General features: G+C 49.6%; 1 protein-coding gene and 1 long non-coding RNA gene across 18 annotated transcripts; one reads left to right on the top strand and one right to left on the bottom strand.

The window, feature by feature from the left end:
* Positions 1 to 2,058: 2,058 nt before the first annotated feature.
* Hpcal1 (hippocalcin-like 1) lies at positions 2,059 to 108,244 on the bottom strand. Of its 15 annotated transcripts, XM_087554394.1 has the most exons (8): positions 108,012 to 108,216; positions 70,435 to 70,566; positions 69,870 to 69,916; positions 35,700 to 35,809; positions 26,761 to 26,845; positions 8,698 to 9,099; positions 7,074 to 7,179; positions 2,062 to 2,919 (listed from the first exon to the last, which is right to left on the bottom strand). In XM_087554394.1, exons 6-8 carry the CDS (start codon positions 9,073 to 9,075, stop codon positions 2,822 to 2,824), a joined length of 582 nt encoding a protein of 193 aa, XP_087410520.1. In that variant the 5' UTR covers positions 9,076 to 9,099; positions 26,761 to 26,845; positions 35,700 to 35,809; positions 69,870 to 69,916; positions 70,435 to 70,566; positions 108,012 to 108,216; the 3' UTR covers positions 2,062 to 2,821.
* On the top strand, positions 82,936 to 92,031 carry LOC148005159 (uncharacterized). Of its 3 annotated transcripts, none has more exons than XR_015622934.1 (3): positions 82,950 to 83,079; positions 85,601 to 85,755; positions 89,989 to 92,031. It is a non-coding gene; the product is annotated as an uncharacterized LOC148005159 (long non-coding RNA). The 3 variants fall into 3 exon arrangements; XR_015622936.1 differs by having other exon boundaries at positions 85,601 to 87,098; XR_015622935.1 differs by lacking the exon at positions 85,601 to 85,755 and having other exon boundaries at positions 82,936 to 83,079.
* Positions 108,245 to 121,896: the final 13,652 nt, after the last annotated feature.

The raw sequence follows: 121,896 nt of genomic DNA, 5'->3' as shown, positions 1-121,896 counted from the left end.
GGAGCAAAGCCAGTGCCTGGCCAATCCCAGAGTCTCTAGTACTCACCCAGGACAGGTGCTCAGTGGGTGTTTCCAGATTGCTCTGTCTGGGCTCAGCCTACAGGCCCTGTGACTTTAAGCAAGTGAACCAAAGGCATCTGCTGTGTATGGAGCCCATTGAGTCAGTTAAGGCAGGCACTGATTGCTCTCTGACTAAATTCTTAGCCATTCCATATATTCGAGGTCTCAGCCCATGTTTACTCCTTCCCCTGTCTTCAGACACTCACTGGAGAGGTTCAGGGTTCCTCAAGCCTCTGTCTCAGGACTGTCTATGCAGCCTATTACTGCCTACCAGTCTAGCCCAGGGCAGACTCCCCTCACACCCCTTCTTTTTGAAATGGTTTCTCTGTGTAGCCCTGGCTGTCCTAGAACTCACTCTGTAGACCAGGTTGGCCTTGAACTCACAGAGATCCCTCTGCCTTTGTCTCCTGAGTGTTGAGATTAAAAATGTATGGCACTACTGCCTAGTCAACATTTTCTTTTTAAAAACTGATCAATTAGCTGTGTGCATTGAATATGTATAGTAATGTGTGTATGCATATGTATGTGTAGGGATGTGTTCTTGTGTGTGGAGAGAAATGCAGACGACAGAGGCCTGGCTTATGAAGTTTCAGAAGGAAGTGACAACTCCCAGGGCATTGGTGTGACACCACTTTGTATTCAGAACCTGTGGCTCTGGTCAGCTAGGACTGAAAGACCAGCTGTGATTAACAAGAGACTAACACCACTGAAGTAAACTTTAGCTTTGCTGGGACAATAATGGTCAGCTGGGGTAGAAAAAAACAGTTGTGACTCAGGAGAGAGCAGCATCATAGACTGAGGTGACCTCCTCTGAGAAGCACTTTTCCAGGGTCGAGCACGCAGCAGCTGGGTTCCAGATAGGGACAAGGCTGTGTCTCATGCTGGTAGCTGAACTTGGTTATGTTTCTCCTACTGTAGTGGTTTGGGCAGTGAAAGCTGCAGACTTGCGGTGTCAGAAAGAGAACTGAGGCTTGGCACCGTGGAACAGGGTCAGAGTCCCTGAAGAGAGGCCCAGGAGGCCATCGGAAAAGGCGCTGCCTCGTTGCAGTGGTGACCCCAGCATATTGGAGATGCTACATATTGGACTGTAGGATGTTTGCCAAGGACAGGCAGATGTGGAGTGGGCCCAGCCTGAGCCCCTGGGAGAAGTTGTTTGCATCCTGTGGAGGGAAAAACTAGGACTGGAGCTTCCTCCCCCTTAAAGATTTATTATATATAAGTACACTGTAGTTGTCTTCAGACGCCAGAAGAGGGCATCGGATCTCATTACAGATGGTTGTGAGCCACCATGTGGTTGCTGGGATTTGAACTCAGGACCTCTGGAAGAGCAGCCAGGGTTCTTAACCACTGAGCCATCTCTCCAGCCCTCCTAAGCCCTTTGGAGCCCAGAAAATTGTGAGTTCCAGATGTTAGATATTGAGGTATCTGGGATTTAAAGAGAGAACTTGGACATTTAAAGTGTTTAAAGTTTTAAAGGTTATTGGAACTTTTAAATGTCGGGGTGTGTTCTATATTGTGATATTGATATTAACACAAGATCTTGGGAATAAAAAAAGGAAAGTTTATGGTTTAGTAGTGATGATTTATATGTCAGGCTGACCAAGAGTCAATTCTACTGGTTGTTTCTCCGTCAGTCTGACACAGCCTGGAGTCATCTGGGTGGAGGGAACCCCAGTTGAGAAAAGCTTCCACAGGTGGACCTCTGAGTTTGAGGCAGCTTCATCTACATATTGACCTTCAGACCATCCAAGCGGGGAGGCAGCATGTCACAGACCTGCCAAGAACAGGCATCCTTTATTTTCACGAGTCTTTCTTGGCATTAGGCAGATATTGCAGAACAGGCACAGAATATATGTAGACACAGTGGCAGTTAGAAGGGTACCCTGGGGACTGTGTTTACCAACAGCAGCTGGATGCCAGGGACTCGCTTCTGCTAAGGATTGGAGAGAGGCAGAACCGTGAACAGGGTGCTCACAGCAAACAGGAAACTCACAGGCCTTGTTTTATTTGATCATTTTAATATGCCAGACCAATTTACAGAAGAGGACGGAGCACACGGAAACACCTGTATTTGCAGCACGGAGGGCAGATGTCCGCAGCCCTGGGCATGCATGTATCTCCTGTGGAATCAGGCAAATCACGAATGCATAAATACCACAGCACAGCCAGACTTGGGGGTGGGGTGGGGTCACAGGCCACAGGGGACCATGCTTCAAAGGCAGTCAGAGGCATTAAATACAGGGGCTAAACGTTAGAGTCCATCTCACCGTACACATAACTCATACATTAAAAGTAAGGAGACCACGGTATGTACGTGCAAGCAGCTTTGGTCAGAGAAAATGAACAAGGGAGGTGGAGCCATGCACAGGAAGGGCTTGCCTGTCTACTCTCCATCTTCTTCATCCCCACAAAGTCACCTGGGATCATAGAATGAATCAGCTGGTCTCGGTAGGATACTGAAAAGTCGTGTCTGGTGTCCTTAAGGGCCTCCGGGCCCTCTGTGGGCAGGGAGGAGCCCTACAGCCGAGAACACTTGAACCCTTGGAAGGAACCAACCTGGACTGGAGGGGGAGGGATATCGAACGGACGGATCAGATAGAGGAGGGAGTTGCGGCTGGGCAGGTCGGGTGGGTGTGATGTGCTGCCTGGCCCAGGTCCTGGGAGAGCAGGAGAGATCACGGAGGAATCCACTTTTGCAAGCAAAGCTGAAGATGGCAGGTCAAGCCTGTGTTTCTCACAACTGTCCAAAAGCCCGTTCCCCTCAGAACTGGCTAGCACTGCTGGGGTCACACTGCAGCAACCGGACAATGGACGGGTCGCTCTTGGCACCTTTGATGAATTCTTCCAGGGACAGTTTGCCTGAGGGATAGAAGTGGGAGACGTAGGATTAGCCAGTGCTCTGGTTCAAGTCTGGAACCCTCTGGGAAATGGACAATGTCCAGTCTCCGCTCACTTCTAGGGCATTTACATGTGAGTGTACACACATTTATTTACTGTGCATATGTATGTGGGCGCATATGCCATGTTGAGGCACATAGGTGGTCAGAGGACAAGCTGTAAGAGCTGGTTCTCCTTTTATGGCGTAGGTTGTAGGGGCTGAGGTTTCGTAATGAATTCTGTGGCTAGAAGTAAGCTGCCAGCCCCACCTGGAGACCTGGAGAGCTGCCATGATCTGGGGCAGCTGGGGAGACAGGACAAACTATGGGTGCTGGTCTAGTTCTATTTCTGTTACTGTGATAAAAATCCCCCAGCCAAAAGCAACTTAAGGGAGGAGGTTTTCTCTGGTTTAGTCCTAGGTTACAATCCATCACTACAGGGAATAACTTTAAAACGTCACAGGGCAGAGAGAATGGATGTATGGGTGCATGACTGTTTGCTGATACTCGGCCTTTTCCTTTATTATACTGTTCAGGCCCCCTGTCTAGAGATTGGCAATTGGCCTTCTTATACCAATTAACCAAGACAACCCCCACCAGGCATGCTCATAGGCTGCCACTGTAGGATGATGTCATTGTGCAGCAAGGCGGGTCCAGGATAAGGCGAAGCCTGTCATTGGATGAGAAGGGGGAGGAGGAGGAGAATGGGAGATCAAGATGGAGTCTATGGAGAGGGATGGTTCAGATTTAGGTGAACTAGATCGATTTTATCTTGTCTATGTGTGCGGTTTATATCTTTATCAATTGGCAGTGAATTTATTGCGTGGATGAATTGTGTATTGAGAATTTAACATGTAAATCTAATTGCTAAAAATTACAAGTTTGTGGAACTTTGATTTTACTGGGCTAAAGAGGACAGTGTGTGAAAGAAATGGCTGAGAGGCAGTTGGAGCGTGCGGATCTGGTTCTGTTGCCCTTGCAGAGTAAGAACATACAAGGGCTCGCAGAATGAGGTGTGTGTGTGTGTGTGTGTGTGTGTGTGTGTGTGTGTGTGTGTATGTCAGGCGCAGTAACTACTGCCTAGGGGACCACGCGGAGAGGGTTGCTAAAAGGGAGACAGCCAGGAGTGGGCAGCTTGCGGGCTGTGTGGCAGAGTAGCAGCCGGAGCGAGCGGATCCTTTAATATAGTTCCTTGTGTTGTGCCGACCCCCAAACGTAAGATTATTTTCATTGCCACTTCAACACTGTAATCGTGCTACTGTTATGAATCAGAACGTAATATCTCTGTTTTCTGGTGGTCGTAGGCAACCCCCGGAAAAAGCTCATTTGATCCCCAAAGGGATCAGGACTCGTAGGTTGAGAACCACTGATCTAGATAATTCTTCGTTAAGACTCTTCTGAGCTGGGCAGTGATGGCACACATCTTTAATCCTAGTACTCAAGAGGCAGAGACAAGTGGATCACTGAGTTCAAGGCCAGCATGGCCTAAACAGCAAGTTCCAGGACAGCCAGGGCTACACAGAGAAACCCTGCCTCTAACTAACAAACAAACAAACAAACAAACAAACAAACAAAAAACAAGCAAAAAGGACTCTCTTCTAGGGCTGTAGAGATGGCTTAGCAGTTAAGAACAGTTGCTGCTTTTGCAGAGGGTCCTGGATTCAGTTCCAGCATCCACAGGGCGGTTCCCAACCATTTGTAACTCCAGCTCCAGGGGGACCCAGTGCCCTTCTCTGGCCTCTAACATACATTCATACATATACAAACATACATTCAGGCAAACATTCATATACAAAATAAATACTAAATCTTAAGAAAGAGACTTCTGAAGTGATCCTAAACTGAGTCAAGTTGACACTTAAAACCATCACAGCGCCTCCTAGTGTAGACTCTTGACAGCTCCGGGGGATGAGAGCTTTGCTGTCCTCCGATTCTTGATCCTGTCTGTGCCAGCTTCTCTGAACGCCCTGCCTTCTCCTTTCTTTCTTTCTTTCTTTCTTTCTTTCTTTCTTTCTTTCTTTCTTTCTTTCTTTCTTTCTCTCTTTCTTTCTTTCTTTCTTTCTTTCTTTCTTTTTCGGAGCTGGGGACCGAACCCAGGGCCTTGCACTTCCTAGGCAAGCGCTCTACCACTGAGCTAAATCCCTAACCCCGCCTTCTCCTTTCTTGAGTGCTAGCAAATGGTCACTGGTGTACAGGGTGGATTACGTGCTCAGTGACCTCCATAGTGTGACCAAACAACTGGGCAAGTGCACAGTGGGGACACAGACTCCACTCTGAAGCAGGTGAGGTCCCGGCTTTGACAATCAGAAACAACGGCCCTCCATGTTAAGTGTGCCGCCAGCGTGGTACTACTTTAGCCTCACGCCCACGTAAGTGGGTTTATCCCCGTTTCACAGAGAAGAAAGCCAAGCCTGGGAAGTGGCCAAGCCTCAGTACGGTCTGTCAGAACCCAAGCCTTGATGTCACAATACACAAGAGGGTAAAGAACACTTTCTAAATTGGCTGGAAGGCAGGCAAGAGGCTGTCTTGCTTTGTGTGCGGACATGTTTTGAAAGGCATTTCCTTGCTGTCTGGAAAGTTTTTTTTGCTGTCTACAGTTCCACAGGAACCTTGAGCCCCGCTGAGCTCCGTCCTCAACTCACCTGCGCAGAGTACTCGAGGCTCACACACGGCACTTTCTGGTGCATTAGCGTGCATTTAATCTCAGCGCAACCCGGGGAGCCTTTTCTTTCCTTAATGCTGCATTTCTTGTTGGAACAAAAGCCAATCAGTCTTGGCTCTACAAAGCCACAGACAGGCAGAATCAACTCACCGTGCAGCTACCTCTCCCTGGCTGAGGTCCTATGAGGAACTCACAGCCAAGGCACAGGAGGACACAGGGCATGTCCTCGTGACCTCTCACCACCTCGCCACTTCCTGAGACCTGCCTTTTTGCAGCTGTGGCAGGACCTCGGAGTCCTAGGTAGGATGGCCATAGCCAGATTTCTTTGCTTGATGAGCCCCATGAGGATCTGGGGTGCTTCGTTTCCCAGGGTGATGGCCTGGCTGGCCTCTCAGGATCTTGAGACTGGAATTCACAGTGTACCATTATACCTGCCTCCCTTCCCCAAATAGACTCGTGGAAATAGTAAAACCACTCCCTCCATCAACATGTGTGTTGGCTAATTTTATGTCAACTTGACAAAGCTATAGTTATCAGAGAGGAGGGAGCCTCAACTAAGAAAATGCCTTTATACAATGCCTGCATGAAAACCTGTAGGGCATTTTCCTTTCTCTCTCTCTCTCTCTCTCTCTCTCTCTCTCTCTCTCTCTCTCTTTCTTCCTTCCTTTCTTTCTTTTTTCTTTCCTTCCTTCCTTTCCTTTCTTATTTCTTTCCTTCCTTTCCCTTCCCTTCCTTCCTTCTTTTCTTCTTTCCTCACCCCCCCCCCCTTTCTTTTTGTTTTCTGAAACAGGGTTTCTCTGTGTAACAGCCCTGGCTGTCCTGGAACTCACTTTTAGACCAGGTTGGTCTTGAACTCACAGAGAGCCTGTCTCCTAAGTGCTAGGATTAAAGACATATGCCACCATGCCTGACCAGAAAGGCATTTTCTTAATTAGTGATTGATGGGGGAGGGCCCAACCCATGGTGGGTGGTACAACCCTGGGCTGGTGGTCCTGAATTCTATAAGAAAGTGGATTGAGCAAGCCAGGGGAAGCAAACCAGTGAGCAGCATCCCTTCATGGTCTCTGCATCAGCTTCTTCATCCAGCTTCCTGCCCTCACTGTTTTTGATGATGAACTATAATATGGAAACTATGAGTAAATAAACCCTTTTCTCTCCAAGTTGCTTGTGGTCATGGGGTTTAATCACAGCAATGATAACCCTAACTAAGACAACATGTATGAAGCCTACAGCTTGGAGGGTCTACTGATCTACCCATGGTCATAAGCCATAGGAAGGGTTCAGGATGCAGGCTAGGTGTCCCTGACCCTGAATTCTAGTCTTTTTTCCTTCAGCAGAGCTGAATCGAGGGGGCTGGGAGGGAGCAGAGCAGAGGGTGTACCCCAAACACATCTGTGCCAACAGCAGTTTCACAGGTGCATCTGTGCGCCCCACCCCCTTCACCCCCTATCCCCAACCCCCACAAAGCTTCCTACCATCATTGTTTGTGTCCATCTGCCTGAAGATCTTGTCTGTTCGCTTCTCGGGTGTGGACTCATCCTCGGGCATCTTCATCACGGAGGACACCATCTTGTAGATGGCCTGCAAAGGGGCGTCTGTGAGTGTGCTTGGGAGGATGGAGGATGGGTGATGGCTCTCACTCAGCCTGCCAAGGAGCATGGGCAGGGCAGAGTGCTCCCTGGCTGTGTCAGGACCCTTCTCTCATCAGAACAAATCTCACAGACAAGGCGTTGGGTGAAGGGAGCCAGTACAGGTTAATTGACGTTCAAGCGCACAGGATACAGCTGGGGACCCTGGGCTGGGAGTGTGAGGGTTAGGGGGCATGATGTCTGTCTAAAAGGTACAAAGGATCTTTGGTGGGGGGCTGGGGAATGCCTGGGGGGGAGGTCAAAGGGGAAATACAGTGACCCCTGCCCACCCGTGGGTCTTGCATCTGCAGATTCAACAAACTACAGGTGGGAAATCATCTTGGAAAAGAAACTGGAGGCACACAGACCTTTTCTTATTATTTCCCAAATGATATAAAGCATCATTAGCACATCTCTAGCCACCGCATTAGGCACTTATATAACTGCTTTCCTTATTTTATGTATGTATGTATGCATGCATGCATGTGTGTGTATGCATGTATGTATGTGTGTATGCATGCATGTATGATGTATGTATGCATGTATGATGTATGTATGCGTGTATGCATCTATTTATTTATTGGGAGGTGTTGATAATGTGGAGCTCAGAGGACAACTTGTGGAAGTTGGTTCTCTTTTCCTACCATGTGGGTCTTAGGGAATCGAACTCAGGCTGACAGGCTTGGTAGCAAGCACCTTTACCCACAGAGTCATCTCACTGGCCCAGATACAGAGGTGGTTTAAAGCATGGAGGGGTAGAATGAAGGGTGCACATAAGCATGATTCCCATGCAGGACTGACTGCTGCCTCATCCTTTACCAAGTCATTCTGATTTCTATAGGAGGCCCTATAGACAGCTAAGGTGTGTGTGTGTGTGTGTGTGTGTGTGTGTGTGTTAAACGCATGTGGGCGTATGAACACCTGTACAGAGACCAGACAGGAGCTATACAGAGACCAGACAGGAGTGCTGGCGTCTACGGCATTTCCTTTTGTCTCTCACTGAACCTGGAGCTCACGCTTTTAGCTAGGCAGCCTGGTCAACAAGCTTCTGGGACTCACTAGTCCTCTAGTTCTAGGGTTTCAGGCATGCTCAGCCACTCCTGGCTTTTCCATGGGCGTGGGGATCAGAACTCGGGTCCTCTTTGTGCATCAAGTACTCTTACCCATTGAGCCATTTCCCTGGTTCTTGCTCTGATAATTCTTAATCACCTATCTGAGCCCCAGATCTCATTTTAATGACGCAATTTATAGAACTGTGGAAGTCAACCTGATGGATGAGCTCAGCTGGGGCCTGATGTCTAGCAAGCAATCGATAAACACTTGGCTTTTATCGTTACTCTTTGCAAAAGACCTGCAGTCCTTTAGTACACCAGGTAGCAAGTGGGCTGAGGAATGCCCTGGTGTACGGCTGTGCATGGGGGCCCTGGCCTCCCTGGCTCCCCTGGCTCCCGGCCCTGCCGAGTGCCGGTACCTGCACAATCTCCAGCATTTCACTGCGGCTGATGTAGCCGTTGCCGTCCAGGTCGTACATGCTGAAGGCCCACTTGAGCTTCTGCTCCAGCTTGCCCCGAGAGGTCACGCTCAGTGCGATGATGAACTCCCGGAAGTCGATGGTGCCATCGCTGTTGGTGTCAAAGGTGCGGAAGACGTGTTCGGCAAACTTAGAGGCGTCGCCATAGGGGAAGAAGTTGGCGTAGATCTTCTTGAATTCGTCCACTGTCAAGTGGCCGGTGGGACAGTCCTTGAGGAAGCCCTTATACCACTCCTGCAGCTCATGGTCAGTGAACTCTGTGTGTTCCCGCAGGTCCTGCAGCACCTCAGGCCGCAGTTTGCTGTTCTGCTTGCCCATGGCAGCTGGCAGTGGAGACTAAACCTTCAAGACAAAGACACAAGGTGAGCTGTAGATGCCTGGGACCCAAGGTCTGGCTTTCTATGTCACCCAACTACCAAGTTGGCTAAGCAATGTCCCCTGTATGTCCACTGCCATTTAACTACTGCAGTGGCTCTCAACCTTCCTAAGGCTGCAACCCTGTAATACTGTGGTGAACCTGCAATCATGACATTGTTTTTGTTGCTACTTCACAACTGTAGTTTTGCTACGGTTATAGATCACAATGTAAATATCTGATATGCAGGATGGTCTTAGGTGACCCCCGTCAAAGGGTTATGACACACAGGTTGAGAATTGCTGGGCTAGAAGAACTCAAGACCAAAGCAGTGCAAACTCTGACTTTTACTGTGTCCTGGATGGCTCTTGTCAGTAGGCACAAAATGGTTCTACACAACATGGCAAACCCCAGAACACGCTATGAAAGACAGAAAGAATATCTTTTTATGGCTGGATACGGTCTACTTGGAGCATGCATGCAGAATCGTGAAAATAAGGGAACGGGGAGAGGCAAGCTAAAGTCAGAGGGATGAAGCACTGTAAAAGTGCAGTAAGGGTTAAACAAGATTCGAGAGGGACACAAACCCCTCAGTTCATCAGCTTGCAAGGGGACCGGACAGACTCTTTGCTCTGAATAGCTAGTTCTTTCTTTTCCCTTGGTGGACCAGGCGTGTTTATCTGTTTTCACATCACAGATACATTTGCTGATGCCGCATGGTAACTAAGTCATGCGTGGGCAGGCGGATGCTGGTGGCTCACGTTCCTACCTAACATGGCTTGGTTAAATTGATGAGCAGAGACTGACACCCATCCTGAGTGGACTCAGGGATGATTCCAGAGAGCAGGAACGTGGCTTTAGCCTTTCAAAGTTTAACTTCATTCATCAGCGATCCTAATTTTATAAATGACATTATAAAGATTTATTTATTTATTATATATAAGTACACTGTAGCTATCTTCAGACATACCAGAAGAGGGCACCAGATCTCATTTCGGATGGTTGTGAGCCACCATGTGGTTGCTGGGATTTGAACTCAGGACCTCTGGAAGAGCAGTCAGTGCTCTTAACCACTGAGCCATCTCTCCAGCCCTATAAATGATATTAATCAACCCCATTCCTACCTAGATTTCTGGGTAAATCTGGATAGAGTAGGGTTTCACAGGGACCAGGGTATTAACAAAGCTTTGAGGCATATTGGCAGGGGGTGTCCAGACTCCCCCATACCTCCCTTCCTGCCCTCACATAATTGACTGGGAGAAGTTACCAGCACACACCATGATGCTTTCATCCCTGAGGCGAGGCACCTGGAGAGCTTTAGGAAGTCCCCGCTCGTTATTATGCCTGAGGTACTTCTCTGACAGGGAGGCTCTAGAATTAGCATCGATTGGTAGGTGAATGTCGATATGAATGTTAACAGCTGAAACAGGTCCCCATGGAAATCCAGGACTGTGCTCCATTGGAAAGCAGACCCCACTTCGGTCTCCCACAAGGCCCCTGTGTGAGACCCTGCAGTGATCTGCCATTGGACATTGATACTCATTCACTACTGCAATCTTGTTTTCTTTCCTTCTCACAGTAACACACGTGCATAGCTCAGTTATTTTGTTTTCTTTACTTCTCACAGTAACACACGTGCATAGCTCAGTTATTTTTGAAGCCTGTAGAAGAATGAGTGTGGGTGGTATCCTCTACCTACGTCCCAAGGGAAACCACTCTGAACGGCTTGGAGGCTTACAGATTCCAAGCGTTAGGTGCTGGATCCCGTCAAGGAAGACGAGCTACGCACATGGTATTACTTGCTACCTCCCATCTTCCTCCCTCCTTCCCAGGCCATTAGCTTTCTGTGTACATGTACAAACAACCAACTCAAATGTCCGTAGTATCCTGATCAGAAATAATCATCATCTGAGCTAGCCTGGTGTCACATATCTGTAAAGCCCTCTCCAGGATCCCAGTTCCCCTTGTTTCTATTTTCTGCTCAAAGAATAAGCATACCCAAGTCACAGTGGCCCAGCCTCTGTCTCTTGAGTGTGGCATGTCTAAGAACCTCTGAGTTGATAAAACAGCACAATGCTTGGGCGGGAGTCCTGCCTGGGAGGGGCTTCAGAAACAACAAGAAGAGATAGAGTGCACAGACAGCTTTAATCCAGCATTCAGAAGGCAGAGGCAGTCAGATAACTTTGAGTTCCAGGCCAGCCTGGAACCCTGCCTTGGAAAAAAAAAAAAACCAAAAGGGCAGAACTAAGGTTCTGGAGGACCTGCACAGTGAGGCATGGGCCCTCTTGAGTCTCCCCCCATGATGGCTGACTGACAGATCCTCTCTTTCCTTGCTATACTCACCTCCTATCTCACAGCCTTGCTTCTACCAAGGTTTACAGTGTTCTCTTTCTGCTTCATCCTCAGCCTGGGCTTAAGCCACGAGTCAGTTAACCTCTCCCTGGCTGGAAGTACACCGCCCCTCCCACAGAAGCTAGCTCCATCCAGCTCTGAACAGGAACTCATGGGGCCAACTTCTCCAGCTACAGAAAGTCGGCTCTAGGAGGACTCCAGTGGCTGAGGGCTCACCATAGGCCTACGAGAAGCACATAGATGAAGAGCTAGCTGCTCTCAGGGGGGCCCTCCACCCAGTGCTCCAATCCACACCCCAGCACGGGGTAAGAGCGTGCCATAACTCTTTGGGAAGAGATAGAAATGCCCCAGTTTTATTGTAGGCAATTCATTTTAGAAACTCAATTAACAAAACATGTACAATTGAAACCACACTGGGAACATGGAAGCAGAGGTAAGAATAGGGCAGCCAACAGTGGGAGGGTGGTACACCTGGTGATGGTTGGTCCAAAGAATCCCTAAGCTGAGCAGGACAAGAGTTGCAAAAAGAGATATCGGGGCCCTCCAGGAATATGGGTGGGGAAGGAGGGAAGGAAGGAGGGGGGAAGGGAGGGAGGAAGGAAGGAAGAAGAGAGGGGAAAGGAGGAAGGAAGGAGAGAGGGAGAGGGGAAAAGAGGGAGGGGGAGGGAAGAAGGGAACTGGAGCACTTAGAGGAAGGGACGCTGAACTGAGCCAGGGACATGGCTGCTAGGATGTCACTGTCAGCGGTGGCCCTCAGGCTGGAGATAGAACTGCGCGAAACAAGATGGGCAGGGTACCCTAAAAAACAGGGCAGAGGTTGGGGTGGTAGGTAAGAGGTAGAGAAGCCAGGTTGGACCTAGCTGGGGGTGGAGTCCCCTGCTCAAATACTAGTATCGAAGAAAGAAGGGCCTAGCCCTGGTGGAGCCATGGCTCCAAGGTCCTCACCACCGAATGAGGGGAGACTTACAGTGTGTCTCTTGACTGGGGTCCCCTTAGAAACCTCACATATCAGATACAACCTGCTGACCAGAAAACTGGCCCACGGAGAGCTGCAGAACCTCTAAGTGAGCCAGGACCCGACTCCAGGCTCCCATATGGGTAGGACAGTCACAGGGAGGGCAGTGCAGTAACAGCTCCGTTGCCCCCGTAGCCAGCCCTGTGCTTGTGGCTCCTGTTCATGACCAACAGCCCCGCACCCCACAGCCTTGCCACAGACCCTTGGTTTCCAGCTCATGCACGCGGCATCCACTCACCTCACTGAACACACATTGCTGCCGCGTCTGTGATTTATCATCTAACAGATGCTACCAAGACGCCAAACTCCTTGTACCCGCTCTGCCGATATCGGCGGAGAGGAAGCTGCAGTGCAGACAGCCTTGGTGTTGCGGGAGGAGATGCTTGGTTTCCCAGCTCCTTTACCAAATATTTCAGAGGCAGGAGCTCGAGAAGGCAGGGCTGTGCCTGTGCCCAGCCTTCACCTCCTCCCTGGTGTCAGGCTGCTAGGGGAAACGCAGGCTTTGGGTTGGTTTAGGACATTCCTGCTGTTGTGTTATAGTACACACACACACACACACACACACACACACACACACACACATACAAACACACCCTTACTCCCAGGATCCACTGATTTGGAGGCAGGAAGAACTTTGATATAGCTAGTGTATCAAAAGGAGGATCGAGACCTGGGAGCCTTCAAACTGTGTTTCAGGGCTATCCCCCCCGAGGCGTTGAGGGTTCATGAAATGTAGAAAAGGGAAACGGAAGGGTCTGAGCCTCGGGATCTGGATCTGAGGAGAACAATGGCTTGAAAATCTGCTTCTGCGTGCAAACTCATTCATAGAGGGTTAGAGAGACGGCTCAGTGGTTAGAGCACTGACCGCTCTTCCAGAGGTCCTGAGTTCAAATCCCAGCAACCACCTGGTGGTTCATAACCATCCGTAATGAGATCTGATGTCCTCTTCTGGTGTGTCTGAAGACAGCTACAGTGTGCTCATATATAATAAATAAATCTTAAAAAAAAAAGCTCATTCAAAGAAAGGGTGGCGCCAATGGGAATGAGTCTGGTCATCTTAAGAACTTGGGACCAATGGCATAAGCGGTATGAGATAAGGTGAAAGAGGGGGTAGGGTTGGCCCTTTTTCTGAAACTCCAGTAAGGAAGGGCTTGGAGCAGAATCCTTCCGCCCTGCCACATTCCACTCCACCAAGATGAGAAAAAACGTACCTGTACAATGCTAAGTGCTGCTGCGATTCACGGATGTCTGGCAGCCAGCCAGTCCTGAGCCATCGGAACGCTTAGCTCAGTACAGTCAGTGACAGTGACCCACCACCTCTTTGCAAAGGGGATGAGGATTCGGTATAGAGGTTTGGGACAGAGGACTAACAGTCACAGATCGAGTTAGCCAAAGAACCCCCAGGGAGGGCAAGAAAGCTGGCTCTGCACAGAGAGCTCCCCACCCTAGTCTCCTTCTTCGTGTATGGAAGCTTGGGCTGACAGATCCACCCCACCACTTGGGAGGGTGGCTGAGACTTGAGCAGGTGGTCAGGACCTGTTCCAGTGTTTTCCAGTCTCTTGGGTTCGTGAGGTAAAGAGGCCTGAGTCAGGCTGGGTTGTGGTCTCTACTCTGAGTGCCTTGAGCTGCTATGGCACATTCCTAAGCAGGAGAACTAGGGAGACAGCATTTAGAGTCAAAACTGAAGGCCAAAAGGGGACGACGGAAGATGACAGAGCCTCCAAGGAGAACTGGACTGGTAAGGGGTCTCCCTTGGCTCAGCTAGGAGTTTCGAGAAAGAGAAGATCCAGGTTAGAGCTGGGCTCTGTCCTGGGCCCCTTCCCTGCTAACATCCTGAGAGGCAATGAGTTTCCAAGGTGCACTTAGCTGGTACCCACAGAAACTCCTCGCCAGTAAAGTGGCTGTCAAAGTCATGGCGGAAGAAGACCTCTAATGCCCACTTTCATGAGACTGCTAATGCTGGCTGGCGTCTCACACACGCTTCCCGGCACACTCCCGTAGACGCCTAACAGAGACCTGGATAAAATATTTAATACAAAAGACCTCATTTTAGCTCCCCTGGAGGCACCGAAAGGATTCTAGAGAGGCTCAGTGCTGCGCGCCCTGTGACCCCTCTGTTATTTATTAAGCAACTGAGCCAGCCTTATTGATGTTTAGCTGTCTGGGAAAACACCTGATGAGACACAAATGCTTTTGCAGGGACAGAAAAAAAAGTCATTGTGCATGCTCCCCAGAAGAAACGCCCGCCTAGCTCTGGCCATCAGACTAACCCAGGCTTCATTGATCAGACAACCCCACTTTCATCTTTTAGGGGGTGAGGAATGAGGGTCCCTGAGGATCACACAGCCACCTCCTACTTGGCTTAAAACACTTCCTATTCTAGCAGGGCTTAGATCAGACAGACAACAGCCTTGGAGCATCGGGGACATGTGACTTCACGGTAATGGGAATTGGGGGGAGGGAGTTAACAGCTTCTACGCCTTCTCCCCGGGTCTCTGTTATGCTCTTATTGTCCTTAATACACTGTACTGTAAGGTAAAGAAGGAGCGGGGCTGGGGATTTAGCTCAGTGGTAGAGCGCTTACCTAGGAAGCGCAAGGCCCTGGGTTCGGTCCCCAGCTCCAGAAAAAAAGAACCAAAAAAAAAAAAAAAAAAAAAAAAAAAAAAAAAAAGAAGAAGGAGCGAGCAAGAAGCTGGGAGCTCTGTGAAAATATTTAACCCAAGCTGGGTACTGTGAGTAAAAAGCTTGGCTAACAGCACAGTTCTGTTGTCGCTCAGAGAGGCCCTTGGGAACCCTGCGCTCCAGTGTCCCATTAGCCACGGCTCAGTGCTGGCTAGGAACACAGGTGACACAGTTCCTCCTGCCACTCAGCAATCTCATCAGCCAGACTGCCAAGGGCTGCTGGACATAGACCCCGGAGGGAAGATGGTGGGAGATGTGGGTATCAAACCCTGATGAGGTCCTGGACTTGGGAGAGACTGGGTGAGTCCTCTGTGGATCCGAACTTCAACAGACCATCAGGGCTTGGCTGACGGAGAGCCTGTTCCATGTCAGGTGGGACAGAAGGTGGAAGGTTGAAAGCAGCCTCAACTATGCTCTTCTTTACGGTGACAGTGACCGGCAGCAGATTGCTCCTCCTGCAGCTGAGACCCTGTCTGGAGGGGCGGGGGCGGGGGTGACTGCGTCTTCCAAAACAACCTGGACCTGTGTCCTGCTTTTCTCCAAATGTGGGAGACCCAAGCAACCTCAGCCTCTACTTCAGGGCTGCCCTCTGGAGAAGGGCAGGCAGTTGCCCTGGTAAGTGTAGCAGGAGATGCACCATGAGCTACACAAGCTGCACTGAGGCTGGACGGACACTAGAGGGCGCAGACTGGCAGATTCCCTAGCCCTCTGCTGATACCGGTTTCAATGTCTAAACTAGGCAAGAAAAGCATAGTAGGTCTAAACCAGAGCTTCTCAATGGGTGGATCCCAACTCTTTGGGAGTTGCAGGACTCTTCCTAGGGGTGGTCTGAGACTATGGTAAAACACATATATTTACATTTCGATTTGTAACAGTAACAAAATGACAGTTATAAAGTAGCAATGGAAATAATTTTATGATTGGGAGGTCACCATGATATGAGGAACTGTATTAAAGGGTCACAGCATTAGGAAGGTTGAGAGCCACTGGTCTAAACTCAAGTAAGTCCTTAGTGTAAAATACACAGGATTTGGGCTCCTCTTTGGAATACAATGGGTTAAATCCAACAGGCTGTGGACATTGCTCACCCTAACTCCCACCCCCCTTTCTCTTTCCTCTTTCCCTGTGGCTGTAGGAAAATCTCATATTATATGCATGTAGCTGTCATCTTGTTTCTGGTGGACAGCATTGGGGAGTACCAAGGACTACAGAGCTGATGCCACCAAATGGGGATCCTATTCAGACAATTAGCACCCTCTGGCATCCTGTGATCATCTTACTCACTGACACCATTAGTGAAAGGTACTGTGCTCCCCATCCTGCAGTCCTCCTCAGTTCCACAGACCTAGCCTGCGGGGCTTCCTTGGACCTCTCTGGAGAAGCCAGGACCCAAAGCCTGACCCCACGACAGGGAAGCAGAAGGCTGCAGTGGGAGAGGTATACTCCTCTTCTGAGTGGGATAACAGCCAGCCCCCAGTGAGATCTACGTGGGGGGAGGCTAGGGTGTTACTGGGCACCCACATGCAAACTCAGACATCTGAGCCACAGATCCCGTGTGGCAGCTCTAGCCGCTGCAAATAAAACCTTCTGACTCCAAGCCACTCCCAGGAGCTCAGACTCCCACCTCCCCCAGAGCCTCAATGGTTATAAAACAAAAAGAGCTACTAGAATGCCCCCAACCCTGATGACCTGAGTGTAAGCCTGGGAACTCATGTGGTAGGAGAGAACTGAGTCCCATCAGTTGTGTCCTCTGACCTGTGTACATACACTCTGACACTTGCCCATCACATGCAAATTAATCCATACGTGTAAAACTTAGGCAACAAGGTACAAGTGTCATGTCACAAGAGAAAGAGGGGCAGCTAGCAAGGCTGCATGGGAAACCCCACCCTGTGCTGCCGGACCTCTCTCCCTTTGCTCTCTCCCAAGGCTGACACAGGAGTTGTTGGGGAACTGGAGGAGGTGGAGAAAAGAACAGGAAATCCCCAAGAACTTTCTTTCTTACCGGAAACTGCTACTGTAACAGGAAGGGGGCCATGTGGGTGGCTCTCCTCACTGAGCTAGGCTCATCTGGGTCACACCCGCTCCAGTCACCCAGGAAGCTCCTCCTCACACCCTGCAGCCTGTTCAGACACAAACATCCCACTACTCCTCGGGGACAGATTTCCCAGAGTCCATGGCCATTCTTCCCAACATCTCAATGGCACTTCTGATCTATTAAACCTAGACATGTAGAGCATTATTATCTTGGTTTTCCCGTCACTGGACCCTGTTTCGAGCAGCCCCACGGCTTTTGCATCTGCAGTTCTTCTGCCTCTCTGCCCCTTTTCCTGTCTATGTCAGAGAGGGTCATTCCCTCAGTATTGGTTCTTCCTCTTAGGAGAGGCCTCTAGGATTAGCATCAATTCACAACCACCTTCAAACTCTGGTCCTGTTTTTTTTTTCAGAGCATTTCCTCAGATCAGGCACTGAATTCTCTTTTCTTTCCCTGTGTGTGTGACACACCCTCATGCACACACATATTCACCCTTAGGCATGCACATACACAAAAGCATACAGGATATAGAGGTTGACATGAGAATGTCTTTTTCTTTTTTCTTTACTCTGTCCTTCCTCCAAGACAGGGTTTCTCTGTGTAGCCCTGGCTATCCTGGAACTCACTCTGTAGACCAGGTTGGCCTCAAACTCAGAGATCCACCTGCCTCTGCTTCCTGAGTGCTGGGATTGAAGGTGTGTGCACCACTGCCCAGCTGTATTTTTCTTTTAAAACATATTTTGTGTTTTAAATTCCTATTCACATGTATGTCTGCATGTATGTATGCCATGTGCTTATTAGAGAGGTGGGAGGAAGTCAGAGTCCTGGGGTTGGAGTTACCAGTGGCTCAGAGAGCCAAATGCAGGTGCTGGGAATTGGACTCAGTTCCTCTGGAGGAACAGGACTTGTTCTTAAGCACAGAACCAGCTCTCCAGTCCTCAGTATGGCCCCCTAATCACTCTCTTCCTCCCGTATGTTGTTTTTGTTTTCCCTCTCTTCAGCTCTGTCTTATATTTTTGAGTCAGGGCTTCTCTCTGAACCTGGAGAGTACTATTCACCATTTTGTCTAGACTGGCTGGCCAGAAAGACCCTGGGATGGTTCCTGCTGCCTCCACCCCACAGTGCCGGAGTTACAGGGCACAGGGCACAGGGCGCAGGGTGCAGGGTCATACATGGCTCTTTACACGGGTGCTGGGGACCTGAACCCAGGCCCTGTGCTTACACACAGAGAGCATGCCATCTCTCAGACTCTCGGTTACTGCATTGCTGTATTTAATGACTACCTCCGTGAGCCCCCTCAGTGCCCCCAAACAAGGCAGGGTACACGTACTGTTTGATTACTGCAAGTTAGGGCTGCATGACATTTCAAAGGCTCAGTATGAGGCTCAGGAGACTTGTCCTACCCTCCTGAGGGCTCTCAAGCTCTGTGACCTCCAGGGTCAGGGATTCAGGAAAGAATGTGAGAGGTGAGGGTGGGTGGCTTAGTCTTCTAGAAAGCTCCATTCTGGCACAATAGTGACAGCAGAGTGGACACACAGGAATGTGTCACACTAGGGGCTGCCCACTAGCCAGATGCTGATTGATGTCCCTCCTTTTGGACAGCCACCCAGCTATGGGGTCCCAAGTAAGGCTTCCTGTTCCTTCCCAAGAGGTCATCATCATCAAAGATGCTCTGGGTGATGGCTGGGCTGCCACATTAAGCATCGCCAGACCTTTTGCAGCCTCTGCTTCTATATGGGACCAGTGGGGACATGTGGACAGTTAGTTCCCTGCAGTGGAGGAGGGAAGGCAGAAGGCAGTGGGTGAGTGAGAGCTGGGGCCAGAGCTAGGGAGAACACACTGCTCTGAAGCACACAGCAGCGGCCCAGTGAAGACATGATAGTATCGCCATGGGGACAGAGGACTGGCCAGGATAACCAACCCAATCACAGTAGAACTGGCAATAGGGATAGCTGGAAAGACATGAAAGGCAGGGCATGTCCAGCCCCTAACTTTCCTTACCAAATGTCCAGTTTTACAGAAGAAACCTTGGAGAACTAGCCAGTCAAAAACCTCAGGACACAATCGATGCTTCACTGCCCAGAGGAAGCTCAAGGCAACAGCCAGAGGAACAGACACCGATATCACACGAACACAGTCTCATTCCTGTGGCCTGGGCACACACTCTGTTTTTGAGACAGGGTCTCATATATCCCAGGCTGGACACTGAACTCATTATATAAAGGGCGATGACCTTGAACTCCCGATCCTCCTGCCTCTACTTCCCGAGGACTGGGATTAGAGCCGTGCACCACCATCTGCATCTGTGCAGTACTTAGTGACAGACTTTAGAGTTTTGTGGATCTTAGGCAAGCATTCTACCAACAGTGGTAGCCAGCTCCCGCCTATCCTCCCCCCCCCCCTCTTTCCCCCGTTTTCTTGTGACAGAGTCTTTATTTTATTTTATTTTATTTTATTTTATTTTTTGAAACAAGGTTTCTCTGTAGAGCCTTGGCTGTCCCGGAACTTGTTCTGTAGATCAGGCTGGCCTGGAACTCACAGAGATCCTCCTGCCTTCTGAGTACTGGGATTAAAGGTGTGTGCTAACACTGTCTGGCTGTGATAACCTTCTTATACAGCCCAGCAGCCTTGAAATCAAGACACTCCTCGGTCTGTTGAAATTACTGGAATACAGCATGCCTTATGTGCTCTTTTGAAGGGTATATAAGACATTACTGTAAGCAGGAGAGGGGCAGAGACCTCCATATTGGTCCCCCAGCCCCTCCACAGATGGATGTCTTGTGCAATCAGTCCTGGTGGGATGGAGCCAGCGTGGGCTTCTCTGCCTTGATGTCCAGCACCCAGGCTCAAGTTGGCACGTTGGCCTCAGGCTTGATGCAACAGGTTCTCTGGGGGCCCTGGGCTGGCTCTGGAATGACTCACACGTAGGCTCCTGACTGGGCAGGATGACAGTTCATATCAACTAGGCTCTGAGGCTGCAGGCCAAAGGAGCCAGTAACGGTCATTCCCCAGTAGACAAGGGAATGGCACGGGCCCTCTAGCACTGGCTCTGCATGGTCAATGACTTGACTCGGGCTGTCCTGGCCAGTGGCCAGCACCCAACACTCCTGGGAGAGCCTACTCCAGGGTCCTGAGCCAGGCCTAGCATCAAGCAGGGTAGAATATCTCTCATTGCTCCTGACTGAGTCTCTGTGTGTCCCTCTCTCAACGGAACTGCAGTTGTGTCAGGCCGCAATGGAACAGGCAGATTTGGTGGTCCCCGGATCAATCCCTGCCTACAGCCTTCCTTTCTAGTTATGTTCTTGGCTACCTCAACTTCTCTGAGTCCTGTCTCCCGCGCTGTAAACAGAGAGTGAATGTCCCTGTGTGTTGAGTTTACAGCATAACTATTTCTATGAAAGGGAGGGAAGAGGAAGCTATGAGGGGACACCGGGGAAATGCTTAGTGGTAAAACTGGGGGACTTTTACTGTGAAAGACCACAAGCTTGACCAGTGAGCTCCATCAGAGTACTGCACCCGATGAGGCAAGGCAGCAAGGCGGCAAGCCACAGACCTGAAAAGCTTCTCTTGCAGGTCACGCCTAGTGCAGTGGCATTAAAAACCCTGTCCTGTGCTGGCACAGAGCCTGGGGTCACAGTGATCTGGACACATCCCTGGGGTGGGGCCAGTGACGTTAGTTCAACTCCTGAACTTCAAAGAGGAAATGAGGGGAGGGAAGGAAGGATGTAGTCAGGCAAACATCAGGGCAGGGACTGTAGAGGCTCATGTTGCTGAGGGGCAGATCTAGTACAGGGGCCCGAGCACCAAGGGCCTGCTTGACAAGGGGTGGGGCTGCAGAAGGAGGGAGGCCCCTTCTCTCACTGCAGCCCGCATGCTGGGAAGTCCAGACCTACTGATGTCCTTGGGAATAGGAGTGTGAGGGATAGGGACCCTCAGGCAGTGACTCACACTTCACGCCATACACGTTGCATAGCTTACACACACACACACACACACACACACACACACACACACACACACTCGAACTCGCTATTCTTACACACAAGAATATGAGTCATTTGCTCATTCATTCATCCAGCCACTCCTCTTTCAACCTCTGTTCACACCTCTACCAAACGTGCATGGATTTGGCCTAGATGTGCTGGGCGAGTGACCCTAACCTTAGATGCTGACTGAGGGGACAGGGAAGAGGAATCCTCAGAGGGAGCCTCAGTGTGCTCAGAGGCGAGTCGCTAGGCAACAGAGAGAGCATGGGCACGTGTTACCTGAGGTCCATCTACCTGGGGGCAGGGGTGGCAGTTCACGGGGTCAGACTCAGGGGCCCCTCACAGCTGCTAGGTTTCAAGAGCTCCTAGGCTCAGGTTTTAGGGGAGACCACCATCAGCAGGTCTGTGTCTGCTACCCGGCTCTGGGTCTGTTACCCCTCCAGGCACACTGAGGGGGATGATGAATGGCTCACAATCCACGATACTGCTCAGCAGTAACAGAACAGTGTCGACTGGACTAGAACAACTCGCAAGGGTCTGGGATGGCGAGGAACAGTATGAGAGGAATGGATAACGGATGAATGTAGGGTGTGGCGAGGAGGGAAGGCTAGGGAAAGAAAGAAGGAATAAATACCATCAGACCCAAGGAATTCAGATTCATCGCAAAGGGTGGTTCAATTTGGGTGAAAGCCAGAGTAAAAGCCTGAAGCAACAGAGGTAGCCCATGATCTATACTCATTTGTAATGGCGGGTTGAAACACTTGCACAAGCCCAGGTATCCTGATCATTGCCAGCCTTGGAATGGCCTGGGAGGGCACTTCCTGACACACACACACTTTCTCCAGTGGCTTTTGATCAGTGCAAACCTGAGCAGACAGACCCCAGCTCTAAAATGTGACTCCTCCACACGACAGTCTTCTAGGGTACATCAAAAGGCTCTTTTCCTTCCTAGACATGAATGTCCTGTCTGGCAGGTTCACGGCTCCCAGTCGACAGCAGAAAGCTCCATTTCTCCCCGGTCCCTGACTGAATGATGTCTAGATTCCCACCTCATGGCTCCCCAGTGAACTGGAGGAATAGAATTCATGTGCCCCCAGTGAATGAGCTTCTGCCACATTCTACTGGTACGCTTTGGGCAGAAGCCAATCAAGAGAAACGTCACCTTAAATGTTAGGTGAGCTGGCTATGTGTTGACAGAGGGCTCTGTCCTCAGGGTAAGGGACCCCTGTGATAGGTGGTCCCCAATGAAGCTTGTGGATCTGGGGACTGCAAGCACAGCTTCTCTACTCACGCCACAAATTAGTTTTTTTTTGTTTTTTGTTTTAAGCTCAGAAGAAAACCTCCAGGGAATCTCTCACCAACTATTTGACTCATGGCTAATGTCTTTGGGAAGAAATAAAAACAGTAAGTCATGCTTATTAAACCGTCATCACTCCCTCCCATCCTTGCAGAGAAGGCTAAGCAGGGGAATGGGATATGCCTACGGCCCCTCAGTGGCCCCAGCAGCTAGTCTTGAGCCCTGGCAGGAGCTTGTTTATAAGGAATGGTGTGGGCAGCTCGGAAAGGCCACCCTTGGCCAGTTTGAATCTTGCTATCACAAGGCCGGAAGCCACAGGTCTGTACGGAGCCTCTGAGTCATTCAGAAACTTGACTATGAACCTCCAGCAACGGGCATTAACTGCATACCTACTATGTGAAGCCCCAGCGACAGGCATTAACTGCATACCTACTATGTGAAGCCCCAGCGACAGGCACTGATTGAATGCCTACTATGTCAAGTCCCAGTGACAGGCAATAACTGAATACCTACTAAGTGAAGCCCCAGTGACAAGCACTAATTGAAGACCTACTCTGTGAACCCCCAGAGCAAAGCAAGGGGCATGCATGCACAGCTGTGTGAGATGCTCACTGCTGGTTGAAGCCTGGGCCCTTCTCCACAGAGCCTATGCCTATAATGCCAAATACAGTGTCTAGGCAGGTGGTGGGCAGAGGGTGAGGCACAGAAGTGGAGTTTCAAGATGAACCAACTGCTCCTCTCCCACCCACCCCCCCTCTAGGGCACAGGGCTGGGTTCCAGTTCCCCAGGGCACAGCTGGGACTGATCTCATGACCAATTAACATACACAGGAAGGCCACAGTAATTGTTTCACTGGAGGAAGGAAGTTAGGGAGGGAGGGAGCAGGCTGCCTGGGCACTCCTTTAGATCCCCAGAAGACCCAGCCATTGACAGTGGCTCTGCAGCTCACAGGCGCTGTCCTCGTTGATGCTCCTGTACCTGTCACCTACCCCTACTTCTGCACCTCTCTGTATGATCTGGTCCAGCCTGTCCCGCCATCTCCCCTGCCCCTCTTTTTAAAACAGGGACTCACTTTTCCTAGACAGGCCTCCAAACATGCAGCGTCGCTGGGGCTGATCTTGAATTTCTGATCCTCCTGATTCTATCTCCTGAGTGCTAGGATTACAGGTGTGTGTGTGTGTGTGTGTGTGTGTGTGTGTGTGTGTGTGTGTGTACCAGTTCATGTTAGGGATGGAACTCAGAACGTCATGCATGCTAGGCAAACACCCCACCAGCTGAGCTATGCCTCTCAAGCCCCTAGCCCATCCTTTCTAAGCCACTGTCTTAACTCCAGCCAAAGTGTGGGCTTTCTTGAGACCTGGAGACTCCAGCAATTGCCAACAATCAAACATTTGTTAAGGGTCTCCTGTGTTCTAGCCTAAAAGTTGACACATTGGGTCGGGGAAGTCCAAGACCATTCAAAAGATCAACCACAGAGACATATAAAACCTGGGCTGCATCAGGAACTCAGGAACTTGTACCCAGGGTGAGCCAGGGGAGAGGGAAGAAAAGGATTGATGAGGACCCCACCTGGAGAGGCCAGGATACAGGGGGAGGTGTCTGAGATGGCTCAGCTCTGGTTGAGAGAACCTAGACCTCTTGCCCATAGGTATGGACTAGTGTCCCTGGCTCTGTCCTGTTAGGAGCACTGAACCCAGGTGATTGGCAGTTAAACTGTTCTCCAACTAGCCAAGATCCAGGCTGGCTTTGCTTACCAACGGCCCAGGGCATCAGCTCACACTGAACCTGATGGGGTAGGTTTCCCTAACAGCAGGTGAAGACAGTGGTTCCCATCCCTCTGAGAAGTCCACTGTGGACCCGAAAGCCAAGTGTGCCTTGGCTGTGTGTGTTCTCACAACGGTCAGCACTGCTCTCCAGGTACAGCCTTCTGAGGTAAAGTTAGAGAGAAACTTGACACTTTCAAGTCATTGTTACCCTAAAAATAAGCTCCTACGTACAACACAGGAAAGATTTCCCACCCTCTAACCACGACGCTCCCCCACAAGAATCTACTCCAGGAAAGCCAGGCTGCTGCCTGAGGTGCCACGCGGGATTTTCGAGCTGGTCGTCTCCAGGTAGGGATCATTACAGAGTGGGTCAGCTCAGGTGCTCTTTCCTACAGCGCACTCAGTCTCCAGCCATTAACGCAGAATTTTCTAGAGCAGTGGTTCTCACCCTTTCTAATACTGTGACATTTGACACAATTCCTCATGTTCTGGCGGCCCCCAACCATAAAATTATTTTCAATGCTACTTCATACTGGGGTTTTGCTACTATGAATCATAAGTAAATATCTGATTGCAGGATAGCTGACATGTGACCCTTATGGGGGGTCATGATCCACAGGTTAAGAGCCGCTGTTCTAGAAGATGCCGTTAGCCACATAAGCCCTCTCCTTGCAACACTGATCTTTGAGACCTGCAATCGGAGGTCATCATCTACAGACCCAGGGCTACCATTCAGTACACGGTGAGCTCTGAGCTGCAGGCTGTGCCTGCTATCCTTGCTGAGTCTGTGACTCGCTGCGCCCCCATCTGTCTGATCCATCATTCCATCCTCTCCAGCCACGCAGACCTCCGCTGCTTCTGTCTCCGCTCCTACGGCCGACACTGGGCCTTTGCTCCCACACCTTCTTCAGGAATACTTTATCCCAAAGGGAAGCCTCTACGTGCGACCCTCTCTGCCTGACCTCTTTCCAGTTTTACCTTTCTCTACGTTATGAGTTCAGAGCCCAGGCTATACTCTGCTTTTCTTTGCCATTAGAAGTCAGAGCCCTCAGACTCACTGGGGACAGGGCATGTTTTCAATACATGCTGAGCACAGCTGTGGCTGGGCCCCACGCGTGGACGTGCTTTCATCCACAGGCAGGTGGATGGGGATGGAGGAAGTGTCCCATCATCAGAAGGGTCTTTCTACTGGGCATCCCCTGACCTCTGACACCATGGCCAAGTTCTGACGCTGGATTAGAAAGAACTATCTGGTCAAGACTCTCCTCATTCAGTGCCGAGGTCTGTGTGTGGCTACCGAGGGTTCACTGGGTGTACACCAAAGCATCTAAGGGCCTCAGAATGAGGAGATACCCCATAGGCTTGAACTTCTACTTTCTCTGACCTCTTTGTCTGCTCCAGCTTCCAGACATCGGTTTCTAGGCATGGCTGGACCCTACTGTGCACTTGTGCACTTGTGCACTTGTGGCAGCTGGAGTTGAGGACCCTGGGGCAGGAAGGCATGTATGGCGGGTGGCTTTCAGTCGTTTAGACTCGGGAACTGCTCTCACTCTAACCCCCTCCCCCCCGCAATGTTCTCTACAGGCGATCATGTCTATTTTCTATTGAGGGGACCCAAAGACCCTCTTTTTCAAGACAAAGGCTCCCTTCTGGTTATCTCCTTTAGATTCACTGACGACCTGGACAGAGTATCCAAGGAATGTGGGGGAGTGAAGAACAAGGCAGTAGGACATAGCCTCTTCCTCCGGAAGATGAAGGCAGGAAAAGGTACTCCACCCGGGGGAAGTCCTAAGGACACCCTGTGCCCTGGAAATTGATCTATGGATGCTGTAGGAGTGTGGGTGTCTGGTGGGGATGGGGGGGGACCCAGCCACACCCAGGTATGCTGGGAGCTGCTGGTCTAAGTCTCTAGGGAGCTAGCTGCATTTACCAGAGCCACAGATGGAGCTACCACTCGACATCTGCCTTTGATTCTTGCAAGCCTCTCGAGGTATCAGCCACTGGGATTAGCAAGAACCACGACACATGCACAGCCTCAGAAACCATGGCGGTGTGCTGGCCTCATGGTTAAGTAGGCCTGGCTCATCCTGGGATAAGGCACACTGACCCCTCCATTCTGGGTGCTGCTCCCTCTTTCAAGGTATGGCCTCGGATGGAGAAGGCAAGGGAGAAGGTGTGCGTGGGAAGGGAGAAGGAAACATGGGGCGCAGAGGGCATGGAAGATAAAAGGAACTCAGGAGAGAAAGCCCTAATCTTTGCTCTATGCTTTTATGTTGAGTTCCCAATTCTTCTCCCCAGACAAGCTTACAGGAACAAACACAGGCACACTTGTTCTCAGAGACCAAGAAGAGAGCTGAACTTGGAACCTACAGGGTTCTTCTTACCTCTCAGCCTCAGTTTCCTGACCTGTTCCCTGAGATCACTGAGGAGACTGTCCCCATAGTCTCTACAAAAGCTACCCCTTCCATCCACAGCCCTAATGCTCTGCAGGCCCACTGGCCCCAGGGTGACTTACCTAGAGCCAAGTAGAGGCCAAGGGGGACCAGAACTGCTGGGGATCAGATGATGCACAGGCTTGACTGAGCTGCTAGACCATGCCCCTGGAAAAGAAGACCACAGGTCATGTGGGGCACTAGCATCTGGGTAAACTCACAACATCCCTTCACTTGCCCCAAACATCCAGGCAAAGCTGATTGTGTGCTTAAGTGAGTATGCATGTGTGTACCATGTGTGCATGTGTATGTGCACATGTGTGTATGTGTGTATATGCATGTAAGTCCTATGATTCCCCTATTAACAGAAGCCTGGTGAGGTACTGGCCACCCTCAGCTGAGATTACATCATCACAAAGCCAATGTAGGCAGTGGTTATGGCCATGGCTCTCAAGGTTCAAAATATTAATTATAACTCAACTGGGCAACTGGACCATCAAGTGCAGCTCTGGGTGGTTCCTGGCTCTTTAGCCCTTCTAGTCATTAGGAGGCTTGGTGGAGCATCCAGGCTGGGCTTAGGAAGGCTCAAAGGAGCACCCAAGGTCCTGCTCTGGACCTTACTGGGGGTGACCCCCAGGCCTTCTCCTCAAAGCCCATATTGCCCAGCCAAGCCTCCCTGGCTCAGGGCATGGCCATAGAAGATCTATACATTGAATGACTTAACTCAGACAGCACACAAGCCCTCGCCCATCTGGGCAAGGAAACATACAGTCAGCAGCATGAACCACTGTACCTGTAGAGTCAGCTCTGAAGGCCATCTCTTTCCTCCCTGTCTGCTTCTCATGTGAACTCTTCCCAGTGAACAGTATTATGGGACTGTTCTAAATAGTCTTACACCTCACTAAAAGCCGTCCTTGTCCCCTGAGATCCCCAGGACAGACCAAAGAGGGAGGTCCGGTGTAGCTTCCATTTCCCTGAGAGGGAGAATGGGGCCTACAGGGAGGCTGGTAACTGACTCAAGAGCTAAGGGGCAGTCAGGATGGGACAGGAAAGTCCCGTCACCTGAGCACAACTTCTCTTCCTAGGCTACAGCACTGTCTCAGTTTGCCCTTCTAGTGTAGAGTCCCTCTGCCCACAGTGATGATCGCAGTATGCGCTCACTGCACCAAGCACCTGTTCACCCCAGGGTCTGTTCTAAAGAGCAGGAGGTCCTGGAGGTCCCCTTGCTCTGCAGACTGGGGGTAAGGGTGGGGGCTGTGTGCCTGCCCCCCTCCCGCCCAGCCCAGTTGACCGGACACCACAATGTCAAGAACGCCTCACTTCATTACCACGCACCAGTGCCTAGCCAGGAGCTGTGTGCAAAGCAGGCACTCAATAATCAGTGCTTTACAAAGGAATACCCCTGAGTTTAGACTCAGACCAGAAATCCAAGATCTGGACTAGAAAAGCCATGTACTTCCCTACTAGATATGTGCACATATTATGTGTGGGAATATGCACGTTAGTGCAGGTGCCTGTGGAGGCCAGAAGAGGGCACCAGATCCCCCAGAGCTGGAGTTAGCCAGTGGTTGTGAGCCTCTCAACATGGAAGAACTAGGGTCCTCTCAAAGAACAGCACGAACGCTTAAGCACTGAGCCACCTCGACAGTCCCCATAGGTATTTTTTAAAAGATTTATTTATTTATTATATAAAATAATACAGTACATTGTAGCTGTCTTCAGACACACCAGAAGAGGGCATTAGATCCCATTACAGATGGTTGTGAGCCACTATGTGGTTGCTGGGATTTGAACTGAGGACCTCTGGAAGAGCAGTCAGTGTTCTTAACCACTGAGCCACCTCTCCAGCCCCTCCCCCCATATGTATTTTTAACAGACTTTATTTTAGGGCAGTTTTATATTTGTAGAAAAACAGAGAGAGAGAGAGAGAGAGAGAGAGAGAGAGAGAGAGAGAGAGAGAGAGAGAGAGAGAGAGAGAGAGGTGCTCAGAAACATCCCCTGGGCTCATCGCATCTGGTCAACACCCTACACCAGAATGGGACATCTGTACCATCCACAGTCACTGCCCTCACTCAGTTCATGGCCCACACAGCATTCATGTCTTCTACAATGTTCTATACAGACCAGCTTCACTGACCTCGGATACCCCGTGCTCCACCTTGTCTATATTTTCTCAAGGTGTTTCAAAGCCCCCAGACTCACAGGTTCTAGGGGTTCTGATTTGACACTCAGGGTGTCAAAGTGCAGGCAGATGGTGGAAAGGAGTGGAACCCCGTGGAAGGTCATCAGAACGCACAGCCTGGTGGTTGCAGTGGAACTCACCAGGCAAATAGGCATACAATGTCAGCCTCTGATTTCTTCATCCTGCCTTCCCCACAACCTTGGCCAAGAGCCATGTTCCAAGGGGCTCTGAAGGGGGAGAGACTCTGGGACATGCCACATCACTCTTGACTAAGTGGAACACCCAAAATGCAAATCCCTCAACCCAAGCCCTGCTTTCTGCATTCATCATTGTTATTAACAGAATTGATCACAGGGTGTACACATGACATGATTTTATGTAATCAGAAGCACAAGCAAAATCATGACACTCACACAAAAACAGAAGTAACTAGAAATCATTGTTTTTTTGTTTTTTTTTTTCTTTTTTCTTTTTTTTTTTTCCGGGGCTGGGGACCGAACCCAGGACCTTGCGCTTCCTAGGCAAGTGCTCTACCACTGAGCCAAATCCCCAACCCCTAGAAATCATTGTTAAGCAAAATGAGCCAGACTCAAAAAAAGGGGAGTGTGTGTGTGTGTGTGTGTGTGTGTGTGGTGTATGTGTATATATGTATGTATGTATGCATGCATGCATGCATTCATGTGGTGTGTATGTGTGTATGTATGTGGTATGTGCATATGTATATATATGTAGTGTGTGTATATGTATATGTGTAATGTGTGTGATGTGTGGTGTGTGTATTTATCTATATGTGTAGTGTGTATATATGTGTATATGTGTGTATATATGTGTATATGTATGTATGTATGTATGTGGGGGGTATGTATGGTGTGTGTACATATGGTATGTGTGTGTATGTTATGTGTATGTGGTATATGTATGTATGTGGTGTGTGTGTATGTAAGTGTGGTATGTGTGTGTATATGTATGATGTGTTTATGTGATATGTGTGTGTATGTATTTATGTGTGGTGTGTGTATGTATGGTGTGTGTATGTGGGTTTGTGTGTGGTATGTGTCTGTGTGTGTGGTGTGGTGTGTGTGCAGTGTGGTGTGTATGTATGCTATGTGTATGTGGTGTATGTATATATGTGGTGTGTGTGTATGTATATGTATGGTGTGTGTGTGGTGTGTGTGTGTATGTATGTATGTGTGGTATATGTATGTATGGTGTGTGTATGTGGTATGTGTCTCTGTGGTGCGGTGTGTGTATGTATGTTATATGTATGTATGTGGTATGTGTGTATGTATGTGTGGTGTGTGTATATGTATGATGTGTGTATGTGGTATGTGTGTATATGTATGTATGTGTGGTGTGTGTATGTATGTGTGGTGTGTGTATATGTATGATGTGTGTATGTGGTGTGTGTGTATATGTATGTATGTGTGGTGTGTATATGTATGGTGTGTGTGTGTGTGTGTGTGTGTGTGTGTGTGTGTGTGTGATGTGTGATGTGCCCGAGAGGGAAGGATCCTATGGTAGGAAGAGGTAACAGGATACACATAACATGAAAGCACAAGGGATGAAGCAAGGGGAGGAAGGGAACTGGAGGGGGCAGGAGGCCGAGGGAGGGGTCAGGGGAAGGACACTAATGAGAACAATGGACAATGGCACTAAGTATGATGGTGCCCTTGAGGAACTCACTTCGAAAAAACCAAACACTTTATATATTAACCTGCGCGGAGTTTACAAATGTGGGCTGTAAAGGGAGCTCAGTGGTGAGGAGCATGCACTGCTCTTGCAGAGGACCCAAGTTCTGGTCCCAGCACCCATGTCAGGCACCTCACAACAGTCTGTAACCATCTCAAGCTCCAAGAGGGTCTTATGGACTCCACGGGCAGCTACACTCAGGTTCACATGCTCCATTCCTAACACACACACACACACACACACACACACACACACACACACACACACACTCTTAAAACACTGTTTTAATTAAAAAAAATTACCAGGAGTTCAGTGAGCAAGCATCCCACCTTCTTTTAGGGGTGTGAATATGCACTGGGGGTTAGATGTGGGGGGACGAGGGGTCTCCCCATCCCTGAGATGAGCAGGTAAACACCAGCCCGCCATCTCTCGGCTCCCCAGATGCTGTACCATCAGTGCCTGTGATGCTAGTCTTGGTTGTCAACTTGATTGGATCTGGACCACGCTTTGGGGTGGGTGAGTCTGTAAGAGTTATTTCTGGGACGATCAACTGGAGGAGTGAGACCCTCCCTGAGGGTGGGTGGCACCAATACAAGGACTGCTTATGGCTGCTCACCTTCCCTCCCTGCCGGTGAGTGCATGTTGTCTGGTTCTGATGCCCCGTCTAGCCTTAACCTATCAGAGCCCAGACACAAGACCAGAATCTGTGTAGGAGTCCTCCAACACCTTCAGCACCAGCCTGAGACTGCTAAGGTGTGCAGCTTCCTGTACTGAACATACAGGGTTCTCCGCCTCCCCAGCGCTGGACTCCACTATCCTACCGTGTAAGCCAGTCTACATATCCTCTTGGTAACATATATTCATTCCACCATTCAGTTTCCCTGGAGCAGCGGTTCCCAGCTTGTGGGCTGCAACCCCTTTCATAGCGTCGCCTTAGACCATCAGAAAACACAGATATTTACATCACAATTCAAAAACAGTAGCAAATTTATACTTATGAAGTAGCAACAAAAATAATTTTATGGCTGAGGGGCACCACAGCATGAGAAACTGTCTTAAAGGGCTACAGCAGTAGGAAGCGTGAGAACCACTGCTCTAGACAGAGCCTTGTCTCAACAGCGGGAGGTGCCTTGGCTGTTTAGCTACAAAAGCCCAGTGTTGGCCTTTTGGGGACAGCTCTAATGACCATCAGGGGACCACACCCAATCCACGAAAGCACTTAGTAGCATCCATCCCTGTCCCCTGGAGAGGTTCCCAGGCTTAAAAGGGACCTGCTGGGTCTGGGGAGGGTCCAGGGTAAGTTGTTATTTCAAGTTTGTCTAGCAGCTGAGTGACCTTGGGCACACACTGGGCACACCCTGTGACCTCGGCCGTGGTCGAGTTCTCCATGGGTAACAGGAAGGATAGAAAGAAGAGAAGGCTATGGAACTGTGGGAAGGGAATGGACGAACTCTCTGCCCCACTGGGAATCACGAATTCCAGAGTGATGAACACCTGCCATGGAGGGTGCGGACACAGAGAGATGCTCTCTCTCTCTCTCTATCTCTATATAGAGATGCTCCCACTAAGGACGCCAACAGCGGTGAACTGTGTCGAAGGCCTGGGTGCGGATGACCCTGAGCGTGGCCTGGGTCCGCTCTGGATCGTTTCTGGAAATCTCACAAACAGGATTACTAACTCTCGGGCACCTTCGATCCCAGCGCTCTGGAGGCAGAGGCAGGCAGATCTCTGTGAACTCAAAGCCAGCCTGGTCTACAGAGTGAACACCAGGACAGCCAGGGCTACGCAGAGAAACCCTGTCTTGAAAGATTACTAACTCCCCATGAGAACGACCTAAGTGTCCAGGTGACCTTTGTGACCTGAGTCACCTGATCAGGTTGTAATTCTGTCTGGTGTACCTCAGAGTCCTCAACATCCCCTTTAAGATGTAACTTCAGGGCCACCAAAATCACACGGAAGATCCCGGAGCTAAGGGAACGGTTGCTCCTCTGGGCATGTTTTGTTCTCCTCCTGATTTACTTATTTAGCACATGTATGTATGTGTGTATATTCCTATGTGTGAATATGGGCATGTGTGTGCCACGGTGCCCATGCGGAGGTCAGGGGACAACCTTGGGCGTTGGTCCTTGCCTTCTGTCTTATTTGAGGTGAACTCTTCAGGTCAGGCCAGGCTCACAGGTCTGTCAGGGTCAGGGATTCTCCTGTCTCCTGGGAGGAACGCTGGGATTACGCATGCTCACGAGTGCATCTAGCTTTTCTTCCGTACTCTGGGAATTCAAACTCAGCCTTCACTGCTGTGCAGCGAAGCCCTCTACCTACTGGGCCAACCCCCAGCCCTGCTTCTCCGTCTAGTAACTCTTCTTCTTAAATCTGTGTTTAAAATCTCTTGTTAGAGCTGAGGGTATGGCTCACTCAGGCTTCCTTAGCATGCACGACTGGGCCTTAGTTCAGTTTTCAGCGCTGTGTAAAAGCAGGCATGGTGGCCCACCGCCCCCCATAATTTCATCATTTGGCAAGTGGAGGCAGGAAGATCAGAAATTCAGAATTAAAAAATAAATTAAAAAAACCCTCCTTTTAATAAACTCAAAGTCTGTTTCTATTACTCCCCTGTCCTGAAATTCTTTTCTGGGGAATGTCAAAGACCTGGCCGTACCTGAACAGAGGTCCCTACAGGACCTGGGGCTCGGCAGGCTGTGCCCTCTATTACAGTATAACTAACATGCCCAAGGAAGTGAGATGAATCCCCAAAGAAAACATGCTCCCATTCACAAAGGCCATCTCTGATCCCAGGTTTCCTTGCAAGAGAGTCCTCCATTCCAGAGACCCTCAAGGCTGCTTTTGAACACTCCATTAACATGAATTGCAAATTTCTCCCCGGCCCTATCATTCAGCTGCAGGGGCTCCCTGGCTACCAGCTTTCCAGTGGCAGATAGAGATTGCAGTCATTGCTGGAGACAACTCAAGGAGCAGAAGTCATTAGGCGGGAATAATTATGTTGAGCTATGTCTGGTGGATCCTGACTTCTGTCTGCGATTGTCTTACAGATTGTCTCTTCCTCTGGAGGAGAGATGGGTGAGTCATACGGAGCCCGAGACGAAGGTTTTGCTGCTCCAAGGATGCACAGGCTTCCTGGTGGGGAAGAGTTTTGTGTAGAGCTTTTGGGCTGGTCCACAAGGCACAGCCAGGCAGGGCCTCTGCACCAGAGCCCCAGGTTCCTGCAGCGTGCTTTCTGAACCCCCGCTTCTTTGTTGGAGCCCAGTCTCTTTTGTCTGTCAGACCTAAGGTAGGCTGTGGCCACACCTGACTATCTGTGAGGACAGCTGGATGGGAAGGGGACGGGCAGAGAGGGCAGCACGGGCCCTCGGGCCAGCCGGAGCCTTGTTCCAGGTAGGAGACTGTAACCTGTTACTCAGCTTCTCCTTTTCCCTCTGCACATTTGTAAAACGGACAGAATAATGGCACTTCCTACTTGGTTAAAATTATGAGCACCAAAAACAACAACCAAAAAAAAAAAAAAACCCCTCCAAAACAAAACCAACCAACCAACCAAACAAACAAACAAACAAACAACCAAACAACCAAACAACCAAACAAACAACTCTGCACACTGGAAGAACTCAATGATGCCAACCCTGGAAGGGCAAGGGGGTGCTTGGGAGAATCTAAGCCAATGAAAAGGTGCGCTCTTAGTTAAGTGTGGTGGCCTGTCATCCCAGCACTCAGGGGTTAAGACTGTGAGTCTGGCCAGCTCAGGTTACAAAACAAGGGCAGTACTGCGATTTACTTGAGTATTCTGACAGGATGGGGAGGACTCTGACAGGACACCCTCTCCCCTCCCACTCTCATGTTTGAACACAATTGTCCAAGCTGATGCCCTGTTTGGGGAGGTGGTAGAATTTTAGGAGTGAGGTCTTTCTTGCTGGGGGGATGCCTTGAGGTTATAGTCTGGAGTCTTCCCCCACTCACCTCTCTCTGCTTCCTCATCTATCCAGAGGAGCAAGTTCCTGAACTCGTGCTGCTGGGCCTCCTCCGCTAGGATACACAGTATCCCTGCAAATAGTGAGCCCAGATAAACCTTTCCTCTCCAGCAGCTTTCTGGTCAGGTATTTGGTCACCCCAATGAGAAAAGAAGCTAATGTAATTTGTCAAGAAGAAAAGAAAAGGTACAAACGGACTCAGGTAATGAAGAGGTTGAGTAAGCAAAGAGGAAATTACCCACAGTGAAAACTCCACACCCGAGTGGCTTCACCGGCAGAGCTCTGCAGAGATGTGAGGTCCTTTCCTGACTTCCCAGGAGGTGGAAAAGGAAGGTGTGCTTTCTAACACATTCAAAGAGATACACAGTGACACAGAACCAGAGAAACACTTCACAGGAGAATAAAAGTCCTGAGCCATTCTCATTATGAATATTGATCAAAAATCCATCAGAAACTCGCACGCTAAGCACAGCATCACGTAAATGGATCTTTCACCACGACCAGGTGAAGTTTATCCCAGGAAGGCAAGCTTGGTTTATTTACCATTAGGTTTATTACCTAATGATCAGTTTCTTTTTTGTTGTTCTTAAATTTCTCTCTCTCTCTCCCTCTCTCTCCCTCTCTCTCTCTCCCCCCCTCCCCCCTCCCCCCCCTCTCCCCCTTTCTCTCCCCCCCCTCTTTGTGTGTGTGTGTGTGTGTGTGTGTGTGTGTGTGTCTATGTATATAAGCATGTGTGTGCCAAGGTAGATGTGTGGAGGTCAGAAAACAACTTTGAGGAGTCGGTCATGCCTCCAATTGAGTAGAACAAACTCAGGTCATCAGGCTTGGTGGCAAGTGTCTTTTTACCCACTGAACCATCTTGTAGGCTCATCTTGTAATACCCAGCTCCTTAAACCGTATGTCACAACACCATAAGGAGCCACTGAATATGATGGTTGAAAATTAAACAGTAGAAGGTTTAAAAAACCAAATGCAATGACCAAACACTAAATCAGAATCAAACATATACTATCTGAGGTGTTCCCGGAGGGCTCGTAGGTGTTGCATCGTGAGTCTTCACAGCGGCCTTGGTTCTGAGCACCCAATACGTGCACTGTGGGGACAAAGGCTGTCTGAAGCACCTCTACATAGTCTGATGTATCATATCAATAACAACCCAAAGTCACCTGCTCACCCAGACAGATCCAGAAGAAGCACTTGACAATGTCCGACGCCCTTACATGATGAAAACATTACATGTGGACAATGGGTCGAAAGAGCACCTCTGCACTGGATGAAGGGCATCTATGATCAACAACAAAAAGTCAGAGCTAACATCTCGATTAACAGTGGCATACCTCCTAGCATGAATCGGATAAGGATGCCTGCTCCATCTTGTCATTTCTCTCTTTCTTATCATGCACTTGTAGTGCATGCATGCATTCGTGTTTGCACATGTGTGTGTGCAGGCCCAAGGCTGATATCCCGAGTCTTCCTCCATCACGTACTTATTAAGACAGAATCTCTCTCTCACTTGAACCCAGAGCTCACCTGCTGTCTTAGGGTTTGACTGCTGTGAACAGACACCATGACCAAGACAACTCTTATAAAGGCAACATTTAATTGGGACTGGCTTACAGGTTCAGAGGTTCAGTCCAGTATCATCAAGGTGGGAACATGGCAGCATCCAGGCAGGCATGGTACAGGAGGAGCTGAGAGTTCTACAACTTCATCTGAAGGCTACTAACAGAATACTGACTCCCAGTGGTGGTTAGGACGAGGGTCTCATTGCCCATGTCCACAGTGACACACTACAAGGCCACACCTACTCCAACAGAGCCACACCTCCTAGTAGTGCCACTCCCTGGGCCAAGCATATTCAAACCACCACACCTGTCTATCGGCCTTGCTAGCCAGCTTGCTTTGTCTCTATTTTCTATTTGCTATCATTACAAGGGGCCCAGGATGCCCACTTGGTATTTACTTGGGTTCTGAGGATCCAAACTCTGGTCCTTGTGCTTTAACCACTGAGCCACCTCCCAGCCATATCTATCCAAATCATATGGTTCTAAGCAGGGCGATAAAGCAAGAAAAGATACGCAAAAACAAAAGATTTTTATGGTGAGAATGGAGGGAGCATACCACTTCTATTTTCTGCTGTTATTATTTGATAGTTAGCACCTGTGATGAACCTATTATAACATTTTTCAACAAGGCTGCTAGAGGCAAGATCAATAGATAAAAATGACTGTGTGTAGAAATTTGCAATTCAAAAATCGAGTTCTGAAGATAAGGGCAATAGTGACTAGAATAAACAATTCCAAACAGATGGCATCAAAAAGAATAAACTCTAGGGGAAAAAATACTCAATAAAAAGACATTGTTTTGGCTTGCGTAATTAAAACAAACAAACAAACAAAAATCAAGGTCCCCTGTATAGTCCACACTAGCCTAAGACTGCTATGTAGTCCAGCCTGGCCTCAAACTTGCAGCTATCCTCTGGCTTTAGCCTCCAAAGTTCTGGGATGATGGGCATGCACTCCCATGTCTGGAGGAAGCAAAAACATTGTTGAAAGGTGTCAAGGCAGATGACTAAATGACTTGGGAAACATTGTCTGTTTATAAATCCCAAGACTTAACGTTAAGCTGGACACTCTCCAAACTGATCCACAGACTTAATACAATTCCTGTCGGAATCCATGCTTTATTTCTTTGTAGAAAATGAAAAACCGATTTTAAAATCCATACGAGATTGCGAAGGACCCGAAGTAGCCAGAAATAGTTATAAGAAAGAAGGAAGTAGTGGGACTCGCACCTCTCAGTCTTCCTTGTGTTTTGTCTGTGTAGAGTGTCTGCATGTACATACACATACATGCATGTGTGACGGCACATGTATGTGAGGCCTGAGGTCAACATCAGGAACCTTCCTTCATTGCTAGGGCTTTCAACTGGACACAGAAGTCACTGATTCGACTGGTCTGGGTAGCCAGCTTGTCCAGGATCCCATCTGGATCTTGGGAGCACTAGAATTACAGCCATTATGCACAGCCAACATTCGATGCAGGTTCTGGGATCTGAACTCCGGTCCCTACAGTTGTGCAGCAAGCCAGATGAGCCACCTACCTACCACACCTCCTGTCTTAGTTAGGGTTTTACTGCTGTGAACAGACACCGTGACCAAGGGCAACATTTAGTTGGGGCTGGCTTACAGGTCCAGAGGTTCAGCCCATTATCATCAAGGTGGGAGCATGGCAGCATCCAGGCAGGCATGGTGCAGGAGGAGCTTAGAGTTCTACATCTTCATCTGAAGGCTGCTGCCAGAATATTGACTTTCAGGCAGCTAGAACTAGAGTATTAAAGCTCACACCCACAGTGACACACCTACTCCAACAAGGCTACACCTACTAATAGTGCCACTCCCTGGGTCAGGCATAACCGAACCATCACACCTCCCAAGTGTACGTTTACTAAAAGGCATTGAAAGTCAGAGTGGCTGACACATGGGAAGGCGCAGACCAATGGAATGGAGCTGAGAGCCCAGAAATAAATGCATACATTTGAGGCTATGGGAATGTAGCCTAGGGACAGCACCCACCTAGCATGAGCAAAGCCTGAGGTTCAGTCCCGTGCCTCAAAAGCCAATCAGCTGAACCCACACCATACAGTTTAACAGGGATGTCAAAACCGTCTGGTATGCAAGACTAACTTTTCTTTTTTTTTTTTTGGAACTGGGGACTGAACCCAGGGCCTTGGACTTGCTAGGCAAGCGCTCTACCACTGAGCTAAATCCCCAACCCCCTAACTTCCTAACTTTTCTTTAAAATATTAAATTAAATTTTAAAATTTAAAATTATTTATTTATGAGTGAGAGAGACAGAGGTGTGTGTGTGTGTGTGTGTGTGTGTGTGTGTGTGTGGTTGGTTGGTTCTCTCCTCCACCATATGGGTTCCAGGGATTAAGCTCAGATGTGCTGATGACAGCCTTTGTTCACCAAGCTATCTTACCTGCTCATGGCAGTGGTTCTTGGAGTTGAGGAAACAAGGGTGTAGTTAGGAGTGTGAGGTTTCTTCTAGAGAAGTTGTTCTCGACCTCCCTCATACTGTGACCCTTTAATAAAGTTCCTCACATTGAGGTGACCCCCGACCATACAATTATTTTCACTGCTACTTCATAACTGTAATTTTGCTATTGTTAGGAATGGTAAATATCTGTGTTTTCCGATGGTCTTAGGTGACCCTTGTGAAAGGGCCATTTGAAAGGGGATGCAGGTTGAGAGACGAAACACTCCAAAACTTACTAACACTTGTGAAAAGATCACCAACCACTGAATTATATGTGTTATATTTACCATGCACTGTGTATATGACATTGTAGATTTTAGGGTGTTTGAACTGTACCTTCAAAATCCAGTATGTTGGCTAGTTTTATGTCAACTTGACATGAGCTGGAGTTACTAGAAAAAGGGAACCTCAATTGAGGAACCGTCTCCTCAACATCCAGCTGTAGGGAATTTTCTTAATAAATTGATAGGGATTGGGGCTGGGGATTTAGCTCAGTGGTAGAGCGCTTACCTAGGAAGCGCAAGGCCCTGGGTTCGGTCCCCAGCTCCGGAAAAAAAGAACCAAAAAATAAATAAATAAATAAATAAATTGATGGGGAAAGGCTCTGCCCTTTGTGGGTGGGGCCGACCCAGGGCTAGTGGTCCTGGGTTTTATAAGGGAGCAGGCTGAGCAAGCCTTGAGGAGCAAGCCAGTAAGCAGCGCCCCGCCATGGCTTCTGCATCAGCTCCCGCCTCCATGTTCCTTCCCTGCATGAGTCCCTGCCCTGACTTCCTTTGATGATGGACGTGGAAGATAACAAGCCCTTTCCTCCCCAACTTGCTTTTGGCCATGGTGCTCCATCACAACAACAGTACCCTTAACTAAGAGGCCCACCAGAGGCCAAAAAGGAATCTAGGCCAATGTCTTCCTACATTTCTACATCAGCGGGCAGAAGGACAAAGGACAGAGTCATGGGAACAAGGAGACAAACCACAGGGTTCCCTAGTGCTGGACCATTATCCTTCTCACACAGGAAAAGGAGAGCAGGTGTCAACTTAACTGATGGACAGGACATTCAGCTTCACATCCAGCCGTACTATAGGCCAAGCCAGTACAGTACCTCGGGTCCCCGGCTGCTGGGCACCCAGGCCGAGGGCCAGCATGTGCACTACGTCCAGGGCCATCTCCACATTTGTGGGAAGGGCACATTGCAGTAGTTTCACTTGGATATTTGCTTGATGCCAGGTATGCTGTTAGACACTCCCCTTATTGAAGGGGTGCTCCAGGATCTGAGGGTACCGTGGAGGGCCAGCTGTCAGGATATACATGGTCTATAAGTAGCTTCAGCTCTCAGATCGTATGAACAGCACGGCTGTACACACAGCACCACAGTGGTAGCCTAAGACTTCTTGGAGTCCTTGGCTGTTTCTGTGGCAGGAACCTCTTGATGGCCTAGACCTGGAGGGCCTGTCATGTCTGCCTTCAGCTAGAGAAGTCCCTCTCCAACTCCCAGTCTCAGCTCCTGTCCAGGTACCGTATCTCTGAGACCTGCAGAGAACCCGGAAATGGCCTCTCCAGCCCGCTCCCACAGACCGGATGTGTGCTCAAGAGATGACAAATTGTCTTAATATATTCTGAAGCTCAACTTAATTAGGAAGCAGAGTCCCTTAGGGAGAAAAAAAAATATTGTGGGCTCTGAAGCCCAAGATGGATGGTTTGGGGTTATGACTACTCCTGAGCGACTGTGGTTTAAAAATGACTCATTCAACCACGGTCCCCAGGTAACAGGCACAGTGGCTCGCAGAATAGCCTCAAATGCTATCCGGACAATGACCTCTCTCTGTAGAGGCAGTTCTTTTCGTTGCACAGCCCAGGAAAGTGAGTTAGAGCCAGGTACGATGGCGCACATCTGTCACCCTAGAGTAGGAAAGCTAAGGTGAGAGGGTTGTCGGTTCCAGGTTAGCTTGGGCTATACAGTATAGCCTGGGCTGTATAGTGCAGTCTGAGCGCTGTTGGAAGACTTGTCTCAGAAAATAAGAAAAGCGAAGTAATATTAGTAATAAATAGTAAAGCAATGGAGTCATAAAGGGAACCCTGGATCCTGCAGACATCATCGGCTTGTATTTCACAGCACACAGTCACGGCCAAATCTAGATGAGACCACTCGGGTTGCCCACCTCACAAGACAAGGAGAGGGTAGAGGGGCGGCTGGGCTTAACAGTAAGCTGAACCCAACCCTGAGCCAGGCACAGTCATGGCCAGAGCCCAGTGCTACCAGCCTTGGTCTGGGAGCACTAGAATTTGCATAGATTCCCAACTCCAAAGCCTATGCAGTGCCCAACTGTGGCTCTTGCTTGTACTCCCACAACCAATGTGGCTGGGTTATTAGTGTGCTTGCCTGGCATTCATGAAGCACCAGGTTTAGTCCCTCTCATTGAACAGACCAGACATAGTTGTGCACACCTGTAATTCCAGTACTCACTGGGTTGAGGCAGGAGGATCAGACTTTTAAGGTCATCTTCAGCTACAAGGCATGTTTGAGGCCACGGTGGGATACGTGAGACCTTGTTTTGAAAAACAAACAAGCAAATAGATATCAAAACCTACCATCTATGCCCACTTTGAAAGGCCCGGCCTACTCATATGCATGAAGCACCGAGATGGGCGAATAGGATAAGCATGCATCCAGGAGCATGTGTTGGCACCAAGCTACCCGAACATCCACCTACACTTCACCAGTAGGAAAGTATTGTGTCTGCACACAATGGAATACTAAAAAGCCATCAGAATGCCCGTCGGAGATGCCTAACCACACAGACGATGGTGAATGAAGAAACTAGACACAAGAGCTCACATGCCTTGGGGCCTGCTATAATAAACTGCCCACAGAGTGAGCAGCCTAACACATTTTCAGTTCCCAGTTCTGGGGCAAATCCAAGGTCAAGGTGCTGGTATGGATGGGTTCTGGTGAGAACCTTATTCTGGTTCACCATGTTCTGGTGTGGTAGGGAGAAGGCCCTCTACCTCATTTTATAAGGGAATTAATCCCATCTTGAGAGGTCTACTTTCCTGACATCATTTATCTCCTGAAGCCCCCACCTCCTAATATCATCAATTGTGACTTAGCATTTTGATGTATTAAGTTTGAGGAACACCGAGAATGACTTAAACACTGAGGGCATTCCTCATTTTTTTTTAAAAAAAATAAACTGTTATTTATTTATTTAGGGGTATGTGTGTTTGAGGAGGGTGCAGGTGTCTATGTATGTGTGGTGTGTATGTATGTGTGTGTGGTATATGTGTTTGTGGTGTGTGTATGGTGTGTTTGTGCATGTGTATAGTGTTCATGGTTGTGTTTGTGTGTGGTGTGTGTTTGTGTATGTGTGTAGTGTGTATGGGTGTGTTTGTGCATCGTGTATATAGTGTTTGTGTGTGTGTGTGTGTGTGTGTGTGTGTGTGTGTGCATGTGTGTGTGTATTTGGTGAGGGTGCATATGTGCTATGGCTGTATGTGGAAAGCAGAAGACAGTTTTCATGAGTCAGTTCTCTCCTTCCACCATGTGAGTCATAAGGATAGATCTCAGCCAGGGAGTTTGTGGTAGGAACCCTTTCCTGTTGAGCCATATTATCACCAGCCCAAGGACTCAGATTGTAAGCAATGTTGCCTCGGAGGAACTCTGAAAACCAGAAGCTGCAAAAATACCAGGCACCGGGGTTGGGGATTTAGCTCAGCGGTAGAGTGCTTGCCTAGGAAGCTCAAGGCCCTGGGTTCGGTCCCCAGCTCTGAAAAAAAGAACCAAAAAAAAAAAAAAAAATACCAGGCACCAGAGGAAAAGAGTAAAGGGTTTGTGGACCCCGGAGCAGCAGTGAATCGACACCTTCCTGCTTTGTCTTGCTAGGTAAGTGATATCATCTTCCACAGAGTGGGGATAAAGGTGGCCCATTTCTCATAACAGATTTCCTGGGACCTCCCTAGTCAGGGCCATTGTCACCTCCCACCATGACTACCTGCTGCTGCTGACCCTGGCTCAGGGGCTATAAGATCTTCCCAGGAAGTGGGTATTTGTGTGTAGGCATGCGTGTATTTGTGTGTGTGTGTGTGTGTGTGTGTGTGTGTGTGTGTTGTGTGGGAGAGAGAGAGACTCCTAATCCAGTTGGCACTTTCTGTAGGAAGGGATGCCCACCTGTCTCAGCCAGGAACTGAACCAGACTTTTGCAGCTCCAGGGACCTGAAGTCTCATGGGGACAGGAAGGAAGAAGGAAAAGTAGCTTGCCTTTCCTTCCACTGTGGTACATCTGTGAACACAGACATTTAACTGAGGCTTCCCTGGGTAAAGCAAAGAAGAAAAAAAACAAAACACCCGACTGGTCCGGCCCGCCATTTTACAGTTGTGCAAAGGATCCAAGAGGGAAGAGTCTTGCTCCTAAATCACAGAGCCAGGTGTGACCAGGTGTATGGCCAGGAGTGGCCCTGTAAGACCAGTGTGGCCAGGTGTGGCCAGGCCATAACCCAGAAGTGGGCAGGTGAGGCCAGTGTGGCCAGGTGTGGCAGCATGACCAAACAAAACTCCCGGGAAAGGCAGATGCTTTTATTTGTCGGAGAGTGACAAAAAGATCCCACGTGTTCAGGTGATACCATCTGTGGTCACTCAGCGGTCACCTGTCACATGGGCTGGGGCCACTGTTACACATTCCAGCAGTTTTATTAGTAATGAAATCGGAGGAGAGAGAGGAGAGCAGGTATTTGGTTTGGAACAAATTATCATTATGGCCTGAGAGGGAGCACAATGGCCACAGTGTCCCTAGGAGTGGCTGTCCTGAGTCCACCCCAGGTGGCTCTCAGAGTACCAGGAATGTGAAGGGTGAAGGAATCTAAAGCATGCTGATTCTGGACTCTGGGTTGTCACTAGGTGGCCCCGGACAGTCACCTCTCTCTCTGGAACTGCTTCCTTCTCCATCCCTTCTCCCTGTCGTTCCCTTGGTAGCCATGAGACCACATGAGGCGATGAACCCATACAGAAACACCCCCTCCACCCACAGGCATTTATACAAAGGGCTGGCGGTACCATCCTGCTGTGCACAGGACCATGTGTCAGGCACAATCACATGCACATGCTATGCCCAAATCCTGACATACTCCCTGCGGTCTCCCTCAGTTCCCACCCAGGGCTAGACCATCCGATGGGCCTGCTTGTCATCTCTAGGCTGAGCAGTCAGACAGAGTGGGATCTTGGTCCTGGGTCCACAAGACCCCAAATACCTCCTGGATGAAGAAGACCCTTCCTAAACTTTGAGTGAAGAATCAGCAGGCAGCTCAAAGGAGATACCAGGGTAGCTCGTGAATAGTTTTGAATATTAGAATACAGACTGTGTTTGGCAGTTAGGAGCCAAACTGGATTGTGGATTCTTAACTGATGGAGGAGGAGGGTCAGGATGGTAACCTGGGCAGGATGAATGTGGCAGGGCCTTTGCCAGAGGGAGATAGGTGAGCAGTCTAGGCAGAGGCTGAGACTGGTCCCTGTAACAACCAGATAATCGGGGTGTGTGTGTGTGTGTGTGTGTGTGTGTGTGTGTGTGTGGCCGTAGGTAGCTTTCAGCTTGTCACAAACACAATCAACCCGTGAGGCAGAATTATTGGGATTAAAGTCTCTGGACAGGTGAAAGAGGGACTATATTTCAGAGGGGGGGGTGGTGGGAGGGAGAGAGAGGGCGGAAAGGGAGGGAGGAACAGAGACAGAGACAGGGGAAGCCGAGACACTCGGCTTCGAGATGTAGCCTGTCGAGCGACCACATGGAAACACACCACAAAGACTGGGATTAAGGCTGCCGAAGCCCCTTAATCAGGAGCCTGCAGGATGTGCAGGAGCTCAGTTTCAATGAAGGGATAAGTCACGCGAAAACAGAAATAAATTATTCATTCCCCTCAAATGAGCAGCCTTCACATTCCCACAACAACCGCCTCACCACAGGCACCCCAAAGACATGGCAGTCCTGTTAGTGACACTGCTCAGCCACTCAGGCGTGGGTAGACACCGGATTTGGACCTCACCATCTTGACAGCTCCCCAGGATCTGTCCACACTGTTAGTTCAGCACCACAGATTAAACCAGCCTGGCTCGGCTAATACAGTCCAGACTCAGGCCAGCTTCAAGCCCCAGGGGTAGCTTCCCTGTGGAAGGCGGCATCTCCCTGGAATCATCTGCACCCAGAGCCTGCTGAGAACACACAATTGCCCCCCCCCACTCCCCCCGGGTCAGGAAAGAAGCCTAGAGTCCCTCCTTGTTCCCATGCAGATTTCCAACCACATGAGCTGAGGCTGCTGTAGGAGGCACGAGGGTTCTGGAGTCACCCCTGCCAATCACTGCAGCAGCCATGCACCACTGGCAGCCCTAGGTCAGGACCCCAGGGGGACCAGCGGAGAGTGGGAAGGAGAGTTCACTCACAAAGCAAGTCTCGTGCTTTAACCACGATTGACCGTCTTTAAGCTCTGGCATGCCCGTCGGACTATTTCCTCTGCCCAGAACACTTCCTACCTTCTCTATTCTCCTTCAGATCAGTCTCGAGGTCCCTCCAGGGAGGCCCCAAGCACCTGTCCTCGCCTCCCTAGTGGTTCTCAACCTGCAGATTGCAACCGTCAGAAAACACGCATTCCCAACATTCTTAGGAACCGAGATACCATCACTCGGTAGCAAAATTACAGTTGTGAAGTAGCAGCAAGAATAAGTGTATGGGTGCGGTTTCCTAAGACCGTTTTCCAATGGTCGAGACCTGCAGGCTGAGAACTGCTGCCCTACCCCATTCCTATGGTACTGTGAGGTTCACTTTCCCCTCACCTTACCTGCCGCTGGTGGCACTGGGGGCATCTCAGCTGTCCAGGGCTAGCAACTGTACCCCTGCAGCAAGATACTAGAGCAGACGGAGGGCAGGGCCTGCCTGGCACCCAGCACACCTCCGGGCACAGAGAGAGCAAATGAGATTTTAAGCCTGAGGCCCCACTTTTCACCTGTCCAGAACAGAGGAGAGTTCTGCCTTGCAGTGGTGGGGTTTGGGAGGACACCGGCCAGGGCACCTCCCAGGGTCAGGAGCCTGTACCCATCTTGATCCACACGGAGGAGGATTCCACCTCTCTGTCCCTAAGCTCCCACAAGGGGTCTTTTGCAGTAGCCACACTGGCTGGCATCCAGCCTCATGCCCACTCCTTGTGTGAGAGGTGACGTGAGTATGTAACTGAAGGGATGATCTTCCAGCCGGTCCCACCCTCAAGAGTGGAGGTCCAAAGCTGTACGTGGCTTGTATGTGAGTGAGAAATGTGTCTTACAGGTTGGGGCAAATCTCAGGAAACTGGTTCTGGATATAAAGCAAATGTGCCAATCCAGAGCTACCATTAAAGAGGCATGTGTTATGTGTGTGTACACATGCACGTACGTGGGTGGAAATGTATGCACATTTGGATAAGTATGCATATCTATAATATATATTTTTAAATTTTAGCAGCTCTCAGTAAAAGGAAACATGTAGCAATGGGTGAAGAGAATGGGGTACATATACATAACAGTTTACAGCAGTCTAAGAACTACAAAGCCCCAAACATCAACAATGTTGCAACAGAGATGCCGGGACAATAGCTGGACCCCATAAGCTGCTGCTGCTTCAGTGTTCCATTTAACAGACTGTATATTCCAGCAGCAAAGTTGTGTCTAAGTCAATTTTCCATCAAAAGACACCCGAGATAATCATCTTAAATGCAGAAAAAGTTTACTCTGGCCACAGATTAAGAAGTTTCATCTATAGTTGGCCTTGCAGCTTAGGGCCTGTGGCAACATGGCAGGTTGGAACCATGGAGCTGAGAAGGTCAACTTGGGTCATAGCAGTTGGGCATGGGGTTCTCACATATAAGTTTTTTGCGGGCATATGTTTGGATCTCTTTGGTAGTATTAAGGAGGGTGACGATTGGATCATTGGAGCATGTTTAGTTTTGTGAGAAACTTCCAGCTGTCTTCCAGAAACGTTTGGAGTCTGGCCATTCTAGTAGATTTACAGTGGTAAGGTTTTAATCTATGTTTCTTTAATGACACTTACTGTTTAGACCACACAGGACTAGTGTTTAAAAACAAAACCAAAGACACATTGTAATAGTGTAACAGTGTCACTCTTTCCTTAGTGCATATTAAACTGCACAACATAATGGGCCCCACTGTGACATTACACATTCACACAATGTACTTTGATCACATTCGACCCTAAGACCAATCTTTACTGTAGACCAGACTATCTTGGGGCTGCAGTGACAACATGCCTTGGTGGCAGTCAGAACCTGTGTAGGAGTTGCCACAGAGACCATCAGGATACCCCAAGACCAACAATCTGGCCTCCTAAGTCCCATCTAACATGTTAACAGTCTCAATCTAGCTGATCATGAAGCAAAAAGAACCATCATCTCTGCATGAATAGTCAGGGGTCACCCAATGTCTCCACAGAGGGAAATCCAGGCCTGAGAAAGAAGGAGACTTGCACAAGCATCCCAGTGGAAAAGAGGCATGAGATCCAGACAGGCTGGTGGCTGTTGAGCCTCAGATGGCACTGGTCATGTGTGTCGGGTGCATGTCCATCCTGGAAGCGCCACTGGGGGGGGGGGTCCTGAACAGCTCAGACAGAACCAGCATAGAGGATCTTTTCTGCTCCTTCAAGGACGTAGGGACTGCCTCTGTCCCCACACAAGCAGTGACCCAGGGAACTCAATCCAATCCAAAGATGCTGCCATATTTGAATTTTCATCGGGGTGATGGTCTGTTAGCAGAAGGTGAAGTCTCATTTGCGATTTTAGTCTGACACATCATGTTTAAGGGGGCTCCCGCCATGTGTCAGGCCCTGTCCTAAGCGTCCAGAATGTAACACAGAACAAGAGTGATTCTTGCTTCCAAAGAGTTCATGGTGCATGTAGCAAAAAGGCCACAGGAGGTTCTAGGTCAAATGGTACAGGCCCTGGGTAGGTGATACTAAAAGAAGCCACGGAGGGAACCCCAACTTTACTTAGGGTCCAGGAGAGCTTTCCAAGCAGTAAGATCATCAAGTGACTATGAACATGAGAGGGCTGGGTGTGGGGTGCAGTCCTGGAAGGAACTTTCCAGGAAGTACTCCACTCAACCAGGAGGCTGCTCATCCTCTGGGGCGCTTGTAAGACACAGCAGACAGTGGGCGGCTGCGGTCAGCACTCAGCTCGCTGGGCTAAAACGGACCTCAGCTGGTAGCAGCCTCTGGCCCAGTGCCTACCGGCTTTTCTCAGCAGAGCTAGCTAGATGAAAAGCCCAGGGACTCCTCAGTTCACAGACTCAGAGAGCAAAGCTCGCTTCCTGCCCTGGTCCCAGCAGGTTCTCTCTGTTCACTCCAGACCTCAAGCCAGAGAGTTCTCAGGCTTTCCCATCAGTCTGCCCACACATTTTCTCCTGACCCCAGAGCATGGGCTGGGGTGTCTCCAAAGCCAGCAAAGCTGCTTGCTGAGTGACAGCTGGAGTTTTTAAAGTACAGTTACAGTGGCAAAAGAGCAGGGCAGGTAGACTCACAGCCAGCCTGATTAACAGCTCTTTGGGGCAGTGGCATTTATGCAGTGTGAAAAAAACCCGCACAGGTCTTGGTTGAGCTAAGCATCCTTCCTGTCTGGACCTCCAGTCCTTACACTGAGGAGGGCATGACTGTTCTGGGGAGGCCTGGCTTCAGGACCTTCGGCTCCCTGCTCAAGGCTGCAGTCAGCCTGTGCACATGTGCTGAGAAAGGGCATTGGTTCAGAGTGTCCCCTAAGTCGCCAGCGTTCTTCGTTGTTTTTCTCACATCGGTCCTCTCATGAACGGGTGGCTACATGTTTAAAGCATGGTGGGAAGCCTGCCGTCAGCCCTATCACATTCCCTCTCCTGCCTGTCTCATCTTCTCAACCTACAAATGCTTCTGGAATTTTAATAGCTCCCCAGCCTCCTTCCATCCCTGGCCAATCTGATAAGTAGCAGGCTTGGCTGTAGGGGTAGAGGCTGAAATTGCTGATGTGGTCCAGGCAAAAACCACCCAGCACCCACGAACGGACATCCAGTCGAAAGATAGGTGGGGTTGCTGTACTCACTGTGAGGCCATCATTAACTGAGCCCAGCTCAGCTGCCTTTGGGGAAAGAGCAGCCATTGCTTTGTGGAATTTGAAGTACTTCATCCACAGCCCAGAGGGAAGCTTAGTGTGTGTTCCCTGAGTCTGTCAACCCTCTAGGGTCTCACCACAAGCCCCTCATTTTATGGGGCCAAGGACAGTTATAAACCCCTTCTCTCCAAAGCAACGCTCACGAGCCACGTTTTGTTCGTCCTCACAGTTGTTTTTGACAAACAAGTGATGGGATGAGAAGCTTTAGGAACAGGAAGGAGGAGGAAGCAGTGATCTCAGGGTTGCTTCTGTCTGTACACTGCAGCCTCCGTGAAGGTCCCACGAAGAAACAGGATGGCGTCACCTGCCCTGATAGCTCTGGGGATGGTTATAAGGTGTGGCCTTCCACGGAATAGGAGGGACTAAGTCACGTCCAAGTCCAAACATTTTTAAAACTTGCCATCAGAAGTTCTGTTTACGGGGGTTGGAGATTTAGCTCAGTGGTAGAGCGCTTGCCTAGCAAGCACAAGGCCCTGGGTTCGGTCCCCAGCTCCGAAAAAAAAAAAAAAAGAAGTTCTGTTTACAAAGCTGGGTATGGTGGCTCCTGCCTTAGGTTCCAGTACTTGGGAGGCAAAGGCAGGCGGATATCTGTGAGGTCAAGGACAGCCTGGTCTACAGAGCAAGCTATTTATATGTCAGGGCTAGAGAGGTGGCTCAGTGGTTAAGAACACATACTGCTCTAACACAGGTTCCAGTTCCATTTCTAGGACCCATGCTGAGTTGACCACAGTTGCCTAGAACTCCAGTTCTAAAGGATCTGACACCTCTGACTTCCAAGGACACCTACACTCGTGTGTGTGTGTGTGTGTGTGTGTGTGTGTGTGTGTGTGTGTTACACCTGTTCTCATACACAGACACATAATTTAAAAAAAATCTAAAAAACAGTAAATGTCTTTTTCTTCATCAATATCAGAAATATGCTCTTAAATTAGACCTTGTCAATTTCATGTGTTTTTTTCTTGCATTAAAAAAGTGTGTGTGTGTTTGGGGGTGGGGGAGCTGGAGAGAAGGCTCAGAGGTTAAGAGCACTGACTGCTCTTCCAGAGGTCCTGAGCTCAATTCCCAGCAACCACATGGTGGCTCACAACCATCTGTAATGGGATCTGATGCCCTCTTCTGCTGTGTGTGAAAACAGCGACTCATATAAATAAAGTAAAAAAAAAAAAAAAAAGTGTGTGTGTGTGTGTGTGTGTGTGTGCCTAGAAATTATCATCCTCCTGCCTTGGCTAGGATTTACAGGCATGTGACACTACACCCAGCTAAGGAAAAAAAATTAAATCTACCTACAATAAATTTCATCCTTTCTAGGTGTACAACCCATTTGTTTTGACAAATGTACCCAGCTCTGTAACTATCCAAAACACTTTTATCAGGAGAAAGGAATCTTTTAAATTTATGCTAATAAGTGGTTTAGCAAATATGAATATTTATCACCTCACCAATTACTCTACTGACTTATTTTATTAATTGCTGGGTTTTTTTTCCCCCAAGATATAAAACAAGGCAGTAGGAGACAGCTGGTTTGGTGCCTTTGTGCTTAGTAGCTCTGTATAGAGCGACTGTGGTTTGCTGTCCCTTTGACTCAGTGGGAGGGGGTGACCCTGACCAGTCCTACGAAGAAAGTAAAGTCCAGAGATTAGATAACTGTCCAAGGTCAGACAGCTGCTAAGAGGAAGATCTGGGACTGACATCCAGGTCTAATTTCCACTTCCGTATTAGTATCAGTCCCAACAGCCACACCACCAAAAAAAGAAAAAAAAAGCGTCATTGTACAATTTGTGTTCTTCCCTAACTGCTTTGCCTTGAGTGTCTCAAAGGGCATGAGATGGGAGTGAACGCTGGACCCATGCCCTCTGCATTCCTCACACACAGACAACTGTCACTCCTCAGCTCTGGCCTCTGAACAAAGCCCCCCAAGGACCTCAAGTCTACCTCGGCCTCCCGAGGGAATGTAGGCGTGGAGACAGGACAGATTGTAGCCAACACCTCTTGCTTCGTGAATTCTCTGGCGGGATACAATGTTACTAGATGAAAAGGCAGGCTTTAAGCAGAAGATAAGGGATAAGGTCACAGGTCTCCAGGAGTAAGCACACACGCTTGGAGAGACCTTGGACAGGGTAGACCCTAGCTTCTGCTGAGACAATAAGGATCCTCCTTTTCTCCCTCCCCTCTCTTCCCACTCTATTTTATAGCATTCTTTGTTCACCATAAACAGCTCATTGGAAGGGAGGGCTTAGCGCCTCTTCATCCCAGAACTCTAGCAGACCTTTGTGGCCTGTGGAACCATTCACTACGTGACTTCTGCTGTTTCCCTCTCCATAGTTCAGTCTTCCCAGCACCATCATTATCCTTCTCCGTGTGGTGAAGTCCCAGGAATCAATCCACACCTCACAGAACTTCAGCTCTCCTGGGTGTGTGTGTGTGTGTGTGTGTGTGTGTGTGTGTGTGTGTGTGTGGTGTGTACGTACAGATTACAGACCAATAATCAAAAAGATTACAGATTTGGGGAGGGGGGATGACTGCCAGGGAGGAGGTGGTTGGGCACAGACTTCATGCTGTCAGGTCCAGTTGTCTGCCCAACTCCTCCCTCCTAATTCCTTCCTGGACCCCACACCTGCTCCTCCCAAGAAGCCACCTCGGCTGTTCCACTTGTTCCCACCCCACCTGCAACTGTGACATTTAGTATTTGTTACGCTTTGAATCTGAACTCAGGACATCAGTGTCTGCAGATGGGAGGCCACTTACTACCTCTGTCTAGGCAGACAAGCTGTGCCTCACCTGGGAGAAAAAGGGTGTCTCCCATAAACCTCAGACTTCTCAAGAAGGCTGACCACACGAGACCTCTCCAGTGTACATGCCAATACTGTGAGGAAAGCACCAGAGGGTGGGGCAAATGAGTGGCTGGGTCAGGAGGTGGCCTTCAATGACTTTTTTGTCCTATATTTTTGCCAACTTTCTGATCTGTTTTACATAATTCTTCTAATTAAAGTAAGTGTTTTATGCAGCCCATTGTCCCTGGGGCTCTGGCATTCTGCCCTACTGACCTGAGGACTCAGCTTGACTCAGGGGGGAGGATTTGGAACACTCTTCAGGAAGGAGCCCAGTAGCATTTGGAGCCCAGCAGGCCAGCGGAAGACAAGTGGTTGCCCTGGGGAACTGGGCAGGCCCAGCCAGGTTGCTCTGAGCTCCTGGGAGTGGGTGGGGACTAAGGACTTGGCTACATTTTAGATTTTCCTAGAGCCCGGGTAGGAAAACAGACCTCGTTCTGAACACAGTGGCACACACCTGCACTCCCAACGCTGATTGGGCGGCTGAGGCCGGAAAACTAGAGAGTTAAGGCTGCTTTGGCTTTGTAGCCAGACCTGGTTTTAAAACATTAGAACAATTAACATCAACCAGAGCTGGTAGCCAACATCCATACAATACCGCGGCCACCCCAGGAAGGAAGTGACTCTGGAGTCAAAACTCCCAAGGACCCTGGGGTTCAAATATTGGATTCAGGCTAAGAACTTTAGAGAAATTTGGAAAGACTTCTAGTGGCCTGGCTTTTAAATGGCCTGGGCTTCCTCTGGCATGAGAATGACATGGGTCCCCATAAGTGGCATGGGCAGGCTTGGCCACGACCCCTGAGGAGGCCTGTATCACAAAGCATAGAACCATGGGGAGATGAAGTTGCTTCTTGGGGCTGCTGGTGAGAACTGAGCCCCCCCCCCCCCACCAGGAGCCCAGAGAACAAAGGCTCCTGTGTCCTCGGGCTTCAAATACTGAAACATTAAAAACCCACTTCTGGGGACTCGGGTGTCTGATGTCATCTTCACCGAGAGCCACTCAGAGCACAATCTCCAGTTTCTAGGAACATTTCTGTCACTCGTCACTTTCCATCACTTTAAATTTTAATTTTTCTATTATGGAGTCAGACGATAATGATGACAGCATCCCCCTACTACATGCTTTATTCATGGAGAGGAGGCATGGGTGTCAGAAGCAGAGAGCCTGCTGGGACCTGAGCCTTGAGTCACACCGTCCTCAACATCGTGCCTCGGTTTCCCCATCAGCTCCTCATCCCCGTCCAGGGATCTGGCTACACTCGCTGCATGCCTGGAATCAGCTTCTGATTATCTCGTTGGTTCTGGGGCTTGCTGCTCTCACCTGTCACTTAGAGCCTCTTGATGCTGCAGCCGTTGAGAGCAGGCAGAGGCCTATGGAAGGAGGCTCCCTGGCACTGGAGTGCTCCCTCTTAGGGTCACTGGTGTGACTGAGCCATGCAAGAGCAGGGAGCCACAGCTGCTGGGTCACACAAGCCGCCGCTGTGACAAGTGGCTCTGAGTACACCTGTAGTTCAGTCCTTAGGTGGGGAATGGGAGCTGTCTTTGTGTCCACTGTAAATGGATGCCACCTGAAGGGCAACACAGATGCTCAGGAGTGAGGGACCCATGCTGAGATCCAGGTGTGTGGGAAGGAAGGCTGCCAGGGGCAGGCGTCCTGAGCAGCGTGTGGCACTTACTACTGAGCCCTGCCTTCGTGACAGCGCTTGTCCCCCTGGATTGCACGCATTTGCTCAATCATCTACCTCCCACCCAGGAGCCTCTGAGTGCTCAAACCTCAAGCTGGTATTGAACCCACCACCCTGGTTACAATATGGAGTCAGAATATGTGCTGAGTGCCTGAAGGGCTCCATGTAGTGCGTGGTGCACACATGTTGGTAGACTGTCTTTTGCAGATTAACTCTGCACAGTCAAAGCACCACACAGCTTCCCCTCCTGTGCTTCAGCCTACAGGAAGTGGAGGGTTTTGATTTCTCTCATCATTGGAAGACTGCTCAGATATAAAGCAAAACTACAACTAGGCCCTCACTCCACGGGCAACGGTGGCAACAAGGTTCCCAGCAGTGACAGTGAACCAAGGAAACATCCATGCACATCCTCTCATCTTTGAAGATGATGTCTTCTGGAAGAGGCAGGTGAACTTGCGGCCATTCTTCTTCTGAATGGCTATAAAATACCCAGAGCTAGCCCAGCAGCAGAGAAACTCTGGCCCACAAGGGCCTGTGCATGCCCTGTCTCCTTACCACTGTCATCCAGTGGGGAGCCTGCCTGAGGGCACTCTGGGCTTGCTCTTATATCTGTTCAGGTGAACCCTCCAGGGGATCAGGAGACTGTAAGAGAAGGCCTCCATGCTCATTGGATTAAACAAAAGTCCCAGGGATGGCTCCTCAGGTCAAAACTTGCAGTGTTACCCAGCCCCAGAGAGAACATGGAAGTCCCACACCCTACCCACTGATCCTTTAATGCAGCAAGACTTAGCTTCTTGGAAACTCCAGTTGGGGTGAGACCACGCCTTAAGCTATCCACCCAACATGGGGCTATGCTACCAGGCCTCTGAGCCGTGGCAGAGCTGAGTGCAGAGGACAGAGAACTCGAGGTGACAGGGTAAATGGCTTGGTAGAAAAGCTTCGGGGAGCACTGTAAACTGGGTCAAGGTTGCAAGACAGATGTGTACTCCAGCTGGACTCTCCATGTGGTTCAAAGGCTATGGTTACTTCCAAGATGCTGGTGCATTCAGACCAGTTTCTCTCCAAGTGAAGAGCCCATCAGACTCACATGACCCTTCCACCTCACCCCAGCACAAGCACGACCTCCCCGCCCTCTGCTAAGTGCACATCATCCACCAGGCCCCTCCCACTGGCTTTGCCTCCTCTATCACTTACTCCCCTGCCCATGAGCTGACCTTCTGGAGTCTCCTGTAGGCCAGCTCCCGCCTGGTCTCTATAGCCTGAAAGGCATGGTTACCTTGGATCCAGAGCAAAGTTTAAGCCCAGTGACTGGTTCCATTCTGTATGACTTGAGATAGACCACCACTTTCCCTTCATAGATGAAGAAAGAGAGGCAGGAGACAAAGGCACAGAGCACGATTTCCTTAACATCATTGCTACCTGGTTCTCGGGGGCAGGGCACCACATAACGCAGAAGAGCATGCTGGGAGTTTTCAAGAGTGCTAGGCTCCAGTGATCCCTTGGATCATGGCCCCTGGTCAGGCTCCTCAGGTAGCGACTAGTACTCACCTCAATGTCTCGAGACCGTCCTCAGTATCTAGACTTCACAGAGCAGCCTTGAACAAAAGCTGGCCCACAGGTACCATTCAGTCTTGAGGTGCTAAGCCATGGGACCTGAGACAAAATGGAACTTGGTCTACAGGTGCCTCTGTTGCTTGGCCTTTCTTCTGCCAAGCTCTGAGGAGTCAGGGGTCTTACGGTGAGGGACAAAGTCACTAAACACCTCAGGTCAAGAAAGACTAGACACCTGGATCCCCACATCTCCCCCAGCCACATTCCACACCTGCCCTTAGGCACCTGCCTGTGATACGCTGCCCCTCTGCTCCTACCTCTACCATGAAGACACCCTGCCTGCTCCAGAAATGGTGGGAAACAGATCAGAAGAAGCTGAAACCAGAGGTGGGTGTTGGGTAACCAGGTAGTTAGTTCTTCAGGACTGAAAGGAAGAGGACATTAAGGGCTACAAATAGGAAAGGGGGCCTGGGCTTCCAGGGCTCTACAAAAGATTGTGTGGGCGGAATGCCAACACCAGATTTGAGTCCAACCACTCCAGAGGCCTAGCTCTGTCCTTTTTAGAGATAAGTAGTCCAGGTAGGCGCCTGCACAAGAGAGTTGTTTTTTCCAGGACGCCAAGAAGTACATATCAAGGACACGCTGGGGTGGCCTAATAAGGCCAGGCCCTTCCTTTCCCTTTGAATTAAGTAGTTCTTGCCTGGTTGAGCCTGTGCCTCCTTAGAGCTCATTTCGGCTTTCCCTGGTGGAGCTAAACACAACCTATTAATTATTATTTGATTACTAGGCAAATGGTGACAGTTTTTAAAGGGACAAAGTTCTCCCTGCTGTACTTAGACTGCCATCAGTCTAGTGCTGAGAGCCCTGGGGAGAGAGGCACATCCTTCTGATCTCCACAAACTTGCTCTTGACCCAGGGGTAAGTGCTTATGAGTGGCTCTCGGTGGGTTCCAGCCATGAAGCAACAAGGAAGCCAGAACCCCAGCTCAGCAGCACCAAGTGTCCATGTTCCCATCTTGGGCCAGGCAGGCTGCAAGCTCCAAAGGGGACACTGCTGCAGGGCTACCAGCTCCAAAGGGAGACAGGAAACGCCTCTTGGAAACTTCATATATTCTGTAGATACCTTGAGGCCAAGGAAAATCAGATTTCCTCAACGGCTGTTGAGGCCTAAAAATTGGAACCCCAAGACCAACAACTTCTAGAGGACTTGTCACAGAAATCAGGCCATACCCTGATTTACCCAGCGGACCTAAATGGCCCACTTCTTCCTGGCCCTACAGAGTGGGAGGGAGGTGCCTCTGGCTGCAGCAGAAACCATCAAAATGGCATTTTTAGTCTGCAAAGGCCCAGCAGTGTGACCCACGCTAGCAGGTGAATGTTGTGCCTGTTGGGACTCAGTGCCAGTTCGGGTCAGGCCTGGCGTATCGGAGTCCAGGGGCTCTCCCAGACCAGGGAAAAGCCACCAGCTGCTGCCAGCTCAAGAGATGTGCTTTTGGGAGAACCAAGTAATTACAGCCTTCCCCTGCTGTCTCCTGCTCCTCACCAGGTTTAGCTGTTGGCTGAGAAAGCAAAGCTGGTTGCGGGGATGACTTCCAACAGATATAATCAAATAATCTATTCCTGGATTCTGAAGTACTGAAATGTCGGTAATTCAATTCCTGAAATGTCATTTTGGAGCTGTGGGTGCAGGGAGCACAGCAGCCTAGTAAACATGCTTCTGTCAGGGGGGCCCCATGCACACACTGCCCTTCAGCCCCAGCCTGTGCTAGACAGGAGACTGTGAATGGGTGGCCAAGGCCACCAGGTCGACGGAACCCTTGGCACAGGATGGAGACTTCAAGGAGGGTGGCTAAATATTGGCCACAGCTTAGGAGGTGTGCCAAAGAAGAGCGTTAGCCAACTTCCCCAAGTTCCAGCAAAGGAACTTGGCGTGCCTTGGGGGCCTGGGTCTCCCGAGGGGTGTGTTGCGGGGGGGGGTGGGCTAGATCAGTGTCAAGGCTCAGCTTATCGGACTGTTGGTTTGCAGTGACAGCTGCTCTGTTTTCACCAGCCCCCTCCCCCTGCCCCCCCACAGAATTCACCGTGATATCAGCTCCAAGGTTTTCAGTGGGAACCAATCAGGGCACCGGGAGGCTCAAGGACTTGTCTAGAACTTATGACAAACTTTGACCAGAAAAATCTAACACCTACATCTACATATGCATGTGAGTCTGTGGTGGTTATTAATATTTTACTCTTCAGGTTCCGTTTTGGTTATTTATGAGTCTTCCCACAATAAGGATATTTAAATTTTAGTTTAAAAAATGCTAATAAGATGCCTTTTGCAGAACCCCACACCGGCGGCTCACATCCCATAATTCCATATCTAACCGTCAGGAGGTCAGTGCGCTCACACGGTTACCCTCAGATGATAGCACATCACAAAAGCAATTAGAACTCTCCTTCAGAAACACCTCCTTACTCTGCCTCAGGGGCACCATTCAATCCAGTCTCTTGGGCTCCTCTGCCATGTCAATTACTATGTGGCTCTCACTCCCTCTCTTAGTGCCACCAAACACCCTTATCCTCCCACATCAAGGGACTCAGCATTAACCTAGCAGCTGGTTGCTCCCATGCCAGGAAACCTCTGGGCCCATGTAAAATCAAGGCTGCCTTGACTTTGGATCAGACACCCCAATTATGAATATATTTTTCTCCTCTAAGACAGAAAATCACATCAACCTGGGTGGTAAAGAAGCAAGAAGTCAGGATGTCATGTGGTGCAGGGAGCTGAGCCTGGGGGTGTAGGAGAAGCCCAGGGCTGTGGGGACATGCGGATAGGATGTCCAGGGCTCTTGGAACCTAGAGATGTAGGCACTTGAAGTCAGGATACCCAGGGCTCTGGGCACAAGGGCTAGTAAGAAGCAAAGGCTGTTGGTGCCTGGGATGGAGGTCACCTGGAATTTCCAGGGCATGGAACTGTGGGAGTCTAGGGCTGTGGGTGCCATGGGTAGGGACAAGATGTTCATGGCTATAGATGCTAGGTGATGTTGGGACACCTGGTGACAGCTGCTTAGGGTTGTGGGACCCTGGGTTGTGGACACTAGGGGCTATGGGTGACAAGGAATAGGATGCCATGGGCTGTTTAGACATGAGGTTCAAGGTATCTGGGGCCTGGGACAACTGGGCTGTTGAGGCACAGATTGTGGGAGCTGAGGCTATGTGGATATAGGATGCTTGGGTCTGTGAGAACCCAGAGCTGTGGGCACCTAGGTGCATGATGCTTGGGTCTGTGAGAGCTCAGAGCTGTGGGTACCTGGGTGCAGGATGATTGGGACTATGGATGCCCAGGGCTGCTGGGATACGGGTGCCCAGAACTGTGAGATCCTGGAGCTATAGACTCCCAGGATACAGGATGGCCAGGGTTGATGCAGCGCTGGGTGCTCAGGGCTGTTGGAGCATTGGGTGCAGAGCACCTGAAGTTGTTTCTATGGTTTTGAGAGTAAAATCTGAGCTACTGAGGCGGGAAGGGACAAAGACGAATGATGGGCTGTGGGGAGAAACATCGCAAAGGGCCAGGTATGGTAAGATCAGGTAGAGACTACTGGGGATGACTATTAGTGAGCCAGGGCTTGGAAAGCAGATCTTAGAGCTACTGTGAGACTTGTTCTAGAACCAGGCGATGGTGCCTCTGTCACATGATGTCTAACCTGGTCTACATACAAGAGACTAGCCTGAGCTTGATGAGATGTTCTCAGGATACAAAACACACCTAGCAAGTGAAGGCATACACAGAGACAGTGAGGGGGAAAAATGAATTTAGACTGTAGAGATCCTTGACTGGCCGCTGGACCAACCGCACACCCGCTGTGTGACGTATTCTTGAGCCTTGTTCATGAATAGAGCACAGAAGGGCAACCTCAGCCCAGGGTGGTGAGTCCAAATGAGGACAGCAGGTTAACTAGTGTTAGAACCTAGGTTTATCCACAGCTAAGAGCAGAAGACAAACGCTGTGGCTGGAGGAAGTCAACCATCCCGACCCGGCGGTAAAGGGTCAACCGCTCTGAATTCAGCCTCCAGAAGGAGCCTATGGAGAAGACTAACCTCTCCTCAGAAGGCTCTATCTCCACCTCCCATGAGGACTCTGCTGCCTGTCCGTCGCCTGGCCTCTGCCAGCCCTATCACTATAAGCCCACTCCACCCCAGAACTTACTGAGATGATCAGGAGCCCTACTCTCTGAGGATCCCATACTAGACCCAGACTCCTGGAGGCCTCACTCCTCCCTGTGTAGACAAGTGGCTGATTGAGTTCTAGAACCCAGCGTGGTAGGGCAGACACATGAAAGGCTAAGCACAAATAAATCCCTGGGTCCTTTTCAAGTTGTGTTCAGAGGAATGGAGATATCTGGTGTGTGGGGGGGTGGGGACATGGGGGGGAGGTTGGTCCCTCTTAGAGGAGAAAGGGGTGCAAATGGAAGAGGAGACTCTTACTTAGATGAGGTGGCATCTGAAGGAGGACTTTTCACAGTGAAAAGGCGTCTTATCAGCAATCAATCCCGCCCAGCATTTTCCCAGAATTTACCCATCGGCCTCCTGAATGAGCCCACAAACCTCCAGGAGGGCAGGAGGATATTGCCCTAACCCTTGTGTACAGAGCCCCAAGGTATTCCATCATGCTCAGGGGTCAAGCGTGGGAGTCCCAGGCCCAGCTCCCACACCTGCTGGGACGCGTCCCAACCAGGTTACAGTTCTCCGGCTCTGTGTCCTCATCTTGGGGGCTAAGGAGCCTGCACTCAGGAAGGGTAGGAGGATCCATCTCTGGGCTGGCCTGGAGCTCTAATGTAATCGCTTCCTTCCTACTCAAACACATCGGCCCCCCAGAGGTCCTGGCCTGGCATCCTCCCAGCAAACTTTCCCACATCCTGGCACCCTGAATCACCCTGGCCTGGCCTGCCCATCACCCCACAAGCCCAGTGTAGGCACTACTCACCCAGCACGCACGGAGCCAGCCTCAAGGCACTATATATTCTGTACACTCTAGGTGACCCCTACAGCCAGCAAACAGGAAAGGGTGACACCCTTTTTAAGAGACAGGAGGATCAAGGTCCAGCCGTAGGAAACAATTCACTCTGCACAGCCTTGAGGGGCAGTGAGGAGAGTAAACAAATCCTTTGACCTTGCTGACGGTGTCCAGGCAGAGGAACTCAGGGTTGACCTGAGTTCCTTTCAAATGAAGATCCTTAGGGATGGAGACATGGCTCAGTGGTTGAGAAAAGGTCCTGCTCTTCAAGGGAACCCAAGTTCAATTCTTAGTATCCATGTTGGGGAGCTCACAACTGTGCGTAAGTCCAGCTACGGGGGATCTAACACTCTCTTCTGGCCTACGAGGGTACAATACTACTATACTCATGTGCACCACCACCGCATCCATACACATAATTTAAAAATTTAAATAGTAACAAGATAATTCTTTTTTTTTTTTTTAGACAGGGTTGCTCTGTGTAGCCCTGACTTTTCTGGAACACGCCATGTAGACCAGGCTAGCCTCTAGAGTACTGGGATTAAAGTCAGCTAAAATAAAATATTGTTTGAAATGAAGATTCTGGCTCCACCCAGGATACTTCATAGGTAAATTTGGGAGGATGGACTTTGCACCCGGCCCTCCAGCACTCGCCCCCCCCAACTTCTGCTCCCCAGCACCTGCCCAACTCCTGCTCCCCAACTCCTACCCCCCAGCATCTGCCCTCCCTGCTCCCCTGCCCCCGCACCCTGCCTCTCCCCAGCACCTTGCTTGTTCTGCACTGGAAAGTCATGCATAGAAGGCGTGGGTGGCAAAGCGTTACGACCGTTCCTGAGGAGCCCATTCTAAAAGCTCCCAAGCAGGGCTATTGGAGTCCCAAAGTCATCAAGGCAGCTGAAGTCAGACTGCTTAGAGAGTAACCCCAAGAGTCCTGCCCATCCATCTATCTATAGATCTCTCCAAGCCGTACTTTCCTTGCCATGACGTCACACAACCACAGAGGCATCCACACCTCTCAGTCTTACAGAGAGTCTGAGACACTCTCTCAGTCTTACAGTTGGAAAAGTAAAAAGCCCAACACACCAACACACACCTCAGAAATACTGTGTGTTTATAAGGACAGACAGGGACACACACACACACACACACACACACACACACACACACACACACACACACACAGTGGGGAGGGGAGGCTGTGTGACTCTGGGAAAACCAGTTTCTCTCTTTAGGCCTTAGATATCCCCATCGGGCACAAGGTCCTGAAGCCCCTCCCTGCTCAGGAGTCCTCTGATTCATACTCTCTTGCAGACCTGCCCAACTGAAGGCTCAAAAGACCTTACCCCTCACTATTTCTGGTCAACAGAGGTCTGGCAGGCAGTGGCTTCAGAATCTGGGCAGGGGAGGGGGCTGGAAGCCCTTCTGTAAACAAACCACTATGCACAGACAATGCCTGCTAACCCCTGCTGACAAGGCAGGGACTGGTGGTTTTGCTCAGGCTGCTGAGAGGCAGAAGCTCAGGGCAGAACAAAGAGCAGACTCCCCCATCACATCACCTTCCCAGCAAATGAAAGCTATAAGACTACTAAGTTCTAGAGCCACGGGACAACGGAATGCCATACCTCCCCCTTCTCCCCTTCTCTGGTCCTTCACTCATCCTCTGTGTGTCCACAGAAAAGGACACTAAGGAACTTGAGGTTTGGCCTCTTGGGGAGTTAAGACTCCAGCATTCATCCTCTTATCCCCAGATTTCCCAGCTGATGGCCTGGGACACTTGTCCCACACTTGCCATGGGTCCTCCCCATGACCCAAAGAATCATTCATTCAAGACCAAAGGTAGAATGGATTTGGTCAGATGATGGAATATTCCAGACTCTTCTCTGGGATTTCTTCCCTTCCAATTATTTGAAGGCCATTAGGATCACAGACTGAAATTCTGGGGAAAGGTCATAAGTGTACCTCAGTGGGTAGAGTGTTCTTGACTCAACCTCCTGCCTACCACCACCACACAGAACAGGAATGCTGATATATGCCTATACTCTCAGCACTTGAGAGGTAGAGGGAGGTGGATCAGAAGTTCAAGGGCATCTTTAGCTACATAGAGAATTCAAAGCCAGCCTGGGCTACAGGAGACCCTGTCAAGAAACCAAAACCAAGCAAAACAAAAGGTGGGGAAGGAAAGGAGGAGTGAGTAGGTTCCACTCCTTGGTGGCTTTCTCACTAGGTGAGTGAAAGACAGTTGGTTTCCATGTTAGACACAGCAGTCCCTGTACAGATACTAACTAAGGTCTCCCTATGAACTGGCCACCATATTGTGTCAGTGTGCCATGCCCTGGGGTGGTCCTACACACACCATCATCCTTCTAGTCCCAAGTTGTAGTCTAAAGTGGAAGCCAGCACACTGACAGGCTGGTAGGCTCCATGGTGGCAGAACCCACATCTGCCCGTGGCATGCCGCTGCAATGGAGAGCCTACCAATGAAAGGCAAAGTCTGGCATCCTCGAGGTGCCCAATACCCTATACTGCTAGTGCACAAGCCAAGGGCAGCAAAGACTGTCCACAGATAGACGGGGAGGAAACAGACGGAGAGAGCCCAAGAGCCAGGCACCTAACAAAGCCAGAGCCTTTCTCACCTTCTCCATCTCTACAGAAGAACTGGCTGCCTGTTGGACCTCACCAAGTACTGCCAGACACGAATCCAGAGGGCCCTGACGTGCCCCCAACATACCCATTTCCCAAGCACCTGCACACAGCTGTCCACCACGAGCCCACCGAAGATAGTCTGCATCACTGTCGATTTCCCTGTTCTCCATGAAGAAGCAGGACTGTCTCAACACCCTACTGTTCACCCACCCTTTGCTGGCCAAGGTGGGGCCAGAAGCATTCAGCAATGGCAGCAATGGTGGACATAGTTTTGGATAGAAACGGGGGCTTGCACACTCTCCTCATTTCCAGCCTCTGCTCCTACAGGGAAGGCCCCTTTCCAGGGGTGCTACGCCACAAGGTATACAAGGTGGGCATGCAAGGTGGGTCAAATGCATACTTAGAGGAACTTCCAGGCAGGGTGAAGCTTCTGCACCTTTAAGAGTCAGTCCAGGAGATGCAGGGGCCCAGGTCACAACCAGGGTCCTGAATGGGTGAAGAGTCTTCTCCTATGCCTCTCCATCCCTCCCAGCTATTCCTTCATAATCGCTCTCTCCTGCCAAGACGGGACCGTTTTCTGTACAGAGAAGGCTGTTGTTTCATAGGAAGATAGTCTTATTGTTAGAGATGCTAGGAATGAGATAAGGAAGGGAGGGAAACTATCTCTTGATTTTTTTTTCTCTAAACAGCAGTTAGAGAAAACAAATGGGGGGTAAATAACATTGTTTTGCAGATACCTCAGAGAGAGAGTGAGGAGGAAGTGGGGCGGAGGTGGGGGGTGTGTGGAGGAAGCTGGAGGAAGCATCGTGATGCTTTAAAGAACACTGGCTTCTTGCGGATCAATGCAGGGTGATCTAATAAAGATACAGAGGCTTCTATGCACTTCCTAGCATGCTTTGAGAGACGCGTCATCACAGATGTCTAAACCAGAGAGGAATCCGAGGGTGCTGAACCTCAGGGGTTCTTCCCCTTGTCATCCCCTCTGGGCTGCCCTGGGGTATCTGCCACAGCCTTCTGGCCATATGACACACAGGCCACATGTCACACAGCTCCCCAAGCAGAAAATGGTGCAAGATAAGAAAACATTGGGAAGGGCTGGAGAGATGGCTCAGCGGTTAAGAGCACTGACTGCTCTTCCAGAGGTCCTGAGTTCAAATCCCAGTAACCACATGGTGGCTCACAACCACCTGTAATGAGATTGGATGCCCTCTTCTGGAGTGTCTGAAGACAGCTACAGTGTACTGATATATAATAAATAAATAAATCTTTAAAAAAAAAAAAGAAAACATTGGGAAATACGTTATACTAGGAAGAGCAAAGCCAGGGGCTTGGGAACTTGGCCAGGTGGCTGTCACCTGCAAATCCTGGCCTAATTCGTCCCCCTACCCCACCCCAATTCTAGCTCGAATACAAGGACATTACTCCTGGACTGGGAGCGCAGGCTCTTCTCTGCTCCCAGTTGGCCTCAAACAATCCTCCTGCCTCAGCCTCCTACATAGCTGGAATGCATCACCATTCCTAGAGGACACTACTGTTTTCTTTCTCCTTTTAAGATATGCGTCTAGCTTTGGGGGATGGGGGCCTGGGAGGGAGGGTGCAAGTTTCAATGCTGTCAGGTAGGGCAAAGTTTGCAAGGTAAGGTGTGGGAAATCCCGGCTCAAGAGTAGAGGAAGGTGAGTGGTGTGCCTGGACCCCTTACAGGGGAGTGCTTCTTACTACTCAACCAATGCCCAGGGATGCTGTTTCCAGTCTCCAGACTGGTGGGGTCAGGATGCGGAGACAGAGTGCCCTGATGAAACCAGGCAGATGCAAATCCTGCGTTCACACTTGGACATTTCCTACCTCTGGGCCCAGGGGCCATGCCTTACAAAGCAGCTGCAGGAGAGAGAGCAGTGTACGTGACACCACACTGATGTCCAGCTCATGGCAGCCCTCCTGGGCACCTGTGCTCTATTATCTTGGCCCATTCTAGCGTCGTCAAGATTTTCTTCTGGCCAGTGCTTCGGCTAGCCCTCAAGGCTTATTTCACAGCCACTGCCCTGGTCCTTTAAGCGCAGGGACTTTCTCTGTGGGACCTTTCCCGATAAGGCTGGCTTCCTTGGGGCCTTCTAATGCTTCTGTGCTAGACTCAAGAGCCCTACACATGGATCTTGTCTCCTCTTCTGGATCATTGTGAGGTTTAGTAGTTCAGGAGCTGTGGGTCACTAAGCAAGTTGTTTAACCTTGCTGGGCATCAGTTTATCAAACAAGAAAGATGCACCTGCCCCATAGGGCTATGACTGGAATCTAAAGAACAAATGAGTGAGTGAGGGAGTCTGGTAGATAGTAGTGAGCATCTCCTAGGTGCTGGTGACTAGTTTAGCTTTGAGCCCATTGCCAAAGTTAGATGATACATTTAGGCCATGTCCACGTGGTCAGAGAGCAATGCTCACTTCTCCCATAGAGGAAAGACAGTTAAGAAAGGAAGGAGTCAGGATATTAACTAGCTGTGCCAGAGAGTGGAAACCAGGCTCCGAGTCTCACGGCACCAAGGCCGGCAGAGATGCAGATGGCCTGAAGTATTTTAGTACTTAGGCCCGAGAGGGCTCTGCACCTAAGCAAGTGCATTCCGTCAGTGCAATCTCACAGCTGCTTCAGGGCAGTCCCAGATAGGACAGCAAGGGCTAGGGGCTGGCGAAGATTAAAACAAAACAAACAAAACCCTCAGACACTCAGAATGCCTACCCAGACCAAAACTGCTTCTCAAGGGCAGAGAAAGGCCAAGTACCCACTTCCGGAGTCGGGGCTGCTGCTACTGCCCCTGCAGCTGGGACTGTCCTCCTCCCCCCTCCTCTCCCTCCTTCAGTGTCTCTCCCACACCTCCTCATATCTGTCCCTGGCTCACTCTCCCACACACTCAGAGAGTGGAGGGGCAGGGCGGAGCAGGCCCTGATCTATGGCCTCGAAGTCCAGTCTTGCCCAGAGTATCTGCCGACCAGTTCTCTCACCAGCTACGAGAGAGTAAGTTTTGCCTAAAGGCCCACAAATCAGTACCATCCCACTCTCTGTGTGGTCATGTGAATGTGCCATGACTCATGGGAAGGGCATGCATTCTCCAAGAGGGGCCCAGTGTCACTGCTGTAGCCTCAGCCAGGGACTCCCATCCCCAAAGAACAAGGAAGACCTGTTTCCAAGACTCTCTCTTAAGGATGCCTTGTGGGCCTTAAGATTCTACAATGAAACCATCCTTCGGAGTTTGTTCCGGCCCTGTGACCTAACGTAGTTCTGTTTCTTCTTTAATTATAATTTGGCTCTCAATCAAACTCTAGAAAATTGTGGAGGAGCAGAAAGGGATTGGGGGGGGGGGGCAACCTCGTTGATGAAGCACCCACCTGGCATGCCTGGAGACCATTCTTGATTTAGGAAACATGGCCATCTCTGTGGAGTCCAGTGCAAGCCAACCATTCCATCTCAGAGAGTCCTTGGCATCTGGAGCAAGTGGCAGAAGACTCGTGCTCACATAACTCTAAGAAACACATGTGGGCTCTCTGGCCACAAAATGGGCAGGACAGAAATCCTTCTTATGAGGGGGTGGGTGTAGAAGGCAGAGGTGGCCCTTCCAAAGTCCGTTAGGACAGCAGGGCTGAAAATGTGTCATCAGGGTCACCCCTGTGGTAGGAAGTGGCATGAGGGTTGTCGTCCTCTTAACCTAGCCCTGCTTTCTCAGAGAGTCCGCATACCCTTTCAAAGTTTGCTTTCTTGTTGACCAGTGCAGATCAAAAATCACTAAAGGACCAACCCACCCCACAGGTAAGGATCAGAACTCACTACTAAAGAGCGTCCTAGCCTTCCAGGACAGCAGGCTATTTTTGTTCTGCTGGAATATACAGAAGGCTATAATGATTGACATCTGGACAGAGGACCACAGCAACACTGAGACTCCAGAGGCCACTCCTCCTGAGGAAGCACTGGGCTCTGAGCTCCCATTCTTTAGCTCCTACCCTGGACTGTTGTCTGGGATTCGCCTACGACCTGATGCTCAGATAACAGACTTCAGATAATGAACTTCTGGGATGGCTGTGGCTGCAGAGGAAGTAATGGGCCTGGATCCTGCCCCAGCTTGCAAAGCCTCCGATGTGTGACAGCTAATGGAGACACAGTCACCTGGTTCTGGAACAATTAGTTCAGCTCTAGACAGAAGCGCCAGGGGGAAGTCAGCCTGTGAGGAAAGCTGAAGAGATCTAAGACCGCAGTGCAAAAGTTGTAGTGATATGTTAGTGAGGTTCCTTCTGAGTGGATGCCTTGGGACTGGGAGGAAAGAAAGGAGGGTCCCAGACAGGCTGACAGGAGGACGCTGAGGGAGAGCTCTTTCCACTGAAATGTGAGCTGGGGAAGGAGAGACAGGGAGCAGAGTTCCTGTGTTAAGTTCTTGGGGTTTTAAAATATTAGCCTGTGTTGGTCAGTTCTCACTGTCAACCAGAGTTTGGAATTGCTTAGGAAACAAAGCCCTGGGTGCGTGTCTATGTGGGTGCCCCCAGAGACTTTACTGAGGGTTTACCGAGGACCCACTGTGAAAGTGGGCTGCACCTTCCCATGATCTAGATCAGTGGCTCTCGCCTGCCTTAACACTGTGACCCTTTAATACCAGTTCCTCATGATGAGGTGACCCCCAACCATACAATTCTTTTTGTTGCTACTGCTATGAATTCTAATATGTGTATCTGTGTATTCCTGATGGTCTTAGGTGACCCCTGTGAAAGAGTTGTTTCCCCACACTGGGAACCGATGACCTAGACAGAGTCCCAGAGCGAGTGAAAAGGTGAGTCGAAGTGGAGCAGCAATTTTCATCTCCATGCTTCCTGACTGGATGTAACATGGTCCCAATTCCCTCCCAATTCCCCACAGCTACAGGACTGGGTCGCCTCAAACCCTTCCTTCTAGAGACTCCGCTTGCCAGGCGTCTTGTCACAGCAAGGTGTGACTAACACACACCTCCACTGAGGGATAACATGCTCAGCACACACTTCACAAGACCAAAGTATGGAGCCCAGTTGTTTCAGAGGTGCGTGTGGCCATCACCACAATCCACTTTTTGAACTTGTCACCCTCCCAAGAAAGGTCATAGCAGGGCCAGAAAGACGTCTCGACGATGAAGGTGCTTGGCATACCAAGCCTGAAGCCCGAGTTTGGTCCCACCAGGACTTTACATGGCGAAGAGGGAGAACCAACTCTCACAAGTTGTCCTGATCTCTATATGTATGACAACAGTATGTTTAATACACACACACACACACACACACACACACACACACACACACACCCCAGATGAAATCTTTTTTTTTTTTTTTTAAATCTACACTTACTACCATTTTCCCCTGACTATCATCCCAGGTAACCATGTATACTGTCTCCGTGGCGTTCTTTGCTCTGAAGATTTCATGGAACTGGAATGACACAGCCTGCCATCTCCTGTGATGGCTTCCTTCTCTTAGCATCTCTTTCAGCAATGGACAAGGGTTCTGATGTCCCCACATCCACTCCTACACCTGCATCTGCCTGGCGTTCTCAGAGTCTTAGTGGGTATGGTGGGCCCTTTGTGGTGGTCTCAGATTGCACGGCTCTCGTGACGCTGGGCACTCGTGTGCTGGCGGTCCCTGCATGAATTCTTTAAGAGATGGCTGACATTGACTGTCAACGTGATGGGCTCTAGAATCACCTAGAAAACAAACCTCTAGGCGTGCCTGTGAGGAGATTTCTAGACTGGGTTAGCTGGGGTGGGAAGACCCACCTTAACTGTGGGGATTTTGGATTGAATAGAAGGGAGAGAGTGAGCAGAGCACGGACTGCCGCACCCCTTCCTGACTGTGTTAGCAACGTGACCAGACACCTCCAGCTCCAGCCAGGGCCATGACCAAAGTGCCAACAAAACCCTGGCCTGACGTTTTTCTGTGAGGGTTTTTTGCTACTCCGTTGTAAGATCTCTTTGCACATTCCAGTTACAAGTCTAGAGTGAATGTGTCTTGCAGTCCGGCTCGTCTCCTCTCAGACCTCTTTTCAAGTCCTTGCTCGTGTCCTTTGAAGGGTGACCGTGTTCTCTTTCAATGTTTGTTCTTTCTGAGTCATATCTACGAAGTGATGGCCTATTTCAAGGTCGCGACTTGGCTCAGTTAGCTCCTAGAAGTGTTCTAGTTTTAGCTGCTTTATGTAGGTTTTTGGTATGTTTTGAGTTAATCCTTTTGTACAGCATGACATGGGAGTCCAACCGTATTCTTTTTTTCATGCAGACTTTGAACTTCTGATTCTCCTGCCCCTACCCCCCAAGTGCTGGGATGACAGGGATATGTCATCAAGACTGGTATGTGAGGGGCTGAGGTCTGAATCCAGAGCCTTGTGCGTGCTAGGCAAGCACCATGCCAACTAAGCCATACCCCAAAGTCCTGCCTTTCTCTTTTTTAAGGATAAAGGTCAGACACTGTAGGCTAGGCTGGCCTAGAACTCATGGCAATCCTCCTGTCTCAGCCTCCTGGGCAACAGAATTACAGACATGAGTCACCATGCCTGGCTTGTTATTACTTTTATAGTAGTGGAAAACCATGATAAAATTTCTTTTTTAAGATTTGCATTCCATTCTGACACAGTAATAATGGGAAGAAATTCAGAAACGTCCACAGCCATGGCCAGCCAGCTGCGTCACAGGAGCCAAGAAAATTCCTGGGCGCTGTAACAGCAAAATACATAGGAAGGATGCAAACAGAGCAGCGTTAGAGAGGGACCGGGCACCCAGGGTGTAGCTGCTGTCATGGGGAATATATCAGTGATAAAACAGATCCTTTCATTTGCCTGAAATTTGGTTAAGGCCCTTCACGTACCTCTGTGGCCCAGCTGCTGGGAACTTCACAGAGAGCTTTTGGCAAAGAAGCTGGGCTACTAGACCAAACAGGCGTGAGCCACATCACGCCACACACATCCGGATTTCCTGGGAGGCGGCCAAAATCCAGATTACTTTAAAAAGAAACCCAATGTTGCTGCTTAGCGTGTACAAAATTGCTGAATACAATCGAGTCTGCTTCACGTCTCTAAATCCTTAGCCGTCCCCGTCCCATCCCCTGCACCAGCTAGGCTTACAGCAGACCTCTCAAAACTAGATCAAAGCATAGAGGAACACACGCTTGGGTAACTGGTCGGGACACCCCTAAGCTGGACTCTCAGGTGGCCCTGCCCCTGCCCCTCCCTCCCCATCCCCATGACCACATTTTTAATATTGAAGCAGCCTGCTTCACTGAACCTTGTGTGATGAGGAACCTAGGGACTGGATGTTAAGACAATGTGGCCGACATCCTCGGCCAGGTACTTAGTGGTGTCTGATGTCACAGAGGAGGCCTGGGGGCTTCCCAGACCAGCCCCCCTGCCTCCAGGGTGGAATAAGAAACCAGACAATGTGGAGGAGACAGAGGTGCACTTTTACCTGAGAAGACAGGAGCTAGCAGAAAGTTCCAGAAAGTCTGGGGGAGCCTGAAAGAAGAGCAGGTATTCACTAGGGATGACAACCCCCAACTCTTCCGAATCAGGTCCTGGAAGCCATGATGGGAGGCACTTCAAAAGAAGCTTTGGTAGGTCAGTGGACCAAGGTTGGTTGTGAGCCCAGCCTTTAACTGCTGAGCTATCTCTCTAGCCTTGGCATAGTTGTGAAACGGGGTATCCCCCTGCCTGCCCCCCCCATTTGCACAGCACTTTGGTTCACACTTGGGACCCAGTGTTGGGGGGTTAATGTTATGGGGAGCACTGTGAGGCAAAGGGAGGGATACTTCACTCATGAAATTCTTGTGACTTACCAGTGCAGGAAAAACCCTTCCCCATCCCACTTCCACTATAAGATTCCGGTGGAGGTTCTACCAGGCCCCCTCGCAGCAGTGAGACAAGGCAAGAAGCAGATACTCAAGTCCCAAAGAGCATTCATTCGTCCTGAGCCCAGACCCAAAGACCCTCCTGCTCCCAGAGTGGCGCCTACACTACCGTGAAGCTGAACTCACCTGGGCAGCGTCTCCCAGCGGCTGGCTGGCTGCTCGCGCTCTAGCCGGTTGAGCCAGTGCTTGGGAGACTCCTGGGTGTTTAGTGCTTACCGCTGCAGCGTTCTTCTGGGGAGGAAAACAGCTCGCAGCAGTCTGCAAGCCAAAGGTGGGTGGGGTGCAGAGAGGGAGAGAACACGTGTTTAAAGTCTCCCATCTCCGAGAGGTCCTGAGCCCCACCAGGAAGAAGGGGAAGGGAGGGGAGGCTGCCTAGCTGTCTGGGGGAACTGAATGAGAGATGTAATAGACGCAGAAAAGCAGGAGGGGAGAGGGTGGGAGAGGGAAGAGAGACTGAGTGCTGGTTTCAACCCTTGTCCATGGTGGAAACCCGGCCCGGGAGGTCCTGGGTATGTCATGCTACCCTTTGCCAGCACAAGGACACACAACCAGCCCCAGTCTGAGGCTGTCGACCTGGCTGGCCAGCTGCCCAATGGTACAGCCGGTTCACACCCTGACCGGCTCCTGATACGGGTCAACTCCAAGCTGCTTGGGGGTTTGTTTTGCTTAACTGGCCAAGTGGACAGAATTGGCACCAACTAGGGGTGGAGGTGGAAGTAGGCAGACATGCTCAAATTTGGAGATGAAGGATTGCCTCCTCAGGGATTCCATAGCCCCGAATAGGCCTATGGGCTTCAAAAGGCCCGAGGCAGGCTGAGTCTGACCCTTTCCATCTCCTCCCGGGGTGGGGTGGGGGTGGGGGGTGGGGGTGGAGGTGGGGTTAATATTTCTTTTGCTGTGTCCTATGTCATCTAAAGATGACCATTGTGTCCTCATTACCGACCACTGTCACTACTCTTTTGGTCTACATCCCTGCCCCCCAGAGGGTCAAAGACAGCCAGGTGGGTGTAAGCCATGTTCTGACCCAGAGGCCTAAGGACCCCAAGGCATACGCACTTCGGTTGTCTGCTGCATGGACCCAGACAAACACACACACACACACACACACACACACACACACACACACACACACACGGCACACAGACCCATCAGATGTGTGCACAGACTCAAACTTCCATTTATTTCCAAATCAACCCTCATGCTTTGGCTAAACATACCATCTGTGTACCCACCCAGACTACACAGAGAAGCCTCCAAAACATAGCAAAAAAACAGAATCTTTTGCTTCAGAATCTTTGTGCGTGCAGCACCCATGCATGCGTGTATGTGTGTGTGTGTGTGTGTGTGTGTGTGTGTGAGAGAGAGAGAGAGAGAGAGAGAGAGAGAGAGAGAGGGAGAGAGGGAGGGAGGGAGAGAGAGAGAGAGAGAGAGCTCGCACACAGACAGTGTGAAGTGTGAGAAGTCTCCTTACTCATTTGATTATAAAAGATTTCTGAGCCACCAGATGGTACAATGGGGGCTGGGATACCAGGGTCATTATTCTTATTTCTTTGCACGGGGCTCCATTTCAGGGCCTGAAAGAGTGATATCCAAGAAGCTATTCCACAATTCCACCAAGACAATGGCCGGGCGACTTTAGGAACTTGGCTTGCTTTTGCACCACTGAGCAGATGTGTGCCCTTTCTCACTTCCTGAATAAACAGGCTCTGTGCCAATTCAAGGCATTTGGGTTCCCCTTACTGTCAAATGGCCTGCCCAGGTGGGGCCTGAAATCCAGGCTCTGTTATATAATTAGTCCTGGCTCAGACCTACCACCACCGCTCCCTGACAGACAGCTTAGCTGGTCCCAAGATGGCTGTGCTAGAGTCAACATCAAAGGCGATGTCCCCTGGTGCTGTGTGCAGGGACAGGAGCCTGTGAGATCAAAGCCTCAGGGTGGTGAGTTCACTGTGGTACTTAATCGGGTCACATGGCTTTGCGGCCTGGTTTGTGTTTGGTTTAGCTTTCAATAGGGGAAGCTTCAGCCCTGGTTTCCACACAGCTCAACTGGTTATAAAACAACAGGTTCTGAGCTCCAGGGAGGATTCTCCGAGGAAGATAAGCCCAGGTAGGATGTGCCATGCAGACGCTCCCTGTACAATGCCTACAGGATATCACACAGCATGGATGTGGAAAAGCAGCTCAGTGTTCCCATAAGCAGAGGAGGGCAGATCTGCAAGAAGACCATGATGGTGGTGGTGGGGAGAGCCTTTGGCAGGAACCGTGTACTGAGGGAAAGCATAGCCAACCATATGCTCAGCCTGCCCTCACATACACCCCTCTTCCTCCTGTTGCCCTCACATATACCCCTCTTCCTCCTGTTGCCCTCACATACACCCCTCTTCCTCCTGTTGCCCTCACATACACCCCTCTTCCTCCTGTTCCCCCTCCCCTCTCTCAGCTCACCCCACCAAGGAATAGCAGGAGGCTTTTAGATGACACCAGATAACCATCTAAAAGTCCCTTTGCAAGAACTGGTTTTACTTCTGCCCTTGGCCTTTAGATCAGTGCAGCTCCAGTTGGACCCTGCAAGCCCAGCACTGGACATATGCATCCCAGTGTCTGTGGCCAAAGACAGTGAGAGCTACACAACCCACAGTTCATCTCGGGGCAGGTAATGGATGGTGCTTTTGGTTCTTCACATGTCGGTCTGAGTTACCACCTGGTTGTTTTGTCCTTGAGAGAAAGCTGGGACAGGAGGGTGTGCTTTTTTTGCCAAAGCGTGTGTTATAGGGGCAGAGTGGGCCTCTGTGTGCAGCTCGTGTGGGTGCTTTAGGGGAAAGGGAGTGTCTGGCAGGGAAGGCACAAAGGGGAGGGGAGGGACAAATATTATCGCAAGGGAGCAATGTTCCCCTTCTTTTAGAACTGTCGACCTGGTGAGCTGGAGCAGTGGCTCAGCAGTTATGAGCACTGGCTGTTCCCACAGCAGAGGCTCCCATTCAGGTTCTCAGAACCCACATGGGGCGGCTGCCTGCAACTCCAGTTCCAAGGGATCTTATGTCCTCCTCTGGCCTCTGAGGGCACTGCATTCATATGCACACACCATATATATATAATTTAGAAATAAAATAGGGCTGGAGAGGTGTTTCTGCAGTGAGAAGCATCCCTGCACTTGCAGAGGACCCTGGTCTGATTCCTGGCACCTTCAGCTGGCAGCTCACAACTGCCTGTAACTCCAGTTCTGGAGGAATCTGCCCCTCTGGCCTCTGCAGACACCTACACTCACAAATGCACACCCCCACACAGAAAGGCACATACTTAAAACAATAAATCTTAAAATTCTCACTTAAACTCCAGTTCTTCTTTTAGGAAAGAAAATGCCCCCCCTTTCTCCCTCCCCCTCTCCTCCCTTCTGTTCCTCCTCCCTCCCTTGTTACTCTCCCTCCTCCCCTTCTTCCCTTCCCCTCACTCCTCCCTTCCTTATCTCCTTTCCCTCCCCTCCCTTCCCCCCTTCTTTCCTCCCTCCCTTCCCCTCCATCCCCTCCTTTTCCCAATTCACTTTTTCCTTCTTCCTACCCAACACTCATCTTTGACTGAAGATGGCGCCTGCACCAATCACTACAGGAAGGCAGTCCTCCTGCCTAGTGGGGTTCTGAGTCCTGGCGGTAACATTCTAGGGAGATCAGAGACCTGGTTTTAAACCGACTTCAGCTGAGGTCAGTTTGAAGTGTTCTCAAGTTGCAGAACCCAACCCTCTCTATGCTTGGGGCCCCTCGCCTTTGAAGACAGCAAGACTTCTAAACTGTAGAGCGCAAAGCAGAGGTGAGACAAGCCTGCCCAGCAGCCCAGCAGGCATGGGGGAAGTGTGACACAGGGGCCTGTGTGTGCAGGTTTACCGCCCACACAGTCCAGTGGCTTCCTGACTTACCTGGGTCACAGGGAAGTCTGGCCCCAGCAAAGATGCCCAGGGATGCTTAGCAACCACTATCACAGTCATTTTGACACTGGGGCATGAGAGCCCTGGCTGATCATACCAGCCTCAGTATGGCTGGCTCCAGACAGACATGTGGTCTCAGCAGCTTCCAGAGTACAGAGGAGCCAGGGGCAGGAAGCAGAACAACCCCCACACTCATGGCTACATAGAGGACAGACAGTTCTTACCACAGTAGTAAGGCACTGACTTCCACACCGAGCCCCAAGCCAGACCTCAAAGGCGAGACAGTTGATCTCTAAAGTTCCCACTTCATGGCCTTTCTCTAAGAAGGGGGTAGGGAAGACCTCAGAGAAGAGGTATAAATGCCATGTCCAGGCCATAGCCTTGGATTCCAGGCTCGGGACAGAGAGGCTTTTGCATGGCTGCAGGAACATGCTAGGCCGGGAACGAACTGTACCTCCCTTCACACAGAAAACTGGGGAGGAAGGCAAACAAAGCCTGAGTAGAGATTGATGGGACTCCCAGAAAGGCACTCAAGGCATGCCTTGATCCAATCCCAAGGCTCAGACACCTTAGCACATGCTGTTCCTTGTGCCTGGAACACACTCAGCTGAGCCCCTCCCACGTCAACAGCAAGCCAGAGGTCCAGAGCAAGTCTCAGGCTTCCCTGGGAGGCTTCTCCCATGCTCCAGGCTGGTGACTCTTGTTCTGGGGCCTGGTCATCTACATATACACTCTCCCATTGGCTGACCAAAGAAGGTCACAGGCTAAGTCTTGTTTGGACTGTGTCCAGGAGCTAGGGCTGGCCAGTCTTGACTGATGGCAGGTTGGACCTGCCCAGACCATGCAGAGACTCCAAATGGGACCGCACCCCACCCAGCACCGACTCAATCAATCAATGCCAAGTTCACACTGTTTCTCACCAAAGAATGAAGAACTGTCTCCAATCCTGCACATCCCCTTTCCACTGCAATGGGCAGGGGTGCTTTACAATAAAGGATCCCTGAACTCCACTTCTTTGGGAGGGTCTCTGTTTCAAGATACCGACCCTCCCCTCCCAAAGCTCCCAAATTCCATCATGGCCAAGTCTGACCGCAGGGAACTCTCTGGAACCCAGTGGGACTTGGGAGTTGTTGGAGACACTACCCAGGACAGCTGGTCTGAAGCGCGTGTGTGTGTGTGTGCGTGTGTGGTGTGTGTGCGTGTGTGGTGTGTGTGTGTGTGTGTGTGTGTGTGTGTGTGTGTGTGTGTATGTGTGTTCTTTTAAGAGAACCAGTCCCTCGTACATGATGTGGAGTTTGGCTTGCTGGACCATGCCATGCAATTTATTCCAAACCTATTACACATCAGTGCAGAATCTAGAATTTAGAACAGATGTTCTACGAGGGGTGGGGAAGTGGGATGTTTTAACCCAGAGGGAAGGAGTTCAAGGCTCAAATGACATGGGTGGTGTGATCAGGAAAGCGCTGTGTGTTAGGGAATAGGGCCAGGACAGAGTGAGGAGACAGGGGCCTGGTGCTTCAGCAAGCTGCAGGTCCCTCTTCAGGCCTGTGAAGTGAGCCAGAATCTGAGAGGCCAGCACTATAGGAAGTTAGCACGTGGGAGCAGAGCTCTGGCCTGCGTTAGACCTGCTCTGTCCCCTCCATGCTTCATCCACCTATACCCATGGGGTACTTACCTGGGGGGGAGAGGGGTGTGCCAGTGTCTGCTGCTAGTGTCCTCTGAGTTTACCTTCTACTGTGGTAAAGGACATTCTGAGTCACTCATTGTGGAAAGCACATTAATAACTGGCACATTCTTCTAGAGAGTTCAGAAACACTACGCCTAAGTCCATGGCACAGCTTCCAGCACTGTCCTACCTCATCTTCCATGGCCAGAGTCAAGCTACACTGAGAACAGTCAGCCCAAGAACACTTGCTCCCTCCTGTTCAAGTGTGGACACCTGGCACAGTGAGACTAAGAAATTCTGCAGTGGCACTCAGCTGGTTAAGACCCAACTGTATTTCAGTTCTATGACTGACTTCTTGAAGGAGCTTGGAGGGAGACAGGAGGGCAACCACTTTCCATTTCATTCCCAGATAGGAAGGACATGAAGTCAAGAGTGATAGGGAAGATGGTGGATGTTATCTTGGGAAAACACACATGCACACATGCACGCACACACATATGCACATGTGCATGCACACGCGCACACGTGAAGAAAACTTTTCCTCTTTAGAAGAACATCATCCAAGTGTCTTAATCTGGGCTAACCAAGAACACTCCACACCATGAGACAGAGGACAGTGTCCCCATCTTGAAACCTCAGGGCTTCAGATGCTCCAACAACAGGAGGACCAACACTCAGTCACTTCAGGAGGCTTGCGAGCCCCAGAGACGACTACTCCACTGGGCCTGTTGCTAAGCTAGCTCCACAGAGGTGCAGAGTACGCAAGCCAACTCTGAGGTCTGCTGTGTAACTTGGCTTCTTCTAGACCAGCAGTTCTGAACCTGAGGGTCAGATAACCCTTTCACGGGGGTCACCTAAGACCATTGGAAAACACAGCTATTTACATTACGATTCATAACAGTAGCAAAAGTACAGTTATGAAATAAGCAGTGAAAATAATTTTATGGTTGAGGGTCATCACAACATGAAGAATTATATAAAAAGTCACAGCATTAGGAAGGTTGAAAACCGCTGCTCTAGGTCTCTACTTCCCTTAAAACATAAACTCACCTCATTCGGTTGAGGATGCTTAAACTTCGCTCTGACCAGGCAGGATGGTGCACACCTTTAATCCCACCACTAGGGAGACAGAAGCAAATCTCTAGGTCTGAGGGTAGCCTGCTCTACACAGTGAGCAGGCCAGCCGGGGGTACATAATGAAACTCTATCTTGAAACAAACATTTTTTTCTCTGTAGAAATTTCAAGATAGAAAACAGAAAGGCACAAAGGATGGATTTTGGACTCCAGAATCCTATATCCAGGTCACAGTGCATCCCAATTCCTTTGTGCCCTCCGGTGCATCTAAGGAACTCGTCACACGCATCCTATCACTCCACTGGTGGCTGCTTCAGCATGCCCCACGGTTGCCTGGACAATTACCTGAGCTAATACATCCTCAGATGCCAGGAGCAGGCAAACAGGAGGTTCTCCCTGTTGACAGGGTTCCTGCCCTGCTGCCTCTGCCTCTGCCTCTGCCTCTGCCTCTGCCCCTGCCCCTGCCCCTGCCCCTGCCCCTGCCCCTGCCCCTGCCCCTGCCCCTGCCTCTGAGGTAGAGCCATTTTCTGGTTCTTGAACAAGCAGAGACAATATTGATTGACAGGGCTGCTTCTGGTGGGACACAAGACTATGAGAGAAGTTCTGTGATCACATCCCCAAGCATGCTGCGTCAGTGTCCGACAAGCTGACTCTGGGTACAGGTGGGCTCTGAGCACTGCTTCACCCTCCTCAACACCACCTGGTACCCAACTTAGTGCTGGGCAGAGAGCAGGGGACAGTCATCGCAGGCACCACTCTGTGGGACCTACCTATCCAGGAAGACACACAAATGCCCTACAAAGTGGGAGCAATCCCACTTTACAGATGGGTGTGGTGGAGCTTAAAGAACTTAAGTGGGCTAACTTAACATGACCAGGATAATATTCTCAAAATCACTTCGTTTCCTTATGTGACTCCCCATAGCCTGTCACAATATTCCTCCTCTTCCTCCTCCTCTTCCTCCTCTTCCTCCTCCTCCTCTTCCTCTTCCTCCTCCACCCCTCTCCCTTCTCGTCCTCCTCCCACATATGTGCATATGTGTGTGATGTATGTCTGGAGGCTCGAAGTTGAAATCCAGAGTCCTTTTCCATTGCTCTTCATCTAATTCACTGAGGCAGGGTTGAAATTGGAGCTCAGCCACTCTGTTGGCCCAGCTGCCCACTTGTCCTAGGGAATGCCTTCCTGTCTCTGTCCCCCTCCTCCCCCAGTTCTGGGATTGAAGGTGATCATGGCATCTATGTATCTACTACATGGGCTCTGGGGACCTGAATTCCAGTCCTTATGCTTGTGCAACACAGCTGGGTTCTCTACTCAGCCCTGGGGTTTCCAGTTGACTCCCAGGGAGATACACTATAACAGATAATCAAATTCCAGGAGCATTTCTTATCTCCTTGCAAAGAAGATCAGCAGTCACTTCTGGTTCCCTCCTCCCTGCCCCCCTCCCAGGCAATCCCTAATATAATCTATTTTGGGTTTCTTTAGATTTGCCTATTCTAGAAATTTCACCTAAGTAACACAATATGCCTTCTTCTGTGTCCGGCTTCTTTCACTGGGGGTAATATTGTCAAGTTTCCTTTATGTGGAAGCGTGCCAGTTTCTTTTTTTATGGCTGCGTAATATTCTACTGTTTGGATCTACCACATTCTGTTTACCCATTTAACAGCTGGTGGGCATCTGGGCTGCTTCCACTTTGGAGGCTATTAGGAGTAAAGCTGCTATGGACGGACAGCCATAATTTGTGTGCACAAGCTTCTCTACTGTTTGAGGTTATATACCTGGAAGGGGAATCACAGAGTCAGCTGTCAGTTCTTTGTGCAATCGTTTGAGGAACCACCAAACTACGTCTTGGTGGGTGTGGCTGCACTGTTTCTCACCCCTATCAGCAAGGAACAAATATCTCCATGTGTCCACTGACACTTGTTATTGTCTGGTTTGTATTCTAGCCATCCTGGAGGTGGCACATAGGGCACTTAGAGCTTATGTTGTGTAGCTATGATGTCCCTAAAGTTTGTCAAAGCAGCCATGTAAGCATGAGAATCCCTAAGATGAGCCCATAGGAAAGTGCAGGCTATGCTGTTCCTGCCTCGGTTTCTCTGCTGGCCCTGAAACCAGAGACTTGAAGCTCCACAGGGTCCAGGCAGGGAGTATGAATTATCTCTGGGTCTGAATAACACTTCAGCATTGAGACGGAAACCATTCCAACGGGTCTACTTTTGTCTACTCAGGACATCCCATATAAGCAGGGTGACACAGTATGGTCCTATAGAGCAGCCATGACTAATTTTTTTAAAAAGTCACTCTTCATGATAAACAACCCCTCTCTTCAGTTGTGTGGACAAACAGGATTTATCACACTCCCTGACTTTTGCTAAAAATAGTAAATCTGTTCCCCGAGCCCAATGATGGTCAGCAATACCTTAATGCAGATTAAGCCGCTCAGCTGCAAGCTACTGGGCCTCAGAGGGCAGACCCCAAGGTTCCACGAGGACACAGCTAGGGCCTTCCTGAGGAGCTGCCTGCACTCAGACCTTTTAGGAGACCCTGAAAGGCCTCTTGAGGCCTCGTGAGGCCTCCGTCCTCTGATAGAGAGGGATGTGCTCCAAGCTTCCGGCAAGCTCAGACCTTCCACAGGCCTCTTCATGAGTTGTCTTCCACATGCCATCTGCCTTCCTTCAGGGCAAGTCACCCCAGAGAGAATGAGAGGAGCTGGATGAGAGGAGCTGGGGGCATACCTCAACAGAGAGGCCCTGCCCAGCCTGCATGAAGTCCTGGGTTCTACCCAAGGGTTGCAAGGAGATGAAAAAAAAAATCGAAGACCCAGAATGGCAGCCCCAGCCTTAGCGCTAGGTGTCAGTGATACCCCATTAATCTCTGTATTTTATTTTCTGGACTCAAACCATTAAGGCCAGGCCACATCAAGGGTGAGGGTTGCAGACACAGGCATGCAAAGGGAGACCACCTCCTGCGTGCATGAAAATCAGATGTTCATCACAAGGACAGAACATACCGAGCTACATATGACAAAAGGAGAAGGGGAAATGGTGCTTGCGAAGCAGCATGTACCACCGCCCCACTATGCCACCACCCCACCCCCACCCCACCCTACCAGCCCCCACTCCCACCCCACCTCCCTAAGACCCCATCATACTATCCCCAACTCCCACACCTCCCCACCCCCATGACCCCACCCTCCATTCCCATCCCCATCCCCATCCACCACCCTCAGAACCCTCCACTACAATGTCAACATTGGCAAGACACGGAAACATTATTGAACGCACCGTTCAGGAAAAAGACAAATGGGAATGGTGGCACACAAGTATATCTAACACAGAGATAGTATGTTTCCCTTAAGGTTCTACATGTGTGGTGAGGGGATAAAAACTAATATGTCCTTCCTCCTTGGGCACAGGGCTTGCTGGGAAAGGAGAGAGTGAGGCAGGGAGCCTGCTCTGTTGGACAGTACTGCTCTCCACAGTACATTCAACAAGAGTAACGGAGGCAGTGGTGCTGGTTTTGACCGAAGTATACACATACATGTTCATATACATCCACAGAGGCTGGACGGCAATGAGACGGTTTTACTCCTTTACAACTGGGAGCAGCTGGAGGACACTGGTCTGTGTGCTCTGCTTGTAGGCAGCAGAACTCCTTAAATGGACAGACACAAACGGAGAGAGACACCTCGGCATGCAAATAGGGTTGAATTGGGGAATGACGAGGATTTGGAAAAACCATATCTGTGTGTGTGTAGATGTATGTATGTGTGTATGGGTACACACCAAGATACACGTGTGGAAGTCAGAGTTAGTTCTTTCTTTCTACCGCGTGCAGCCCAGAGACCAAATTCAGGTTGTCATACTCATAAGAAAGCGTCTTTATCCACTAAGCCATCTTGCTGGCCATGGTGGAGTGCCCTTTTTGGGGTGGTGGGCTTTGCTTTTCTGTATTTTCTAGGCCAAAATATGCAAATTTGTGTGTAAAAACTGAATTAATTTTTTTCTTCAAAAATCAAAACCAAGATGAGGCATGGTGGTGGTCAACTACAGAACAGATCTCTGTGAGTTCAAGGCTAGTCTGGTCTATCTACATAGCAAGTTCCAGGCTGGTGAGAGCTATACAGTAAGATACAGTATCCACATAATCAAACCAAATCAAAACCAAAATGGCCAATGTTGACCACCGGAACACAGGGGCTTTGGGAGTGTATGCTAAGAAACTCCAACTCAACCGGAGGGTTGGGGCAGAGGTGAGAACTTGGGCCTTGAGAAGCAAGACATTGAACGCAGGAAGCCAGGTGACAAACAGGAAGTCCCTGACCTGGATGTGTGGGCAGATGTGAGAAGCCAGCCCTAGTGCTGGCTCCCTTGACCTGCAACCTAGGTTAACTATCCCTCCCTAGAAAGCTCTTAGGAACAGGAGTCAGAGAGACACAAAACCCTGAGCCCAGGTACTGGCCATCTGACTTACGGTTCAGTCAATTTTAAGATGTGAAAATTCTATTATTCACTGTGCTCAGAGGCCAAAGGAAGAGCAAGGACAGAGGCCAAGAGCAGCCTGGGCTTCTTGCAATAAGAACCCCACAGCCTGTGACCCTACGACCTTCCTCATAGCCCTGGTTGACGCCTTCCTTGGCCACGCCAGGCTTCTCTGAGCCTTCATTGGCTGAGACATAACCTGCCCCACTCCACCCACTCAGGTCTAGCTAGCCTAGGGCTAGTGAGAAACCTGCTGAATTAGTTGAACAACATGTCTCCACTCAATCTGATGACCTACTGTTGACATTCACTCAAGTTCCTAACCCCTCACCCCCAGGGGAGAAAGTCTGAATCTTCTACCCCTGATGTCTTCCCTCAGTCATCTTCCATCTAGAGACTTGAGACAGACAGACAGACAGACAGACAGACAGAGAGAGAGAGAGAGAGAGGACACAGACACACACACACACACAGAGAGAGAGAGAGAGAGAGGACACAGACACACACACACACACACACACACAGAGAGAGAGAGAGAGAGAGAGAGAGAGAGAGAGAAGACACAGACACACACAGTTTCACAACTTCTCTCTTTCCCTCTCCCTCTCCCTTTCTCTCATTCCCTCTCTCCCTCACCTTCCCTAGCCCTTATCTTCCCTATACTGGGAGTTACACTAACCTTCCCCCACCCTCTCTCCCTGGTACAATGAAGATGAGCCCTACCGCTGCAGTTGTCCCTCTTGAGGTGTTAACAAGTATCAGCCCATTTTTCCTTTAGACAAAAGCCTGGTGTCTTAGTTAGGGTTTCTACTGCTGTGAAGAGACACCATGACTATGGCAACTCATAAAGGAGAGCATTTCACTGGGGCTTCTTGCAGTTTCAGCCATTTAGGCCACGACCACCGTGGTGGGAAGGATAGCAGTGTGCAAGCAGACAAGCAGCATAGAGGCAGCTGAGAGTTTTACATACAGACCAGCGGGTAGCAAGAAGAGATGATGACGCTCTGGGCTGGGCTTGAGCATCGGAGCCCTCACAGCCAGTCCCCAGTGACATACTTCCTCCAACAAGGCCACACCTCCTTAGAGTGCCACTCCCTATAAGCCTAGGGGGACCATTTTCTTTGAAATCATAACACCCAACTTAGGAGTTCAAGGGTCAGCCTTGCCCTTATCTCCCACCCACTTTAGACAGGAATTTAGTGAAGAAAAGTTGGGAGGGCCCAACACGGTCTTGCTGAGAAACACCGAGGGGTGGCAGCCAGGGTTGAGAGAGGCTCCAAGAACATAAGACACCTCTTGGGTAGACACTGGCTGAGGACACTTCTAATCAAGTGACATTTAAATGGAAGGAAGTCCATTCCTGAGAGGTAAGAGAAAGAAAAAAAAAGTGTTGGGTAAGGAACAGCAAGCAGATATTGGAGGCTCCACCCTAACTCGGTGTGACCTCAGCAGAGTCACTTCCCCTCTGGGAACCACTGTGTCATCTTCTATCGCGGCAGGAAGGGTGGGGTTTGATAAGCAGGTCCAGCATTAAATTCACAGAATGTCAGCTCTGCTTCAGCATCTGTGGCTGAGGAACCCCGCGCCTGTCCTTAGAGTAGGACACGGTCCTTTGTACTGAAAAGTGCAGGTCAAGGTAAGGCCCCTTACGTCTCTGCTGAATCCAGCCTTTTCCAGACCTGTATTGTTGGGGAAGCTCCTTGCTTGGCATCGGGTTCAGTCTCCCTTGGGCCTGTGGGCAGGATGGAGGCACCACAGGCTTCTTATTGGTGTCCTTCCTGATGCCAGGGAACATAGCAGCATCTTGCTCCCAGTATCTGCTATCTCCATGTAGCTTGAGAGTGGATCCATGTGTTCCTCTTCCCCAAAGCCATGTCTGTCCCCTGTCAGTGTAGCCCTTATCCACAAGGCTGCAGTGAGAAGACAGTCCGAGGCCTGGCCAGTGCCCCAAAGCAGGACTGTGGCTCTTACCGGGCTCTCTACAGTGTCTATCTGGGACATGTGGGGAGGTCACGGGCCCTGGTCCCTCCCACCTACCAGGTGCTATGCTTGTCAATCATAGCTTGAATGGCTCTCAAGGTTGTCGCAGACCCAAGGCCACTCGTCCTGACCTGTGAATTCTAAGCACATCCAAAGTTATAAAGAAAGGTGCAGGTTTCAAGAGCAATGGGTTAGACGTAGAAGGTTCTAGAGACCATCCTGCTTAGTGTTCTCCACCCTCTTACGCTAAAGGTTTGTTTGTTTTGAAAGAGACAGAGGCTTGTATAGCTCAGGTTAGCCTTGGACTCTGTAGGACACCAGGGATGACCTTGAACTTCTGATCATTGTGCCTCTACCTCTAAGTGCTGGGCTGTGACTACAGATATGCTCCACCACAACTATGTTTAAATGGCACTGAAGATGACTTTCAGGGCTTCATGCACTCCAGGCAAGTCTTCTAGCAGCTGAGCTACATCCCCAGTCTGGGCTAAGGACAGTATCATTGAATCTCCCTAGAATGTTAATAAAGCACACACTGAGGCCTGCAGGATGGACAGACAGATTGCAGGATGGACAGAGCCAATGAGCCCACTCAAATGCTCTGGTCCTCTGTGGCCTTAGCAGCACCTCTTCAGAGCTGAGAAACAGCAGTTCCTTCTATAAGCCCTTCACAAGCCTGAATAAAAGCAGAGCCCCAGGGGACGAGCAAGGCAGATCCGACAGTGTGAAATGACACTGGGGACATGGGCTTTCCTACCAAAGCCCATCAGGGACAGTCAGCTCAGCCAGGGCTGAAAGTCAGTTGGTAACCCTGCCCCTGGCCACATTTCCAGGTCCATAGCAGACTTAGAAAAAAAATTTTTTTAGGAGGAAGGAGGGAGCTGAGGGATGTCCTGGAGCCCTAAGAGGCAAATGAACCACCCTGAACACAGGCAGAGCACCCAGGCTGATACCGGTTTCCGTCTGAGCTATACTAGAGCCTGACTGTGACTGTCTATGGCCCCCCCAACAGTGCATCTCCTGCCCCAAGAACCCCACTGCCCTCTTTTAGCCTACCAGCAAGGACTTCTCAGGGTCCCCAGGTTTGGAGAGTCAAGAAGGAACACTAAAGAAGAAATCCAGCCCTGTGCTTGGAGTTGGCACCCCTTCCTCTGAAGGAAGGAATTGGGGCATGAGGTTAGAAGAGGAAAAAAAAATAAAATGTTTCCATGATCAGAGAGCAGACACAAGGCTCCAGAGGCAGAGTCTGTGTGTTCAGCTAACAGCATGCAACTGGGGACTCCTGGGAAAGTGTCCAGAAGCCCAAGTCCAGCACAGGGATACCAGCCAGTCCCAGAGTAGTGAATGCACTTTGCAGGCGAGTTTCCAAGGGGTGTTCCGAGGACGGTGTGCCACACAACAGGGCTGGAGAACAGCACGCTGGAGGTGACAGGAGGGAAACGGGATAGCCCTTGTCCCGAGAGAATAAAATGAGCGGTGACAGCAAGGGACAGGGAAGAGGGAAGTTTCCAGAAGCTCCTGACGAGATACTCTGCAGGTGGTGTGCTGAGAGTCTGCAAACCGATCAGCCATGGGCAGCCACTGGCTGGCCAAGCCAAGGCATGGGCTGGGGACTCTGCATTTCCACATAGAGACAAGCAGTCCTGTGTTTGGAGTGAGGCAACAGAGGTGAGCAGGAAGCGAATTCCTAAAGAAAACAAGAGAGATATCCAAAGGAAGCCCAAGAATAACTAACTGGCTTCCCTTCTTCAGGATTAATGCTGGCTGATGCTTCCGTGTGCAATAGTCTAAACTGAGTTCCCCCAAACCCACATGTCAAGGTAATTTGCATAATTAGGTCTCCAAAACCACTTCACTGCCCCTGTGACCTACCATCCTGAATGGAGAATGTTTGGGTAGGAAAGTAACCCAAATCTTGCTATGGGGTTGAGGGCTCTCCAGGAATGACAGCTGTGAAAATACAAAGAAACCTATAGGGAGATGATGAGGGGCCGGCCCTCTTTGTTACGGAGGCTGAGAAGTCCCACGACCTGCTGTCTCTAAGATGGAGCTCAGGGAAACCAGTTGGTGGGGGGTTCTAGGCCAAGCTCAAAGGCTCAAGAAGCAGGAGCTTGGTAACCAAAGAGGAGAGATGATATCCACTCTCCCTCCTGGGTGGTGACTAATTTTCAATTCAGTTTGACTGGACTTAGAATCACCATGGAGACTGGCTGTATACTCTGGGCGTGTCTCTGAGGATGCTTCCAGAGAAGTTTAACTGAGACAGGAAGACCTGGCCTGACCGTGAGCACTATCATCCCACTGGCTACAGTACAGATCTAAAGAAAAAGAGGTGAGCTGAGCACAAAGCAAACAAACAGACCCCACCACCACCCAGTCTCTCTTTCTCCTTCCTGATTGGATGCAATGTGACCAGCCAATTCAAGTTCCTGGATTTCCCACCGTGATGAATTGTACATTCAAACTGTGAGCCCAAATAAACCCTTTAGTAAGTTGTTTCGTCATATCAATAAGGAAAATAAGCAATACATTTGGGGAACCTGTTGATCCAGATGCTAGCCTTTGCTCTGTCTACTGGCTCCCATGCTAATCTCTTCCAGCCACATACAGAAATGACACTTTACTAGCTACCTAGACACCCCTTAACCCAGTCAGGCTGGCACATCATGCTGGTGAACAAATGTCATAGCTTCCCTACGGGAAGCACTAGTCTACACTGAGGGTCAGAGGCATCTCAGTTCTGTCTACTGGGAGCTGTTAACCCAGACAAATCACTTAACCTCCCTGGGCCATGTGTTCTCCTCCATAAAATAGGGTTCTGGCCATCACCTGCCCACTGTGGACCATTCCTGAAGAGATGGTGGTGTCCCTTATGGCTGCCCCTCAGTGTCCCACAGGCCCACATCCTCCCACCTACAGCTCATGAACAGAAATGACCTCAGCTCAAGTCCTTCACACTTCCTAAACCTAGCAGGCCATTACAAATGAAGCTTCTGGAAATGAGAAGTTATGGGTCTGGTGTTAGCCATAAATCACCCACTTATGAAGACATATATAGTAAGTCATTAATGTTAGCACCATCTGCAGCAAAAGCTTCCCAGAGAATTAAGCCCCACCCCCCCCCCCCACAGTTTGGCTCTAAATAACTCCATTCTCCACTGGAATAAGCCAGGGCTCTTGGCCAAATTCAAGTCTTGCTGAAGGTAAGGCTACCAACACCCACAGATGACTCTGGCAAACTGGCTCCTGTCTTGGGCTTAAAAATAAAAATTAAAAAAACAAAACAAAACAAAACAAAACCACTCTCCAGTGTTACTGAAATAAGGAACTCACATGAGCAAGACAAGAAAAAGCTCATGGACTCCCCCGAGACAGTCTGAATAAGTCCGTGGGACTCACGTGTGGGGAAACTGAGGCTCAAAGAAAAGTGTCTTGACTGGAAATGCTCAGGAAGCAAAGAAGGGTCTAACTCCAACACCCTCCGAGGAACAGAGAGGAGAACCTGGTCTCCCACAGGTCACCTGTGGGAGCGAGTGACCCCAGGATGGACCGTTCCCATTCTGCCCTAGCAGGACTACGCTCTGCAGAATGCGAGCTTGGAGTGATTTAGCTCGGGCTGAACAAGGTAAAGCATTCCTCCAGCTTGACTGTGGCCGCAAATCACAGGAATGGCAGGTAAGGCTCCATTCCAAGTGCGCTGTACGCCGGACAGCCTGTGAGGTCACAGGGAGGCCAGGAATGCGGCAGAGGTCCCTGCATTTCCTCCCTCGCTCCCTCCTGCCACGGTGTAGGAGCCACAGGTTAATGGAGGAAGCACCCAGGCAGAAGCCCTCTCTCTGTGAAGAAGGGCATGAATTGAGCATGACCAAAAGCTGGGGGCTGGAGAGGAGGGGCGTAGGTCTGGTAAATGGCAGCAGCCCAACTTCTTGAGATACACGGTGGACATGGAGGAGAGGCTGTGATGGCCAGCCGCCCATGCTAAGAACCTCAGGCATCTGTTAGCGAGTGCTGGCCAATTCTAATGTACAGGCTTGGTGTGTCTTGCTCTCTATATTCTGCCTGAAGGGAGAAATCGAGGGAGTATTATTTCCTTACTAAAGCTGTGAGAGAGAGAGAGAGAGAGAGAGAGAGAGAGAGAGAGAGAGAGAGAGAGAGAGAAAACAAGTGCTAGCTAGAGAGGCTGAGTGGAGCTTCCTTCCTGTGCTTGGACTCAGCACCTGGGAGGCCAGCTTCAAGGAGGCTTTCTGCCACCCTACCCTGGAGCAACGACCAGGATGGATTCACCTGCTATCGTAGTCAGGGTTACGGTTGCTGTGATGAAACACCATGACCAAAGTAACTAGGGGAAGAAAGAGTTCATTCAGCTTACACTTTCACCACAAAGTTCATCACCAAAGAAAGTCAGGACAGGAACTCAAGCAGGGCCAACCTGGAGGCAAGAGCTGATGCAGACTGTGGAGGGGTACTGCTTATTGGCTTGCTTAGTCTGTTTTCTCAGAGAACCCGGCACCACCAGCCCAGGGATAGCACCACCCACAATGGGCCAAGAAGCCCTTCCCCATCAATCAGTAATTAAGAAAATGCCCTACAGGCTTGCCTACAGCCTGATCTTATGGAAGCATTTTCTTAACAGAGGTTCCCTCCCCTGAGAGGACTTTTAACTTGTGTCAAGTTGATGTAAAACTATCCAGCACACCTACCTTCATAGGTCCCTAACCCAACCTCTAAAGAGAGGCCATCGAGATCAAAGCAGGACTCACCACAGGGTTCTGCCATCTACTGTCACAGCCCAAGGGTAGCATGCCAGCCTCCTTCAGCATACCCAGAAACCACCTCCCACCTCACCATGGAAGCCGGTAGGCATCCATTGGTAGCCTCTTGGCCGGTGCCGGTGGGTAGGAAGACCCCCCCACGCACACACCTATCTGGAGGAGGAAACTCAAAGGAAATAGAGCGTCAGCACGTTAATTAACTTTGACAGCCCCGAGGCAGACTGGGAGCAGAGCTCCCTGTGGAGCCTGCCACCTCCCAGTTTCATTCAGTCCAGTGAGTGGGGGGAGGGGGGGAACAGCCTGGGCCTCTGGTGACCATCATCTTTTAGTACCGGAGCCCTGAAAGGCAGCCGCACTTAGAGGTGACGGTTCAGAGGCGGCACAGGTTACACACCAGAACAGTCTACTTCCCACGTAATTTAAAAAAGTCCCGAGCAGCTGCTTCATTTCCCAGCTGCCCTCGCAGAAGCACGGGGAAAGGCCAGGCTGGCTTCGTACAACCAGTAAGTGGACCCGAAGCCAGCCGGCAGTGGCACTAATTAGCCCCAGTTGAGCCAGAGAAAGCAGGACTCTGATAAAGGGCTGGGAGCCAGATGCACCTCAGGCAGGTGTTTAATGTGAGCTTGCAGCTGTGAGCCTCGGCGTGTGGCATGTCTTAAAGTTACAGGCTGTGGAGGAAGCCGCAGCAACCCTGTCCCCCACAAATAAAGCAAGGCAGTCCTGGGTCCGGCACTGTCCCGTTTAGAGCCAATCAACATGACAATAACTGGAAGTCCCTGCAGATGCCCTCTGAACAGTCAGTGCAGAAGTGGGTCCCACGTACAGGGGAAAATAAAACCTGGGACCCCATGCCTACTCTGGCACTGCCACCAGGAAGCCTAGGGAGTACAGACACATCACCTTTTGAACCTCAAAATTTTTGTACTGTATGCATGTGTGTTCAGGTGCCCGTATGTGTGTGCATGTACTGGCTGTCAACCTTAGACACATCCCTCAGGCACTGTCCCCTCCATTCTGTGAGATGGGGTCTCTTGCTTGCCTGGAACAAGTGGCTAAGCTGAACTGCTATCAAGCCCAGAGGATGTACCCATCTCAGCCTCCCAGTGCTGGGCTTATATGCACACGTCACCATACCCAGCTTTGTTAAATGGATTCTGGGAATCGGACTCAGGTCCTCATGCTTGGTGAGGGGCACCTGGAGTCAAAAGCCGGCAAGCCCCTTAGTAGAAACTGAGGCAGAAGAGAAGTGACTTTCTCTCCCAAGGAAACCGACAGGTAGTTCTGGGTGAATTGAGTCTTGAGATAATGTTCATAAGGTCTCCTGACCCCCAGGCTGACTAACAGAACCCTACCTGCCCTGTAGAGGTCAGCACTGAGCAACACCCCTCCCCTAGAAGGACTTTGCACAGGGCCCCTCTCCACGGAGCACTGTCACCATGACAACCACAGCCTTAACAACTTTGGCATTTCCACAGCCTCTGATTGATCCAGGGCTTGAAATTAACATTACAATGAATCAGTATTTGCATTTAATTTATTTTAATTGGCTTTTACATAACACCACCTTTAGGTTTCACCCCTGGCCAGTGGGTTCTCAGCACAGACCCCAAAACCAGCAAGATGTAGCCCTTCCTTCTCAAAGGCCATGAGGCACAATGGGATTTCTCCCCCGACTTTCCTCAACTTCATTTTGCTCAATATTCTTTCCTTACCCTGAGATGACAGGGCCATTGGTTTGAAGCCCACCCTCTTTTTTTTTTAATTATTTATTACATGTATATGCTTGCATGCAGGCCATGGCACATGTGTGGTGCTTCAAGGATGACTTGCAAGAGTCAGTTCTCTCCTCTCACCATGTGAGAACTGTGGTTTGAACTCAAATCATCAGGCTTGGTGGCAGGCCTCTTTACCCACAGAGCCATCCCACTGGCCCTTGAAGCCCATCCTTAAGACCATGTTCTTGGACAAAAAAGAAAGGGGCAAACACCCAAGATATCTCTGAAGGAACCACAGTGAAGCTCAGAGAGGAGAGGGATGCTTTCCCACTGGTGTGTACCAAAGGCCTAGAAGGAACCTAGGCATGCACTGGATACTCCTGTTTGTATGATGAACAGGCATCGTTCATTGCCCGGGCTCCATCACTGCTGCTGTCGCTCATGCCTGATAAAGCAGGGACTTCAGAATGAGGCGCACAAAGGGGAGAGCACTTGATGCCAACATCTGCAATAGTCTCAGCACCATCCACCTCAGCTTCATCCATCCCAGGGGCAGGATGGAGGTCTGGGCAAGACCAGATGCCAGACAGAGAGAAGAATAGAGCCTGTGTGGGCCCTGCTCCCTGGGGACTCCATCTACTGGGGAGAAAGAGTTTCTTTGGAAAATGCCGCTCCACCATGTTGATTACAAGCTGCACAGGGCATCTCAGAAAGAAGAGGAAGGGTCTCCTCCTGTGCTGTTCGCTTTTATTAAATATGTACCCGTGTGCATGTGCATCTCTGTACATGTGTGGTACTGGAATGTGTGTGTTCAGATGCATGCACCCATGCAAGCAGAAGCTAGAGAGGTCTATGGTCCTACTCTATTATTACACGGTGCCTTATTCTTGTGTCAGGGTCTCTCGCTGAACCTGGCAGCCGGGAGCCCCTGAGTTCCTCCTGTCTGCCCCACCTGCAGCACTGGAGTTACAAACCCTGCCTGGCTTTTTTGTGGCTGTTGATTTTTGGAGACAGGGTTTCTCTGTGTAATAGACTTGGCTGGAACTCCCGTAGACCAGGCTAGCCTCAAACTCACAGAGATCCTCCTGCCTCTGCCCCTCGAGTGCGGGGATTAAAGGCTTGCGCCACCACCCAACCATGCCTGACTTTTTATGTGGGTTCTGGGAATTCAAACTCAGGCCCTTGTGCTTTTAGCAAAATGCTCTCCACCCCTAAGCCATTTCCCAGCACAGCGTTTGAAGGACGACTGGCCCAGTGCCAAACCCAGACAGGCGGAAGGGAATGGTGTTCGTAGCAGAAGGAGCAGCGTGTATGAAGGCGCAGAACAGCGAAATGGTGGATATCAACATCCTTTATGTCTATCGGGGGAACCCCTCATCCTGGTGACCAATAGGAAGTCTAGCCTGCTGAGTGAAGAACAGGGAGAAGGGACCAGAAAGTCTCTCAAGCAGGCAGTGAGCTATCTGAGGGACTTTGAAATGATTCATCCTGTGTTGGGCTTTTGATCCGTGAAGAACACATTTGGTTACAAACAGTGGCTTAGATAAAAGAGGGTTTTCTCTACGTTACACCTGTGCCCAGGCTCCGGGGCTCAAAGTTTAAGAGGCCGTCAAAGACCTAGTTTGTTTATCTGTTTTGCTGGCCTGGGCCCAGGAACTTCAACCTCATGGTCACAAAAAGGCTGCCCTACTTCCAGAAATTATATCAGCTTTCCAGGCAAGATAAGATGCTCTGAAAGCTTTGGAATTTGGGTGCTTTCTTTGGAACGGGGAGCCCGTTTGACTGACCTTGACTGACCTTGAACTGTCTGGGCTCCCCTGGCTGGGAGGCCGCTGAGGTCAGGCTTTGTTCCCCAGCCTTGTGTAGGAGGGCTTTCTGCACTTGCAATCCCACATATCGAGACTTCCAGGCAGCCCACAACCTCAACGATCACCTTCCCGCTTGCCATCCTGGACCACATGCTATGAAACAGGGTTTCCGTACATGCCTGGGAGAAATAAAACTTATGTCCATACAGAGACGTGTAAGCAAATGTCCCCAGCAATGTTATTCATGGTGACTCAAAGTGAAAACAACCCGAATGTTCATCACCAGATAAAGGAACTAAAGGGGAGTGGGAAGGGTAATACCCCTGCCGTAGGATGTTAGAGTGTCTTGTAAAGGCACAGTGCACAGCTGGAGACGCTACTGCATGCACACAAGAAGCACCGAAGTAGATTCAATAAAAGAGGCCGAACACAAAAGGTCACGTGTTCGATGGTTCTGTTTACCTGCAATGTCCAAAGTTGGTGGATCCATAGAAACAAAACACGTGTTTGCAGGCCCAGGGCTAGAGAGACTGGGACCTGACTGGTAATGCCTGTGAGATTTCTTTTCTGGGGTGATAGACGCGTTATGAAATCCGATTGTATCCATTTGTGTTCAACTTTGCGTGAATACTAAAAATGACGGAATCATGCATTTTTTATAAAAATTACGGTTTTATGTGTTCAAATGTGCGTCACTCAATGAGTCCCGGAAGTTGCTTATGGTCGTGAGACACCATGTAGGTGCTGAGAATCAAACTCAGGTCCATTGTAAAAGCAACAAGTGCTCTTAATAGCTAAGCCATCTCTCCAGTCCCACAGAATAAAAAATTTAACAATGACTTTGGTGGTATATGAATTATACCTTAATTATTTTCTTTGTTTCTTTCTATGTTTCTTGGTTTCTTTCTTTGGCTATATAGACTTTCATTCCTCCCTCTTTCACCTTCAGAATATAATATATAGTATTATATTCTATGTATTATATAGTAATATATGGTACCTGGCAGGCACCATATGTGGTCTTTATCGTAACAGGAGAAGACAAGGGGGAAGGGGGACAAGTACAGTCATGTCTTGCTCTCCATGCTTGTCATGGACATAGACCCTCAAGATCACCACCCAGGACCAGGCAGGAGCCAGGAGGCCATCTGTAAGAAGCCATAGCAGCCTATGGTTCCCAGATCACATGAAGAAGACTGTGAGCACCGGGCAAGCAGGAGGAAGCGCCCATCTCAGAGTCCAGCACACAGACTAAGGATTGCTGACCCTGAGGACTGGAGAATGCCAGGCCCAGCTGGATGAAAGGAGGAGGGAAGGACATACCACTATGTGAAGGGACCTAGACTTCGCAAGAGTGGTCTACAGCTGATCGCTCTGGTTTGCGTTTAGGAATCTGGGTCAGCCGGATGAGTGTGTGTGTGTGTGTGTGTGTTATATGTGTGTGTTGTGTGTGTGTATGTGTGTGTCTGTGGTGTGTGTGCGTCTGTGCTGTGTGTGTGTGGTGTGTGTGTATGTTGTGTGTGTATGTTGTGTGTGTATGTTGTGTGTATATGTGTGTGTGTGTGGTGTATGTGTGTCTGTGCTGTGTGTGTGTGTGTGGTGTGTGTGTGATGTGTGTGTGTGGTATGTGTGGTGTGTGTGTGTGGTGTGTGTGTGGTGTGTGTGTGTGTGTGTGTGTGTGTGTGTGTGGTGTGTGTGTGTCAGGGGTCGTGTGACAAGATGGCTCCATGAATAAACCTAACGAGTCAAGTTCGACCCCAGCACCCACATCACAGAAGGAGAGAACCTCCGCAGGTCCCCCAACCTGTGCACACATTAAGAAAACTATAATAAAAAAGATTATGGAGACATTGGGGGGGGCAGATGGGCATAAACTGCCAGGTATGCAAGATGCCTATGAATCATAACCAACCCACCACACCACACAGCTGCTGGGTTATCCTAGCAGGGCATGTACTCACTCTCCCCATAGGAATGGGGAGAGAGTTTCTACCCTCGGGTCAAGTAGGAGCCAAGTGCCTACCATCATCATAAAGCCACGCATGGCTATGATGGCTTGGACTAAGTATCCCCCGAAGGCCCATATGCTTACTTAGGTTTCTACCATCTCAGTTAGGTTTCCATTGCTGTGGTTAAACACTAGGATCAAAGCAACTTGGGGAGCTCACAGGTTACAGTTCCTCATCGGGGAGGCCAACGCAGTAAGTCAAGCAGAGGCACAGAGAAATGCTGCTTACTGGCTTGGTTCGCTCGGCCTGCTTTATTATACAATCCAGGACCACTTGTCTAGGAGAAGCACCGCCCACAGTGGCCTGGCCCTCTCACATTAATCATTAATTAAGAAAACGGCCTATCCATAGGCTTGCCTATAGGCACATCTTTTATTTTATTTTATTTTATTTTATTTTATTTTATTTTATTTTATTTTATTTTTTAAAACAGGGTCTCATGCACAGTCCTGGTACTTACTCTGTAGACCAGGGTAGCCTCCAGTTCACAAGAGATCTGCCTATCTCTGCCTCCCAAGTGCTAGATCCTGGCCTCTTGGCCACTCTTAGACATTTTCTCAATTAAAAGTCCCTCTTCTCAGCTATGTCTAGGTTTGTATCAAGTTGACAAAATCAACCAGGACAACTGACCCCTTGTCACTGTGCTTCACGGTAACTACAACCTTTCCTTTCCCATTTGTCCCCAAGATCATAAGTTAATATAGCAATACAAAAATAATATAACTTTAAAAAGTCCCACGAGTCTTTAAAATTCCGATACTTTGAAAGTTCAGTCTCCTCGGAACACCCAAAGTCTCTTTCCAAAGTTCAAAGTCTCTCTAAAATACCCAAAGTCTCTTGACTGAGAACTCCTGTAAAAATCAAAACAAGTCAAATGATTTCTTAGCCCAAGAAGGAAGAACCAGAGTACAGTTACATTCAAAGCAAAGCAAAACCGAAGTCCAAAAGTGTTGACTGTCGGACATCTGGGATTCAGTCATGATCTCGTAGCCTTGTGCAATTCTACCTCTTTGGCTTTGCCACCCACAGTCCCCACATCTCGTGTCACAGACTCAGGCTAGCTCTACTCTGCAGCTGCTGCTGTCCTTGGTGATTACTCCATGGCACTAGCATCTTCAGAACACTGGCATTTCCACTGCAACGGGGCTGCCCCTTCCCCAGTAGGCTCTCTTCAGGAGCTCTGACCCTGCCACATGGTGCCAAGCAGCAACTTCTCTCCATGATCTCCTCAACCCCGGGGCTTCTACAGCAACCGAGGCTGCACCTGTACCATTGGCCTTCCATGGCCTCTCACAGTGCCAAGCCTTAACTGCTCAACATGACCCCTTCATGCCTTTGAAACCAGTGGGAGACTCTTATACCAAGTTCAGCTACAAGCACAAGGCACAGCCTTGGCCCATCTTAACTACAGCTAATTCTGAGGAAACATTTCTCAGATTTCTCCTCAGTCGTCAACTACGGCTGATTCTTCAGCCCCAGATGGCCAGTACTGATTGTTCTAGGCAAGCAAAGGTTTCGCTTTAGTGGTCCTGGTCTCTTGTTAATCACAGCCAGTCCTTCAGCCCCAGCTGACCAGAACCACAAATTCTGAATTCAAAATATGACTAAATACAGACCTAATAGTATGTGTCCCCTCTGCAAGTACCCAAGCCAGGCCTCCAATACCTACACTACTCTCCAATTTTTAACCTCCCAAGCCCCCAGAGAATCGGCCATTAAGATCTGAGTATTCAATGACATTTCCAACCCAAATTTGTAAACATCTCCAAAATCCTTCCTCAAACACATGGTTAGTCTGATCATAACAATACTCCATTATCTTGGTACCAATTTCTGTCACAGTTAGGGTTTCTATTGCTGTGATAAAACACCAGGACATAAAGCAACTTAGGGAGGAAAAGGCTTGTATCTGTCTTAGAACTCTAAGATCACACTCTATCACTGATGGAAGTCAGGGCACGAACCTAGAGGCAGGAACTGAAAGCAGAGACCATGGAGGCACACTGCTTAATGGGTTGCTCTCCACGGCTTGCTTTCTCACACAATCCAAGACCACTTGCCCAGAGGTGGCACTGCTCACTGTGGAATTGGCCCTCCTGAGTCAATCATACATGTCGACAGGCTAATCTCATGGAGGTGTTTCCTCGGTTAAGATCCCTCTTTCCAGTCTTGTGCCGGGATGACAAAACTCAATCAGGACAATACTGAAGGCTTTGGTGAAACCCTCAAGGGATGGGACCTAGCGGAGGGAAATCAGGTCATCAAGGACCTGCCCAGGATGGAACAATGGGACCCTGACCTCTTCCTCTCGAGTTCTTTCCCATCAACCTCAACACTTCCTGTGTCACATAGTGGGGCCAAGTGACCAGTCACATAAGCCTCTGAAATAGAGCACCCAAGTAAACTGCTCTACCTCTAATTTTTGATATTACATTTATCTACTTATTTGTATTGCCTGTGGGTGGTCAGAAGGCAGCTTTTGGGAATGGGCTGTCTCCTTCCACCATGCAGAGCCTAGGGATGGAACGCAGGCAGTAATTGTCCTTACGGGCTAAGCCATCTGCTGGCCCCTCTCAACCTTCCAAGGTGGCGTGCTTGTTTGCTTGTTTGTTTGTCTGGAGACAGGCTGAAACGATACAGCCCTGACCATCCTAAAACTCACTGTGTAGACTTAGAGTAGCCTTGAACTACTGAGATCCGCTAGTTTCTGCCTCCCAAGTGCTAGGTTTAAGGTATGTGCCATCGCTCTTGGGCCTTTTAAGATATTTCTCTCATGTATTTAGTGATAGGACGCTGAGAACATAATGCTTGTGGCCATAAACTCAGCAGTCCAACTTTAACGGTGTCCTGGAACCTGGGTCAAGGCTGGGCACACGGCCCATGATGGCTGAGCTCATCTGCAGCAGGGAACCCGCTGCTCTTCCTAGCTTTGGTAAGAGGTCTGAAAGGTTTGTTGTTGTTTTCAATATATGGCCTCAATACGGTCAAGTGTTTCTGGCAGGGAAGGGGGGATAGTAATAATTGAACAGAAGAGGGTTGAAGGCAAAAGACGTCAGAAATCCTGCTGTGAGTGAAATAAAACAGCTGACCTCTGCTTGGAGAAAGTTAATTCACACGAATTCCTTCAGAAATGCCACATAAGGTGGGGCTTATTCCATTGCTAGGATGACTGGGGTACCCAGGAAACCACAGTGGTATACCTGGTCTCCATAGCAACATACCTGTCTTCAGTGACAGGCAAGCAGGCTTCCTGCCTTGGTGCTGGATCCTGGAATTGCCGGAGATCCCAGAATCGGGAAGAACGATGTCTGAACACTAGAGCCCTGTTCTGTTCTTTTTCTTTTTAATTTGGTGTCCTTCGGTGAAAGCCTTAAAGTTATAAACCAGACTCAATGGCATTTTGCTGACGACTGCAATTTTCTTTCTCCATATCATAAATACCGAGAAGACGCCATAAAGCTGTGTTTCGACACATGTCTAATCCCAGGAACAATAAGCAGCCACTGAGCTACGAGTAGGAAAGGCAACCGTGGGCTTCCCACATGGCACAGCAATGCTATTTGTCTGAGGTAGACCAGCTGGCAGAGCCTCTCTCCTTATTCACCCTAAAATTAATCTTTGATATGAGCCCATTTCTCTGATGGCTGCCTCATCTTCTTAACTTTCCATTGCTGACTCAATAGCCTGGACTCTGGCAGAAAAAAACTACAGGGAATAACAGCCTCTGGAGGGACGCCACCAAAAGTACAGTCTGACCCTAACGAGGGTTGAGATGGCCCCATTCCCAGCCAGCGGATAAATGCAGTCCAGCCAGCATCAGCCCACAGCATCTGACTCAAAGGAGAAGATGAAGGATTCTCATCGGGAACCCTCTGGTTCCCAAGGAGGAATGCCAGCAAGTCCGACCACCAGGTCATGAGGGAATGGCTGGACAGGGACAGAAAAGGTTACTCTCAAAAGGGAAACTGGACACAACGGCCAGCCAGCGAGACAGACAGGCGATAGTACCTAAAGAAGGACGGACAATGAGACTACTGAGACCTCTGGCCCCTGGGCTTCGAAAGGCCCCGAGTGATTGCTGGCAAGATGGCTCAGCAGAAAAAGGTACCCGCTGCCAAGCCGGACAACCTGAATTTGGTGCCTTGAACTCACATGGCAGAAGGAAAGAACTGACCCTGGCAACTTGTCCTCTAACCCCCAAATGCACATGCGCACGTGGGCATACACAGCACACGCTAAATAATTTTGGTTCTTTTAAAATAATACTCTAAGGGAAAGCAGCAGGAGCCAGGAAGCTTTCTTCAGATCAAGAGACAAGTGAACGTCCAAATTCAAACAAACAAAGTAGAGATGCACTGTGGATCCGGAGCAAACTGTCCTCGGCCACAGTGACAAGGCGGATTTCTTGGAGGACTCTGGACGTTTTTTTCCCCTTATATCCAGTCTAATGCATTTTACTCAATATTGAGTTTGGATTGAATTAACAAATTCTAATGGTGTGTTTATGATACATTTCCATTCATTCACACAGTCACAATATGGAAGCTGTGGGTTCCAGACAGTCTGGGGATAGGAGGGAAGCTGGGTAAACAAATTAAAGGGAGCATGATAGGGATGAGGTTAGCGAGGACTACTCGGGTCGGGCTTCCTCTAAAAGCCAACCAACCTTCCTTCTTTCTTCTTTTGTGTTTGCCTTCATGCACGTCTGTGCCCATGGAGGTCAGAGGAGAGCAGGAGACCCTTTGAACTGGAGTCAAAGATGGTTGTGAGCCCCCACGTGGGTGCTGAGAACGGAACTCAGATCAGTGCTCTTAACAGCCGAGCCATCTCTCCAGCCTGTTTTGCTTTCAAATTACAAAAGCCGTACATGCCCATTGGAAAATTTAGAACTCACAGAGATACAAAGTTGCAGGGAAGAGAAATCAGTCCCCAGCCAAGCTCAATGCCTGTCCAGCTTAGCCCACTCCTTCCTGGAGTCCTCCTCTGGCGTTCCCCTCTCAAACAGAAGTAAAATGAAGCTGTCTGCATAATTGTCCATTTTTGTTCCCAACCCCATATTTAGGAAATGCTTAAACTTCCAGTGTCCAACCCCAGGAACTAACCCCTACTGTCTAACTCTGTACTAATTCTAAAAGAATTTGTAGGAATCCTTTCACAAGACCAGTTTGAAGCAGAATCTGGTCAGTATTTTACATCACTAAATATACTCTGGTATGAAAAATAATAGGATTACTTATCCTGTGCAGTAGTTCATAAAGCTGACGTCTCCCTAGTTTACAATTAATCAAACCAGAGAGGCACCATCTCCTGCTCTCTTAGATCATCAGCACAGACCCTCCCAAGAACACAAACCTGTCATTATAACGAGGACTGCATCCTTACCTGTGGCTTTCCTTACTCGAGCACCCCGTGAGAACAGTACATACCTTCTGGATAAGGCACTGAGTCCAGAGACCAAGGGCTGGGCTTACCTACCAACCTCGGCCAGACTCCCGCTGTGGGCAAGGGCCTCTCCTCCCTCCTTCCCAGGAGCCCTGCCTTCTGTATCCCATACAGCAAGGAGTCAAAAGCAAAGACTGAATGGTGGCCTGGGCAGATAAAAGCCCCAGAGTTCAGCTCCTGGACTTCCCTCCTCCCCCTCTGATTCTGTCTTGTCTGCACTCCAGGCTTGGGCCCCCACCCACTATCACGTTCTGCAGTGCCGCCCCACAATACAGCAGTTGCCAAGGTGCCTGTATTTTCTAAGAGAGGGTCTTCATTAATTTCTTTCTAGCTACATACATTTTCTCAGTATGCTGTTCATGGGATTTGTCTTACTGCACAAGTTTACATTTTTTAAACCGGTTTTTTTTCCTGAACTGTGGTACTGACAGAGGATTTGGAAGGCATTCAGCCCGAAGCCCCATTTGACAAATGAGGAGGCTGAAAGAGAGGCTTCCCTAGGCCAAGTCAAAGCCAGACATTAGCAGGGTAGGGGTCATTCCAACAGCCCATAGAGTCTTGAGGGCTCCCAAACCACTGAGTGACTACTTCAACAAATGCCCAGAACAAGTGCACACCAATTGGTGACACCAATCAGCGACACGCAAAGGAGATGCCACTAGTGCACTGGCCTGGCCACCCCCAGCCTGTGGAGCAAGCCCTCAGGCAAGCTGTGGAGACCGTAAATAATTCAGTGCAACCATCATCCTACAGTTGAGCAAGTGGGGATTGTTCCAGCACACATCTGGGCATCCATTGTGCTGCCAGCTCTATGCCACTAAGGGAGGGTCAAGCAGGAGAAATCTACAGGGTTCCAGCTTCAGAGACCCACTGCCTAGGACGGGTGGGCAAACAACACCCAAGCTGTTTAGCTGGGCTCTCTAGAGGGGCTCAGAGAACACCATAGACCACATAGCACTGACCTGAAAGAGATTTTTTTTTTCCAGAAGCTTCCAGTAACTCTCCTGGAGCCATTTTCAGAATCACATTCCGCTGAGCTATTTATGCTCACGGCCATCCTGTCCAAGGTCGCCTCCTAACTACTACCCCTAATCTCGGAAGACTGTACAGCACCCGGCATGTACCATGTGATGGAATGGGCTGAATGCGGAGACTAGGTGATGATGGTGACAACAGTGATGACAATGGTGGTGATGATGGCGGAGTCTGTGGTGACTCTGATGATGGTGATGGTGGTAATCATAATGGTGATCATGATGATGGCGACCAGTGATGGATGATGGCTATGGTGACCCTGGTGACATGGTTTTCCTGGGGAGCCAGTAACTTCCCCAAAACAAGCTATGGGAGGGAGCTACAGGCTGCAGGGAGCCCCTTATATTGCCTTGGGGGTGGGGGTCCCAGGCCGAATTCTCTGGAACTCTTCACCTGAGCTTCACTTCTCCTGGCCCTGTCTTAGCAACATTCCTAGAACACAAGTTCCTAGTCCAGGGAGGCCAGGGGGCCATCAAGCCACACAACAACAACACAGCAACAGGATGGCATTAGGTACAGATGGGGCAAGAGTAGTAATCCCCTACCCACCCCTTCAGGATGAAGGCGGGGACAGGCAGGCCAGAGTTCGGATGCGTCCCAGAAAAGCTTGTTTCTAACCTCACTGAAACCAAGGCAGCAGCCACAGGCCACATACTGCGCCTGGAGGCCGTGGCTGTGCCACTGTCCTGGCTGCGCCACCAAGCTTAGGACCCATGTGGACACTGTGTAAAGGTTTGTGTATCTATCCAGCTACCTTTGGGCAGGGATTGTGGGGGAAATCTCTGCTTGAACCCCAGGCTGGACAGCATTCGGTTGGCCAGGAACATCTATTAACAGTCCGCCATGGTAATAAAACAACAATAACAACAGCCTGTGTGATCCTGGCAATGATTGGTTTTTAAGAGGTTCTCAGTTCCCCCAAAAGTGAATTACAGGAAACCTAATGGAAAATGTGGAAGTGACAGGGAGGAGTGGGGACTGCCATCGGCTGCGGAGAGAAAGCCGAGAGCTGAGCATTGCCTTAAGGGGAGGAACATGGTACAATTCGTGAGCACAGTGCTCTGGGGCTGTGAGCATTCCCTGTAGTCCTTCTCAGTCTGGGAAGACACCAGCATCCAAATGCAACACATGCTTCCCAAGGACTCCCTGGGGCAAGGGGCAGGAAGCCCAGTCTCACTGGGTCTGAGACGCACCATGGGGGAGTAATCTGGGCAGCCCCCAATATCAGGGTCCCTTCTGGGTGATAAGGAAACCTGAGAAGGGTCTCCCAGAAGTCATGAGACCAGGAAGACCCAAAATGATCGTCTTCTGAACTCCAAGCCCAGGCCCTTCCTAGCTCCATTCCAGTAACTTTCACACACAGTTCCTTCAGCCTGGTTTGAAAGGATTACCTGTGGTATGGAGGTGTTACCACTGAAGGAGGTCTAACTAGTGACTGTGATCTCAGACTTGTCACCTTGCCTCTGAAGGTCCAGGGGGCCCAGGACTTTCTCAGACAATAAATACATCAGAGAGCATGGACTGTGACAGCCCCCAAGAACCTCACCCTCTCCCAAGCTCTTCTCCAAATGGAAGGAAACAAGACATCCTCACGCTCTACCATGAGAATTGCCTCTACCACTGGGAGAGAAGTAACCTGTAACCTGAGGGTGTGTTCTGGGGACCTGAAGTCTGAGCACTGTCTGCATGGGGTACGTGGGCCTCTGCTGGTGCACCTGTCAAGCGGGGCATCTTCCTCCGCTAGCTGCCTTAGTACCACCCACAAGGGCCAGGAGAACATTACCTCTGAAACGCACGAGGCGTCAAAGCACACCTTGACGCTTAGCCATCCCTTTCCCCAGGGATGGCCACCCCCACCACTTACTTCCCAAGAGAACCCTCTACATGTGGGTAATCCAGCCACTTCTGCCAGCTGAACCAGACACGGAGGCAAACAAAGACACACCATCTACCGTTCTCGCCTTGAAAGGTGCTACCGTGGTTTAGGAAATGGTGACTCAGGAAAAACTGAGCACCCAGTGACAACTCAAGCAGGGCCAAAGGCCTGGTTCCATTCTTGGCTCTTCAGTTTCCAATGCAGATAGTCTTAGGCAGTTTATTTTGCTCTGGGCCTCCTCAGCTTGTACATCTAAAAGACAAGTTTGATAGCATCTGCTTCCCAAGTTCTTCATGAAGTAAAATGGTGCAAGTAACCAGGTCCCCACATTAGCTGAAGCACACACCATCCAATGTTTTGCTAGGTATTAGATATCCAGATAGAAAGAATCGTGGGGGGAAAAAAAGCAACTCCAGTCAGCCCAGCTAATATTCTCTGAGTAAACCTTGGGTACCAGCACTATGCCAGGTACAGGCCAGGGAAACCAGGAAGAGAGCTTGCCATGCGGAAGCGACATGGCCAAGTGCCCAGTTCTCTCCGTCAACATGGAGGTGAAAAGTTAAGTGTACCTGGTGGACTCTGGGATGAATCCAAGGAAGATATCCCTTGACTCAAACTGAGGAAGGGGAAGGAGAAAGAAAAAGTAAAGTCACAGAATCTAACCACAAGCGGCTGTGTGGGGTGGAGCTTGGGACAGGGGCTGACTGTGCACGAAGATGAAGCATCATTGAGAAAGATTCAAGGAGCCTTCGCCAGATAATGAGGGCCATGGTTGTATAACTGTGAACCGACAAAACAAAAACAAAAACTATTGAACTGTATGCACACTTAAAGCGGGCATAACTTTATCTGAGCTACAGTATATCACCTCAGAGGTAGGAATCTTGCAGTTACAAAATTCTGGAGGATGAGGTGGGGAGAGGTAAGAACCACCTAGCCCTCCACTCTACATCCCTCTCCCAAGTATCCACTTAGAGGGCTTTTCCCCCAGAAACCCCCTTGCTCCTACCCTGGACAGGTGCTCCCCTACAGAGGTCCCTTGAGTTCCAAAGGCTTTCTGATGATTTTCCTAGCCCATCCTCAGCCCAAGCCCCTAAACTTCGCACCAGTAGTAGAAAAACCCAGCCCGCCCAGAGCCTGACTGGGAGATACTCACAGAAGGTGTGGGAAATAACACTCACTGAGAGAGATCAGACCCGAGTGGGGAGGGGCAAGATGACCAAATGTGCATCTTCTACACTGAGTTGATGGTGGCAGGGCTGCAGTGAAGGAACCAGGAGCCAAGCTACATGGGCAGAGGAGGTTCTGACTGGGGAGAACAGGCCAGCACTTCAGATTCACTTTGAACATTCACCAGGTGCAATAGAGGGCAGAAAAGGAGACTCGGGGCTTTCACAAATGAGGAAGAGGATGCTGTCTGGACAGGACAGGTAGAAGATGTGGCCAACACAGAGTTTTGGACCTACTGGGATGGGTATCATGAATCCTATATCCCATCCCAGAACATGGGGCCAGGGCTGCACCCAAGGAGGTGACACGGGTGTGTCACCAACAGTTTGGGGGGTCTGGCAGGTATACTGCCTATACGACTACTACTGAGGGACTCATCGCTCATCATTGCTAATTGAAGCAAACCTAGATCAATGGACGATTTCAATGGAGACCCAAAGATACTGAAGGGAAATTGACAAAAGTTATGCAAGTTGAGCCCCCTCCCCCACCTGCTTCCATTTTAAATTTAGCCGGCAGTACTAGGGAGTTGGGCCTAGAGCCCCGTGCATGCCAGGCAAATGATCTAACACAGAGCTGCAGCCCCACCCTTTTCTTCCTTTCCTTAGGGTCATAGGATCTTTCGCCACGTCGTGGTTACCCGTCTTGAGCTTTCTTAGTCACAGACCCATTGCTGACTCCTGGAGAACACTGTGGACTGAGGAGCTGAGCTGGCGCTCCGCCCCCAGGCTCCCAGCGGCTCGCCAACTTAGGTTGTCCCCTAAAACACCACAATGAGACAGACACAGTACCAGGAGAGCATACGAGGTTAGCAAGTGCCGGAGCGTGTTGGGTTTGTTCAGGTAAAGGGAAAGAGCTCTAAGAAGCCCTATCTCCTGCCCTCAGGGTGGCAGGAGAAGGACAGCCTGGGAGAAGGGAGGCTTCAGTTAGTCATGGCTCATGAACGCAGAGGTGTAAGGCTTTGCCTTGGAGATTTATTTTTACTTGAACCTACATGGTCAAGGTAGGGCCGTGCATGTGTGTGTGTGTGTGTGTGTGTGTGTGTGTGTGTGTGTGCCTGTGTCTGTGTCTGTGTCTGTGTCTGTGTGTGTCTGTGCGCGCACGTGCATCTAATTTCTTTAGACTCACACTTTGCTCAACAGCGCCTAAGAAATGTCCCACCTGTCAAACTATATTGATTACCCAAAGTCATATATTACAACCTGCTCCATTAGAGCCTGGCCTGCCCATTTTTGTTCTTTGGTAAAAAGTGATTTGAAGTGAATATTGTTCTTCTCCTACATAGAGCAAGGGGCACTAAGGGAGTCCCACAGCCCATCCTGATATCTCCATATATTACATCCTCCACAGATTAAGAACCCGACCTCAAAAGAGCTAGCCACAGGAAGTAGGAGGGATTTACAGATACACAGCTACCCTGAAGAAGCCCCGGAGACTGTAGGGTTAGAGCGGGGAGCCTCAAAGCAGTGCACAGTTAAAATCTCTAAGTGTCAACTCGTTCTAACTCCATCCGGGCCCTCCATTCCCAAGCACAATAACATTGGGCCCTGACAAACACTCAAAACACCATACATAATCCTCCAACAAGCCTGGGCCAGCATTCTCACACATCAGACAAGCATGGTTTGGGATCTGCTGGAATGAAACTGGTCTAATGCAAACTGGATTCCCAACCTAAAGAACCGAGTCGCCGAATAGTTTAACCTTCAATCTCAAATAAAAGCCGGGGCTCCCCGCGAGGGTCTGGGATTATCGCTGGGTCATAGGTAAACCCAGAGTCCCATCCCACCATTTATAAGGGACAATCCAACGTCTTAGAATGAGTTGGAGAGGGAGGCGTATGAAAGTATCCTGCTGTCTGGTCAGTGTGGAACTGTATGTGAAAGACAGTCCTTGGGATTCTGAGCTGAGCTTCAAGGCTAAGAGATGCTGGTCAACCACCTAGCGGAAGAACACAGCCCTCCATAAAAAATGGAGCTGGCCCAGCAAGGGACCCTGAACCTATTCCTTTCCCCTGCCTGGGAATTTCTAATTCTGCATAGACAAAGTCTAAAATGATTCTCTGCCTGTCTGTCTGTCTGTCTGTCTCTCTCCCTCCCTCCCTTTCTCTCCCTTCCTTCTTCCCTCCCTCCCTCCTCCCTCCCCCTCTCTCCCTGTCTCTCTCCTCTCTCTCCCTCCCTTTCTCTCCCTTCCTTCCTCCCTCCCTCCCTCCTCCCTCCCCCTCTCTCCCTGTCTCTCTCCTCTCTCTCCCTCCCTCCTTCCCTTCCTTCCTTCCTCCTCCTCCCCCTCTTATTCCCCTCTCAGCACACTGTGAGTTGTATTTGGCCAGAGTCTGGGCAAACCCCTGTTCATCTGGGTTGTCTACCTGCTCTAGTCTCTCCACAAGCCAACAGCCTTCCAGACATCCATTCTCAAAGATGTGGTTCCTAGCCTATTATGACACATTTACAGCTATGTTCCACCTAGGGAACATCGTCAAAGTAGGGCTCAAAGGAGCAGGTAGGGCTAGACTGTGGCACCACATCCCACTACAGGGAGAGGCACAGCCCCTGGGCCTTCCCTTTGGCACATTATCCAATAAAACCTCAAGAGCGTGGTAATTACAGGCGCTTTCAAAAGTGAAACAGAAATAGATCGAAGGCCAAAATACTGGTTTGCTTGACACAAAGGGCTGGCTTTAACTAGGAAAACAAAACAAAACAAGACAGCTTTTTGGTCTGTCTTCTGAACTAAGAAAGCCAGACTGCTTTTTTAAAAATGATTATCGAATCTGATTTGGGGGAGATAAGATTCCAATCAAAAGCCCTTTTCTCTTTAGGGTATAAATCATTTGGTAAGACTGAGAACAGGTGGCTTTCTAAGTGAGTCCCTGACATCAGGATTAAAAATCAGCTCAGGACATCCCTGGATGTCCATCATCCCAAAGACCTCAGGACTCTGGAGACAAATCAAAGGACCCAAACTGAAGGTTTCTGCTCCAATGTCACAGCACCTGCTAGACTTTCCAGGTTCTTACAGAGCACAAGTAGGAGCACCAGGGAGCATGCAGGACTCTGGAACATATCCCATACAAAGGCAGGTGGCAGGCATCCCCACCAGTGCTCCATTTTGAGAGCCTTGCTTAAAGGCTGCTTTTAAATTGGGAAGGATCCTGAGAACAACAAGGTAGGGAAGGGAAGTAACCAAGGGATCTGACAGGTTCCCCAGGGAACTGACAGGTTCCCCCAATGCAACCCCATGCTGCCCCTCTAGCTGGCGCAGTGCAAATACTAAAGTGAGGTAGGCTGAACTGCCAAGATCAGTACGCATTTTCAGGGCAGTGCGGTTTTACCAGGTTTCAATACCAAATATATTCGTTTTTTAAAATCAAGGAGCAGAATAGGAAAGAGGGTGCCACCCGGACCTCAGTCTCCCGCATCAGGCTGACTGCATGGGAGCCAAGGCAGGCGGGGCTTGGGGGTGGGGTGTAGGGTGTCTAACAGGATTTAGAGTCCTGGCGAACACCCTCTTCTGGGTGGACTTGTTAGTGGTTAGAACAGAGGGTGGCTTCCTGAATGACCAGGCCGGGAGAAAAGCTCCAGGAACCCCAGACTATGAGTCTACAGAGACAGCCACTTTCTCACCGCAACTCTAATTCCAGATCGACATCCTCCAGGCACTTGTTGAACAAAAGGACACGCGAGTCTGTAGTCGCAGCCTTCCGGAACGCTGCCCGGGCTCAGGAGCCTTCCGGGCTAGCGCCCTGCGCTGCGGGCTCCCGCACACTCGAAGGCCGCGTCACGCAGCCAGTAAGGTGCGGAGAGGAGGTATCGCACCCAGCCGCCTAAACTTTCTCAATTTCCAAGCTTTCGCTGTGAAGTTAGATCCAGGAAGGAGGCACAAACCACCGTGCAGGAGGAAATGAGAGCGTCATCCACAAAAAAGGCAAAACAGATTTCTTTTTAATGAGATGAGAATCCAATGAATAGCACCTACTGTGTGCAAGACTCTGGGTCAAGAACTGCGTGTGGTGCGTTCTCTAGCGTCAAGACAGCCCCAGAGGGGCCACCCTCATTTGATACAGACGCAAATTGCGACCCAAGAAGGTGGCCTGTCTCAGGCTCAGGTCTCAGGGCAGGTCACAGCGAGGCCAGGACTGGGTTGGTCTTTCCCTCTGCTCTAGAGCTGATCATTGCCAAGGGGTCCCCATCCCTCTTCGAAGCTCATAATTATCACGTGGACCTGCCCCCCGTGGGGGGGGTGTAAACGCCCGCTGCCCACTAGGCAGGCACTTTGCTCATCGGGTCCTAGTCCTACCCTCAGGTTCCTGAGCTACGTAGTGCACGGAGCGACACCAACCGGGGGCTCAGCTTTCCGGGGCAGACCGCCCACGCCCACCCCGCCACCCCCACTCTGCGCACAGCGGCTCCTCCTCGACCCTCGCCAGCACTAGTCCCCACAGGCAAGTGTGCCCGACACACAATTCCACAAACGTAATCTAAAAAGTGCACATCCCATCGAGCCCAACGATCCCCACGAGGACACGCCATTCTAGAGCCACGCCACCGTCTGCGGTCAGCTGCAAGCCCACTACGCAGAGAAACAGGCACCATCAGTAGCCGCGCGCACACACCCGCGCACTCACACAACCGGGTCCCAGCGAGCGGGTCACACACGCTCCCTCCACGCAGCCCCGCAGTCCCGCAGCCTCCCCTTCCCTACCGGCTCCGGAACTGGACGCGATCCGCTGGCTTCTCGAGCTCAAGTTCGGCGGTGGCTGAGGCTGGGGAGATAACCAATAGAACGGGCGTCAGTGCGCCCGCAACCGCCGCGCCGACTCTGCGACCTTCACCGCTTGGAGAGACAAAAGGATCCGCCGGCCCAGGAGAGAGCGAGGTGTAGGCGACCGCCGCTCTGCAGGTCCACCACCCGCAGCCGCCGCCAGCCCGGGAAGGAAGGGAAGAGAAGGCGGGACCGGAGGCGGAGGCCGGGGCGGGGCGCATCGCAGGGCGGGCACTCAAGTTTCCACGGCCCCGCCTCCTGCCTCGACCACGCCCCCGGTCTTAGCCCCGCCTCAGCTACAGCCTGGTCACTCCCCCGCCCTGTGCCACACCCACTGCTGGACCATCAGTGCGCCAATTCTGGTCCACTTATCACCCTGACCACTCGCAGTTTCTCAGCGCAGCAGAGGTCCTGCAGGGTGTTAAGGCCACTGGGACTCGGGAGGCAGGGCGGCAGGGTGGAAGGTGTGGGAGAGCGGGGGCGGGGTCGAGCACTGGTCCCACCTTCCTAACCCTTGACCTCTGGCCTGCGGGTAGGGAGAGGCTGAGAGGCGGTGCCCAAAGGGGATGGCCTTTCGCGGGCACCCACCCACCCCCGCTCCCCAGCTCCTCTCCCCCCCCCCCCCCCCCCGTACTTGGAAGGAAGTGCAGTTCTAATGTCCAGGGAAGTGGAAAAGAAGCTTGAGTCGCCCTAGGTACCCCAGGACCTTCTGGTATGCCTGCAAGGCTCTCCTCCCTCTCCACACCAGTCCCGTGTGTACCTATCACCCACTTTCCCCGCGCCTGGTTTAAGGAAAGAGGTTAGCCTGGAGGCGGGAAGACCTGTGTTCCAGCTGTAGTAACTTCTGCTAACTCATCCAGCCATCTTGCCAAGAAAACCCTTAGATTCCCTCATCCTCGGTTTTCCCACCTATAAACTGGACAGCGAGGAGGTCCAGGATCCTTCTTGGGGGTCTTTGCCTCCCTGACATTCAGTGTGGTTTCCGTTTCCTGGTGAGGAGGGGGGCTTGGTTGACATCTGGCCTTCTGGGTCCCAGTGGTGCTTCCTTCAGACTCCTGGTACACTCTGGCAGATCGCACCTGCCATGCCCACCCACTGCAAATATCCCAGAAGACAGGTAACCACAGAAACAGCTTATAAGAGGAGCTGGGCGAGCCTGTTGTGCAGAGATGAAACTGTCTCTCTGGCGTCTCTAGGGAAAAACTCAAATCCCTCCTTCAAATCCTCCTCCACAAAAAACATGTGAGTGAACTCCTACTATTCAGGAGGCTGCCAGGGGAACCAGTAGTACAGCAGCTTGGAGGTGGAGGGCAACCCTGGGGCCTTCTCCATTCCTCCCTGCCTCTGGTGCAGAAAGGCAAAACTGAACCCAGAGGACTCAAGGGAATGTCGGCTGTGAGAGTTACAGGGCACCTATCTGATTTAGAGGGCTAGCCTTTGGGTCTCTCTGGCCACAAAGGCTTCCTTCTCAGTAAAGACCCTATCAAAGGTCAGTCTGCCCCTTTCTGTAGCACACCACTGCACAGGTATCTAGGGTTACAGGTAGGCAGCTCCCAGAAAGGGGATGGCTAAGGCAGAAGCCTTCAGACATCCTGCCAACTAAGGCAGGTTACTTTGTACTGTGGCCCCCTATCCATTCTCATTCAACCTGAAAGAGGGAGGCCTTACTCAGACACTGAGAAACCTGCTGCCTTCTATCTAGTGACCTCAGCAGAACCTCAGGTCTTTGGAGGCCACCACTGGTTCTCAGTATCCATTAAAAAACAAAACAAAACAAAACAAAAACCTAAGATAGCAGAAGTGGCACCTCAGGGAGGTCTTTTAGGAGCCCGGCCTGGAAGAAGTCTGAGTCATCTCTGCCCATACTCATGGTCCAGAATTAGTCAATTAGTCACACACACACACACACACACACACACAGCAAATATAATTTTTAAATTAAAAAAAAAGCTTACTTATTAGTACTTTAAGAAACCTGAGGGTAGCTGGCTGTACCCACCACCGTTCTTCATAGTGAGTTCCATGTCAGCCAGACCTACTACATAGGGAGACCCTGTCTTGCAGAAAGAAAGAATGAGAGAGAGAGAGAGAGAGAGAGAGAGAGAGAGAGAGAGAGAGAGAGAGAGAGAGGTTGCCGTCTTAACTTACCTGGGGGACTTTCAAATTAACATGGTTGCTGGTCATAGTCTCTTTCTATTCAAGGCTGTGGAGGCCAATATGTCTCCACAGCCTTTTCATTTTCTATCATGTTTTATTTGCAGGGTTGGAGTAGGTGAGGCTCGAGCCTGTTGAGGTTGTCTACCCGTCCCTTGACCCCAGAAGCTGGCAGAGGCAATGACCAGAGCACTTCCTATCAGTACCAGGGGTGACACCCAAGGAGGCGCCTGAGAAGAGGGCTGTGTTCTGCCAGCTAGCAAAGTCACTAGATCCTCCCTCTCATCCTTAGATGGCTCAGGTCTAAGGATCTTCGATAACAGAGTCCATATTTTTTAACCCCGAGACACACTGTGTACGTGACTTCTCTTGAAATACGTGTCTGGCTCGTGGCTCATGCAGGCACTGTGATTCAGAGGCAGAACCTTGCAAGCTCCAAGAGATCAAGATAAGCTAGAGTGACCTAGAGCTGCTGGCTGCTGTGGACTAGATTGTGTATATGTCCCTGCCTCGGACATTAGAGCACTAGCCCCTAGTGTTATGAATTTGGAGACAACGATTTTAGAACCTAGACACAGAAAAGCTTGTTAGATGTAGCTCAGAGGTTCTGCTCTGTGATTGATGGGCCCAGTCACTCTGGGCCTGGGACAAGTAGCTTATCACGATAGGAGCTGAAACGCAAAAAACTGCCTTATTAAGGAAAGTACCCCTAATGTGACTTAAAAACCTCTAATAGGTCCTACATCTTAAAGCCTCTACTGTCTCACAATAACACCAATCTGGGGACCAAGCAATTACCATATAAACCTTTGGGGGGTGTCATTCTAGATCTAAATAGTCTGAAGAGATAATTAAAGCTGAATGCATCAGAAGGCTAGGCCCTGATCAACAGGGTTGGTGGTCTTTGAAAAGAGAGAAATCAACCCCTCTCTGCACAGGCACCAAGAAAATGCTTTGTGGAGATTCAGCAAGAAGACAAAAGCTAGGAAGGAAGCTTGACTCTGAACCTGCCAGGACCTTGATCTTCAGCCCCCTAACTGGGGCTGTGAGCAATATATACACATATACATATACATATACATATACATATACATATACATATACATATACATATACATATACATATACACATACACATACACATACACATACACATACACATACACATACACATATACACATACACATACAATACACATACACATACACATACACATACATATACATATACATATACATGTAGTTGTTTGAGTCATCTAGGATATGGCTTTTAAACAAATATTGCTTCTATTTTATGCGTATAGGTGTTTTATCTGAATTTATGTTTGTGCACAGTGTGTGTGTGTGTGTGTGTGTGTGTGTGTAGTACTCACACACACATGAGCTAGAAAAGGGCATTGGATCCCCAGGAGCTGGAGACACAGCTGGCTGTGAGCTGCCACACGGGGCCTGGGAAATGAACCCTGATCTTCTGCAAGAGCAGCCAGTTCTGGTGACCCCTGAGCCACCATCCCTCCAACACTAGTCTGTGGTATTTTCTCTCAGCAACGTAAGCAGAAGGCATGAGACACATTCCTTGTTTTTATCCCTAAACTCTCCTTGGTTACAAGCCTAGGGTCCCAGAACCTGCCTGTGGCTTTCAGGAAGGCTCACCTTGCATCTTTTGAGGCCCTCTAACCTACTTTGAATGCTGGGGCACCAGGAACAAGGAAGTGGGTCTTTCAGGACTCCAAGAAGACAATATCTCATGAGGTGGATGAGAGATATAAAAAATACCTCTTATATCTTCTTATCCACTACCCACCTTTGACAGGTCTGGAACATTCTCTATAGTCTTGCCAGCTCTCTAGCTCTTAATGTCTAAGATGTCGATATTAATTATTTTAAACAGTTGCTATAGTCGCAAGGCCTACAGCATGGTAGGTGCCCAGGAAAGTATAGGCACATTTCTCTCATCTTTATTGTCCTCTTCCTCCTCCTTTGTCCCTTCCCTTCTCCATCAGAGCTGGCCATGCAGCACATATATCGAGAAGCACCACCTCAATCAGAAAGCCCTGGGTGCTGGTCCCAGTTGCTCCAACTCTGGTCAGTGTCACAGAACAGAACTCTGACCACTCTGCATGTCTCTCAGTGTACTCTGACATCGGGTGACCAGAGGTTGGTAGGTTCAAACACACCAAGAGGTAGAAAGTGGCTTTACAAACTGTGAAGTGTCCTTGAACCACTGCAAACATTGTTCTTGGGGGACTCACTCCACAGTCTCCAAGTTGGGTTACAGATCCGTGGGATTGACACAGCTGGATTGAGGGGGAGACCACAGCCTGCCGGGCTCTACACACACAAGTCAGAAGCCTCAGCCTGAGGCTCTGAACAGCACACTGATGTCTTTTCCTTGTCTGTGAGGAACGGGAGGGTTCACCTAGGCTCTGTGTGATGATGGCAGATCCCTCAAGGAGAAGGTAAATTCCAAGGTCAAAGACAAACAATGGCCCTGACCACTGTTCTAAACCAGTATAAACTGGGGGAAAGACTGCTTCCTTTCCAGCTTTGTTCTCTACTGGTGTCCTGAAAATGAACTCAGGGCATGCTTGCACAGGAATCGGGGTGAGTTTTTTTTTTCTTCCATTGTAAAATGTATTTTATTTTATGTGTATGGGTGTTTTGCCTGCATATATGTCTGTGTACCACGTGCATGCCAGGTGCTCCTTTGGAGGCCAGAAGAGGGTGTTAGATCCCTAGGAGAGTCATAGACAATTGTGAGCCACTATGTAGGTACTGGGAATCAATTCTTGGCCTTCTACAAGAGTAACAAGTCCTCCTAACCACCGAGTTATATTTCTAGCAAGTATCTCCACTCCCTGCTTTTGTTTTTGTTTTTCTTTTTATTAAAGATTTATTTATTATGTATAAGTACACTGTAGCTGTCTTCAGACACACCAGAAGAGGGCATCAGATCTCATTACAGATGGTTGTGAGCCACCATGGGGTTGCTGGGAATTGAACTCAGGACCTCTGGAAGAGCAGTCAGTGCTCTTAACCACTGAGCCATCTCTCCAGCCCCCATGTTTTTGTTTTTCTTAGAGAGTATTTTATTATGTAGTCCTGGCTGACTTGTTGCACTCTATGTGGGCCAGGCTGGCCTAGAACTCACAGAGATCTACCTGTCTCTGCCTCTCCAGCACTGGAATTATAGGTGCACACCACCAGACTCAACTAGTGAACCAGAGGTTGAGCCAGCAAGCAGTGTGTTTCCACGGCAGGCGGGATTCCCCCACAGTTTCTACTTCAGGCTCCTGCCTGAGTTCCTGCCCTGACTTCCTTGATGATGAACGGTAACACGGAGGTCCAGCTAAATAACATCTTTCCTTCCTTAAAGTGACTTTGATCAGAGTGTTTGGCCACAGACTAAGACACATGGGTCCTATAGATCTGAACTCAGGTCTTCATGCTTGTCTGGTAACTGTTCTATACACCGAGCCATCTCTCCAGCTCCTGAGATCAATTTTAACGGTGTATTTTACTTAATCCCGTATGTATGTGAGAATCAATGTGAAAATCACGAGCAAGGTATTTTGTATTCCCTTTCCATATTAACTTTGAAATTGAGTGTATTTGCATTGACTGCAACCCCAGTGGTCAATAAATAACCATGTGTTTGTGGTTGTCCCAGTGGACAGCAAGACAGTAGAGATACAGTGCAATGAAACCCAGGCTTCAGCACCCAGCAGAATCCCAAAAGGGAATGTTAGAATGCTGTCTGCTGGGCCACAGGCCCAGGGTTTTTAGTGAAGCGAATCCCAGGCACTGCATTTCTGACAAGTGTCTAGATCAGGGCTTCTCAACCTTCCTAGTGCTGTGACCCTTTAATACAGCTCCTCATATAAAAATCATAAAATTATTTTGTTGCTATTTCATAGCTGTATTTTTTTTTTGCTACTGCTATGAATTGTAATGTACCTATCTGATACACAGGACGTCTGATATGTGATCCCTGTTGGGGGTCGAGACCCACAGGTTGAGAACCACTGGCCTAGATGATGTGGATGCTGTAGGTCCAAAGACTTCACTTTAAGAACCGCTACTCCTGTGTTTCTCCAGAGCAATGGGTAAATGTGCTTTCCAGTTTCCATATGGGAGAGAAACATCATCACTACAAAGCTCCAGTAATCAAGGCAGTGTGGTCCTGGCATCAAAATCACCATCTGGATGGACAGAATAAAACCGAAAGTCCAGAAATAAATCCTCACACATTGTCAAGTGACTCTTGTCAAGACTGTGAAGATAATTCAACTAGAGAAAGAATAGCATTTTCAACAAAGGCTGCTGGGACACCTGGGAGACCAGAGCTGGAAGCTTGGCATGGTGGCACACCCCTGTAATCCCAGCACTCAAGAGCAGAAGTGGGCGGGTCAGAAGTTCAAGGTCGTCCTCAGCTACACAGCAAACTTTAGGCAAGACTGGGCTACATGAGACCTGTCTCAAAAATATATCTAGCAAGCAAGCAAGCAAGCAAACAGAAAAAAAGAGTAAATTTAGGCCCCTACCTCATATCCTATACAAAAGTAACTCAAACTGGATCAGTGACCTATAAAACTCCTAAAAATAGATATAAGTACTCGACTTTGGATTGAACAATAATCTATTATGTAAATGATCAATAAGTAATGAAAAGAAACTTCAACACCATGGCACATCTGGAAAACATAAATCAGAGACTCCACCTCCAGGAGGTGGAGGTAGGAACAATCAGGAATTCTGGGTCTTCCTTGGCTACATAAGGATTTTGAGGTCAGCCTGAGCTACAGAAGTAGACTTTGTCTCAAAGTAAGCAAAAGAAAGCCAAAACACAAGCAATAATGACAAAAATAGAGTTTAATTTTTTAAAACTTCAAAGACTATAAGGATGAATTTTCTGCACCTACCAGGACAGCTAGGACCATAAAGATAAGTACCTAGGCCATGTACTGTATAATCTGTCTCTACATAATGCTCAAAAGAAGACAATTTACAAATTGACAGGAGATTCTTATCTGCAGGGGCCAATGGGAAAGGAGGGAAGAGAGGAAGAGCTTCGAATCAGGTCGTGATTCATACATTGTATATCCACTAAAGCCTACTGAACTGTGCGCTACACGAATGAATAAGCTGGAAACATCAGAGAGGAAGGCATTTACCTCAAATCATAAATAATAAATGTTAAGTGGGAGGTAGGCCCTGGAATACAGACATCTAAGTAGATTTCCCCCTGCCTGGCTTAGCCTGTGGGGAGCCACTGTCATAAGTATCACAGGATACAACTTGAAAAGCCTCTTATGAAACAAAAAAAAGGAATTGCGCAGAAGAAAACAAAAGTGCAAATGGCTAATAAACATATTCAAGATGCTCAGTGTCGCATGGCGGTGATAGCATACGCCTTTAATCTCAGCATTCCAGAGGTAGAGGCAGGTAGATCTCTGTGAGTTTGAGGCCAGCCTGGTCTACAGAGTGAGTTCCAGGACAGCCAGAACTACACAGAGAAATCCTGTCTCAAAAACAAACACCCCCCCCAAAAGAAACAAAAAACAAACAACAACAACAACAATCCCCCTCCCACAAAAGTGACTCTCAGTTTCATCTGTGGCTGGAAAGGGCAAAACAAGCAATATGGTAGAACCTCCCATCCTCAGCACAGGTCTGGGTTGGGCCTGGGCAAGGGTGTACTCCATGCTGTAATAAGAATCGTGAATTCAAGAGTCACATGGCCACATCTAGGAGCGATTTAGAGGCCACTCCCTCATTTGTGCTTCTAGTTAGAGAACTCAAGGGAAAAAGATTGCAAAAGCCCCACAGCCCAGTGCCAGAATGTCACTGCACCCCTGAAGGAACTCATGTTGAAATGAAACCGGTTACATTGAAACCACAGACTTCTAGAGCCTGCAGTTCAGATCAGTAGATGAATGTGAATGCCTATGGGCGTTTCTCAAAGACAGTTGCAAGTAGGAAATATGTTGCAAGCTATCTTTGTGCATCGCGATACAGAGTATCTTCACTTCGTTACAAATGAATTAAAGGTCCGGGGGCTTGTCTGAGTGAGAAATCTCCCTCACAGGCTCACGGCTTGAACACTGGATGATTAGAACACTTGATTCCCCAGTTGCTAGCAATGTTTGGGGAGGCTCTGGAGGAGGTGGAGCCTCGACGGAGGAAGTATGTCAGTAGGGGCGGATTTGAGGGTTGATACCTTCACCCTACTTCCTGTTCTTTCCCCCTTCCCCTAATTTCTGTTTGTGGATGAAAATGTGATGGGCTAACTTCCTGCTTCTACCACCATGCCTGCCTGCCCCTATCCCTGATCTGCCTTTTTATGGGATCCTGCATGCATGTCTCACACATACATACACTGTGGCACACCTACAAACACATGCAATAACAAAATAATTCTTAAACTAACATATGAATACTTTCCCATGTGCTTTCCTTTATTAAGCCTGGATTTGGGTATGCGGACACACCCAGGTCATCTGAACGTCCAGGTTTCCGGGAAAGCAATCATCGGCGAGACATTCCTTCTCCCTAGGCAGAGATGACACCGTTGGCATCCCTGTAAGGCCACATTCTGGGTAGTGCTGAACCTCAGGCAGAGCAGGGAAGTAAGGCAGAATCTTAGACACAGTGGTTGGAGAAATGTGTGACTCAGAAGGAAGTAAAATGTCACAGGACATTTAATTAGGACCAGGGAAGGCTCTGTGCATGATGCTTAAAATAAGAAAGGACCAAGATAAGGAGGCAGGGACAGTCACTTATGGGAGAGAAGTAAAAAATGGTAACCGGAGACATTCAGGCCTGACTGAAGCTAGTGTACCAGACAAATAAGGAGGAAAACAAAGATCAGAATCCTTAGTGTCTCAGGTGTGGGTGATGGTGGAGGGGGGTAGGGAAGAGCACACAGAAGGCATAGAGGAGCCAAGCAGAGCTGCTTTGACTGACCGACGACCCTGTCCCCAGACCTCTGACCCACGGAGAGTCAGGTATCTCTCCGGCAGGCTTTGGTGCACACAGCAGAGGTATGACTCACACGTCCATGGAGGCTCAGCAGATGCTTGGTTGCCAGGGGCTGGGGTAGAGCACAGCGGGGAGTGATGGCTAATGTGTGTACGCAGCTCCCACACATCCAAGCAGTCCCTGAGGATACACTCCAACACACACTGTGTCACAGCTGCTCTGATGAACCCCCTGGATGCCCACCATAGCCACAACACTCACTTTCTCAGCCGCTCTGAGCTTTGGTGACGTATGGTGCTTGGCTTTTCCCTGGAAACTGTCCTCTAGTGGAAAAGGTCCACCTGAGTCCAGGATATCCTATCTGGAGACAGGTCCATCTGGGGATAGTAAGGTCCAGATTCCTGCCTAGAACAACAGTGAAGGTCACTCCAACATCAGAGCCTCCCCCTGTTGTAGCTGTCCCAGCCTGTGCCCCCTAACACATTGATCTCTCTAGCAAGCCTTCTTGTTTGTGACTTTCATTCCAGATCTGCCCCTCAGGCAGCTAATGTAAAGCATGGGGCATGGGAATTGGAAAATCAAAGACTTTCCAAGAAAACACGGGGATTTAAGAAAATACCACACATGCTTAAAGCCGACTTGTATAGACAATCTATATTCAGATTGGTAACAGTCAGTCAGGTAAAAATAAAAAAGATCTGAAAAATGTTGACTTCAGCAAGGTAGTCATCTAGTTCTTCCTCAGGTAAAAGTGGGGGGAGGGGCTGTGAAGATGATTCAGAAGTTAAAAGTAGGGGTTGGGGATTTAGCTTAGTGGTAGAGCGCTTGCCTAGGAAGCGCAAGGCCCTGGGTTCGGTCCCCAGCTCCGGGGAAAAAAAAAAAAAAAAAAAAGAGAGAGACACTTCATTAAACTATCCACTTAAAACCACAGGGACTTTTCAGAGTCGGGGAGATGGCTCCATGGGTGAGTTGCTTGCAGCGTGTCTTAGTCAGGGTTACCATCGCTGTGGTGAAACACCACAACCAACAGCAACTTGAGGAGGAAAGGGTTTGTTTTGGCTTCACTTCCACATCACAGTCCATCAATGAGTGAAGTCAGGACAGGAACTCAACTAGGGCAGGAACCTTGAAACAGAAAGTGAAGAAGAGGAACGGAAAAGTGTTTCGTGACTTGCTCAGCCTGCTTTCTTATACCTTCCAGGACCATCAGCCTAGGGGTGGCTTGGCCCTCCCATACCAATCACCCAATCAATCAGTCAGTCAGTCAGTCAGTCAGTCCATCAGTCAACTGAGAAAATGCACCCCAGGCTTGCCTACAGGCAAATCAGCTGTGGGCATTCTCAGTTGAAGTCCCCTCTTCCTAAATGACTCTAGCTTATGTCAAGATGACATAAAACTAGCCAGCACATAGCACCCATGTAAAAACTTAAGTTCGATCTCTAGAACCCACATATCGGATTGTTAGGGAGGGAGATGTCTGGGGCTTGCTGGCCAGCCAGTCAGTCACGTAATTGGTGAGCTCCAGGCCAGTAAGAGATCTTAAACTTTTACATGTACATGTGCACACACACATACATGCAGAAAGACATATGCTAATGGGTGATTTTCATTTTACGTTATAATTTAAGTAAGTTGATTTTAATGAAAAAGAAAGAAGCAAACAAACAAAACAACAGTAGCCCAAGGTAGGAAACATAGGATTAAAATGCCACCTCTAGGTGACAAGGACCCAGTCTTTTGTGTCTTGTTTCTCTGGATGGTATATTTTGTATTTACAAAGCTATGCCATGACTCAGAGTGACCACAAAAACTCTGGCATTATATTCTTATTGGAATAAGAAAAAGTTAAGGGGGCTTAATCTCCCTTCTAAAGGATAGGAAGTGCAAGGCATGTAGCACACACTTTAATCCCAAGCAGAAGCAGGTAGATGTCTATGAGCATGGTCTACACTGCCAGTACCAAGCCAGCTGGAGCACAGGGAGGAGGAGTTGGTTGGGGGACAGGGAAGGAATGGCTATGTCTTCCTATAAGGATGGAAAATGAATGAGCTTTTAACTGGACTCTGCACATGCACACACACACACACACACACACACACACACACACACACACACACACATTTAAAAGTAAAATAAGGGTGAGGAAGGGACAGGACTGGAGAGATGGCTCAAAGGATAATAATACCTGTTGCTCTTGCAGACGACTTGGGTTTAACTTCTACCACCCACATAGTGGCTTATAATTATTTTTAGCTCCCAGACACTCATGTGGTGCACATTCATGCATATTGAATGAATTAATGAATGAATCAATCAATCACTCAATCAATCAATAAAACAATAAGAGGATAGAGAAACAGAGTAGACCTGGGTTTAATTCCCAAACTACACAACCATCTGTAACTGCAGTCCCAGGGCACTCAACACCCTCTTCTGGCCTCTGAGGATATTGCATGCACATGGTACACAGACATATATGGGGCAAAACACCCATGCACATAAAATACAAAATAAAGATAATTCAAAAACAAAATATACAAAAAGTAAAATAAATATTGGTTGACTATCCGTAATTCAAAAGTGAAAAACTCCAAATGCTCCAGAATTCAAATGCTTGGTGTACCACCATGATGCTACAGTAGAAAATTCCACACCGAAGCCTGCAACAGGCAGGACAAGCTGAGCCAAAACGCAGCCTACTAACAATACTGGGTAAAATTACCTTCAGGCTACACGTATCAGGTGTATAAAAAACAAATGAATGTCTTTGGTTTAAACCTGGTTTCTAAATCCAAGCAATATATATAGTTTTTTGTTGTTTGTTTTCAAGATAGGGTTTCTCTGTAGCCCTGGTAGTCTTGGAACTCACTCTGTAGACCAGGCTGGCTTTTCTCTCAGAGATCTGCCTACCTCTGTGTCCCAAGAGCAAAGATTAAAGGTGTGCTCCAAATCCAGGCTATATTATTAATGGATATGCAAGATTCTCAAGTTTTCCCCAAATCTGGAAAATGTTCAAATCTGGAAAGTGTTCTGGAAAAAGTCCAGAACACTTCTGGTCCAAAACATTTTGGATCCTAATGTCCAACTTGGTTAGTGTGTGTGCTTGGAAGAGAAGGCATCAGGAGATGGTCTCGATGACAGCTATGGCAGCTCTCACCTGTAATCCTAGCACTCAGCAGGCTGAGGAAGGAGAACAGCTAGGGCTGAGACCCTGTCTTCAAGAAGGTGGGGTGGGGTGGGAGGAAGGAAAGACAGAAGGGAAAAGAAAGAAAACGGAGCAGGGTGGGCTTTTTCAATGAGCCCTTCCAAGTAAGCCTTGGAACTATCTGGGTTGGCATTGTTGAGATAAGTTCTAGAATCTGCAAAGACCAAGTGTCTAACCACTTTATTGTAGTAGATCATGGTTTCCTAAATCTGCAGGGCAGCATCAGCTAGAGGGAGTTGGAGTGGCTCTGGAATGGGTAGCAGTTCTTCTAGGGCTGATGAACTGTTCTAAAATCTGTTGAGAGGATAACTGAGTAACTGGAAAGATACTGAGAACCATGGAAACATGTCTTTAGTGAACCAACTGAGTGATTTCTCTCAGGCAAGGCATTAGGGAATGCTGTCTTTCATTCTTCTACATCTTCCCTCAGGTCAGCTGTGTGGTAGGTCTGCCTCCTGGCCTTTTACACACAGACTGCATCCTCATCAAGGAGTCCTCCTTCCCTCTTTCCCTGTCCCGTGAAACCCCTTCAGTTCTTCTGCAGCCAGCATTATGCCCAGACACACTGGACAGAGACTAAGGCTGTAAGAAATCATGTGCTCGATATATACTTCCAAAATACCTCTCAGGACAAACAGGAAACGGAAGCCCTAATGCCAAAATCCATGACGCCATAGAAAGCCCTGAGTCTTCTACTCTATTCATGAACCATTGTCAATCCATGCTTACTGTAAACCTGTCCAGGGGGATTCATATCTCAATGATGTCCCTGACAGTGGGTGTCTGTGTATGGTATGCATGTGAGTGCAGATGCCTTCAGAAGCCAGGAGAGGAATTCAGGTCTCCTGGAGGTGGAGTTACAGGCTACCGTGAGCTGCCCACTACGTGTGCTGGGAACAGAACTCCAGCCTCTGCAAGAGCAACAGGCGTTCTTAGTGCTGAACATCTATCTCTCCAGCCTTTTGCCCTGTATTTTACTTCAACCATACTCAACATTGGACTATTTCTAAGCTACCTAGCTCCAATCTCTTGGGACAGAATCTCGAGTTTATTTAGATCTGCAAAGAGTCTAGTTAATAGCTCATTCATTTTCTATCCTTTCATACAGGAAGACACTTGTCTTGGAGGCTTCTGGTCACTAGAATTTGAAGACGGCATCTGAGGCAGGGGAGGTAGAGGGAGAGGAGATGGTTCCCAGGTTGGGGTAAAAGAGAGGTAATCTCCCTTTTGGTTAAGATGGAGGATGGCCTTCTGGCCCCAGTCACCCACACCAAGCTCCCTGGGGCAGTTTCTGTGCACAAGTCACAGGGTCACAGAATAAACCGCTTGCCTCTACTTACATGGTAAGACTTTGAAACAGGGACTTTTACACTTCTTTAGATTTGAGGGATGTTAAGGCAGTATTTCTCTTGATGACTGGACTTGGCACCTACCTTGCAAAGCCTTCCCCACCCCTCCAGGACTCACATCTACTTCTGGGAATGT

The sequence above is a fragment of the Rattus norvegicus genome, chromosome 6 (genome assembly GCF_021556685.1).
Source record: "Rattus norvegicus strain SHRSP/BbbUtx chromosome 6, alternate assembly SHRSP_T2T, whole genome shotgun sequence".
Lineage (NCBI taxonomy): Eukaryota > Metazoa > Chordata > Mammalia > Rodentia > Muridae > Rattus > Rattus norvegicus.
Note: the sequence above shows the minus strand (reverse complement) of the source record. Positions and strands in the feature narration are given on the sequence as shown.

Bases quoted from the DNA above. Each gene is read 5' to 3' on its own strand.
- Hpcal1 (XM_087554394.1), bottom strand. From the start codon at position 9,075: ATGGGCAAGCAGAACAGCAAACTGCGGCCTGAGGTGCTGCAGGACCTG. The intron at 7,180-8,697 runs GTACCGGCACTC...GCCCCTTTGCAG, and splicing joins AAATGCTGGAGATTGTGCAG to GCCATCTACAAGATGGTGTC. The intron at 2,920-7,073 runs GTAGGAAGCTTT...TCTATCCCTCAG, and splicing joins GATGGACACAAACAATGATG to GCAAACTGTCCCTGGAAGAA.